Source organism: Gymnodraco acuticeps, unplaced genomic scaffold, assembly GCF_902827175.1.
Source record: "Gymnodraco acuticeps unplaced genomic scaffold, fGymAcu1.1, whole genome shotgun sequence".
Lineage (NCBI taxonomy): Eukaryota > Metazoa > Chordata > Actinopteri > Perciformes > Bathydraconidae > Gymnodraco > Gymnodraco acuticeps.
The window spans coordinates 1,868,537-1,996,346 of NW_022989949.1; the positions used below are offsets into that span (position 1 = coordinate 1,868,537).

Genomic DNA, 127,810 nt, shown 5'->3' on the forward strand with positions numbered 1-127,810 from the left:
AACACAATATCATAAAGAAAGAAAGAAAAATATATTTGGGGTGATTTCAAGGATATTCAACCCAAATACAATTTTAAATTGCTTTTTTTGAACATGCAAAAGTGAATGTTACGTAAATAATGGGATGTCAGTAAATGCTTTAAAAAAGTGTGACAACAATCAGTTGTAGTATAGTTTTTGCAGTTTTTGACTATGAATAATGCTATTTAATGATTGTATAAATAAAATAACTATAATATTAATGTAAAACAATACATATTTTAAGAATACTGTGTTCATTGAGACAAAAGGTGAAAGTTAAGCAGTGACATTTAAAGTATGTTGCAAACATCCCTGATGTTTGTTACAACTGTCCCCCGGGTTGGGGTCAAGAAAACATCTAAATTGAATTCCTTTCTGATGTACATTGTGAACAATCCGTCATATATGTTCATATTTAAATGGTATGAGTGATTAAAACACATGTTTAAGTTTACTTTTAGTTGGTCAAGTCCGAATAGTCTCTCTGATTAACTGCGATAAAAGCAAAAAGTCCTGCGACTGTTCCCATTCTTCCCTATTTTACATAATTTTATTGTGATGCAACTAAAGCAAAACCTGGATGAGTGTGTTAACTGTATTTTATTTTATTTATTTTTTAATTGCTCAATCTGTTTTGGTAATGGTTATGTTCAAAATCTAGTTTCAATTATTTTTTTAGTTGATGTTATATGCCATGTTGCTCTTTTCTTTAATTAATTAGCAGCACAAACATCACACCAAGCATCACATGACAATGAGGGAATAGATAGACTGTGCATCATGAGTTGGAAACCTGTGAATACTGCTCATTTAGTCCTTTGCAGTTCAATCCCAAACTAAATCCAATTTCCCCCAAAACTAGAATAAATATCAGTGTAAATGCACATGTATATGATCCAAACAATCTTTGACCATCAACATCATACAAAAAATGCACATTTATTTCAACCCCTCAATACAATCTGATACCCAAACATAGCCCTTAAAATAAACAAATGTCCAGGCAAGTGACCAGGAAGATCATTTCTCACAATCACAGTGCAATGCAGAGTCTTTTCATAGTTCTGTAGTTTAGCAGTAGGCTCATTCAGCTCCCTGCACTTCCCAGCAGTACACATCAGGGGGCAATGTTCACTACAAATACAGCCTACATTCACACATAACACCATTCATTTGCTTTAACCTATATCAGGTGTGAGCAAATAATATATGGCACATTGTTTTTGCAACAAACGGTCTCAAATTCTTAAGGTAAAATAAACTAAACATAACAATGTAATACATATACGTGAAGAAACAAATAATACTTCATATTTGCCAATTAAGCAAATAGATTGTTCTATACTTTCCCTTTGGCACATTTCTTCCCATGTCAGGGTTGTAACAGAGTCCAATATTTACAAAATGTATCTACTATTGCTCATCTAAAGCACACTCGGTTGAAGAATAAAAAATGGATTTTACAAAAACATAGCAGCTGTTCCAGCTCTCAACTTGGATCAGGAGCAGGTTGTACTGGTTATTGATCTGCTATTTGTGTTTGCTTATTTACTGTACAGATGATTTAAATTTAAAACGTATTTTTAAAAAATCGTATCAGAATTTATTTGCATTTTTGTACAGATTTACAGGTCACCAAATCACCACATTAATAAGTCATGTTTTGACTTAATGACATCCAAGACAATTAGGAGGTATGCATGGTGCAGGTGTGGCAAAGAAGGAACAACCCCATGGTGTGGATCAGCTCCCAAACCGTGTGTGTTGTGTAAGGAAACTTAACCCAGGCAGGGTTAGTGACACACTGAGCACCACTATGGCATCAACAACCCTACATACAGAAGTGTTGCAATCTTCTGATTTACCAACTTCCCCACGGCCTCCTCTACTTCTCTTGCATTTCCTTATTTATTTGTTCTACTGTACATGTCCTTGAGTTCTTTTAACATCCCCCTCAAAGGTATGTCAACTGCAATCACCTGTCCGTCATAGAGCACCAGATGCTGTATTGCGAAATGGGAACACAAAATATTGTCTGCGAAATATTGCGACATAGTCTTTGTTTGTGCCAATAGTTCCAGGAACACACTTGCTGATCACCAAACATCAGGCAGCAATCCGATATGTCCAGTAGATGCTGCAAAGAATTCCTCTTAAGAGTTTATTGTATTGCACCATGCACAATAGAAGAAGCAGCATTGTAGTCAAGATGCAGATGTTGTTTCTCAGGATTGTGCCTTTGAATCTGTTCCAAGACCAGAGCTGACAAGTCTTGTAGTTCCACATGTTCATTCCCAGCTGCCTGCTAAACTATCTGGGCCTTGTGGATCAGGGAGGCATGGGGACTGATCCCAGTGGGCCTGGGTTTAGGTCTGATTGTGCCGTTAGTCTGCTGATAGAGAGCACTGTGGGCCTCGGACACCTGGGAGCTGTTTGTCTCGCTGTCTTGGTCATCGGGGTGCTCCTGACTGGCAGGACCTCCCAAACCTTCGTCCACTTCATCCTCATCATCTATTACCTGAGGGTAGTTGTAGTTCGGAGGAGGGTGCAGGTGGTTTTTGGAGACACTTCCTGTCCGTGAACCCCCGTCTGGTGGGATGATGGCGCTGCCGTTCAGCTGTCTCACAATCTCAGTGGACTGAAGGATTGGGAAGGCTGAAGGCGTGAGAGGAGGGTGGAATCGAGTTTCCTGCTGAAACAAACAGCATTAGGTAAGTATGCAGAGGCTAATAAGCTTGCTCAGATGCATTCCACAATTTGGTTAAATCGTGTTTTGACTTGCCCAGAAATACGCATACACAAAGACACACTTACTAAAGAAATACTGCTGTTTCTCACATATGACTCCACTCTGAGTCGGTTCTCCTCGTCTCTATCCAGAGTCCTTTCTCTTCCCCTCCGAGAGTTGTTGTTTAGGACTGGTCTGCCCAGATAGTCGTACGCTCCCATTCCACTCTGTCCAATAGAGATAGTCGAGCGGCTGTCACGGCAGTGGGCCTGCTCCTGTCGGCACGGAAACACACGGTGATCAGTTTCACTCATTCACCCATTCATATTCTGCACCCTTTGTTTAAACTGTAGACAATTTTGTTATAAAGATTGATTTGAAATAGTCATTCTGAGATTTCTTTTATTATTAATTAATTAAAGCAATAATATGTTAGTTTGCTTTCTTGCATATCTTGAAATATCATGTAACACTGTAATGGATCTCTAATTTCCAATTAATTTCCAAATAATGTCCGAGCTAGAAAAAAATATGTATTAATTCACTTTGGTTTGAATAAAAAAGAAATGTTTTTAAAAATAAAAAGCTACATAGCACACAAGGGGACGGGTAATAACCGGAAAAGCATGTGAAGGGACCTTTAACACGTGGGTGTATAAGGCTTTTAATTACAGCTGCTATATAAAACTAAAGGATTAACTGGAATAACTTTGTGCAGAACACCATGGGTGAGGTCAGCAGAATCACATGACACATAGACGACATTAAAGGGTAGGTTTGACATTTTTGGAGATGTGCTTCTTTGCTTGCCTCACTGTAGTGTACCTCAGTGTAGTACCTCAGTGTAGTACCTCAGTGTAGACGTTTAAAAAGCTACCCATTAAACAAAACGTCCCAAGAAAGAGGAGCATTAAAGTAGCAGAAAGGTATTTAAAGGGTTATCGTTATTATTATTATCCGAGATGCACTACATTCAGATTTGAAATGTAAAACGTAGACTGACCCCGAGGGAAGACAGGCTGTTCCTTAGGGTCGCCTCCACCCTCAGAGGGATGTTTTCCTCCGTCTGAAAGGAAACAGAGAGCTGGATTAGATGAGTGAAAAGCCTAGGCAACTAACATAAAACCTTTTCCAAACTTCCCTCACTTGTAGGTAGGGCAAGATGAGCGACAGACGAGATATTATCATTTGACTGACTGCATTATAATTCATCTCAGTATCAATTCTGAATGAGAATCCCTGCATAAATGATTATGTGAAACATATGGGACCAGCAATCCTGAATCAGGTCGTGCACACAAAGGATAACACCCAACATGATGCTGCAGTGCTCAGTGTATAAAGAATAATTCAGGAATAGTACCGCTCCTCTGGCATCTGTGCTGACAGAGTTCATCCTCCTGATAGAAGCAACCCTCGCCAGAGTGTTTATTTCCTCCCTGCAAGAAAAAAGGGAAAAAGAAGATATTTAAATGATTGAAGAAATAGACTGTGGATCATCCATATTTTTGAGCATTTTCAGATTTGACAGCATATTATAACATCTTTGCTGTTATTTTCCACATCCAGCACACTCAGGTATTACTTAATTTGACACATTTTGCTTATCTAATTCTAACTGTCAGTGCTAATACGGTCAGTAGCCCTGAGTAACTCCACTCTTAGTTTTTCTTATTGACGTAATCTTCCCATAGGATATCATTAATGTATCATCTCATTGTATCTCATCTTAATTACAAAATCCCAACATACTTCTTCTGAGTCAGCTCCCTCTCCAGCTTCCTGTTCTTCCGTTTGTGATGACAAGTGACACAGATGATGACGATAAGCATCAGGATCAGCAGCCCCCCCGCCGCGCCCCCGATGAAGATCATTGGCATTTTCTCAAACAAGCTCAGCTCCTGGCGGGAGTCTGCAAAGGAGGTCGGGGGGGGGGGGATTAGATGGATGCGTACATGTATTCTCATTGTAAGTGTTGTAATTACTTTGTTGTCATGTACCTCCCACAATAATCTCCACCTCCGCCGTCCCTACTCCCACGTCGTTCTTCGCCACACACTGGTAGGTGCCTTTATCTGACGGGCTAAGGGGTCGTCCAAAAACTAGTGTTCCATTAAGGTGGAGGATAACTCCCTCCGGTAACTCTCCCCCAACTCTGTAAAGAAGACAAAACAGAGTTATAGTGCATTTATATCAACATATGGAGCCCTTACTTTATTATCTTGGTCATGTGATGATCTGAGTTCCCTTTTTAAGAATTGCAACATCTCTTCAGAGATGGCAAAAGTACACACATCCTTTACTCAAGTAGAAGTACAGATACTGGTGTTTAAAAATACTCGTAGAAGTAGTAGTACTGACTAAACTTCTTTACTCAAGTAAAAGTAAAGTGTTGGCTTCGAAATGTACTTAAGTAAAAAGTAAACCAACTGTTTTATAGAGTAACTGGCCTCCCTTAGTTTATATTAATAGAACAATAATGTTCGATGCTGAACAACGGCAACATGACAACGGCAACATGACAAAGTTTTCATTGGTCCCTCTTCTTAAGAGAAGACCAGGGCCCTTTCTCATTTCATCAAATCCCCCTCCTCGACTCCTCGACTCCTCGGTCCTCCGGTAGTGACCCGGAAATACATTTCAGCACGCCATGTTGAAGGACATCTCATTTCTCTAAATGCACTTCGAGGACCGAGGATCGATCATCGAGGAGGCTCTCTGGAGGAGCTATAACCGAGGATACACTGATGGGTCCTCCACGGTCCTCCACGGCTCCTTCGCGGATGCATTTCCGGGAACAGAGATGTTTCAAAGAGTCGTGACGCACGGCCGGACTTATCTCAGCCAATGACAGCTCTGCATGCATCCCCTGGATATTATTTTATTAACTGCTTTCATCGCGACGCGATGTTCAGTGAGAACAGCTGTGACGTCCGTGCAGAAAGTAGAGCAGTGTGTATAATATATATCACTCAGTATAACAGGCCTACTCTCTGTATTTGCTTTAGTTTAGTAGATATCTACAAACAAAGAGTCGATATTTTTCTAAGACCATTTAGTGCTTCACATAATAAAATACACAACGGCTTTTAGGTTGTTAGCTGTAGGTGCGTGTGCGTGTGTTGTAGGTGTGTGTGGTACAGTGTGTGCGTAGATGCAGCAGACAGACAGGTCTCAGTTGGTTTGGTGTCCTCTGCTTACTTTTAATACTTGTAAATAAAACTTTTGGCCCGTAATTTATTTTCCTCATTGTAGCGACCAGAGAGGGGGGGGATATAGCCTATCCAGTCTCTGATAGTGTTACGTTATTATGAGAGTGCTCTGTTTGATTCTGAAATTGAATATATTTATATAAATATATACATATGTGTGTGTGTCCGCATAAGTAGCCTGTTATTGTCTCATTATACCGCACTGTGAATGAATGAATCAAAGTAAATATATAAGTCATCATGAACACATCTGTCCATCAGACAGAGGGCTGCTGTGCCTCCTGTCATCATTAATGGACGTCTCTTTAAAATGACCGCTCAGAGGAGAGGAGTTCTCATTTCTCTAACCGCCTGCTGCTTCCCCTCCTCTCTCCTCGGCTCCTCGGCTCGCATCTCCTGTGTGTCTTGAGGCAACACATCCTCACTCCCAGGTCGGCCTATGTTGACGTTATGTCAAGTCCTGTGTCGGCTTTTTCCAACGCAAGGGGGGGGGGCTTAGCGTCCATTTTCAACGCAAGGGGGGGGGCCTTAGCGTCCATTTTCAGCTTTCCGGGATGTCCATATGCTTCTATGGACGCTCATGGAAGCACGGCATTCGTTTGTGTCGGCTGCCCTTAAAGGCAATGTGAGCGTCCATTCTCATTGGATAACGGAGAATTGTACACCCGGAAGTAAGTATTCCCCTTACTGTCGATTGATTTTACAGTGTTATCTGCACTACTCATCGACTAAAAAACACCAGATTATCCTTGTTAATTACACAACATTGATTGGTTTAAATTGTGTGCAATGCTTTTGTATTTTTCCCCTTCGATTCGGAGAAACAAATATTTGTTCGGAGTAAAGGATGGCAGAAGACACTACACTACCCAGAATCCCCAGCTATCGTTTGGACTACACCAGTGGTTCTCAAAGTGTGGGGGCGCAGAGGCATGCCAGGGGGGGGGGGGGGGGGGGGGGGGGGGGCGCGAGAGACCAGGAGGAAAAATGGTTATATAAAAAAAAAAAAGATTTAAAAAAAAAATCATAATTTGAAAAATTATTGATTCGAAAATAATATGATACAGTACAGTACTATTACGTCTGGGTCTCTGTGTTTCATTAAAGCTCGGCTTTGTGTGTGTGGAACGAGCCATTTTGTGTGCGCGAGAGAGAGAGAGAAGAGAGCGCACCGGTACCGGAGATCGTTGTTCTTAGCTTCTGGTGCTAGCGAGCTACGATAACGGATATGTCAGACTGAGAGACTCAGTGAACTAAAGGACTCTCTCATTGGGTCTCAAACGTTTTGGACACCATTAATGTAAACAATTATTTCCGAGGCACACATTTATATGATCATTATCGTTATAAAAAAATAAGAGAATAAATGAAAAACAGGTATGAAATACTATATGACCTTAAAAAAAGAATAAAGTTTAACAGGGTGATTTGTAAAATATCCATTAAAAAAAAGTAAATCTGTTTACAGTTCCGTTTCATCTGGGTGTTGAGAGAGGTATCCATAGATCTCTTCATTTTGCTCTCAATGTGTCCACACACCACCTATAAAAATAGCTCGTTACCCCTGCTTACACCTATATGCCGTGAGCTGATTATCGAGCCTTTGTTGTAACAGTTGCGGGAACACTATGTATGTGCGTGTGGAGAGTGTTGCACTGCAGTAGAAAATTCCACTGTAGCGACCGGTACATTAATGGGAAACCCTAAATGTTTGAGCACCCTCTATGAAACGTCAAGCTACCCCACAGCACCCCCAAAAGAAGTCTCTGGCGCCGCCACTGAGCCTGACTATGTGTGTTGGGGGGGCCCGACTTTTTTTTTTTCTCCAAAGGGGGGGCCTGACAGAAAAAGTTTGAGAACCACTGGACTACACCATGTGCTCTGTTTGACAAACCCCGTGATAGTCCTCAAGCTCTGTGATTGGAGAGTGTGCTCCGAGGGTTACGCCGAGCCTCGAACAGCAGAATGTCCAAAACTGGATTTGAACGGGACCACCGCGTCCCCCCCCCCTCCCCCACCCCGTCCCGAGAACTACACATGCTGGCTATTCTGTTTCGCAACATGTTCTCTATCTATGGCACGTCTCTACTGGGAGTTGTAGTTTTAAAAGACGTTTTCGTATTTCCCATAATAAGAAGTTGCCAGTATTAAACTGTGTACATCCCTGGAGGTTTAGGGGATAGGAAACACTCACATTTAAAACATATAATTAATAAATGGGTGAAAATTGCTTGTGCCCATAATGGGCAGCATTAATATATATACACACATGCCAGCTAAGGTCAGAAGAGCTTTATTTAACAGCTGGTCTTATGTTTGTGACCCCTGTTGTTAATTGATAACATTACATTACATTAATTGATAAGCCTGAAACATGCACTTGTCAAGGTTCAGAGGCACATTTTGCAAATATGGCAGTAGCCATCGATTAGCTTAAGATAAGATATACTTTATTGATCCCAAGTTGGAACATTTGCGTTACATCAGCATGTGTAACAGTTAAATATGCAGTGGTGTTCATTTGTAAATCATTTAGTATAATCACACAAATTATGTGTTTTATATTCAACAATTCCGTGTTCTTTATTTATTGATTGTTCAATACCTGACAAGGCCGGAGATGAAATATCTACATACATCTTATAAGAGTATAATACATTATGTATAATATCAGTTAAAATAAGTGCTTCAACATAGTTAACATTGCTAACAAATATTGATAGATGTCTTGTAATGCACTATTGAAGAACCTGCGACCCAAGTTTTTCATTCAATGCATAACTACACCATAGTTGTGTAGGCCTATATCAGGGGTGGCCAACCCGCGGCTCTCGAGCCGCATGCGGCTCTTTGCCTAGTTTCATGCGGCTCTTCAGTTCATATCGAATTTTATGTGTGAGTTTGGGGGAGAGACACTGACTCCTGACTAGTGTTGCACGGTGTACCAATACTTGAAAGGTACCGCGATACCCTGCCGTTAAAAACGTTACGATTCCTCCGTTTCATTAGTATCGGTACTTTAAGAATGACGGGGGAAAGTACTCCGGTGAGAAAGCGCCGTTTTAATAAGAGCCGTGTGTGTTCAGCGCTCTGCTTCCACTCCCTGCACTGCAGCCGTGCCTGCAGTCCCGCCCCTCTCAAGCACGCTCTAAGTGCCTCCCCTCTCTCGTGCACGCGCTAGCTGCCAGAGCATGTGAGAAAACGAGAAGCATGGCTGCAAGTGGGAGTGCAACTGCCGCTGCGCCTCGGCTTGTTGACAAAAGACGCCAGAAGCGAAATTTGGAAGTATTTGAGCTATATCTCTGACAGTGAGGGCAAGCCTACGGACACCACGAGGCCCGTCTGTAAGAAATGTATTAATTGTATTTAATACGAATTCTTGTCATTTATTTTATTTATTGTTCTCATTGTTTAAAAGTTTGTGTTATGGTTCTGGTGTGAAATAAAGCACAATAATTACATTTAAGACCGTTTCCCTTTTTTTAAGAAAATATCGAAAAATAATCGGAATCGCAATTCTTGACTTGGTATCAAAACCAAAATGTTGGTATCGTGACAACACTAGCTACTCCTGACAGTTAAACCTGATATTTAGTAGGTCTGTTAAGTATTGAATGCTGATAATTCTGACGTAATTTGGCCGGTCAAAGTTGTTTGGGCTCGGATAAAATCGCTCCGTTACTTTCGTCCCGTGTTATGTATGTTGTGTGTCAGTATGAGAGGATGACAGCGCGTATAATTTTGATGTGGCCCAAGAGCCAATCACAATAATACCTGCGATGCAGTGAACCAATCACCTTTGAGGGGGGGGGGGGGGAAACCTATCGTTGATTAAACATTATCCAGTGTTTCCCCTACCATTGTCTTGGAGGGGCGCTGCGCCCCGCCAACGGAGCCCCGCGCCCCCCCTGAAATTCAAGGTGTTTAAAAAAAAAATATATATATAATTGTTTTTTAAAATATATATATAACACCAAATTGCAAATAATCTATAACTACTGTCACTTTTCACATTGAACATGTGCTCTTTTATTAAATAAACTAAACGCTTTCATTTTAAGTTGTGAGTTTAGTGTTTTTGACCCTATAAGAAACACTGATGCAATAATCAATAACAATAATCCACAGCTCCTCTCTCTGCTCCAGAGGATTTAAAAAATATATATCCCAATGCCACAAAAATGCATCAGTGACGTGGTTGAAATCTTGTCTCCAGAAAACAAAAAACTGAAACAAGCGATATCAGTGACTGTGTGTTTGATGTGGCTCTTTGAAGTAACATAGAAAAAATGTGGCTCTTAACCTCTGACTGGTTGGCCACCCCTGGCCTATATGATATGTCAATAAACCTTAGAAAATCTTGAAATCTTGAAAGGGATGTGCAAAATAGTCATTATATACAGTCTTTAATTAACTATTAGTAGAGAATAACGAGTAATGAATATACTTTATAGGGATCCTATTAATATCTAATAATAAAAATAATGAAATTCAATAACATGCTTTAACCACTAGGTGTCCCTTTATATCAGATGTGCACCTTTATGGTGTAAATACAGCATATCTACCAATTGGATCAAATATAAAAGTCAGCCGAATTAGTGTTGATACTGCAACGAGACGTATTGTGTGAAAATAAATGTAAGATGTTGTTTAACTGCTGATATATTTATGATCCACGTCACGTTTTCAGTTCCTCATGTTTGTCTAGAAGTCTTCTCATCAGGGCTCTATAAATACAGAACTACGGCAGATATGTAATATTTAATGCAGCCGAACCGTGTATTACCATGCCGTTATGTGATGACTTTCAAAGAGAAAAGCAAGCACACTCGGAATAAAGTATTATTTTATTTTTTTTAAATGTTTTCGGTCTGTTTCCGGTATTTGTTAATGACGATGTGCTGTGAGATGTGAGACTGGAATTGCACAGGGGAAAATAACGTATCTTTAGATGCGGAGTTTGTTAAACTAATACGTTTGCGCTGTGGACCAACACTATACATTGACGGGGAAGGGGGTAGCAATAAAGATAACACCATTAAACAGTTACACAACATAACAGAATTAATATCGATAGCAGCGTCCCTAGCAACCACCTTGGTAACAATGAAAACTTCCTGAAGTAATCTTCGTAATAACTAGCAAACTAAAGATCATGTACATCCACTGCACACATAATCTGAGATAACAACTCATATTTCTCGCATCAAATGACATCAAAACGCATTTTAATGGTCAAACTAACTTTAAAATAGGCATTTTACACCGAGAATAAAACGAAGTTCGGCCATGTTTTTTTTTCTGCAGGGAGAAATTTGAAGATCACGTGATGTCAAACAGAGCACATGGTGTAGTCCAAACGATAGCTGGGGATTCTGGGTAGTGTAGTGTCTTCTGCCATCCTTTACTCCGAAAAAATATTTGTTTCTCCGAATCGAAGGGGAAAAATACAAAAGCATTGCACACAATTTAAACCAATTAATGTTGTGTAATTAACAAGGATAATCTGGTGTTTTTTAGTCGATGAGTAGTGCAGATATCACTGTAAACTCAATCGACAGTAAGGGGAATACTTACTTCCGGGTGTACAATTCTCCGTTATCCAATGAGAATGGACGCTCACATTGCCTTTAAGGGCAGCCGACACAAACGAATGTCGTGCTTCCATGAGCGTCCATAGAAGCATATGGACATCCCGGAAAGCTGAAAATGGACGCTAAGGGCCCCCCTCTTGCGTTGAAAATGGACGCTAAGGCCCCCCCCTTGCGTTGGAAAAAGCCGACACAGGACTTGACATAACGTCAACATAGGCCGACCTGGGAGTGAGGATGTGTTGCTTGAGGATAGGAGTCGAGGAGGGGAGTCGAGGAGGGGAGTTAGAGAAATGAGAAAGGGCCCAGGAAATAATGGATCCACGGATCCTGTTAAAACCAATAGGCACGCAATAGGCGTGTTCACACCGCAGTACTTTTCCCACTTTAGTTCATCAGAACTCTTTAGTTCTCATGAACAATAAAAAAAATGACAAAACAAAATGAACAAAAATACAGATCGCGTTCACACACATACATCCCTGGGGGTGGATTAGGCAAATGAAGCCGCTGACGTCACTTCTTCTTCTTCTTCTGCTTTGGGTTTACTGGCAGGTGTCAGTGTCACTACCCGATCCGTCCCCCTGCCCGATCGGTACTGCGCATGTGCGAGATGGTCCGCCATATTGGACAACTCCGGACGGCAACCCAAGATGGACACTTGACACATTGGCTTTTAGCAAAGCTCAAAAAGAAAACTCGAGAGAGATGAGTTAATATTGTAAAAACATGCGCAGTACCGATCGGGCAGGGGGACGGATCGGGTAGTGACAGGCCGCAAACAACTTCACGGCGTATACTGCCGCCCAAAATCCCCGTTCGGAAGTCCCCGGAGTTAGGGACTGGCTTCAGTAGAAGCTGCTGGTGTTACCGAACAAGATGTGGTGATATTCTATAATGGTATAGGCAGATGTGTCAGGGGCGTGGCTGCGATGCCGATATGCGGACGCGTACAGCGAGGACTACAAAAAGACACACGAGGTGACTGGGGATGTGTGTTCAAAACATTGCAAGCTTGAATAAATAATTTAAAGCATTTATTGTTGCCAGACTTATTACTATGTATGTACGCGTCCGCATATCGGCATCGCAACCACAACCTCACACACTGGTACTGAAAGTGCATCAAAGTGTTCCTATGGAGCCAAATATACCAACAGATTTATGTAAACGACAGAAGAAGCGATAGAAATGTGTATTTCCTGGTTATTCGACAAAGGCCACGCCCCTGATACATCTGCCTATACCGTTATAGAATATGACCAGTTGTTCGGCCCACATCTTGTTCGGTAACACCGGGACTCCCAGCAGCTTCTACTGAAGCCTTCCGAGTAAATCGCCTGAACGCCGACACCTCCTCATCTCCACCGCCCCCATGTTTTATTTTGTGTTGCCATAAATTAGTCTCTCTGCGTTTCTGGGCTAATGCTAATAATGCAATGCGAGGATAATAAAATGGCGGCTTCACAACACTTTTTGGGAGTTTTACGGGGCGTGGTTTGCCAATCAGACATAGGAACCTTTTTCTCCCACCACGAAAGTACCTGCTCTCTAAGCAGGGACTGAAAAGGGGGTCAAAAGGTTCTCATGAACTAATTTAGTTCCTGGGGCTTTTTGGTGTGAACGCAAATATATCGTAGTTCTGGTGAACTATTGTGGGAAAAGTACTCCGGTGTGAACGCGGCTAATGACTCTAAATAATAATGATCACGCCACCAAACACAGATTAAAACTAAAGTAACAAGCCTGTTTTGAAAATGTAAGAAGTAGAAAGTACAGGTATTTGTGTTCAAAATGTAAGAAGTCAAAAGTTGTCAGAAAAATAAGTAGTCGAGTAAAGTACTGACACATTACCCTGAGTCACACTGCCAGGAAAAATGTACTTAAGTACAGTAACGAAGTATTTGTACTGCACTACTTCCCACCTCTGCATCTCTCACTATATTTCACAGAGTAGCTTTTAATGTTAGAGAACAAATACTAGGATTGGGTAGGGTGCTGAATACTGGATACAACCTCACTATCTACTATCTAACTATTCAACAAAACAAAAAAGACATGACCCCTTTTTATACAATCACTCACACAGTCCCTCATAAGTTAATGTTTGTTTATAGTTGGTCAGGTTTCGGCCACAACATCTGCTGTTTATTTCAAACTTACTGTGAAACCATTTTTTCTTTTTTCATGTTGAGTTGCTTTTGTGTGATTATTCAGTTGCATAGGTTATCAGAATCTGCATTCATTTCTATTAAATTGCTCTTTTTGTTAATTTGGCCTTGAGGTAAAATAAAGCCACGTAAGGCACTCTCTGAATCCTGATTTGTCCCTTTGGGGCTACTGTAGAAACATGGCAAGCCACATGGCCGACAGCGTGAAGAGGACCCACTTCCTACCAACAGTATGAAGATATGAAAGGGCTCATAAGGGAACCAAAACAGAAGGCATTGGGTTAATATACTCTAATAAAAAAGCATATCTACTATCCCATTTCTACCAATAGATCCCCGATAGCCGACACTGTGGACTTTTAATTGTTGGGAAATACAAAGGTATTTCCTGGCAGTGTGACTCAGGGCAATGTGTTGATGAGCGACTCCAGGGTGTTGCCTCGGTGTTGTTGTTTTGAGCGCATTTCATTTAATCCGTTTGAACAGACTTGACCTTTTTGTCTGCCTATTGCTGTGAACTTTAACAACATGTGAACATTGCCTCAGAAATACTGGGTGTATGTATTCCAACTATAGGAACACATGCAGTGAAACAAACCTGTTCACATTACACTCACCCTCACTACAAGCAGGAAATATGAACTCTGTGTTTGTACATAACATCTGATAACATCTTGATCAAATCCACACATCCGTCGTCTTCTTCTTCCTCCTCCTCTCCCCCCAACCCCTGTGCTACCTGCTACCTCTCTTGTTAGGGCCGATCATCCCTTTCCCTTTCCCTTTCATCATCCCCCCGTCCTCCCTCCTTCGTGTGAAACCATCTCATCTGTCTGCTCTCGGCACAAGCCGCAACAGGACACTGTGACAGCAGCTATTACTTCACCTGCCGCCTTTTATTGACAAAGCCAACAGGTTTGCCCAGTGCTGCAGTCATCTGTGTGTGTGTGTGTGTGTGTGTGTGTGTGGTGTGTGTGTGTGTGTGTGTGTGTGTGTGTGTGGTGTGTGTGTGGTGTGTGTGTGTGTGTGTGTGTGTGTGTGTGTGTGTGTGTGTGTGTGTGTGTGTGTGTGTGTGTGTGTGTGTGTGTTGTGTGTGTGTGTGTGTGTTGTGTGTGTGTGTGTGTCTACCTGAGAAATGCGTGTGGAAGAGAGGTTTCCTTGTAACTAGAGATTCAGAGTGCTGACATGGCCCTGTGTATGTGTGTGTACATGCTCAATCAGGTGTGAGTCTAGTAAGCCTTACTCAAAACAAAAAAATCTTTGAGGTGTGTTCCTGTGACTAACAATGAAAGGTAAGTTAAACATCACCTGGCACAAAATCACTTCAAACCACACCAAACTTGTTTACATAATATTCTATAAATTTAAGATGTACATATGCCCCATCTGTTGGTCAGGAATTTCTCCCTGGGGCAAAACTGTCACTTCTCATACTTCCATGAGAGACTTACAGTCATTTTGTGGCTCACACTTTTGAGCCAAACTCTATGCCACACCCTGAGAATATATTGATTCACTTCATGAAACGGCTTAAAGATGACACCAGGTGACTCAAGCAGAAGAAGTGAGGAATCTCAGTCAAAACTTCGTCTGAGTTTAAAACCACGCATGGACACAGGAAGTGACAACGCTGGGACTCTGATTAGGCCATGTGGAAAGGATGGTGAAGAAACAGGACTACATTGTATTTTACATGCAGTCTAATCAGCCAGTATCTGTATAGACCTCCACAGTATCTGTAAGACAAATACATCTCATGGCTCGTTTATGAATCTGGCAAACTGCTCTTCTCCTTATCAATAATTCAAATCAAAGTTTAGGAATATTTTATAAACAGACTAAACAAACCTATATCAAAATACCATTTCGACAATATAATTAAAAACATGGTCTTTTGTTATTTCTTTAAAATAATTATATAGGGTTGTGTCATATTTTCTTGTATGACACTTCTTATCTCTTTCCTGGTATGTGTTATTATTTCAGCCCCTGCACAGGACTTCGGTAAATCCTTACCTTGAAAATATTATTTAAAATATTTGTTTTAAAACATATTTATCATAAAGTTTGTAGCTATTTAAAATTAGGCCTTTGATCAAAAAGGTTGACTAATTCACGGGAGGGCACATTTGATTCTATGCTTTCTGCCCTATTGCTTCAACTAACATTGTTTACTTGTACCTTGACTTTAATATTACAATTATTTGTCAAAGTTGAATTTGTTTCCCTGAGCCTATATTTACAGTGTATGTCAATGTTGCTTTATATGACTTGCTCTGTGAGAGAGTTAAGAAGAGCAGGCGAGATCATAAAAACATCCTGGTCACATGGAGGCATTTTTACTTTCACATTTGCCTGAGGATGACCTGGAAACATTTGTACAACCCACTGGGAAAATTATAGTGAAATAATTGGTATGAGTTATGGGAAAAGTAACAGTGACCAGACACATCAGACAGTTAGTCACACGACTTCCAGACAGCCAGAGGGAGGCAGGCCTTCTGTACCTGAGCCAGGTGAAGCTGTGTGGTTTGGGGTTTCCTCCGCTCACACACCTCAGGGCAGCATTCTCCAAACCCATCAACCAGTCTCCAGCGAAGCCAGACACCTCTGCATCCGGAGGGTCTGAGAGGAGGAGGAGAAGAAGAACATAAATACACCAACAGAGATTCAATGAAAAGCAGATAAAGATATTACAAAATATACTCATAGGCAGAGATGGCAAAAGTAAACACATCCTTTAGTCAAGTAGAAGTACAGATACTCGTGTTTAAAAATACTGACCAAACTTCTTTACTCAAGTAAAAGTAAAGAAGTACTTTACTGGCTTCGAAATGTACTCAAGTAAAAAGTACCCATAACTACCAACTGTTTTATAGAGTAACTGGACCTCACTTTATATTAATAGAGCATTAAAGATCTTCTATTTCAAATTGTAAAAATGTCATTGTTAGCTAATGAATGTTTCAATACTGAACAACCACCATTTAGAACACAAGCAAAGAAGAAGTGGGGACAGGGGAAAAAAACCTAGGATACTTTGTAGATAGTAGAGTGAATCGTATACCTCTTCCTTGGTAACAACACAACAATTATTATGGTAATGTTTAAAAAGATAAAAATGTAAGTAACAAGCCTGTTTTGAAAATGTAAGAAGTAGAAAGTACAGGTATTTCTGTAAAAAATGTAAAAGTAGAAAGTCGTCAGAAAAATAAGTAGTGGAGTAAAGTACTGATACCAGAAAAATATACTTAAGTACAGTAATGAAGTATTTGAACTCCACTACTTCCCACCTCTGCTCATAGGGATTCAAATAATAGCGTGTTTATGAAGAGTGTTTTTAGAAGGGATTAACAACATTTGAATGGTCAAGCTTCAAGCTGATGCAATTACGAAAGACTACTTCCAATGAATGCAACATTTCACAGGAAGCTCAAAATAAAACGCAAAAGCCAAAGTTCAGTCATATCCTGTTACCAACCACAGAATGATCATGTCGTAGGGTACAAGAAGGAAAGAGGAACTACATTCTCTTTTTTTGTAGATGTTCTTTACATGTTTTTCACCATGTGTGTGTTTTTAAAGGTCCCCTATTACACTGTTTTTTCATCAATATATTAGAGGTCTCAGATATATACAAAACATGTCTCTGAAGTGTTTGGCTCCAAACACCAAACAGATCATTGCAGCATCCCATAATCCCCTCTGTTTCAGCCCTGTTTCCAAAGTGCTGATTCTCTGTCTGTTGCTTTAGATGAAAATAAGGAGCCCCTCCCCACGCCCCTCTGAGAGACATTTGGTTACAAAGAACTCAACGGTGCTCTAGGAGGAGATTCAGGTGATAAGGTGGGGGGGGGATTACCTTGGTGATTGGCTAATGGTTACACAAGCCAACAAATCGTCATGACATCATAAAGTGGCCAAAATCTGATCAGCTCATTTTCAGACAGGTTTTTATATAAATGGATCAGGACAAAAAGAGAGAGAATCTTCTTTCCTGAAACTTTCTGAGTCTCTTTACACAGAGGGGACACATGTTGATGTAGAAGAGACATGAACAAGTGGATTTTGCATAATAGGTGACCTTTAATGTAACACTGCCTCTGTATAGTGCTGATGAATACTCACAGTGCACCACCAGCTTGTTTCTGATCCTGCGGGTGCCCTTTAGAGTCGGATGCCACACTATACAGTCCAGCTTCTTGCCATTCATGCTCCTGAGGGGGTGCAGGGAGTAGTGCGAGGTGACGGCCCCGTTGTCGGAGGAGCGATTGGTGGACTGGCCATTCAGGTCGGTTTCCCAGGAGAGGCGGGGGGGCGGGCGGGCCACAGAGCGACAGGAAGCGGCCTGCCGGTAGGACTGGCCCTCCACCAGGATCACAGGGTCCAGGGAGGAGATGGGAATGGCTGGGGGGGAATTGTTACAATGTTTGATCCGATGGAAGATAATGATAAGTCAGCACACTGAATAGTTAGAGTGGAATGCACACATAGACTTAGAGAGAGATCTAAAGGTGCTTTAAAAATCTTGCAATTTGACAGAAAGACAGTTTTCAATAAGATTTCAAACAGTTTTGGCTATTTAACATGACTTTAGTTGTGTTCTTCTCTGTGTTTTTCTTATTGGTCTGTAGTGGGCTCAGGTAGAGAATAGTGATGTCATATGTCCTGCTTAACAGGAGTGTTAAATTAAGTGGTTATATTACCTGAATAATAAACAATGTAGCTTTCTTTCCTAACTTTAACAGTTTTTGTTGCTTATTTCCCCACAAACATAAAAGTCCCGTAACTCCTATATAAATCACATTTGGCTTCCTTACCTGGAGTTTATTACATTATAAGGGTTGTAACTTGTATATTTCAACTCACTGAAATAAGATAATAAGTGAGTATGTTTATTGTGTCATATTGACTTCCTTATTAGTCATGTAGGAAAGCTCAATATCTCTTTGTGAATTTAGTTGTGCAATATTGAAAATAAAACAACAAAACAGTTAGTCATGTAATTGTCATGTAATGTATTTTGCAATATGTGTTTTCCAGCAGAAAGAGACTTCTAAGCTCATTTTATTTTGTGTATTTGACCATTTGAAGGGACTCACTCCACACGGTGAGTGACATCTCTGTGTCAAAGTTTCCGGAGGGATAGGTGACGATGCGGCACAGGTATTTCCCCTCATCTGAGACCTCGGTGCTCATGATGACCAGAGACGAGTCCACGGTGGGTTCACTGCTTTGAAAGCGCACGCGTTGAGACCACGCTCCAAACACTGCAGAGGGAAAGAAAAGAGGGAGAGAGACAGAAAGTGTTCACTGACCATGTGACACAAATAATTAAGCCCAGCAAGTAGAAAACAGACCCCAGGCTTTCTTTTGTCACTTTCAGTTCCATACACATGATGCACTCGCTCTTGCAAGAAATTACATTAACATTCTGGGCGTTTAGCTCACAGTCTCATCCAGCATGTCTCACACTCACAATGGGTGCAAGATTAAAAAATAAACGGTGCAAAGAGCAGAATCTGTGATATCACAGTCAGTTTCTCAATTATCAGATTGTGGTGAACACCTGGCTTAAAGCTCTGTTCCACTTATGAGTTGGAAAACCATGATAGGAGAGTTTCTCACTGTGAGGAAAGGGGAAGTTCAATCTTAAATCTTTTTTAGCATGATCTAGGCGCCCACCTGTCTGTCCATTAGTGTGGTGTGCAGTGACGATCTGGTCCTTGGTGGCATCTGGCTTCTCCTTGTACCATGTGACCTGCACCACGGTGTCGCCAGGCAACAGTTGGTAGCGGCAGGGAAGGACGGTCTCCTTCTCTGACAAAGAGAGGATGGGTTCTACTGTAGGAGGATCCACAACGTCTCCCTGTATCACTGTATGTAAAGGAGGAGAGGGGGGGTGAGTATTAACATCTGAGTGTTCAAGAAACATAAGAGTGAATGACAAACAACTGCTTGTGCAAGTGGCTCGTGTCAGTATGGGTTCAATGTTAAATACCTGCTCTAACCGATCCCTGACCTTTGACCTCCAACCTGAACCTGTAGTTGTTTATAATTGCAATAGTTCAAAGAGAAGATCAGGAAAAAGTCCTAGTTGCTGCTATACACACTAACTAAACAGTTATTCTGCTTATTTTCCATTTGAAAAGAGAGTTGGTATACGCGGCAGAAGCTAATGTTACAGAAGTGTGCGTTTCCCACGAAGAATGTGGTCTAGCCATACCTATTTATCTTGGCTGACACTAAAGCCATATGCTTCTTGTCTGTTGCTATTTAGGCTTTGCAGAGTGAATTTTGTTCCAAGCTTCTATTTAGTTATAATTGCAGATTTTCTCTGATTTCTCTCATATTTCTCCACTGCAAAGGAAGCTACAGTCAGCAGCTTATTCACTTTTGAAATACATATACCAACAACTGTTGAGATACTTGTATTTTGATTGAGTGTTTCCATTTTTTTAGTTACTTTACACTCCTACTCTACTCCATCGCTGAGGTAAATATTGTCCTCTACTACATCTGATACCTTTGGTAGTGTTTCAGATTCAGATTAGCAATACAAAATATATAATCAACAAATAAATGATGCAATGGGACAATTATAACATTTATAAAAAAAATGAAGTAAAATGTGTAGTATTTCTACACTGTGGTGATTTATACTTAAATTGTACCTAAGTATAAAGACAGCACGCATGGCTACGTGCCAGACTGTTACATGGCTGCTGGCCGTGGCTTATATATCTAGTTTCTTTATGTTTCAATGTTTCAGTGGCACTGTGTTTTCACGAGGTACAGTTTCATAGTGTTCTGGCCTTAGGTCAAAAAGGTTTAATGTGTGCAATATGGATCATGTGAAATGAAAATATAAAATCAGACTCAACGGTTGCATTTCAATATAGGAGGAGCACGGGGGGTGGGGAGCGGGGGGGGGGGGGTTCACAGAGTCCACACAGAGTGAAGACAGAGTGGAGGAAGGAGAGCAAGGACAAGGAGTCTATCAGTTGAAGCACCAGTGAAGATATGTTGCCTAACTAGTTGTTCGAGATAAGCTTTCAATGCAAACTAATAGAGGGTTACCTCAGTGTCTGGACAGAGCGAGACGTTCAAGGCCTCAGGAAATATGCAAGACATGAAAAACAGACGCTGCATAATGTGTGTGCCACACCATAAAGGCCAGCATGCATTGTGTTTTTCTGCTTTTCTCTCCTCATGTTTTTATGTAGACCAAGCACGAGATGTATGGGTAAAAAGGAAGATTGGGCTTGTATCTCTCAGAGGGAAGTTTCTCTTGGCACTCAAATTAAATTCTGAAAAGTTCTGCATATGCAAATAAGTGTAATGTCTGCCTATGCTAAGATAAAACAATAGACAGGTTATTCATTAGAATTGGTCACACATGCAGAGCACACAGTGACATTTTGTTCTCTGCTTTTAACCCATTCTAGTACCAGGAGCAGTGGCGTAACAAGGTTGTGATTGGCCCCGGTGCAAATATTGTTTTGGGAGTGAGGAGGGAAGTCCGGTGCCTTGCTCAAGGGCACCAGGCCGGGCAGGAGGTCCAAACTACATATTTAGGTCTGGTCGGGGACTTGAACCGACGACCCTACGGCTAACAGTCCAAGCCTCTACTGACTGAGCCACTGCCGGACATCATCACAATGTGCTATTATCTTCTTGCTCTTGGCATCAGGCTTGTGTTGCTGGTGAGGGAATCTCTTTTAGAAGGTGCCATTTCCTGATTGTGAGAATGAAGGAGAACAGCTGGCATATTTCAGCAGGTGATATGTAAATCCACAACACCACAGACCATGTGTTTCTAAGCTGAAATTCAATATGGCGGGTGTTTTTATCACTACAATGAGCTAATCAGTAAAATCAAGACGTTTAGAGCATTTTTCTCAGATCACTATTCCCGCTGTTTGCTGATTTCAAACAGTTTCACTTCAATTTCACTAATGTTATACCAAGATCTACATCTCAAAGTCACCGTTCAGTTGCTAGCATAGCTGGTAGCATTGTTGCAAGATAACTACTCTTAGTTTAGTTAAAGTTTACATTCCAATGTATTGCACATTTTAACCAACTTTGAAAAAATCTGCAAAATGATTGAATCTTTAACATTTTTGGCTTTTCAACTCGTGCTATTATCACTCACAAATTGAAAAAACATATGAAAAGAAGTAGACGGAAACGCAGTAGCTGAAGTCGTCCTTGCAGCTGTTTTGAGCTAAATAAGTGTTAGCGTGTTAGCATTTGCTAATCAGTGCTGAACATGAAGTTCTAGCTGAATGGGATTGTCTTCAGTTTTGCTGTCATTTGATCATAATTCAAAACATCTGTCAAATTTCATTTTGATCTGTTACAAAATATAAAAAGAAGAGCTGAACACGCAGTGATACATAGAATGTGAAGTAACAGCAGTCAATTGAAGGCGAGAACATGAAAACATTTTCGTTGTTTCCTGTGTTAGCACAAACCTAGTCTTAGTGCAGTTTTGATGACACTTTGATGTAATGTGTGAACATGACACGTGATGTTGAACCGTATACTGTCGGTCACACATAATTCTGTTGATCCACACTGAGCACCTAATGTGTAGGAATCTGTTTAGTAATGTCAGCAGGTTGGACGTGATTCATGCTTTTACCAGCAGAACTGATGTTTGTACTGTGCACTGCAGACAGGTGTGTGTGTGTGTGTGTGTGTGTGTGTGTGTGTGTGTGTGTGTGTGTGTGTGTGTGTGTGTGTGTGTGTGTGTGTGTGTGTGTGTGTGTTTCACCTGGAGCTTTAAGCCATACAGTGAAATGTGCCTGTGCCGCATTACTGGAATAACACACCTGCTTTTTTTATTAGATTGATTTGTATTACTATGATTGTCTGACAGTTTTTTAATTGTGGCACCTTTTTGAAGAATAATGGGCTGATCAACTGGTACATAATACATTTACTGTAAACAATGCAGTAGAAAGTATTTTCCAGGCTGACAGATAATTACTACATTCACAGCATGTACACACACATTTAGGCTTAAGCCACACACAAGGAGGGTCCATGCAATGAATCAGGCAGGGGGGGGGGGGGGGGGGAGGACTGATCAACAGCAACCTGTTTTTCCCGAAATGTCAGACATGTGTTTTCTTTAACGACACTAAGTCTACAAGCTGCTCCCCTGCCCAGAGCATACAGAACTTAACTTGTAAATAAACATGACATACTGTAGGTCATCTTTCATACACAAGAACACTAAAGGTCACACAATCATTTAGGAGATAAAGCCTATAATAAGGTCACGCCATGGCATATCTGACACCAGACTATGAAGTTTTAAAATAATACTATACTTCTGCATGATATCACTTTTTACAGACGGCATTGAAAAGCCACAGATTCTTACCACAGATCCGGAGGACACAGAGACACAGAGACAGTGTGTTCAGCAGAGATGTCATTCTCCTCGGCAGATACTGTTAACTGTGCACAAGCTGGGACAATATCAGCGTTGAAATAAAGATCATCAGTCCAGAAGGTATCCTAAACAGTCATGCATGTAGCACTGAGGCAGACTCATGACTCCATCCTTAATCCCTCCCAAAGTCCCGTCCTGGGTGAGAAATGTTAGCGTTTAAACTGCTTATAAAGTCAAATCAAATCCTTTCAGTTTGATAACGTGTTGGTTTGTCAAGCCCATGCCATAATGATAGCTCTTTAGAAAAAAAGAAGGCTCAGCTTAACCTGTTACACCTATACACCTGTTGAGCTACACCCCTCTCTCTCTCTCTCTCTCTCTCTCTCTCTCTCTCTCTGACACACACAGCTTCTGACACACACAGCTTCACACACACACAGCTTCACACACACACACACACACACACACACACACACACACACACACACACACACACACACACACACACACACGCATCAGAACTCACCAATCCGGTTTGTACATGACAGTTATTTTCTCGTCTTTACTTGCTCTGATCAGGCAGGTGAAAGAAGACACGGAGTGGCAGTTTAAAGGCTGGATTTTATACAAGGCTGACACCAAGACAAAAGCTGCCTCCTCCCAAAGGAGAAAAACAAATTAAGCCATTCATTTTTAAAAGGGATATAAACCCAGTCAACACCCCAGAAAATAATTCCATAATCTGAAAAACAGGAATAAGCAGGACATACCTACTTTGTATATGGTTTTCCCTGCATTGTTTACCCCACATGACCACAACACTTCGGACACCTATTTTTTTTAAATCTAACTAAATGGCTTTTCAGACATAAATCTTTCGCAGCCTCATACAAACTGTACGTTGCCAAACCACAGTGAGAAAATGATCATTTTCATTTCTGTTTGTGGTTGTTTACCTTATGACGACTGGAGGTTTACCACTCCCTTCAAAACGTAATATCTAGGAGACAGGGTCCCCCTAATTATCAACTGTAATTCAAAGAGAGACAACATTATGTAATGAGCAAGTTCACATTGATTTTATTCGTACAAGAGCTCTATGCATCCTATAGGCAGCACTTTACATACAAAACAGTGTGTGTGTGTGTGTGTGTGTGTGTGTGTGTGTGTGTGTGTGTGTGTGTGTGTGTGTGTGTGTGTGTGTGTGTGTGTCACTGCCATCCTGTGGCGTACAGGTAACACTGCTCAGTATCTCAGGCTTGAAAATGGCTTTAAATGTATTCACTCACACCATCTTGTGTTTGGCTCTCCTACATAAGATGCCTTACCGATGGCCTCAAAGCGATAGATCGTTGGACAGTTTAAAGACAAAATGTAACATTCATTTAATTTGAGTTTTTGTACATAATGTGTCGGAAGCATAACAGTTTAAAAATGCAAGAATGTGCAAGAAAGAAAACAGGCGAAAACAGTTTCCCATCTTCAGCTGAACTTCCCTGTCGTCCTTTGTAATAACATTAGAAAGAAAATAGCAAAAGGGAAATGAACACTGCACGCATTCTCTCATTCTCTCAAAAATAAAAGCAGGGTTAGATATGCTAAGTTTAAATATATATAAAAGATGTAGAAGAATGGCATCTGTCTCTCGCTTATTGAATCACTTCTTCTGCCCAATAGTCTCATACGTGTCCGCGGCGTGGGGAGTCAACCCCTGGAAGGGAAAAAAGAGTGGGTACATATAAATATAAATATAGTATCAAAGTATTTTTTAGGGATTCAGCAATCCCTCATTTACTTTACATCATCACAGAATCACAACGTACCGAGTAGAGGCTCTCATCAGTACTCTGTCAGGGAGGGAAAACAGCAATATTAGACATATTGTGTCTTTCTTTGGCCACGACTACATAAACGTCTCGTTACACATCTTTGTAAAGAGGAAGAACAAGCTACACACACCAGATCTGTACACTTCAGAGTGTGTGTGTGTGTGTGTGTGTGTGTGTGTGTGTGTGTCGAGGCAGGTTTGTGGTTGGTAATAGGGAATAATACACTTAAATAAGTAAAGCAGTCAAGCAGCAGGTAGCACGCTCTTTTCAGCAGCATGTTATCAGGCATTGCAAAAACACCAGCCTAAACTGTAAAACCTATACAGTGTATGCTATCAACACTAGGCACAATGAAAAACAATATGAAACAAAGGAATGTGTTTGTGTACAATATAATGTACCAAGTGTGCAATGTATCTCCAGTGTATTTCTATAATGCAATGGGGTTGAGTGTGAGTATGAAAAGCTCTATCTCTGCATGCTTAGCAATTTAGTTTCACATACAGGAACATGACTATAAAACATAGATGTTTCTATTAAAGCAATTTAGCCGCTGGTGCAGAGCTTATCTGGCCGCACACAGCTGCAAGTGTGGGGCCGCAGAAAAAACCATAGAGGTGTGTTTCCTATCGCTGTTTGCCGACTGAAGTTAGACGTGACCAGTTACGTTTATTTTTGCCTCCACAGAAGCTCTGTGTCTAGTTGTTCACTGAAACTCCAGTAAGTGCTGTGGTTAATTGTGTTCTGAACATTTATTTCAGACGATGAGTCATCTATTTCAATCACACATGTACAGCGTGCGTGTGTGTGTATTTTTACCTTCTTGGCCGGCTTGCCGATCTTAGCTTTAGCCAGCCTCGCATTGTTGACCTTTATAGATAGAGTTACATTAGTGAGAGACATGTCACACTGTAGTTTCACCGTCCATTAACAGTTGTTTAGTCGCGCTAAATTGTACTCTCTTGGTATCGAAAGGTGTCGAAAGCAAAGAAGTCTTATTTCGGTATAGCAAAACATTCATCTGCCACAATAAACAAATAGAAGTGTTGTTTGCCACTACATCAGCATATATTCTGTATTCTAAATGTGATTGATACTGGTTCTCCCTTTCTGAATGTGAAGCATGCTGATGAGACCCTATGTTATATCCATAATGTATCGGATTACTTAAAAAGCAAGTCATTCAGTTCAAAATATCATCTGTTCTTCCATATTAAATACATCTGATGTACAGCATGGGTGGTTCTAGTGGCTAGTTACACAGAGCTTAGGCCCCCTTGTGGCCCCCCTCCAAAAGAATAAATCTTCTATAATACAATTCATGTACAACACTAAGTTACTGTGCTGTAACCTGGGATATATCATTTCAATGAGTTGAAACTGAGTTACTGACTAAATGTTGTGACTAAAACTAATATTAACAAATAAGCTAAAAACAGAGTTTGGCTGAATAAATCATGTATTTATTACCCCAAACTTCTTTTAATGTCCGGTATCTTGGGACAAAGTAACAACAAAATAAAAAATAAAAATTCTAGTAAGTCATTGACAGGTACTCTGTTACTAAATCAAACATCAATAATGGTATTTTTTTTTTTTTTTTACATGTGCTCTGACTTAAAATCTCCTTCTTCCTCCATTAAAGGCGCCCCTCTCATTAAAGGTATTGGCCCCATCCTGGCCCCCCCAGTGAAATAAGTCTAGAACCGCCACTGATACAGTTTAAATGTGTGTGTAAAGGCAAGTGTGTATCATTCAAACCTTGATTCTGCAGTAGAGCGCCGTCAGGATAATGCCGTACAAAAACAGGATGCCATCCAGCACGTAACACACGTATGGTTCTGTGAAGGCAGCTGAGGAAACAAAGATAGTTACTTATATTAATTCATATCCCTTCCCCATATGTTACTATACAAAATAATTAGAAAAACACCATCATCATCAAGTACTTCCTCCAAAACATTAGCTTAACTATTGCATTATTATTTACTGTCATGTTGGTTCTCCTGTGAAGAGATTCTCATTTACAAAACGGCATATTGAGTAACCGTGACGTCACAATCTGAGATGGTGAAATCAAAATGGTGAAAACATGACATGTCTACAGTCCACACTGAAAAACTGAAACGTTGACGTGAAATTTCACATAACTGTATTAGGTTAGTTGAAAGCAATAATATTAAGTTGAACCTATTTAAACTTGATATTAACGCTTTCAACTAACCTAATACAGTTATGTGAAATTCTTTGACGTAATATATTTAATTAAACGTTTTAGTTTTTTCAGTACAGGGTGAGATAGTTACAGCCATGCAAACAATAGCGGAAATAAAACACTTCTGCGAGTCCCCAGTAAAAGTAGCGTTTGAGTTTCAGTTAATCAACTCATCAAGGAAATGTAATAATAAAAAGGGTGGGTTATGTTATCTGTTTGCAACACATCAGAAGCATATCATTTTAAGCTGTAATGAACAACAACCGCTTCTCCTTCTGCAGTGTGTAATATTGAGTCTGGAAATTGTACCTGCATAAGTGCTTTTACTAAAGACGACGGGAAGTCAGCTTTTAAAGGCGTCTACTTCTTACACACGTCTTTTCTTTATCCTTCGATCACGGAAGAATTCGCTGCAGATATTACAAGCAAAGTCCTTCCAAAGCAGTGACATAGGGTCATGGATTCTTTGGTGTTTCTGAATACATACAGCGATCTTCTTGAATATGTTGGCCTTGGGTTTGCAGGTATTGAATAAAAACATCAAGTGATAAAACCGCTTGATTGTATAAGACTGTAACTTTGAAGGAAATTATTAGGGACTGTGGATTTCTGTTGGACTATGTCGTTAGTTCCTCTCCTTCTGAATTGGGTTTTGTAAATATGAATAACAAAGGCTGGTGATCCCTTCTTCTTGTTTTCTTAATGATGTTTAAGACCATTTGGAAAATATCATAAAAGTTATTAAATGATCCTCCCAATGAACAATTGTTAAGATGTTAGTTAGATTTGTAAGTATGAAGAGACACATGAAATATAATAAAAACTCTCAAAAAGACACTGATATTTGGCACATTTATGGATTAATGTATAACTTGTATGGACCTTTTATGAATCACAGTTCAAGGTCATTTTGTATTTACCTTTTAATGGCTTTTATGGCACATATTAAGTGGGGTATTTCTTGTTTGAATTAATTACATGTATATCTGTAAATCATGTCAATCTGTGATCACATGATGGTTTTTCACCACTTCCAAATCATGTTCTCTTTTCAGAGAATCGCATGATATCGACTGGTATTATTGGACATTTGATGTGTGGGGTATTATCTAGCCTCCATCAGCATCTCTTTCGGTTTCCGCAACTCGCGTGTACTACAGCTATAAGGAAACAGCCAACCCTGTATAAGCCCCCTAAAATAACCAATGGACTGATAATAAAGAGTGACTCAAAATTCAGTGTCCGAACACTTTAACCGCCACTCATATCATACAAGCAGATCTCAGCGCAGTTTCAAAGATGAGAACTTCTGTTTCTCACGACTCTCACGACACTCGGCTGTAGCTTAATTTTAAATACATTTTTTTTAAAATTGGGATTTATTGAATGTGCAGTTCTATGTGTTGTTACGAAGGTATTTTAGTGGATAGAGGAAACATGATTTGATAGTGAGAGCTCTCTTTTTTGAAATTCTAGTAGTCAGCTGTGGTTTGAAATTAAAGCTAAAATAAAAAAATTCAATAAATAATGGTCTGTAAAACGCCAGAAAAAAGCTGTCTTGGAATTGCTTCTGTCAATCTGAACACAGTACAAAATCCCTAAATTAGTTAAAAGTAAAATATTAAATCCACAAATTTGAGGAGTGGGAACCAAAACAAGTACTTTAATATTTTTTCATAATAAATGTTTGAGTGCTTCAGCGCTACTCTATTTACCACACTTTAACGTCATCTTGCCTATTCCACCAAAAAATGTGAACAGCCATTTAAGGGCTACATAGGTATGTCTCACATGCGCTGAAAACAGTACATTTGGTTTATTTTCTATTATTTCTAAAAAAAAAATCTGCGTTTCACCGCTGTTGAACCGATTAAGTTGTGCATATTGAAAATGTGTTTTTTAATGTATAATTACTGAATATATGTTGCAAAATTTAAAAATAATTGAGGAACAAAAAGAAAAAAGGGAAGTTTTTGGGCAGAGGCAGGGTGTGCCGAGGTCTGCGTTAACATATGAAGTAGTTTAAAAAGTGGTCCACCTCAGCGCCATGTTGCCACAAGAAACAGAACCAACAGGCCCGGTTTCCATTTCCATTTCCTCAGGAACTGCCTACACTGAAGAGAAAGGCCAAAAAAAACCTCACTGCTCTAAATGAACACCTGCCAACATCAATGTACAAACTAATTGTGGTGTACAGCAAAAACATCAAAACTGGGTTATCTTCACACTGGCTACCTAAATAACCAGTTTCTGTTCACACACTGCTCAGTTTTAGGGTTTGTAGCTCCAACGGAGAATTCAATAGAACATCTTTAAGTTCAGTCTATCCCAGTTTGGTGTCACAACTCACCGGCTCTCCCGAAACACATCCACAGACTGATAACGAGTAGCGGGCTCCTGTCCCCCATGGCCATGTTTCCAGAGGCTCGACACGGACAACTGGGCTCCTTCAGTGGCCGCAGTAAACACGATGACTAGTGGGTGGTTTCTTTTTCTCTGTGCTGGTGAAAATTCGAATGTTGCGTACCTCACAGCCAACAGGGGAAGTTGTGGTCGGAGCTATAAGTCCATCTGTCTTAGATCTCATCATACCCCTCCCCTTTTACCACCAACCAGAGGAAGGACAAACATCGAGGTTGGGTCTCTGCTGTCATGCTTAATAGTTGATTCTCAGTTAAGTCACGGAAATGGAGAATTTGAAAAATAAAATGTTGTTTAAAAGATTATAAATCGTACCAAAAGAAAAGTACAACACACTACTTTGCTGTCCAATCATAAAATATTTATTAAGTGTATTTGTACATCACTGGTTATTAGCAGTCACCTCTCAAAGCCTCACTACAGCAACAAGTGAACAGGAAGAGAACATGACTAACAGATGAGTGAAGAGGAGAAAGAATCCTCATCTTTAGGGAACCAGCACGCTAACGGTCAACTTCGCCAAACACGATGTCCTGTGTACCTGTTAGAAAAAAAGAAAAGGCTCAGTATAACTTCATACAAAAGCTAATACTTTCTTTTATAGCATCGAGTTGAGAGCTTCTTACCAATAATGGCCACCACATCAGCCAACATGTGTCCTTTGGCCATTTTATCCAGACTAGCCTAGAGAAGAGAAGAAGTATTAACAGAATAACTACTATTCAGGGAAGCTCTTAGAAAACTGAATATTCATCATTGAAAAGATTATAGCCTGGAGTTAATGCACTAACTACTCTAATAGTTTGTTTATGCAACTTTAAAATACATCTTAGCCTTGAAGACCGAAATGAAAATGACTGCGTTAAACATTAGCAGGAAGGACGGAGAGAGTGGGGGGGGGGGCTTTTAAAAAGCTTCTATAGTACTTTATAAAATCCACTTAATGAGCTAAAAGTAGCCTTAAGGACAAGCTGTTAAACATGCTAAATAATTGATGCCCGGTGTGTTAATATTTCACGGTGTCTTGTGAAGTTTTGAGTGCGTACCAAGTGAGCGAATCCGGGAGCTTTGATCTTGCAGCGGTAGGGTCTGCTGGAGCCGTCTGAAACCAAATAAACACCAAACTCCCCCTGCAACACACACACACACACACACACACACACACACACACACACACACACACTGTAGTAAGCATATCCCTTAGGGCCGTCAAGGGCTTCACAATTAATTAAGACTCAAAGAAGCGAGTCAGTACGGACCTTCAGAGTGCTACCCTTTTAAGGTTAACATCGATTTGCTCGATTAGGGCATTTACAGATGCATTTATACAGCAGTCAAAATACGAAAATGTGGTTTTATACACATATACATTTATGGGGTCTCTCACCTTGGGGGCCTCCACAGCTGTGTATGTGGCGCCTGGAGGGACCTGGTAGCCCTCTGTGTACAGTTTAAAGTGGTGGATCAGAGACTCCATGGAATTCTAGGACAAAGAGCACATGCACACAAACATTACAGGAAGTGATCTCAGAACTTAAAGGGATAGTGGAAATGGAACCTCAAATAGTTTCGTTTTAACTTATATACAAGCATAATTACGTACCAAAACAATCACACCTGATTAAAAAAATATAATAATTGCCTTACGCATGTTAGAAGCACTTTATTGCAGCTTCCCCGAAGTTTTTTAGAAACGAAATGTTCGACTCAGCCAAACCGGAAGTGACGAAAACTTAGGAAGACGATACGATAACAAACTATGGCGTCTATGCAGAATGAACGTGGAAGGGCAAATATACCAGACAAAGAAGAAGGATTGTACGAGATATCCAGTGATAATAGCGAGTCAGAAACATCCTCTCGGCTTTCCTACGAAAATGTCGTTTTAGGAACTGAATCTGAATCCGGTTCAGTAAGCGACGATGGTGACAATATTGAGCCAGACGATGGACCATTACGTCCTTATTTGTTCGAGCCCGAGCCCGAGGTGATGGTTCACGGCATGGGCAATGGCGAGGATGACCAGGACCAGGCGCCAGATGATGCACCCCTACGCACAAATAATCTTGACTGGTAGGTCCCTAAGCATAGCTCACGCATCTTAAGATCACCTGTAGCCTTTACAAATATTAATCATTGTTAACCAGTTAAGCCCGAAGGTCCCCCCAGTGGACCCCTCCCACAGTTTTTTTTCTCTCACATGTCTCAGGGCTTCTTAACATTTATGAAACTATTAATGTTTCATACCCTTTTAAAGGTAAGAAACTCCGCTAACTGACAATAAGAACAATTGTTAGCTAGAAAAAACACAAGAGTAATACCAAGCCTTTGAATTAGCATTGAGCGAAACAATGCTAACTAATGCTAACGCTTTTTTACACACAACACACGGTAGAAATGCCCTTATTGCTATCTTAACTGCACAAACAAGATATACGATTTAAAGCTGAGACTCCACAGATTCCACACATGTAATGTCATCACTGTAAGACCTCGAATTCCTGGAGCTATCAGCCAGAAAAGAGAAAGTAAACAACATCCGGTTCCAAAAATATTACAATAATTACGTCTTACCTTTTTTGATTTGTGATCAAAAGTTGTGTTCAACGGAATAAAAACGCATCTCAAGGTTAATCCAATGTCGTTGTGTCACGTAGAATTTTTTACTGATAATCAATCATCATATTTATGGCAATATACTCGGTATAAAGTATTGACACATCTATTCACCATAATAAAGGTCGGCTATTCACATGCAAATGCTATTGAATGTCCGCCATTGTTTGTGCCCGTCTTCCTATGCTCTCGTCATCACCCGAAGATTCCCGAAGTATTTCGTTTCATTGAGAGGGCGCAGTAAAATTGAAAATAAAATGAAACTAGGCGCATGAAATAAAAAAAAATTGTTTATTATGCTTATTTTTAATAAAAATACATAAGTCAAACCCAAAATTCGCGGATTTCCACTATCCCTTTAAGGGCGGCCAAATTAAGGTGCTTTTTATTTATAGAAGTGGCTAACTCTGTAACGATGACAGTGTGAAGATAACACAACTGACATTTAACAAACACATAGAAGAGATAAGGGGAAAGTCCAAGCAGGAAAAACGTTTTTTACATTTGCGTAATCAAACCAGCTTATAGGATGGAATGGAAAATGATATTGTGCGGGGGGGGGGGGGGGGGGGGGGGGTTAAGGTATCCCCACTCCAGCTCACCTTCATCTCAGACCTCTTGGGTGGGGCCACCTTGGCATCGTCCACCTTAATCTCTCCTTCTGGCATCTTGTTGAGAGCCTGCAGCACGATGCACAGCGACTGCCTCATCTCCTCCATCCTGCACAAATACCTGGACCACGCAGATAAAACAGTCAGCTACTACCTCTGATAACACAAGTCAGGAAATCATCCACAGATTATGATCAACTTCAAGTCATTCTGTAAATTGGGGAGGAGTTGATCACACAAATAGACATCGTTATTTCTCATCATTTGCTCCCAACAGCTCAACTCAGTCATTTCTCAATATCTGTGATAAGAGAACTAAACAGGACAGAAGGCACTGCCTGTGCTGCATCAATGGAAATGCTTAACCAGTAACATTCAGCTTTATCTGCAGAAAAACCATGACTTATTTACATATGGTGTCCGGGGAAAGCCATAAAATACTTTCTGATGGACAGGGTGCCAGAATTCAATGTTCAATATGACATACTTGCGGCAGAATTGTACATGTTGGATCGAAGCAGCTTTAATAAAATAGCTATGACATATCATCGCAACTCTTATGTCGGACAAATATCTTCCTTTTCACACGAGTGTTTATTTGTAGATTAAAGGGGCCCTATAATGCTAATTTTGACATGTCTCCATGCTTTAATGTTCAAAAAGCTCTTCATTTTTCTGCCTGTGCTGTAGGGCTGAACGATTAATCGATTTTAAATCGAAATCGCGATTTGTAATGATGCGATTATTAAATCGCAAAGCCTGCGATTTTTTAAAACTTTTTTTGTTTTTGTTTTTTTAACAATTTCTTTCTTCTTTCTTCTTGTGTGTCAGTCAACCACACCAATCAGAAGTGCTGTGCTCCACATGTACCAGCCATTGTTAATCAATCAGAAGTGGCCCATTATAGAAAGTGATAGACAGATTGATCCAATCACCTGCCAAGTATCTTTGAAAGTGCCTGCCCTTTCCAAATGGCTTCCAATGGAGCTCTCCTCGATGGTTTGGTGAAACAAACCATCTGAGTCAGGTTAGTAATGCTCCATCACATGTTTCTATTACAGGGTGAATCTTAAACTGAAGCTTGACTTTAAAGCAACCCAACGGAAGTTTCATGTAAGTTTAGTTATTTCACTCGTAGCTCGGGCTGCGGGGGTGCTGGAGACGGAAGCACGTTGATGCGACCTTCCTAGCCGGAGTTATGGCCGCATTTTACAATAAACTTCCGTTGGGTCGCTTAAAAACAAATATCGCAATTGCAATATTTGTCAGAAAAATCGCAATTAGATTTTTTTCCCAAAATCGTGCAGCCCTACTGTGCTGCAGCACCTCTTTTCACCCTCTGTCTGAAACCAGAGCCCAGTCTGCTCTGATTGGTTAGCTGGCTAGCTCTGTTGTGATTGGTCAACTGTTCAGAGGTCCCGCCCCATGGCCTATCACGTACAATGTGTTGGAGCGCTAGCCAATAGAAGTCTTTCACCTGTCATAGCAGTCTCCGTTGCTTCCGATGGGGATGTCGAACTCCACCTCGTCGTACTTGTCGTAAGGCTGAGATTTCCTCAGGTCCCACTTGATGCCTGACCCGCGCAGCATCACTCCACTGGGGGGGGGGGGGGGGGGGGTGAGAAGAGAGGTGTTAAATATCAGGGTAGAAATATCATACCAACTAAAAATGTGTGTGCATTTCATAAAAGGAAATTGAAAGGGAATAGGTGGTTTACCTGAAGCCGTAGTTGAGGGCTTCCTCTGCCGTCACCACCCCGATGTCCACGGTACGCTTCTTCCAGATACGATTGTTGGTCAACATCTGGCAAGAAGAAAACAAATTTGAGTATTTAATGATAGATTTTCACCACATCATTATCGTGTAAAGATCAAAACATATAGAAGAAGTCACCTCTTCTACTTCATCGATTCTAATGGAGAAGTTCTTGCACCACTCATAGATGTCGTCCATCAGGCCAACGGGCATATCCTGAAACACATAAGATCATTAACACTGATCATGATCTGATAAAGTGGTCTACAGGTAAAATAATTGATAAATCTTACGTACACAATTCTCACTAAGAGATAGCTTAATTGTGTTGTTTAAAATGAGTTATTTTACCTGATGCACACCGCCAGGTCTGATGTATGCAGCGTGCATTCTGGCTCCAGACACTCGCTCATAAAACTCAAACATCTGGGAGGAAACAAAGATCACAGTGAGAGTGAAAAGGGGCATCCACATTTATTTACAATTAGCTTGATTTTCCGTGAATATGAAACTATAGTCACTTCTATGGGTCACAGATGTTCCGTTTACTCCAACTTGAATGTTTTTCAGTAACTTGATTTCTTCTTTTGAGGAACTTTATGGTAATGCGTGTCTCACGTGGGGATGGGTATCGTTAAGGTTTTAACGGTACTACTACTTTTATCGATACCGCTTATCGGTCCGGTCTTTTAACGGTACTCTTATCGGTTCTTTTGGAGAAAAAAAACAAGGTAAACTAACTAAACAAATTGTGAACAAAACTAACATTGCTTTTTATTTAAATTAAATACATAATAGGCTATTTCACATCAAAAGAAACAACAATGTTTTAACAAATCGTAAATAATCTGATGACAGACTGTAAACAGAATAGCTGAAACTTTAACAAAATAAATAACTCTGTTACCTCTAATCATTAACCCATGTTTGTATAATGTAGTTAACTCCGTGTGTTGCTGCTAGCATACATAACACCTGACGTGGAAACGTTACTCGTGGATGGGGCTACAGAGCTGCTAGAAAGACAGTCGAACCCGGTGCATTCCTCCGTCTGAATGTGGAGCACTTTTGCTAAATGTTTAAACAAATTGCTCGTGTTATCGCCCTTACATGATAAACTCTTATTGCACTTTTGGCAACGAGCCGGGTAAAGTTTAACCACACCTCGGAGCGCGTTCTCTCCGCCATCTCCTCCATGTGTGTGTGTGTTGTGTGTGTGTAAACTGCCCCGCCCCCTCGCAAGCAGGCGGGAGAGAGAGATCGAAAACACTAAAAATAATCATGGATGCATTTTGCAGTCTTTTTGGCGACACTAAAACTGCAATATAATGTTTGTGTAGCAATAATACATATGACATGTTTTTTGCATGTCTCCAGTACCGATAAAAAGGCCGCTAACGTCGGAGCTTAACGGTACCACGGTCTTTAACAATTCAGCCCCGGGGCCGTTTAATACCGGGGCTCGGTACCCATCCCTAGTCTCACTTGCCAAATGGTATTGATTTTTTAAGAATGTTGCAAGCAAGTGCAATACAGAATAAACAATGTTTCTGACCTTCTCTCGCTCCTCGAACAACCAGAAGAAGGGGGTCATGGCACCAATGTCAAGGGCGTGCGTAGTGATGGCCATGATGTGGTTCAGGATGCGGGTCAGCTCTCCGTACAGAACTGCAAAACAAAAACACAACAAACCATTTAGGACTATTGACAAGAAATAAATAGGTCATTTAAAAAAAAATTTTAAATCAATTATTGATTTTAAGTCATTTGTCAAACAAATGTAACAACATTTCACGTGTTCCTAGCCGATCAAGTGAGAAGATTTGCAATATAGTTCTTCTCTCTTTAGGTTTTGGACAGAAAAATGCTTTTAAAATGTAACCCTGTAAACATTTGAATATTCTATTAACCATTATCATTGGATGTAGAACTATGACCATTGACCGCAACTGACAGATACAAGATTGTAGGAACACCGGGGGTTAGGATTATTAATTAACAATAATTGGTGTTTGTGTAATTCTAATGCATTATATCTGTCGAAAGCAGAATCCCTTTCAAATCAGTAGTATTTGTTTATTCTGAATTTCAGTTATAGCACTATAACATTTAACGTCTAATTCAACAGCCTGTTATAAATGGAAAAAATAGGTCCACTAAAAATATATATTCACGGTATTTTTAGGCCTTCAATTATTTGATTTCAAATCTATAGCCTTTGCAGAATCAGCAGACACTGCCAGTCCGAACCTCTGATCCACTGTGCACGGGGGGGGGCCTGGATGTTGAGCAGCTTCTCCACAGCCAGAGAGTAGGCCTCCTCGTTACACATCATGGAAACATAGTCCAGGCGGTCAAAGTAGGGCAGAGCCTGTGGTCAAAAAAGAAGAAGCGCTTCGGTTAAGGGAATTCTAAAACAATTGCGGGACAAATGACACATGAGAAAGGTCTGTTAATCAAGACTGTTGAGGTGAGAAGTTGAATATTTTCCTTTTAAAGTGAGGGGGTGTTCCTTTGCTCGGGCACCAGCTACGTTTTACCAAGTAAACACAACTCAATCTCCAGAGGATGTGGTCGTGTACATTGCAAAAAAACATCATTTTTGCAATGGGTTCTGATGCAATGTTCTGTCCTTAGACTGGCTAAAAACCAAATAGCACAGATCAACATCCAACATACTAAATGTGCTCTTCAACCCACTACCTTAGACGTTTATAAGGGTAAAAACTAATTACAGATATCATCAGTGGTTGAGTACCTGCAGGTAGGTCTTGTACTCAATGAGCTTCTCTGTGCCACGGTGAAGCAGGCCTATGTGGGGGTCACACTTCTTGACGGACTCTCCGCTGAGCTCCAGGACTAGACGCAGCACGCCGTGAGCTGCAGGATGCTGGGGGCCAAAGTTGATGGTCAGGTTAGACACATCCTTCACTGCATCAGGATCTTTGTCTGCAAGGAGCAAAAAACATACAGGGAAGGTTAGCCAATTGAGTTCATGGAGAGCAGAACAATTAGTATTGCTTTAGGATATGCTTTCTAATACAAATAACTAAGAAAGCAACCGATAGACAACATAAACAGTTCAATAAATCATCTATTGCCTATGTAGGAACAATTTGTATTATTTTATTACTTTATGTAGGTATGTAGCTGCCCAATGTGTTAAAATCCAGTGCTCTGTGTACATGTAAACAGTTTTGTGACACTGAAGACATGTCTTTAAAAGGGTTGGTGGACTGACAACACCATGGAAAATAATGGAAATAGGTTAAAGTATAATACTTGTTTTTTTATAAATATAGTGTCAATGTTGTTAGCTTCCACACAGTCTTACCAATACAAAATGTGCCTTTTCATTGAAAAAAATAAACAAATAAAGTGGGTCACAGTCATTCTGTAACATATAGCCCTAAATGTGAGACTGTGTGTGTGTGTGTGTGTGTGTGTGTGTGTGTGTGTGTGTGTGTGTGAGTGAGATGACAGTACCATTCCATGGTGGTGGGACCCATTTCTCGTTAACAGCAGTGGGGTACATCACCGCCCCAGCAAATTGCTCGGTATACTCCACATCTGGCTGCCATTGTTTCTGCCTGTAAAAACATTGAACATGAGGTACGGTATTTTTCTTCATTGTTTAGGCAGACAATTAAAGACAAAAACAGCATTTTAACCCCAAGTATGTACCACATTTTCAGGCTATTGAATCGCCATTAATGACAGTGGCCGATGAGAGACACAGGCAGATCAGACTTATTGTTAATTACTGCAACATCAATACATGACTACATTAACACGTTGTAACAATATACTTTAACTCCTAAAGCATCTGTAGAACTCCCTCGGTATCAGATTACGCCAATAACAAGCTTTCCTGTTGAAGTCTGCTTGACATTGGTGCCACTGCTACATAATCTAATCAACACATTACATGCTAGGAACAAAAACACATTGTAGAGACCTCTAAGCCTAAAGTGAGATATACGACTGATTCTGATAATAGCGATGGGTCGGAATCAGGCTTCTTCACATGTTTACCATTAGTTTCAAAGGTCTTACATATAGCTAGAATGTAATGCAGGTAACACTATTTTGGGAGCCTCATAACCACCTATACGTTGACTTTACATACAGCATTAAAGCTGCAAAACAACGATAAACACGGAGTGACATTAGCTAATCAGAAAGCTAAGCTAACTTTAGGTAACAGTTTAGGTAACGCTAGCAACTAGATAGCACAATAGCTAGTTTACCCTTAGACAAACGCCGCTTTAAAGGATGACATTGCTATATTTGTATGATAATTACATTCTGCGTGCATTGATAAATACATTTTCCATTCAGAAAGAAACTACATACTGTTGCAGGTGATTATAATTATTTTGCAGGTCGGTTTTTTAAGCGTTATGCTAACATTTGCCTGTGTGTCAGTATGAATATTTATCTAACGCTCAAGCTAAAACGGCAACCCACACAAAACGTCACGTTTCGTATTCTTGTTATCTTACCTGTTCTGCACGACAGTACAGGCAGGGCTCAGCAAATTATTATTTAATATCAATTTTGTTGAAGGACGTCCTAGTTTAGTAAGCGACCTCAACATCGTGCCCGCCATTTTGGCTGTTAGTGCTACACTGGCCGTGGCCAATGACGTAGAGGAGTTTCTTCTTTTGTAGTTAAGAAGGTGCATTCAGTTAAAAACGTGTGTCTGCCACCTATCGGTTTATAGCACGAACTGCTGCCTGACAAACTGCTTTATCAACGTTTTCATTTTATTGTATTTATGTTTCTGTCCCTTTAGTAGATTGGTATATAAGAGAGTATTCTCATTTATCCTGATTATTTTATAGTTTGTATTCTTAAATATTCTTCTGAATATAGTAGTTTCTACTATGAATATGTATATAATGCAAAGAATGTTTATTTTTTAAATTATATTTCTAAGAAATTTTATAATTCTTGCACACTGCTGCTGTGACAAAACAATTTCCCAACTAGGGATACATAAAGTATCTATCCAACTATCTATCATCTATCTATTGTCTCAATGTCTATCTATCTTTTCATATATGTACAGTACATAGCAGTCTTTATCTTAAGCTCTGTTCAGCTTTATCGTCCTTACAGCTGTATTTGTATTTGTGTGTATCAACATTAAGAGCAACTCAAGAAAGAGAAGCGTATTCATGTTTCCAGTTTACTTTGTAAAATCTATCACACAATATATTTGTCTTTATTAAAGAACAAATCCCAACTATTATAAGACCCCAACCTCCTGAAACCCGTTTTATTTATCGCTATTCGTAGCCCATACCACAAATGTGTCATAAAGAAAAGGGTAGGCAGAATGTAAGATTTTTAAACTTTACTATTCTTTAATAAAGTCTGTACTGCTGCTTCTAAGCATACACTCCAGATTTGTGTTCTCCACTCCCCCTAAAATATTTGAGCTTTTATGCTTATTACACAAACAATGGAAGCTGTACATTTAAAGCCAATGACCAAAAATGAAAAAACTCGGCTTTATTATAAAAAACAGTGCTTTTATTTATGTAATACTGTGGAAAAATAATTACATACCATTTTTAAAAAATATTGAAGATAATGAAATTAAAAAATGAGAGTTTGATAACGTTCGTTGTACATCTTTTGAACAGTTGTCTCTGCTACGAAGAACAGTACAATAAGATAAACATTGGATTTTCTAAATTCAAAGACACAATAATACAGGATACAGTCCTACCAGAGGTATAAAAGTACTGTGACAGGATTGTGAGAGAAATGATATGGACATATACTGAAGCACACACACACACACACACACACACACACACACACACACACACACACACACACACACACACACACACACACACACACACACACACACACACACACACACACACACACACACACACACACATACTGTATACACACGGACATGCATACAATAGCACTGGAGTCGTGTGCTGCGTGTTTACAGTATGCTTCCCATACACACGCCGTCATTCACACATCTATACAAACACACTGTACAAATCGATGTGCTTGCCAGTGCCCAAACACTCCCTCTTGATCTCTCTCTCACACACACACACCCACACACACTCACAGTCAGGGTTCGAGTTATAAACTGAGCTCTATGGGGGTCTTTAAAACTAACGCGTGCGCACACGCGCAGCAGCAGCCCTCTACTTGCTACAAACTTAAAATAATGGTTGTTGGTAATGTATTAGCGACTCCCACAGATGTATGATTTCACTGCGTCCGTGGGAGCTCAGACCCTCCTTAAGGGAGCTCAGCTCCCATTGGCTCCCACATAACTCCAACCCTGCTCACAGTCATACTCTACTACATGTCAATATTGTGGACAAGCCTTCATTGAACCTCTCCTTACACATTCTCCTCCGGCCGTTTTTTTGGCAGACAGACGATGAGGAATGATTAAAATGGAAATGTACGACATGTTCCCCTATAAGGCCACTCAGTTCTAAACCCAACATCTGTGTTTTTCTCTCTGTCTGCACCGAGCTTGTAGTGAGGAGCTCAGAGGAAAAAGGCTCCAGCCTACGAAAATGTCTGAGAATGACTCAAGGCCCCGAGCCTGGTTTATAAAGCAACAGTCACCAATAGAAGGAGCTTCTACTGCATATACATGGTTTAAGGTGAATAACAACATGAACACTTGGCACTAGGGTTTCCTTTATACACTGATACACCCTTCTGATGTGAAACACGTCCTGAATTCAGGCTCCGCTGTTGACACAACTCTTCTTCCTGTCTCAGTGGAATCACCGGCCCGTTTTCTTTAAGTGGGCTCACGCTCAAAACTTTTGGTCCGTACATACACAATACATGTTTTACATTGACAAAAATAATTCTGTAATGTTAAAAAATAGAATACAAAGCTCTAGTCTGGTGTGCAAATAAAAAGAAGACATTACACAGATATAGATAAGGGACGTCTAAGCATGAATACTGTAGATGCAGTGCAAAATGATGACAACCCTCCCAACCCCCCCCCCCCCCAGCCCCAACACATGCCGCCTAACGGGCATAATGGCATGTACCACTGTACAAAAGGGCATTCTGGGATACTATATTTATACTGTATGTGCTCTATGATCACTGAATAAGACAACCAGCAAAACAAAATAAAAAATGGAGGCCAGAAATAACTTCCACTGGTTGAGGTTTTACCCAATCAGCGTGTTCCATATTTGACAGTCCGTTTAGCCTAAAGACGTTCTCTCTCATCATTTACAAAGTCAGTTCAGAGCAAAAGCTATAGGGCTCCATAGATCTGTGATCTCTCGTCCTCTCTCTGGTTCTTGCTCTCTTTCTCAGTCTTGATTGTGACTTGCGCCGTCCGCTCTTTCAGAGCTCAGATATACAAACACATTGGGAGAGAGGGAATTCAAAATTGTGTGGAATTTCCCTTCCCTGTCTCACTAAACTACTTTCCCACTCGTCTTTTTTTCTCCCCGTCTCTCCCTGTCTCATGGGCACAGTCTCCTGACTGTGCATGTGGGTGTGTGTGATGTTTTTCAGTTTCTGTGTGAAATGTGTGCGTGTAAATCTATGATTGTCTGTCGTGTTTTTTAGGTGTGACACTATTTATAAGATGCGTCCTCATGCTCTGCTCAGACCGTGAGGGTGTTCTCTGTCTCACACGTGAGTCTGCATCCTCTGTGTGTGCCGGCTGTGGGAGTAGTCAGATTGTTGGGAGGTGTAGGAGAAGCGGGTGGAGCTGCCGTACTTTCCGAGTCCAGGCTCTGATCCCGAGGGGGCAGGGCCCGGGGGACCCACGCCCACAACAGGGCTGCCAACCCCAGGTCCCACCCCAGGTCCCACCCCGGGTCCCACCCCGGGTCCCACCCCAGGTCCCACCCCGGCCCCCACCCCGTACATCTCGTAGGAGGGGCAGGCCTCCAGAGGGGCCAGGCTGGACGGGGCGAAACCCATGCGGTAGGTCTGGTAATGCGACGGGTATCCGTAGTTGTCGTAGGCCAGCTGGGAGGTGGAGTCCAGGAGGCTGCATTCTCCCGGGAAGTCGCTGGCCATGGGGGGGGGGTTCGGCTGGGGCTGCTGAATCTGGCCCGCGCGGGTGAAGGTGTTGAACTGGGCGTAGCTGATGTGTGAGAGTCTAGAGGGGGGTCTGGGGTCATAGCAAGCCTGTGGGCGGCCAGGGGAGGTGAGGGGGCCGGGGGGACCGGGGCCCCCTCCGCTGGCCGTGGCTCCTGAGCCTCCTGCACTGCTGCTGATGGAGGCGGCACCCCCTGGGGTCCCTGTGGGGGAGCGGTAGTCAGAATAGTGCAGGGTGGAGCGCGAGGCAGGGCGGCCTTCATCGTGGGTGGAGGCCCGCACGTTGTAGTAGCCATTGGTGGGGTCCTGAAGCAAAAATAGGAGGCAGAATTAGTATTACAAAATATATAATGAGCGGAAAAATCATTATTATTATAAAAACCTACAAACTAAAATTATAAACATTTATATATTACACAACTTTGTTGTTGCTTGATTTTGATTGATCAATAACAACATTCCACGGTGCTTGTTATCGACTTAATTCTTGAACAGTAGCATTCAAATTTATTTGAAATCATTACCTGTGAAATGTCAACTGTATTAGTAAGTTTAGCTGTGTTATAAGTGGCATTATGTACATTAAAGGGGTTCATTTTGTAAAAATAACATGCTTGCTGCACATTATCCCTTACATAATTATTCTATACGCCAGTGTACAGATTGTTAGGGTCAAAGGTCTCTAATAAAAATGTTCTGTTCCTCCAGATCCCCAAGGAGAAATGATCTTGGAGGTCATAGCTGTCTTTTTGTGACTCTTTTTGAAAAATGAATGCAAATCAAGATACAGTCTGGAGTCCTCCAAAATTCTACTGACATTAAATTCCTCAGCAAACAGGAGTAATCCACAAAAACTAACAGATGTCTCTCAAATGATTTCAACTTTAGAGTAGATCTATCTCACTTTTAGAAGAAGGTTAACATGGACGTTAATCCTTTTGATTGTCTGAAGGATGCTCTCCCTGCTCTCTACACCCACTTCATGTTTCTCCACTATTAGTTCTGACATAATTCTGCCATCTCATTGTCTGTCATGCGCCAGCTCCTCCCCCTGACTTTGTTTCACTGCTCTGGTGCTTGTGTGGGGAGGGGGGGGGGGGTAAAAAAACAGTCTGGCTGCTGAGGCTGTTGTCGAGGTGATCTAACCATCTCCTGGGGTGGATTCATGTCTGTGTTTCTTCAGAGTGATGATCCCAGGCAGCGCTCCAGCTAGAGGGGTTTGCCCTCACAAAATATTCATGGGGAGGGGGGGGCGGGTTTCAGCAGAACATTTTGGCAGCGGTAAACGTGAAAATACATTAGTCACCTAGACCAGCCTCACAGTGTCAAAAAGTATGAATGATTGATGCCAGGTACACAGGCGGATTGTTTTTCATCACATATCTTACGTTTCTCAGAAATCAGTAAAGCTAGTTGCATCACAGCTGGACAGAGAGAGGGAGCGCTTAAGGAGCGCCGGCAGTTTTAGTTTGAAATATCCTACTCTAATATTCCCACAGATATTGAGTATAATACTAACACTTAGTTTAAAGGTCAGCTGAGGGGATTTTGTACTGATGTTGAAATTGTTTTAACTGGACTGTAGTCTTGTTTTTGTAGTCCTATGTAATACATTGTTATTTGCTGGCCACCAACCGTTAGATAAAAGGCGGCCACTTTGTTATGCTTTTATCCATATATAGAGGATGTATAGAGGGTAGTAGTTACTCCATGACAGTTTCATGAAGGGGGAACAGTTACTGAAATCATGTAATGCTAATGACAGTTTCTATTGATATATATGTCTCTAATAAGATACTAAACTAAACTGTGAATACAAACCTGTATGAAGAGAACTTTCTACTGGATATACTGTATCTCAAATGTGAAAGTATATAATGGTTACAAAATTAGTTACTAGTACCAGTTTGTTATCCAGTTAAGATAAATTGATCCTAATCTGATCCAGAATGAAGCTTTGTTTTTAAATCCCTTTCTTTGTCTGCTTCTGGCTACTTAAAATGCCCATTTGCACCCTCTAGAGGACAAACGTGATATTTAAAAATCATTATATTTAGCGGATTTTCAACTTTTAGAACATTGCAAACTTTATTAGTTAAACTGCACGGAAAAGGAAACACTGTACTTCATTAGATAAAGTCACCATGTCAGTGATGATTGGGATATTTACAGCCCATTCAGGTATCATTAGAATGAACTCTGCATAACCTCATTAAGTTAAGTTAACCTTAAGTTATTGAACACATCTGTGTTTTTCTACTTGCTTTCCTCACTTGTGGCGTAACTCTTCTCTGTATTTGGAGTGTTTTAGTATACATGTACAGTTTGTTTGGATTGTGCAGTCAATCCGCTTGCTGATTTGATATAAACGAGTGTTTAATGAGCTCACCTTAAGGTCATATTCCTGGCGGGTTTCCAGGGTGTCGCTGCGGAGGTCAGACTTGAGCTCTATGTCATCTTTAAAGGGCTGATTGGAAGGAGAGAAGGACACAGAGGGGAGAAACTAAACCGTCAAACAACAAAACAAAAGAAAAAAGAAAAAGGAAGAGAGAAGGTGCCGTAACGAAACAGAAGAGGGAACAGAGTATGACAAGAAAAGAGAAAATGGGATTAACAGTGTTAAAAGGAGAGGGAAAACACAAGATTTGAGTTTTTACAAAATGTACAGTGTGGTGTAGGGAGAGGTCACTGAGTTAATGTGAGTTTTTCTTTTTCTACGACTACAGGCTGTGTAAACATATCCCGCTGCCGCTCACCGAGTACATGGCCTTGACCATGCGCGAAGCCGTGGACACGCTGCCGGAGTCCTCCTCCAGGCTGTGGGTCTCCTTGTTGATCGTCTCCACCTTGATGTCGGGCTTACCCAGCGTGACCCCGCGGCGACCTGGAAGCAAAACACGGGCGAGGTTGAATACAGCTGGACACACGCACCTCCGCTGGTTTGTTTTCACGAGCTGGAGGAGCGAGTTCAGAGGGCACCGACATCCACATGGTGGAGAGGAAGCTGGGGGTGTTTGATTTTGCTTTCATTTGGTCTAGTTGTGAGCATTTCAACCAAAATCAGCTGACTGTTTTCCTTTCCTTTTTCTCCTTGTTGTCTTGATATCTTTCTCTCTCTTTTTATTATTCATATCTTTTTTTCTTTATTGTCATTATTAATATTATTATAATGTAATAAGTTGTTAGAAAATACTTTACATTTTTGTTCTGTAAATAGGTTTTATATGCACTGTGAGAAATGGTAATAAAGTAAAACAAAGAAGACAAGCCCTCGAGAGAGGAAAAGCTTGATTGATGAGAAATGTAACAAAACCAGAATCAGCTAAAAACACTAGATTAGTTATTGAAAAAAAATAAGAATAAGTGTAATCTGATGTGATTAATTTGCCTACGTTAGTGTTTTATAGTACTATCCAGATGACAATAATGCAAGAGGCATCTGTTCATTATTTTTCCTAATTAGAAAATACCAATTATTTTTAGATTTGATAATGCAACGTCTGGTTCTGACCCATCAGAACGGCTGCTTAATGTTCTGAAAGTTAAAAACAGCAGCAGGCAGTATGGCGGAACTGAGTTACATTTGCTTCAAAGAGCCTGATGTTATTTTCAGATGGCTTAGTTAAGCGAAGCACACACATACAAATTAATTATTAACAGCTTAGCAGTTCAAGCGAGGGAAGGGGACGGTACTGTATTGGTATCAGTATCAGCAAAAACATGAATGTACAGTATGTGTTGGACACATGGAGAGAATGACTCACTGCCTTTGCGTTGCCGGTAGAAGATCAGAACGAGGACCAGCAGAAAGATGAAGAGGAGGATGGTGGAGCCCACCGTCCCACCGGCTATTATCCCCACTGGGACTTCCTCTGGAATGAGGAAGAAAGGGAGAAAAAGAGAGTTTTATATATTAATAAGTAATGGTGCGACAACCAACTTTGTCAGACATTTCTGTTGTTTGTTGTCCCTATCTCCTGAAGGTCCCCTATTACACTGTTTTTCATCAATATATTAGAGGTCTCAGATATATACAAAACATGTCTCTGAAGTGTTTGGCTCCAAACACCAAACAGATCATTGCAGCATTACCCATAATCCCCTGTTTCAGCCCTGTTTCCAAAGTGCTGATTCTCTGTCTGTTACTTTAGATGAAAATAAGGAGCCCCTCCCCACGACCCTCTGAGAGAGATTTGGTTAAAAAGACCTCAATGGTGTTCTAGGAGGAGATTCAGGTGATAAGGTGGGGGGGGGTGATTGGTTGGTGATTGGCTAATGGTTGGACAAGCCAAATAATCGTCATGACATCATAACATGGCCAAAATCTGATCAGCTCATTTTTGTGTGACAGGTTTTTATAGAAATGGATCAGGACAAAAAGTGAGCAAATCTTTTTTCCTGAAGCTTTCAGAATCTCTTCACACATGTTGATGTAGAAGAGACATGAACAAGTGGATTTTGCATAATAGGTGACCTTTAAATGATAAATGCATGAAACACACCGGTCTCCTCCAGTGAGATGATCATGGTGCCGGGGCCGAAGGAGTTCCAGGCGGTGCAGTTGTAGGTGGACAGGAAGTCGGACTCCATCACGTTGTTGATGGTGAGGGTGGAGAGGACGCCCCCTCCCTCGGCCGAGGACTTGCTCTGCTCCACTGTGTACCTCTCCAGCAGCGTTCCCTTCTCCTTCTCCCACACGTTCTCCTTCCACGCCCACACCTGCACACACACAGGAGACCATAGGAGGTTTTATCACAATTAATTAATCACCGTGTGGGAGGGATTACATTTTCCTGGGTAAATCGTCCAATCAAATTGTTTATTAAAACTCCAGGCAGTGTGCGAAGAATATTATGCATATGTACTCCAAACACGGAGTTAAGTGTGCTTATCTTAGCCACCAAGACAAGCAACAAAAGTCAAAGAATAAAGGAAGCCAGAATTCTCTAAAAAAGAGAATGGTGCTTTCTGTGATTAACATGGAATTATGCCAAAAACCCTGCCGGTTATTTTAGTTTTTGGCTGATTCAAAATAATGATTGGCTTTAAGAATGTGAAATATATATTTGTAAAGCTTTTAATGTAGGATGAAAACTAATTTGTACATGTTTTGCTGAATATCTGCCAGTAATTATCTTCTCTCAATGTTCCGTTCAGAGGTAATGATTTTTTCAATTATGACTTTAACAAATAATAACCCAACTGCTGTAAATACAGTAAATGTGTGTTTGTTATTTGGTTTATTCATGAATTAATCCGTATTTATGTTTCTGTTTTCTGTTGTAGGGACTCTGAAACAACTCATATTAATATTTTCAAAGGAGAGTGATTTTACTTTCTCTTAAAAAATTGAAAATGAAGGATAAAAAAACAAACAATATATATATTTCACACATGTAAACACATTTTGCGTGACTCTCTCAGACGAGCAACAGTCTGTCTGTTTGCGCAGACTGAAGTGTGGGGGGGGGGGATCTTGCACATTGTCCAACCTTAAAGCCACTAAAAGCAGCTGTATTATTCAGCATTGGAACACTGTAAAGCCAGTTAATTATGCATAAGCCCACATGTTCCCATAATCTGCCCACTTATTCTAAAGAAGGATAATCTCCTGGCTGTGGCATTTACCGGGACAACTGTTCCTCTTCACTCCTTTATATTTTATAAATCTGTTTCTGTCCAAACCCTCCGCCGCTCGCATTAGGAGCTCGCGCTGAGAGTCAGGATGAATCAGTCACACAGGGACTACTACGACTGCATCTGAGTGGAGAAAGCATCACGGATGACTTCTGACGCAGGAGCTAAAAGCGGCCCGGCTTAGTGTTAGTTTGTTTAGATGATGGGACGGAGGGAAATTCTGTGAGAGTTTAAGGGTGAGTCACCACTCAAAAAGCGAAAAAGAGGGACAGGGCCTTAAAGCATTTGCTGCAGAGCCATTTAGGAACAGGAAGGTACAGTAACGGCCCGTCCACACTACAGCGTCGACAGCTTCAATCTGCCCATTCACTTTGAATGGGGTGACGTCACGTTGCCTCGCTTTTTCGCCGAACTGAATTGTGGGTAGCATAGCGGTCCGTCTCCGGCGTCAGAAGTTGAACAATGTTCAACTTCTGACGCCGGAGACGCCGGAGTAGCCAGCGCCAGCCAATCAAATCCCGTTTCGGAAAATCTGACAGCTCAAGCCGTAGCCAATCAAACCGCGTCTAAGCTGGGAGAGATATCCTGCCATTCATTTCTATATTTCAAAAAAAGATGGAGGAGAAACTAATTATCGCCGTAGCAAATCACCCGGTTTTGTATGAGCAGACCCTCTTCACCTACCGGGATACAAACCGGAGGAACCAGGCATGGAGGGAGGTGGCAGAGACAGTGGGTGAAACTGGTAGGTTTTCGCCTGTTTGGGGAGTTTATATATATATTGCTCCCATACAACCCCCGGGGGTTTTTGCTTTGTATGTCGGGGGCGGGAGATTCATGTGATTGGTTGTTGGTCGCGTTGCTTGAATAAAATCCCCAAGCTTCATACACGCCCAGCTCCAAGCTTTTTTTGAAGCTGTAGTGTGGACGCTCCGTAACAGTGAAACACAAATCTGGTTAAAAGGTACATCCGTATGCTTTTTGTGATTTTCCTTTTTGCCTTAATAATTCATTCTGGTCCAATATTTGGAGATTTTAACAGTGCGTCATGCTTTCACATTTTCTTATGTTCCCACTTACAATCTTATCTGGCGGAGGTGTACTGGCTATGTAGCATTTCACCTCTCCTCTCTCCCCTTTCACTGCATACTGGACTGACTCACTGGAGATGATGGGGGGGCCTGCATTGGAAAAATAACAGGATAAGTGAGTGTATGTGAAAGATGGATACAAAGACTTCAATAAAACAAGCTGCTTTTTCCTGTTTTTCTTAAGGCATTGACCTTACCAAGCTTCTTTTCAAGAGTATTATTTAAAAAAATAACCGGCAACCACTTTAGACTTTTATTTTTTTCAATTACTGACAAGCTGACCTTTAAGAAACGACATGCTTTTCCTCTAGCAGCAGTGATATGTTAACTTGTGTGGATGTTTTCTGACCGTTGACAGTGAGCGTGACCTCAGTCTCTCCTACTCCAATCCGTGGGACGATGGCCTTACATACGTACTGGCCGGCATCCGCTTGGCTCACAGACTTCAGAAACAGCTGGTTGCTGTTACTCAGAACCTGTGGGGGAGTGGAGAAAGTATAAACACATAGAAACAAGAGGAATCTGCTTAAAAACTGTGAAGGGATTAACAAAATAAAAGCTGTTCACGAGTGGAGAAGTTCAACATATTTGCATGTCTGGCCTTATGTGTTCTACAACCGTGACTCCAACAATGCAAACGGCACATCCGCTTTTAACCTATCACAAAGGTTTTGTAGTTGCCTAGCAACCACATCCATCGGAAAATTAGCAGAGGGGAAATTATGGCTAAATATGTAACTACCTAGAGAGAGAAATACCTGCACTAATTACACAGATGTAGGTGTAAGCTGGTGCACAGATTGCTAAGGCAGGCTTATGATGAGGAAGATTTATTTCACTGTGCTGTCTTGTCTTTATTCCTGATCTTAACTGCAGTTTAATAAGAGACAGCCAATGGTAAAATAGAATATATATATTGAACAATATTTATGTTCACATACAACTATAAGCCATGTATTGCGGTCTAAAAACGGTGATGATTAACTAGTTAAATGAAATTATTTGACAAAATTTAAATGAACTAACATTTTAATAGGTTGTCCTTTAGAGATTCAGCAATTAATAAACCAAACATCAAGTCAGAGAAATAATAACTTTCTTTTTGATTATTCAAATAATGCAATAAATACTGTTTGTACTTACAAAAATGGATATTTCCTGCTTTTCTCTGTTCAATATCCGTTTAAAACTGGATATTATTTTAGGGTTTGGACCAACAAAACAACATTTAATTTAGGATTATAATTTTCTGACATTGTAAAAACTAGACTATTCACTTATGAACCTAGAAAAAACAAGCGGAATAATTGATAGTTAAAAAAAATGCAGCCTTAGTGTCCTGGTGGCTGGGCTAAAGAAAAAGTTCAACATTTTGGGAAATATGATTATTTGTGTTATGGTTAAGAGTGACACCACTCTAATGTCAGTACCATACATTTTGAAACCAGAGCAAGCAGACAATTAGCTTGGCAACAACAGAAACGCTTGCCTAGCTTTGTCTAATAATAACAAAATATACAATCAGCAAAAGCCAAGTAAAACCACAACATCATCAAGAAAAAAACACTCTTGTTTGATTCAACATAAAAATAAAACATGCTAATTAGTGAATTTCAAAGATACTGGTCAGCTGTTTGAGTCATTTGAATATATGAGAGTTCATTTATCGTTTTTGACCGAAGCTTAAAAGACAAAAGGGACATTGAGAGAAATAGGTCATGACAGGGAAGCAGCAAAGAAAGATTTCTATGTGTTAGAATTTTTTGTCCGTTAAAGTTGAAATCTTCCGGACAAAATGAGAAAAGAGCCGGTCAAAGGCCGTCTTTGTTATTTATTGAGCTTTAAAACAAATTGATATGATTCGATATTAAACAAACTAATTATAGTAGATTAACTACATTATTCAAAAGTGTTCAGTAATTATAATAACACGGGAATAATAAACGGAGCACTCTCCCTCTCCTGACAGCCCGTCATGCAGCTCGCGGATCAGTAATGAGTGACCCGACAGTAAAACTAAACATATCTATAACTAGTTACGGTAGTTTGAGAGGTCATTAAAATAGCTACGTATGATATTCTAACCTGAAGTGTGTGTTTGTCCGCTCACCGCTGCATGTGATCATGCAAAGCTGCGTGTCGACTCGTCAGCAGCAGCTGATCTCTCTCTCCCGTCAGATTAGACTTCACTCGCGTTTATGTCCATATCGATCAGAGCTAGTTCTAGCTAATGATATGACTACCTGCTTATTAAAAGACACCTAAACAATAAGCGTCGCTATGCAACCGGGTGAGGCCACAAAGTATAGATGCATTATGCATTTGTTTATATGCCCACCGGAACCCCGAGGCATTACCAACAGATCAACGCACAATCAACCCATACAGGACATCTCTTTCTCCACATTACGTGTTAGACATTAGAATTGACTCTTCTTGTCTGTCACATACTATTCTTGTCTATGACATAATAGTATTATGTCATAGTGCTAAGGGGAAATTATTTTTGGCTGGAGGGATTTAGATTTGCCGGTCTTCAGCATATTTTACCGGTCAAAGTCCGGTAATTACCGGCTAAAGGAAACTCTGATGTGTACAAACAAAATATTGGCCCTGAATGAAAGGCAGCTTTTGTCAACACTGGAGAAGAAAGTGTGAACTGCAAAAATAGTGTGAACACAAGAGGAGAGGAAAGCGTGGGCTCTTCGCTTCTTACCATGTTTGATCCCTTTTTGAACCAGGTGAGTGTGAGCGGAGGGTTTCCAGCCCATTTGCAGTTGAGGGAGACATCAGAGTCAACATCCACTGTTTTTGGCTGCGGCTCCACCAGCAGAATTGGACCGACTGGAGACACAGAAACAGAGACGGAGAGATGTTCTTTGTTGTGCTCGAGTAATAATGCAGTAGGACTAAAGGGGAGAACATCCTCAGAGGATAAAGAAACACAAACAGCCGTGTGCTTTATCCCTCTGACTCCAGACTGAAGTGAGTGAAGTGAGCCAGAAACAAGTGAACAGGGCCAGATGAGTGCGGCGTGACTCACAGTGAACGTCCACCAGGATGCTAACGTTGGTCTTCCCCACAGCGTTGAAGACCAGACAGGAGACGGGCTCTGTGAAGAAGGAGTGGTCCGCCTTGGTGGTCAACACACTCTCCCTGGCACCCTGTAGCAACACGCCCCCCTTAGCCCAACTGGAAGGAAACATTAAAACGCAGGTTATTCAAAAAATATCGTACAAGTGGTGGTGTAAAGTAACTAAGTAGATTTACTCAAGTATTGTACTTAAAGGTCCCCTATTATACTATTTTTCATTACTTTATTATAGGTCTCAGATATATACAAAATATGTCTCTGAAGTGTTTGGCTCCAAATACCAAACAGATCATTGTAGCATCCCATAAACCCCTCTGTTTCAGCCCTGTTTCAAAAGTGCTGATTCTCTGTCTGTCAGGGGGTCTCCAACACGTCGATCGCGAGCTACCGGTAGCTCGCAAGCCCTCAATAAGTAGCTCGCCAAGCAAATCCAAAATGTAAAAAAAAAAAAAAAAAAAAAAGGAAATGTGATTAAAGAATCGACCCTATGCATAAACGAAACCTCAATCATAGCGAACTCTATCTACTTACTACAACTCTATATCTATCTAACACCCATCCTCCTCCCACCCCCACAATGAATATCGACCAATCACGTTCTTGCTTGATTTGCGGGACCAGCGTTGCAGTCGGGAAGAAAAGCAATGTGGAGCGGCAGCTCACCGCTTCATAATGAGTTTGACCTTTCCTTCTGGCAGAATCTACACAGCACATCAGCCCCATTGAACAGCCTATCATGCCAGCCTATACAGCACATGAGGGGCAGAGTTTTACTGTGTGTGTTGCAACTTGCATATTTATTTATTGCACTTGACGCACACATACGCATGGCGTAATTTCCACTGGGGACAGGGGGGGGGACATGTCCCCACTTTTCGAAATCCCGTTTGTGTCCCCCCACTTTACAAATATGTTTATTATTTTTTTTTAACGCAAGCCGTCATCGCCACGGAGGAGCACACAGCCTCTGTGAGCGAGCGAGACAGAGAGAGAGCACACCTTTATCTATTTAATGTAGGCTAGTTGTAACAAATAAAGTAAGAAATCATTCCAATGTGTACTATAGGACAGTAAAAAAAAAACAGTTTGAAAGGGGAGTGATTAGTAAAATATGCATAAATAAAAAGAAAGAATGCTAACTAGGTAACATAAGATAAGAATAAACAAGTTTAAATGATTTGTTGTTGGTTGTGATCATATTCTAAAGATGTTTGGATTATTGAAAAGTATACAGCTCCCTTTCATCTGAGTGTTGAGAGCTGTATCCATCAATTCATGTTGTGCTCAAAGTGCACCAGATTGATGCATTTCACTTCAACATTTAAAAAAGGAGGTGAGGTCCACCCCCAAATAAAGCAGGTTAAAATCATTAAATTGCATACATTTTCTTTTAGTAAACACTGAAAACGGGTCCCACAGACCCAAACAGCATACAAAGGTTAAAGGTCAGCATATAATAATGTGAAAATGTGCTAAATACATACACTGCAAAAAAAAAAAAAAAGGAGTAAAAGTAGCTCACGACTTGTTTCATTCTAAAAAAGGTTTGAGACCCCTGCTTTAGATGAAAATAAGGAGCCCCTCCCCACGCCCCTCTGAGAGATATTTGGTTAAAAAGAACACATTGATGCTCTAGGAGGAGATTCGGGTGATAAGGGGGGGGGTTACCTTGGTTGGTGATTGGCTAATGGTTACTCAAGCCAAATAATCGTTATGACATCATAAAGTGGCCAAAATCTGATCAGCTCATTTTCAGACAGGTTTTTGATGAGATGATTTGGCTTGTGTAACCATTAGCCAATAACCAACCAAGGTAACCCCCCCCCCCCCCCTTATCACCTGAATCTCCTCCTAGAGCACCATTGTGTTCTTTTGAACCAAATATCTCTCAGAGGGGCGTGGGGAGGGGCTCCTTATTTTCATCTAAAGTAACAGAGACAGAATCAGCACTTTTGAAACAGGGCTGAAACAGAGGGGATTATGGGATGCTGCAATGATCTGTTTGGTATTTCAGCCAAACACTTCAGAGACATGTTTTGTATATATCTGAGACCTATAATATATTGATGAAAAAGAGTATAATAGGGGACCTTTAAGGCCAAGATCTGAGTACTTTTTCCATCTCTACAGGGCCCAATGAAAATGGTTGTGTTTGAAGGTGAATGCAGACCTGTAGCCCATAATAGGAGGGTTGGCGTGGGCCTGGCAGGTGAAGGTGACTCTGTCCCCCTCCAGGACAGAGCGAGGCTCGATGGACAAGGTCACTGACGGTGGATCTGGAAGAGAGAGAGACTCACATTACAACAGCCTTATTACAGCTAATATATGCTGCAATCTGGAGAAGGAGGAGGATAATTCAAAATGGATGCCATGCATTACTTAGTTAAAGCTATGAAAGATTCAGCAGCTCGCAGATGTTTTATTTTTCAAAATTGACACCTTGTTGCTTTTGATTAGTTGGAAATGTCGAAAGATACCGTGTGAAGTAACTAGCAGGTTGTTGTAATAATATATCGTGAAGAAAATGTATTCTTTCAATGCCAATGTATTTTTATCGTATTTTTTTGCAAATACAATGACACTTCCTTAGCTTAACCTAGGAGTACTAGAGTGAGGCAGGAAAAAAGGAGAGGAGAAAGACTTGTATTTCGTTTTTGAATAAGGAGAGTAAAGATGAAGTGTTAATAATAGTGTGGAAATGTAGATAATAAGGTCATAATTGTCCAAAATAAATGATAAATATCAAGAATTAAGTCAAAATGTTGCAAAATGACGACTTTAATCCATACATTCTAGCTTGTTTTGCTGCATTTCAACTTGAATTTCACTTGGAATTCAAAATAAAATAATATTCCTTGTCTATTTTTACTTTAATCCTGGGCCAAATACTCTTCTGTAAAAGTCATCTTCTGCCTGTATATCAATTAACAGCTTACGGTGTACGTTGAGGGACACGGTTGTGATTTTGCCGGTGGGAACAGCCAGGTTGGTGGCCACGCAGCTGTAGTTCCTCCCAGTGTCAGTGTCCACAGGCTGGATGGGCAGGTAGCTACGTGTGGTCACCCTCTTCCTGTCTGGAAGCACCTCCTGATGACGGGGTGGAGACATGGATGAAGCATTTTAAATACATATCAGGTACTGTAGAAACACTTGGATCTGGTCTCTATTTGAGACTTACAGTGGTGCTGGCAGCCCCCTCTACAGGCAGCCCATCTTTAAGCCACTCGATCATAGAAGGCGGTTTGGCCCCTCGAGACACACAGCTCAGGTTGTAGGACTCCCCCGCATTCAGCAACACCTCTGGACCCCCATCGATCACCGGGTTATCTGGGGGGACTGAAGCAAGAGAGGAGAGGAGTGTTAAAAGCACTCTCACATAGAGACACGTGCACTGACATACATGCGCACAAACATACTGAGGACGGTGAGTTTGGCCCTCCTGGACCTCAGGGCAGCATCAGGGGCCTGACACTCGTACAGCGAGTCATCAGACAGGTCAGCTGACAGGATCTCCAGGTTGTACTGGCCCAGCTCCTGCACTCGCAGCACGCGGTACCTGGGCCAAGCTGGAACACACATACACACGAAATACATTAAGATTTAGATCATCTTAATAACTTTGAGGAAATAGGTTTTCTTACTGACTTGATTACATTTATCACTTCTTATAAACTCATTCTACATTCCTATTATGCTTGTTGTTATCTGGCTGAAGGTTACTTTATGTCACTATCCTATTTTAACTCTTAACACAAAAATGGTTAATTCGTCACAGGATCCTAACATCCCCATGGGGTCTGTATCAGAATTTTAAAAAATGCGACACCACGCAGCATGTGGTTGTTCCTGCTGGTAAGAAAACATCAGGTCTGAGTCACAAATGAAGCAAAAACATGACTTTTTCGTCATTAGGCTAAATGTCACCAGGGAGATGCACAACCACGTGATATGATGACGTGCACAACAACAAATGCATGACCAAACCTACACATTCACACAATTGCACGATGCACACACACTCTCACACCCTGCTCTTCAGTACTCCCTTCCCTTCCCCCATCCGCCACACAGCTGTGTCACTGCTGTACATTCTCACCATTAGGTGGCATCCATGCTCTCCCTCACCGGCGGGGGGAAAAGATGAATGCATTATGACAGCAACGTTTTAGAGGACTCAAATCCACTCCAGTCTATGGTGCAGAATTCATGTTTGCTGCCCAGACATAGACGGCGTGTGAAATTCTGTGTGCTGTGTCAATGTGCAGACTCTGAGCTCTGCTGCTCGCCTAACCTTGGGTGTCCTTGTTTCTGCATGCATGTGTGCCTTGTATATACGTGCATTTGCATTTCTAATGTTGAGAGCGAGAAAGCGTATGAAAAGCCCAGAGAACCGGGGGGGAGAGGGACAGAGGCTCATACACAAACACACACACACCCGTGTGTGTGTGTGTGTGTGTGTGTGTGTGTGTGTGTGTGTGTGTATGTGTATGTGAGCATGAAGCGGCCAGTGTTCATTCACGTTTCTATTTAAAAGCTTTGGCTTGAAGCACTGGACCATTACAGTAACAATATGATTCAGAGAAAGGAGTAAGAAAAAGGGAGAGACAGGAAGAATGGAGAAGGGACAGACAAGGAGAGAGAGGAGGAGAGAAAGGTTGTCAGGAAGAGGAGAGCATGAACTGAGAGTGTGTCAGGCAGGGTGAGGGTAAAGAGAGAGACAAGGTAGAGAAGTTAAATGAAGAATAGGAGAGAGGGCTCAGTGCAACAGAGGCAGCTTAAAGAAGGAGAACAAGAGGAAGAGGACGGAACAAGGGAGCTAAGATGAGGAGGTCGCAGAGGAATAGCATGACAGACAGTGGAGGAGAGGGTGATGATTAGAAAAAGAAACAAAAGAACTGATGCAAAATCATACAGTAGTTAGGATGGGAGGATAGAGGGAAATAAAGGAAATGTTGTAATAAGCAAAACAAAATAACAAAAAACCTGAATATTTACACCATGTGGGGTAAACAACGGCAGCATCAACAAAAAACAAGGCCTCAGCATGTCACCAATTGTGAAGTCTCCCTCTGGACCAATCAGTTGAAAATATGCCTACTTGTTTTGACCAGTAATTGCACAGCCCCCTTTGGGCTAATCAGCGCAATTCGGAAAATGCTGCATCACAGCGATGAGACCCACCATTCCCCCAAGTTTGATCAAAGTCAGACAAGCAGTTCCTCAAATTGTTGTTGACAGACAGACAAGCGGGGGGGCTTCATAGATCAAACAGGACATTTCCTCTGAGGGGAAGAAATGCAAAGACAAACTGGAGGGAACATTTAGGGCAGCAGCGTAAAGGAATGTGAGCTAGCTGATGAATCGATACAAATAAATTGTATATAGTAGATATCCTCCAGTCAGTGTCACCCTCTGCCTATATGACAGAGGTGATGATGTGATGCCCCTTCATCAAGTCGAAGGGTGTCACTCGTCCCGAGGGAGAGCAGAGTGCTTTCCCATCAAATATTGTATGATATGTGTAGAAGGTGGCTAAAGTTAACATCAACCTAAATAAGTGCACGGTTTTTCACAACATGGTGTGACTGGAAGGGGGAGGGCTGCTATTTAACAGTAGCAACTCTCACATCTCTTGGCCAAAAACTGCCCTGCTGGCTCAATCTCGCTACAAAAACACTTTGTCAGCGTACATTAGCCGTCACAGCTACATCCACGCAATGTCACACTGGGCGAGCGTGGATTTTCAAAATGCTGTGAGAGGGTTTAGTATTTGAGAAAATCACATTCCACATCTGTAACATCTGAAACAGCAGTTAGCAGGGCTGTTACAATCCGCTTCAAGTTGTTCTGTGTTCAAACCCGGTATTTCTATGTATCTGTATTAACAGGGTTCTAGCAGCAATCTAAAAGCATCATTTATAAAAATGAAAAAAAAGAAAAAGAAACTGGAAGCATCAAAATCCTAACCTAAAAATAATGTTGCACTTACACACCAGTAGAGTGTTCATTTTTAGACCTACGAAATTGTAATAAAGACTGTTTTAGACCTTTTTACGCCCAACTTTCAATTTGGCAATCGAATGTAAGACCTTGCAAGTGCCAAGCGGTTTGAAATCCCTGGGTTGTCCCACCAAAAAATGTAAATACCAAATGTTATGCAAACTTCTAAATGTAACTTTCTAAATGTAACAGTTCCAGCAGAGAGCTCTGACCTTCTGCATTGTAACTGTTGCTGCACATGTCAATACAAACATAACAGTCTCCCTCTGCACCCTCTGAAAAGGGGTGAAACATTTCTACAGCTTTAAACATGCAGCTTTAACATGTGCCTATCAGCAGCTCCAATCTGAAAGTATCAGCATCAGCTTTGAGAACGCCATCTTAGTCACATGCAGAACGGAGTGAAGGATGCCTGAAGGGGCTGCATGATGTCTCACCCCGGAGGTCTTCTCCGATACCCAGAGCCAAGCCATCTTTGGTCCACTGAACAATGCCTGAGTAGTTGAAGACAACACAGGACAGGATCACCCTCTGGCCCCGCACCACCGACTGGTCTGCCGGCTCCTGAGAGAACCTCGCCGTCCACACTGCAGAGAAGAGGAATTGGGAAAGAAGAATAGGATAAGTTTGGGAATTTCTCATTTTCACTGTGTGTACATTGCAGGAAAACGACTCTGAAATCACCACAACCACATATAACTGAATAGCGTATTATTGTAACTGCGGTTTCATGGTTAATTGTTCGAAAACTGCATTCCCCCAGCAGAAATGAAATGCCATCTTTGATCACACGTTGGCTCGCGGCCATTAACTGCCGCCGCCGAGTGAAGAGCGGCGTGGCAAGGCGGAGGTGTCTCAGAGAAGAGAGAGTCAGAACAGAGTTGTTGGAGAAGAAGAAAGAAAGAAGAAGGACGTGGTTAACGCTGACTCAGGAGCTGGGAGATCAAACAGGAAACTTCAGCCATAGGGTTTCTCACACTGCTTTTCTTCCAGCTCTTGACTTTTAGTTCTTCAAAACTCTCCCTCCCTCTCTCTGTTTCTCCCTTCTTCATTCCTCCCTATGAGTCATCACACAGGCTTCCAATCCACAACCAAAACTACAGTGGTTGTCATTGTCTACTCTCTCCCTCTAGAAGTCCACTACAGTTGGCCTACAGACTGACCGACTACGATGAGTTAAAAAGCTTCAGCTATTGTCCCACGCTGTGTGATGACAAGTTGTAATTAGCTGTCCCTTGAAGACATGTCACCCTTACAAGAGATGAGAGGCAAAAACATTTACATTTTTTCCATCCTGCCTCTTGCGTTCATTTTTCTCCCACAAAGACTCTCGTACAGTGGATCATTAACCCAATACTGCAAAGCACACCCCCTCCTTCTTCTGCCATTACCTCTCTCCTTTATTCCCTCTCTATAATGTTGTATGTCCTTTACCCAAATTGCTTTGCTTCACTCTCTGCTTTTCCCTCCATATGTATGCATCCCCACTCGCCTCCTTCACTTTGTACATCTATAATTCTGTCTATGAATGTCCTTTAGCCTGCACAGATTCTCCTCTACCTTGCCTCCTCTTACAGTATGTACGCGCCTCCTTCTTTCTATATACATATATAATACTGTATATGTCCTTTTACCCATAATGCTTTCTATTTCTGTGTTCCTCCTCCTCGCTGGTTGGAAGGGGGTTAGAGGCGGACTGTCACAACTCATTTATCACATTAAATACCAGCCCTCTAGCATTTTCTCTCTCCCGTTCCCCGTCTCTCACTTTTTCCCTCACTCCCTTTTCCTCACCTCCTACCATTTACATCTCTCCTTTTCACTTGTCCTCTCCAAATTTGTATCACTCCCCCCCTTTTTCCCATACACTCCCTCTCTCGTTCCCTCACACTTTTACCTCTGAGCCCTTCAGCACTTTTCTGAAGGTTCCCAATCCCATCTCACTCACTATTTTCTAACAACTGCCATATGCCTCCTCACCCCACCTCTCGCCTCCGCATCATGACCCTCGGTCCCCGATCTCTCATGTTTCCCCTCTCTTTCATAAACACGGACATGCACTTTCCCCTTATCATGTCAGATTCGGTGTGATTTGCAGAGGTACAATATGCCTGATAATACAATGGAACCCGGTCATGCAACAAGATTTCCTTACCAATCAAAACAATGGCTTCTGACAGTGCAGCGCATTCATATGCTGAACATAAAGGAGATGTGCGAGCAAGCTCAGTGAAAAGGGAATCAGATGCAGATGGGAGCTTTGCAGCATGCATACCTAGAATAATTTAGCGCTGAACCAAAAAATAATAATAATAGCGGCCCTTAATTTGATCCCTGAGGAACACCCAAATAAACTGGATTAGTGAATAAGGATAAACAAAGGAAACAACATGGCAACAACAACAATGGGCGTTGAAAGGGTTGGAAGTAAACACCAAGTCAAATAAGTAACAAAGTCTTTATTTGTCAAATGTATGATAAGACACTGAAATCATATTTTTTCCCCCACTTTTCAAATGGACACTATATTTTGGTTTGCAGAGAAATAAGAATGTATCAGGGTAATTTCTCCAAGAGAAGTTAGAACCTGGTTAGTTTGTTCCAGTTTTCAAATTGTGTTATCTCATATGTTTCATGGAGGTGATTAGTAAATGATGAGGACATAACACCTTAAAAAGGCCAAATAAATATTTCCTCTTTCAACCTCTTACTGAGGCTGAAAGATAGAACTTTGGAAATGTTTGTAAGGACGAGTCATCTAATGAGCAGATTAGCTGAAGATGAAGGTTTTATTCTTAATAAATGGTAGTTGAAATTGTTGCTCACTTAGTCATAAATATTTAAGGTTATAGAGAAACACTTCAGATTTCAAAACAAGTTTTAAGAGGCTATCAAGAGGGCCGTGTTGGAATTCTTTTAGAGCTCAACTATTACTGTAGTTGCTGCGTTTCAGTTGGCCCAAATTTTAACAACCGAAATCAATGACAGAGTTCTCGGAGCCCAAGGCGACAACCAACACTCCCAAACTCAAATATATTAATTTGCAAGGACTGGCTTGGAAAAAAAACCTAACAAAATATTGCTCCATTTTCTCAAGATGCATCATATGCTGGAATCTATGATGTCATAGGATTGTTTTAAGATTTTCTAGGAAATCTGGTATGTAGTCAGATATGTTCTGAGCCCATTGTAGCAATAGCACGTGGCAATAATGTACAGGGTTCTTACACCTTTCCAAAGTCAAATTCAAGCACTTTTCAAGCATTTTCAAGGTGCATTTTCAAGCTTTTCAAGCATCTTACAGCTGTTGTAAATTACATATTTATATACACATACTTATACTCAAATGATTATTTCCCTACCTCACATTAAATCAGATGTTCTTTATGCTATAAACAACCAAATGTGTGTTTCATGATAGCATTCTACTTGAGGATGAAAAATTAAAGAAAAGAAAACTAAGTTTAATATTTCAAAATGAGTGATCTGTACGTAGACTGGGCCTCCCATATAACCTGGCTGAGCCAATATAAAACAATCAGCCAAATAACTTTTCAATACATTATTGATTACTATTTTTGAGGTACTTTTAGGTTGGAAGTGAACATAAGAGGTAAATGGTGTACTTTTACTCCACTACATGTATTTAATACCTTTAGTTACTTTACAGATCTGGATGAATGATGTGAAATCTAATCAAGTGTTGAATCAGACTTTAGTTCCACCTGGAGTAAATCCACCAGCTACCCTGCAGTATACAAAGTCCTTCAAACTAGCTGCTCCTTTACCAGCTTCACAGCAAGCATAACAAAAGCCGGTGTTTCTCGTGAGTGTTTCCCCGGTACACAAACACAATACACACAAACGCAAAAATACACAAACACACACACACACTCGCGAGCTTCCCCCAGACCAGTAATACAAACAAAAATGTGTCTTCGGGTCAATGTGACTGATTTCGAGAGAGCAAGCCACATTTGGTTTAGGCACGAAACATAGGCTACTACCAGTAGAAATACATTGCTTTTAAAATCACTCTGTGTCGAATCAATAGATTATATTTTGTGACTATAACACGAAATGCCTTGAGTGCTTCATCCGCTTCATCCTCTGAACACCACACGATGGCGACTGTAACGCACATATTAACATAGGTACGCTCCTCTGAAATGATTATCCCCTGCAATTATTATTATCCCTCAATCGACTTCGCTATTCAGCTCGCTAACGTTAGCTTAAACAAACGTAACATGCAACGTTAGCCTAATCTAAAATGCTCTACTACGGCGTACCTTTCATGTGGCTCGTCAGCGCAGACTCTCGCATCGTTATTTTTTGCAAACTTTGCAGGAGGCTACTCGTGGGCTTGACCCTCGTCTTAGCCATGGCTTGTATTTGTCTTCTGCTAGCCAACGCTCGTTGAAACTGCAACCTCCTGGCACACAGTCATCTATCACTCTCATCAGAATACCCAGGTCACATGTAACAAAAACACTTGCCGGTCACGCACATAGCACGGGAAGGCCGCAGCGGAGCTGTTTTATGTAAAAGCGAAGCAATTAAGCTCGCTCAGACTTCTTTATTTTCTTTTAATCTAAAAAGCGAAGTAAAGCATTTACATTTTCAAGCACTTTATCCCAAATTCAAGCACCATTCTCAAAATTAAAGCACTTTTCAAACCTTGAAAACACCTCGCACAATTTCAAGCATTTTCAAGGATTTCCAGCACCCGTACGAACCCTGAATGTAGTGCAATTAAGGTGGAGAATCCAAAATATAATCAGCTAGATATTTTTGAGAAACTGTCAATAGAAACAAAGGTAATCACAGACAGATTAGATTTATGCTTACATTTCCTGTATGCCCCCTAATTTGATGAAACTCATTTACACCAATCTTATAAAGCATAAAGAGCTTTTTCTCAGACATACATGGGTGTTAAGCTAGTTTAGCTGGGTTTAAACTACCCCGCAACCCTGACAGTAGCCTGAGGACAAGCAAATCCTTTTCTCCACCAACTCAGATATGGTAGCTGGAGGTATTCCCTCATCTGCCTCAGTAAACCACAAACATAATCCAAACTGAATACTCCTGAGCGGAGGCTACACAATCTGCAGAGAAAACACCCATGCAAAGGCTGATGACTGAAAACACTGACTCATTTAAACATGTGCTCATCGCCTTCTGATTTCCATATTACCCAGTTAACACTTGTCAACATGAGTGTATGTGCGTGTGTGTTTAAAGAAGGAAATGTACATGCAGAGTGCAGTCAGAGCAAAGGCAAGACAGGAGAGTGTATGCTAGGGAGCTTGTATTCTTTCATTATGTGGGTTATGCTGCAGTGACAAATTTAGAGTGTCCTGATTTCTTTGAGTCACTGATCCCCAAGATACCACGGGAGACTCCGAATACCCTGTCCACGCGAGACCACGGTCACAAAAAGCTGTGACCGTGACCACATGGACAAACACAAACAAAGAAAGGCGGCACAGATGCCCTAACCTTCACCACATGGGCTAACCATGTCCTGTCAACAACACACACGCAAAAACACAACCACAACCCCACACATATAATCGACACGTAGAGGCGGTTTCCTGAACATGGATTACACCACGGCTCTGGCTAAACCGTCAAGCTAGTGGAGCATCTCCATCTCCTTTGGGAGCAGTGTTGTGTTAGTTACTGAAAACCAGTAACTAGTTACCATTACTAGTTACTTCATGTCAAAAGTAACTCAGTTACTTTACTAGTTACTTACACCCAAAAGTAATGCGTTACTGTGAAAAGTAACGTTTTCGTTACTGGAAAAAAGGGCTCCCATTAATTGGAGAATAATACAATCTGTTGATCAACTTGACATGCATTATATGCAATCTGGATTGCATCGATATTAGCTGGCTTTCCATTTTTGTATATTCTTTCTCCAGGTATTGGAAAAAGTTTTCCGTCCCATATGCCGTGTGCCGCCCGGACATGCTATCATGCTAACTAGCTCCCTGAAAGCGGGTGACTCCACTGTAGCAATAGCCTGCATGTGTTCCACAACATACCGTGCAATGGCTTTATCGACTTTTCCCTGGCTAGCAGTCCTTTGGTTAAAATCCAGCCGCTGTTGCTTAGGTGGAGGTGGAGTGGCGTCGGCTGAGTCTCTGTGGTCTTAGCTACTAGCTTCGTCCCAGCATGTTGTTTTTGCAGATGTTTTAAGATATTTGAATGACTGGTTTGGGCAGTAGATAGACTCTTTGACCCGCCAAGACACAACTTACATTTAACTAAAACGTTCTTTTCTTTGTGCTCGACAAAAGTGAAATAGTGAGAATATCTCCAGGTGGAGAAACTAGACTTGAGCTCCGCCGCCGCCATGATAGTCTTGTTAGTAGACAACACAAACACGCCCACAGCCCGTCTCCGCATGTGACACAGGAAGTATCTAAGTACATTTACTCAAGTACTGTACTTAAGTACAGTTCTCATCTCTGTTCGCCTGGCTGTTGACTATATAAAAAAACTAACGCAGTAACGGAGTAACGCACCATGTAGTAACGGTAACTGAGTTACTGAATTAAAAAAGTAATGCGTTAGAGTACTAGTTACTGCCAAAAATAACGGCGTTACAGTAACGCGTTACTTGTAACGCGTTAGTCCCAACACTGTTTGGGAGTGAGTCTCAGTTTAGTCTAGGGTTAAGCATGGCCTAGTCAAAGTTTGGAAAGGGATTAGGATTAAACTGGGGCCTAGGACAACAGCCCCTGCAGACACTGTGACACCAGCCTCGGCTTGTCAAAGCAGAAACAAAGCCAAAGGCGAGCACGCACAGCTTGGCCGGGTGAGTCACCAAATGCATGGCCACACGCCGCTATAGTGTGAACCACGGCAGCAATTTAGCCTAAGAGCACCTCTTGCACCATGCGATGGTGTTTTAATAGCAAGGTAATGAACCGTCAATATGTTGCATGCAAAGATGTTTGGAGCTATTTTTAGTAAGTGCGCTGCTCATAATTTGCCACACACCCTGCTGTTAGGTGGCGAATGTCAAAGCTGACTTTACAGCATTTAAATACAGGCTTGTCTCGCCTCTCTCTACGGGACAGGAGACGAGGTTGGAAGTGATGCCATGCAGTAGAGGCTTCTGGGAAAGGTCCACTGATGGCATCATTAAATCTGATGCTATTAAATAAAATGGCATTTGTATGGATTGTTATGCATCGATGTAATTATCCTTGTGTCTGGCCCCCTCCCTGTACCCCTCTGTACCCCACCAACAAAGTCCCCCTGTCTCCCTCTCCCTTGCTCCTCTCTAGCCAATTCCGTGCTTCGGCTGGATCACAGACTTGCGTCACTATAGCAATGGCTGACGTGTAAAGTAACTGCCCAAAAAAAGTTTTCTGTCTGTACGAGCGTGTCTGCGAGCGTACACACGTATGTGCATCTGTGTGTCTGATGAAATCCTCCCCAGCGCTCGGTACACCCATTTTCCTGAAAAAACATTTTTCAATGACCTCATCCTCCCTCCACCTATTCAATTAATAGTCAGGCGGCCGCACTGGTCTCTCATTATTTCTCTTCTTCACATTCCCCCCTTCACAATCTCTTCACTGTTAGGCAATCCGCTTCAAATTGATTCTGTTATCTGTCTAATTCCATATCTGCGCCGCATGTGGCCGATGTGTTGGTGTGATGGAGGGGCTCAGCCTGAAAATTAGATGCAGGAATAGGGGAACAAAGAGACGGCGAGGACCACAGACACAGAGCTGTGAAGTGCAATGGAGGAGGATGACATCATTGTTTCAGGACAATATTGCACCCTTAGGAGCCATGCGGTACGGACTTTGGCCCCCTTTTTTCTGTACATGACTGTACATAATACATCTTTGTGTCAGGCCATCAGTCAGTCCGATCTGTGCATCTCTCAGGGCGCATGAGAACCTTTGGATTTACTCCTGGACTTATCTTCTAGGTTCCTTTTTAATTCAGAAAACTTTCAATCACAAATGTTTGTTTAGGCTCTAGGGCTGAACGATTAATCGATTTTAAATCGAAATCGCGATTTGAAAGGATGCAATTATCAAATCGCAAAGCCTGTGATTTTTTTTCTTGTGTGTCAGTCATCTACACCAATCAGAAGTGCTGTGCTCCACATGTACCAGTCATTGTTAACCAATCAGAAGTGGCCCATGATAGAAGGTGATAGACAGATTGATCCAATCACCTGCCAAGTATTTTTGAAATACTTTTCCAAATGGCTTCCAATGGAGCTTTCCTAGATGGTTTGGTGAAACAAAGCATCTGAGTCAGGTTAGTAATGCTCCATCACATGTTTCTATTACAGGGTGAATCTTAAACTGAAGCTTGACTTTAAAGCAACCCAACGGAAGTTTCATGTAAGTTTAGTTCTTTCACTCGTAGCTCGGGCTGCGGGGGTGCTAGAGACGGGAGTATGTTGATGCGACCTTCCTAGCCGGAGATATGGCCGCATTTTACAATAAACTTCCGTTGGGTCGCTTAAAAACAAATATCGCAAATCGATTCGCAATCGCAATATCTGTCAGAAAAATCGCAATTACATTATTTCCCCAGATCGTGCAGCCCTATTAGGCTCCTAAAAAGCTGTGAGAGAGATTCAAGGATTTAAAGCAAGACAGCAAAAGGCACTTTAATTGTATACATGCACTTGTACGTATGTAGCCTTCAAATTAGGGGTTTCGTGATATACCGATATTGATGTTAATTTAGATATGTTATTTAGATGGATAGATAGATAGATAGATAGATAGATAGATAGATAGATAGTAGGGGTGTAACGGTACACGTACCCGTACCGAAATTATTCGGTACGGGCCCTTCGGTTCGGTACAGGTGTGTACCGAAGTGTACCGAACGAATATAACGTTAAATGTAAAAAATTGAGAACGTGAACAACTTTTTGGAAGTAATCTCAGGTGCTGCGTCGCAGCATTCAGAGTAATTTGCTCACATTGGGTTCAACGCGTCATAGAGCGAGCAAGTCATTTCATTGGATGAGAGGCATACTATGAGAGCTGGTCAGAGGGATGCGTTCAAATGTAATCAGTAATTTGAGGAACTGTCGAAAATTAATGGCGAACGCAGATAAAGTTGAGCTGAAAATCCTCCAGCATCATTGAAGTCTCCAGTTTGGGAACATTTTGGTTTCGCAGTTACGTACAAGGATGACGGACAAAGACAGGTGGACCGAACCAAAGCTGTTTGTCGGCATTGTTCAACTAACATTGGTTACGTGGCTGGCAATACATCTAACTTGCACACTCTTGAAAAGGCATCACCCGAACGTGAATATCACCGGTACCAAAAGAAAAAAGACTGAAGTGCAAACCCAACTCCCACTAGCATGTAAGCCTCCACCACTCGCAGAGAGTTCAGACCGAGCCAAAGCTATTACAAACGCCAAATATCCTTATGTTGCCATGTTAGCAAAGCGCTACCTGGCTGTATCTGCTACCTCTGTCCCTAGCGAGAGGGTTTTCTCCACATCAGGAGACATTGTTAGTGCCAGCAGATCTGCCCTTTCGGCAAGCAATGTGGACAAGTTCATTTTTCTTTAAAAAAAACATGAAAATACAATGACAAGCAAGTCCTAATGTCAAACTGGCTGCTTAGGTGCTAGTACAGTACAGTTCAAATACAGATTATTTCAGTTCATCGAAATGCTGCACCTTAATGTTTATTTTATTATATGTTGTATTTATTTGAGTGAATACATTATTCACAGTTTAATAATAATAAAAATATATATATATATGTTTTGTTTTGTGAAAAAAAATTCTGCGCTACCGAAAACGTACCGAACCGAACCGTGACCAAAAAACCGAGGTACGTACCGAACCGAAATGTTTGTGAACCGTTACACCCCTAATAGATAGATAGATAGATAGATAGATAGATACTTTATTGATCCAAATGGTGGGGAAATACATAAATATCTATAATAATATTGTGTAAATAGTCCAACTATATCACAGTTCCAATGAACAATGGTAGAAATGTATGTTACTGATATAATTTGTTTTTGAGCGATCTTGATAATATGATAAAAGATAATAATTATAGTGAGTTTTTTTGGCCAAGGTAATCCTGTGGTGGAGATCTGTTATTGTGACAGCCCTACTACTTACATTTTTATGAACGTATACATGGTGTAAACAATTTATAGACACGCAATAATTATGATCCTATAATCGTAATTTTCTTGAGGCCATGGTGACATCTTCAAATATCTTGTTTTGTCAGACTGACGCTTTTTTTGTCAAATAACTTCACATTTTTCAAATTGTTGTGAATAATGTTAGCCAACTAATCAATTAACCACCCACTGATGTCCTGCTCAAACCTATACATGTAGCACTTGAATGTATTCAGTCTCTCTTTCTATTTATGAGGGAACTTGACCACCTGTGCCTGCCTTCTCTCAACAACATGGCTGCCTGGAAAGGACGGCCATAATACCTGTAACCATGGTGACGGCGCTATATGAAGGAGCGAGATAGAGCGAGATAGATGTGTAGCGAGTGAAAGGAGGCGACCCACAGAGCCTGCTGACACTGTGTCACTCAAACACAAAGGTGACTCCTGGAGGTGGGGACGGAGCGGAGGGAAGATCAGGGGCAGAAAGATCCAGAAAGAAAGACACAGACTCCTTCCTTTGTTTGCCGCATTGTGTGCCTGCTCGCTCCCTTCCTCTGTCGCCGTACCTTGCCGTCCTCCCCTTTACTAGCAGTCAGCGACCTCTCTCTTTCTTCATCTCCATTGTGGCCTTGCCCCCTTCTCATTCCCCATTCACTTCCTTTTGTCTGGCAGGCATCGACTTAGAAATGATCACTCCTCCCTCCATGAACAACCTTATTCCCTTCCACCTTTCCACCTTCAATGTCTGCCCTTCTTTCCCTCCATCACTCCTCCTCCATCTCATTCCCTCTTTCCATTTCTATCAAAATGGTTGCTGTGGAAACAGGTTTATTTGGAAATGGCGGAAGGAAAATTATTCCAGTGCTTTGTCTGTCCATTTTGATACTACCATGTGCGCATATGCTCCTGTCAAGGTGTGCACGCTCATTTGTGAGTGTGTTTGTGCCACCCTCATATCCTCTGAGGCTCCTATCATACATTTCACATCTGAAGAGCTTTATTTGTACCAAACCTCTGTAACAGACATTGTTACCATAGCTACAGCCAGTGAGGACCACTGACACAATGACAGACACAGTGGCTATGGCAACCTCAGGATCAGTGGTGGGTAATATGATAATTCATGGACGAGGCATCTGACACATTACGGGCACATGAATATGCTCAAGCGATGGAAAGCCGGCCCGACGCTGGTAATCCACGAGCCTTTGTGCGGCCAACATGCTGCGCGGCTGACAAAGAATACTCCGCTGTAACCAAGGGTGACCATAACTAACAATAGCTGCCCTCTGGATAAGCTTGAACAAGGGGATACATACATATCAAGCTACTATTCTGCAGTATCAGAGTGCTGTGTAGCTTGTAGCACAGGGGTCGCCAAATAATTCAACTGGCACGATTGATATCATAATTAATCGATAATTCAAGGCAGTGGTTCCCAATTGATTTTGGGCAGCGACCCATTCCTAAAGCCACTCCAAATGCCACGTGATCCAGCAAGTAAACACACCCACCGTCAACTGAGACAGCTTTCAGATGGTCCACCTCACGTTACAGTAAAGCACAGTAATGGAATCCAGCAGGACAATTTTACAAGCAGCGTGCCACCGATAAATCACCTCCTCCAAGGTCTGCTTTAATTCAATCCAGTGTAATTTAATTGTATTGGTATGTACTGTAGCTTCTTGCAATGTCATCTGTCACAAACCGTCCAATAAAAGTCCGGGGCATTGACCTCTTCTAGTGAAGTAATATTAATACAGAGCCCCCTCGCCAATATCGCCACAAGTGCATACTGTCGCTTTGAAGAGGAGGCTTCTTTGTTTATGGCAAACACACTTAGTGACGAGAAAAGCAAAGAGAGCGGGGGATAATAAATCTGGGTTGACTAGTGTGGCCTTTTACATTTTAAAGCATTTGGAAGGCTTCAGAAAAAAACGGCTATTCCAATGTCCACTCATTAGACAAATGTAAAACAAGCTTTTTAGCAAAGCCATGATTGACTTTTTATGATTGAACAAATGTTGCTATTACATTTGAATATACAGTTACATTTTAGACAATAGTTTGCTTTTAAACTTTTAACAGGACAATGATTCCTGTGCAAATAAAACCAGGTCAATTCAAAAATGTTTTTCCTAATTGGTGTGGAAGAACTTGCCTGGCCCACACCCTATCATACAGCTATGGGATAGCCTGGAACGCTAACTGTGAGCCAGCTCCTATTCCCCAATATCACTGTTGGACCTCACTGATGCTTTGGAGGCTAAATGCAAGAATCCCTGCAGCCATGGAAATCATGAAACCATAAGAGTGGGGCCTTTTACAGCGGAATATTTATACCCCTGGCCATCTTTCATCTACTACACAAGATGTAAACTATCTGGACATAAAACCATGGGGTCAAGGTAAGCCTCAAGGGTATGGTATTAGGTTGACAGTGGCCGTCTTCGACAAAATACTGCATCTGAACATAATGGTTTTAATGACTGGATTTCAAGGCCATTGATGATTATTAATACTAAGAGATGGCTCACTCATTATGTGTAGTTGGCTACAAATTAGCCTGCAGGCTGTTCCAAGGGGACGGCGAGCATTGCCGTGCTGTGGTAACCGATGTAGTTGGACGGCTGACCCTAATGTTATCGTAAAGGGAAGATGGATGGAGTAAGTTGAGCCCCCCCCATCCCTCCCTCTGCTCTGTCCCTGTTGAGGAGCAGAAACTGGGAGAGCGGAGAAATGAAGTGACATCATCAGCGTCGGCCACATTCCTGCGGAGGGAGGGGGCGAGGAGGAGGGGGGAAGAAAGACGGAGGAAGAGGAGGAGGAGGAGGAGAATGTCCCAAAACTTTTGAGGTTACAGGACCAACATCCCTCCCTCCCCCATCCCTTTAAACACACACTCGCTCTCACACACACACACACACACACACACACACACACACATCCAATCTCCCAACCTCTGCACGCCTGTTATCCGTGTGTGTGTTACAGTACACGGCCTCCTCTTCCTCATCATGCGCTCCCTGTTTTAATTCATGTGCTTCTACTCCTGTCCCCTCCCCCACCGCACCCCCCCCCCCCTCCCCCCTCCCTCCACTCATACCACCACCCCCCCCCCCCCTTCCCCACTTCTCTTTCTCTCTCCACCGACCAGAGGAATGCAGGAACCACATCTGGAACTTATTAGAGAGCAAGGGAGAGAAAGGGGTAGATGGAAATAAGTAATGGGGGGGGGGGGGGGCGTGGAGGGGGGGGGGAAAGAGTCAGATTGGGAGAAAAAAGAAAGTCCAGGAGGGGACAGAAAGAATGAACTTTGGTAAGCATAAAAAGGCTCATGTTGGGAGGCTAAGAATAAAAGTTAACAGCAACACCGATTAGTGCCAATTAACCTCGGTGGGCACGGGGCAGGGGGGGGCTCGGCTGGCACCTCAGATGGGAGGGGGCAATCACTACAGATTCCTGCGCAAATGTAGTCTTTGAACCGGCCACGACCATATTCTGTCTGAATGAGCAGCTCCACTGTCACTACTGAGGGAGCAGTCAGGCCTGAGTAATAGTCCTTTTCTCTCTGCCGCTGGCCTCCTGACCACTCCCTCCCTCCCTCCCCCCCACCCCCCTCCTCCTCCTTCATCCTAGTCCCCTCACTCCTTTTCTTCCAGCACACTCTCTCTACCCACACTACAATGCTGCTCCCCCCTCCACCTCACCACCTTTAAAACAAACAAAAAACTCTAATCACTCTCCATCAGGCTTCACCCACCTGCCCGAAAGACTAGCCCTCTTTGTCTCCCTCCACTTCTCCCCGAAACAACTTTTTTCTGGCCCCACCCCCCTCTACCTCACCCCAAATTGGTCCTCGCTGCAGAATGTGGCCGAAAACAACGCCAATAGATTCAGTCAGATGTGATGAAGTGTTCCCTTCTTGCTCGGGGGGCTCTGCATAAAGAAACATTTTTAAGGGGATGTGGGTTTTTGGTCCGACGTCTTTTTGTAACTCAGATGCCCCCCGGCCTGTCAAACACAAACTGCATACGGGGACTTTAAATCCTGGGGCTTCACTTGATAAACCCGTAGCTGGTAAGGGTTGCTCAAATGGAAATGTGTGTACACTTTCTGTTGAATTTATCGGCGACCACAAGTTTGATAATGACTTAATTCTTCTGTACCCTATCAGGTTTTCACTCGAACATTTCAAAGGAGGCGTGCTAGCGGCAGTTCTTTGCACAAACGCCACTTCAAAAAGCATGACATGACACTCGTGTCCAAAGGAATGCCCTTAAACAAACATATGAAGAGAAAAGCAATCAGCGTGTCACACATTGACAAACACACGCTGGGATGGAAATCCTAAGAATTTGTTGATTGAATGGAACCCAATGGGGAACAACAGGCATGGATGTACATTATAACATCACGGGCTCCATTCCCAGATTGAGCTTTACAGCTGGTTCAGTGATTGCTTTCAGTGGCTGATGTCAATTAGATGGGTTTTTTTGGTAAAATGCATCATTCAGATCCCGTAAAAATCGTGACCTCAATTCGTGTTTAAACAGTAGGATGCACCAGAGAGCCATATCTCGCTCGCTGGGATCAGAAAATTAAAAACAGACTTCTGCCTCGCTACATGTGTCACTCCAAATCTACACTGCGCGCCGGAAAGCGTTTAGTATCGCACCACAGAATGGTTCGTTAGCCTTGAAACCATGGCAGAAAGGTCCGTGGCGCTATAAATAATTCTATAAATGTATAATCCACAAGATCCTCATTGAAGTTTCTTGAAGGGTTTGAGTTTCTGTAGGGTAGCACTTTTTTCTTCATTAGCCACAGTAGATAGTACTGCTCGTGTTTAAATCCCTCGTAGCCATTATCTGAGCAGAAACTACTTCTCCCAAGTGCACTTTTAGTGGTTTTTACTGCCCACAATGTTCCCATCCCTTTCTAACCAACATTAGTGCATCTGCATGAGCTTAATGAAGCGGAGGACTGGCTTTGTGAGATTAGCTAACAAACTAATCAGCTTTTTTGTAAAAAGACAAAAACAAGGTTTGTTTGCCGAACAGTCACTTCAGATATAACAGAATTTATTTAGATACAAATGTCAGAAAGAAACTGGCCAGATGCATCAAATAATAGAAATCAGCACTTCTAGTATCCCACTGGACTCTTTATGAGGCTTTTCTAATTCTTCATTGTTCACTTTTACAGAGTCATAAACATTGCACAGACAGTATAGTAATAATAGAGCCACAACTTTGCAGATCAACTCTTGAGCACCCTTTCTTTACTGGGGCTGTAAAAGCCCCTCTTAATAGCTGACTCTTCAAATATCTGGATATTTTCTTTGTGAGCCCAACACAGGAATCCGTCTGAGGTCTGTGATTCACCGCTCGGCTGCGTGATTCAGGGTCGGAGCGTGCAGTTGGGCAGCAGCAGCAGCAGCTCGTGGCCTCCGTCTTCACAAAAGGACGGAGGCTGACAAATGGCACACCTGCACCGGAGCCTTTGTCCGAGTCAGCATTCGAGCCTATGGGCTGTAGGTGCAGTGCTGCAAGTCCAACCGCCTCATTAGGAAGTTAAAGGCGTGTGTTTGCAATGATTGATTATGCAGTAACATTTAACAGCTGCATTAACGGTGCCGCTTGCTTGCGACTTATTACCAGGTTGGTTTGTAGATACCAGGCTGGGATACCGAATCAATCACTCCAATGGTGTTGCTGGTAAAGAACTGGAAAACATTCACCGCTTTAATTAGCTTCTCGACTAATAACTATCCAATCATTAGCACTGCTAGGCAATTACATGTGTGCAAATTGCAGGCCACGGAATACTGTTTTACTTGTCTAATGAAGAGATAAAAGTCTGCTCCCAAACCTTGGTATTATCTCTTTCGAGGGTTCCATTCATTTCAGTTTACTCCTCTAATGTTTTCAAAGCCAAATGACCACAGTGCAACAATTGAGACGTTACATTTATTACACCATTTACAATCTTACTGAAAGAAACAAAGCCCCATTTGCAGCCTCCTAATCTCGTCTCCGGGAAAGCCTTTGAGAGCAAATGTCTTTGTGCTTGAGATCCCAACATGGAGTAATGATGGATTACACAGTTGTAACAAGGCAACAACAGACAATGGGACACATGGTTTCACACATGTAAATGGAATGTGTGTGTCTGTTTATTCACATCTGCAAAGTGTTGCGGAACTAGTCATGTGGAATGAACGCTTTAGGAGTGGACAAACAGGGCAACAGCATGTGACAGTAGGGGTCTCGGTGGCGGGAGCAGGGGGTTCTGTGTGTTTGTGTGTTGCGACAATGCCGGATTGTGTCATTTTGTGGATTCTAGGAGCGCTGTATTTGTCGTAGAAAAGCATCCTGCACCTGTATAGATTGTGGTGGGCTTCCAGGAACATTCAACAATGCACTATGGGTGGATGCTGAGCATGACAAGCCTGGATGAGCGATACAAAGCCTGGCAGACAGGGTGACATCATCCTTTTCCATACCTTCTCCGAACACGCCCCCTACCTATGATGAAGTGGTCTACTGGCCGGCCAGTCGTGCACGCTCCTCGGTCACCCAAGGTAGACAATAGGAGGGAAAAAAGGGAGGTTTGCTGCGGCTGCGTGGCCACGACGCCAAACATGCCTCGATCAAACAGGTCGCTTATAGAAATTACAACCATCCTCATCCTCATCCTCCTCATCCTCCTGTCTCCCAGCAACTCGCTGCGATTATCATAAGCCTACCTGGCACCCCACAGGTATGGAGGGGGGGGGGGGGGGCAGATGCATGGGCTGCTGCTGCTGCACACGCCTCATTGTGCACAGGCAATCGAGATGGGCTTTGTGTCACAGGTAGGACACAGTGACAGTGGAAGGGTTAGGTGGGAGGGGGATACAGGACCCCTACAGGGGCTGGTGGCAGTGGTGTCATTGACTGACAAGCCATTCAGATGCTATAGCAGTGTGGAAGTGCTGCTGGCATGTAGAGCAGCACTGGTCAATCACTGTCATTCCCGTCACGTCCTCAGCGTCTCACCACGGCCCGTCTGAAAAGCGGCACCGCGAGGGCTTGTCATATGCAAAAGGTCATTAAGACTCGTGGGCACGCGCATGCAGCAGTAATACTCAAGTTGGACGCACACACGTTTTCGCACGCGGACAGAGGCGCGCGACAATGATATTTCGCACCCAAAAAAAAGTGTGGTGATCCATTGCTGCGGTGCGGACACGCAGTCACACGCGCCCTCATACTTACATGCACGCGCGCACACATGCCGCTTAAGGTGATCCATTGCTGCGGGAATGCTGTGAAATCATGTTTTATGCCTTTTTCGGCACACACACTTTATGAGAAATACAACTGTGTTAAACCCTCGCACAATATTGACACTATCAAAGAGTATTCACCGTGTGTAATATAGAAAAAAAAGCTAATGCAGACTTACCAGTTTGAAAACTCAACACCAAACTCAGGAGCAGCAGCCTCTGCATGGTTCAGCCGACCAATAAATCCGTTATTGGCTCAAACCTCCGTGAGGACAGCATCAAAAAGCGGGAGTTTTCTGACTTTGGTAATAATTAGATAAAGAACAATAATCCTCCTGCGTCGTCCCTCCTCGTTTGTCCCCTGTCTCGGTGTGGACTTGCTCAGCTTTTATACCATTTCACTGCTTTTTTCACCCCTCTCTTCTTCTTTGCTCTCCAGCGACAGTCCGTTTTCTACTCTTCACTGGGGCAGCAAGCAAGAAGGAGTAACACCGGAAACATCCGGTCGTCCCCTTCAAAATAAAACGCACATTGAACAAGATGATACATTTGAAACAGATGTTGAGGAATGAACATCAGTTAATAATAATTGACGATATATTATCAATAAATGCTGTATTCGTACAATTCGATATTATATTTGATAGCTTTAATATACTGTAGTCCTGTCCTGCCCTTGTGAGAGCCACCTCCATATAGAAAATAACAATTAACTAATTTTCTTAGAAAATAAAGACCATTTTAATCCAAATAAAAGCTTACAGTCCTGAAAAAACACACTTATAAGGATGACACATGTTGATGTTGTACTGTAAACCAGATATTCGTTAGCTACCTGACAAATAAATCAGAATAAAAGTTCAAACAATGCAACCCGTGCAACCAAGCTCTACTTCCGGTGTTGTCTTCGCTGTAATCTCTCTGATTTGACGTCATATTCTCATTAACGGGGCATTCCTCTCTCTCTCCCCCTCTCTGTCTCTCACGTCAGCAGCACCACAGCACTGCCCCCCTTTTCCCTTTCCCCCTGGATCTTGCACACCGGCAAAAAAACACATTATGAAGTAAAAAATTAAAACAATAAACAAGCTTAGAAAGGCATAATCATTTTTGACACATTTGCTGTGGTCGGTACTGCTTTGTTTCTTGTTTTTCACAATGTGACATTAGGACATGAAATCATTCTAGATACCCTAACTCACCTCTACAATAACAGAATCCTCCTATTTATATCATTTAGGCCTGATATGTGAGTTATGGTGATGTCACACTTAATTATGTTAAATAGAAGACAGCAAGCTCAGTTGTCACTCAATTTAATTAACCATAATGTCATTGTCACATGTTAGAAAGCTCAATATAGGGAACATGTATTGCATGAGATTCCTAAGTAGGGTAGTGAGATGTAGGAGTAAAAAGTACCAAATAAATACTCATAGATATTATTACTTCTTAAAATGATATTCCCAATTTAGTGGGGCAAGGTAGTGATGTCACTATGATGAAAGAAATAGCCCGAGCACATGATGAATAAACAGACCTGATTCCTATCACATAATGTAGGCTACATATTTTTGGGGATGGTTCCCTGTCACAGCTCGGTGGGTCTGCAGAGAGCCGGTCCTCAGGCTGAGGCTGGAGCGCCCCCTCGTGTCCTGAACCTAGAACGACACTGACAGAGCACCAAGAGGGACTGGGGCGATAATCCCACCATATCTGATGTTCCCAACATGCTGTCAAGGATTCTAACCTTAAATAGGTGCACTCATTTAAAAATTGTATTTTTAACATAATTGGTTTGTTTACACCGTTAAAGCTTCATAATAGTCTGCAGGAAGGCTGTTAATAAATACAAGTAATATCACATTTAAAACATTATAAATTAATAACGTGGTTTGTTTGAGAAAAATAGTATCCATGGAATAATAGTTTCATTTTAATTTACTCCTGTTAAGATGTCAAATAAAATTGTTCGGAGAGCAATTTTTTTCATGTTTTCTCAACATGAGAAAATAATGCATAGTAAGGATTTTATAGAGAGAGAAAAGGAATTGTATATTATCATGTAACAATGAGGCGTGCATGAGTAAACCTAATGAAATCAGGGTTGGAATACAAACTCAGAATTGTATTTGCTATAAAAATGTAACAGAATAGAGTACAGCATAGAAGGAATGGGATGGGGAGTGTTTCACTTGACACACTACAGCTCTCAATATTGCGCGCACAGTTATGATCATTTACAGCATCTGCTACCAAAACATCACCCTCATCACTTACATCTGATAAAAGTGACCGCAGGTCTGCCATGTGGCACACAGAGTGACTCATCTCTGCCGGGACTCGAACCCGGAGCCTCTGGATTAGAAGTCCAGCGCGCTATTCCATTGCGCCACAGAGACTGCGCCAGGATATCCCGTGAGTGGCACAGTTTTCATCCATATAGCCTCTCATACCGCTACTCTGCATCCCGCAGCATCAGGACCACTCTGAGCCGACATGTTGTTAGTTCCGTGTGCGACCACCAGAGGGCGCTGTTGCTACACCCTGGGGTGTGAGTCCCTCATAGATGAGTCAAGTTAGCTGGCGTACAACCGGAAGTCTAGAGGTCCCGTTTAAAAAATAAAAGTTGCCGCCACAGTTAATGGCATATTAGTATATCTTCGTAATCGAGGCTTTTATTCTGAAACTTCGCAACCCGGAATCTTCTTTAAATAAAACTTTTTAAATTTTCACCAAAGAGCCAAAATGGTGCCAGTTGGAGCTTCTGTTTCTCCGTGTACAAATCAAATTGAAATGTAAAAAATATTTGCGATATGACGGATCTTTAAGACAACAAATCGAACATCGGCCAGTTTAAAGAAAGCCAGTGCTACAACCATGTTCAACAAATGCAATCAGAAAAACGAGAGGATAGTGTTTGCTGCTATGGCTATTAAAAATAGCTCAAGGAAATATGTCAAGTGTTTAATTACTATAATTGGTATTTGAGTCATTTTAATGGTTTATTAAATTATCGTTTTTCAGCACACATGTATAGGCCCTACTCAGTGTCTTATTTTTGAAATAGTGCAGCACTCACTGTATAGAAACAGTAGGCTACACAGTCTATTGTTACACCAGGATTGCATCAGATACATATAATTCCCCCCCACCCCCCACATGTGCCACCATGATTAATTGCTTGCCTAAGTCCACGAGTGGGAAATATAACCTACGTATTCGTCCAGTATTGGATCTTCTAAAGTTTCACCATCCCGGAATAAAACAATAAATCTAGGTTATTGGGTTATTTTTCAATATTTGGCAGATGGGACCAAAGGTGTAGCTCAACAGGAACCTTTGATCTTGTGTTGGGTAAAATTGACTCTTAAAGTATGTGGGTCACACTGCAGCTTTTCTAGGTAAAATACTTTGATAAATGGTAGTTTTAAACACTTTTGCCTTTTTACTTCTGATGCTAATTGATGTGAGTCCCATGGTCCCCTGAAGTGGCTGAATTACTTTAAATATAGTGTATTCAGGTTTACAGCCCTGGTGTCATCCCCACAGCACCCCCCATTTGAAACATGTTCCCACGGCTATGTTTCTTGCCATCTACACTGTTTATGTCAAGGACACCTTCTGTAGTAAAACATAGACCCAGTCAAAATTCACCATAAAGGTTCATGCATATTTTCCCCAGTGTGTGTGGACAGTAAATACAAATACGCCTGTAAGCTTTGAATGTGACCATTTAGGCTTAAATATAATGTGACTGTATGTGAGTGCAATACAGAAAGTATCTGAGTCATTTTTAGAAATGCAATTGTTGCCCTTCTTTTGAGGAAGAGTGTGAAGTTGTTATGGTGCAATTTCAAAACTTTTCACGTTACAGTTCTCGTTGAAAACAAGTAGTTCTGTACAAGAACTGAAACTTCTCAGAGTAAATAATGCATTATCCTCATTTATTATTTTCTTAGAAGTTGATTTTCGATTCTGTAGATCGCTTTCCTAAATGTAGCACAAATGTAGCACACTCTCTGTTGTACCACAACAGAGACGACACACAGTTAGTGTTTACTATGATTTGCAAAAAGGGATGTTGTGAAATTTCATTTTCTGCTAAAGGTTGGATATTGTGAAATTCTTATCACAGTCTAACTGTAGGCTCCGATAATATTGTATCTGCAAAAGCCTGTAAACTCTTACTATACCGCTATCATTCCTAGATTATATTATTGTAATAAGTGAAACATTTTCTTTATGTGCAGAAACTTTAAACATTTATTAAAAATCAAACAAAGAATTTAGCATACAATGTGAAACCCATGCACTTCATCAACACATTCATCCTTTCTGTTTTGATCTTTCAAACGTTTACAGTTATTCATCGGTATTTTCACTGTTACCTCATTCACACCAACGGTGTTTCGGGGCCAGTTCGGAGCTGGAGCTTGAAAAGCACCGGGTTTTCCTCTTCACATCTGTTGAGATCTCTATATGAAGTGAATACTTAAAACGAAAGTTAATTATAAATCATATATGATCAATCATATTCTTGTATAAACCCATAATGAGAATGCTTCTTGATGGTTTTTGAATATGTATGTATGCTTACAATTGTATCTGTTGCTATTTGATAACTTTGCGTTTTGAAAAGAGGGTGTTGAGAGTTTTCATAGTATGTTTAATACTTAAAACGAAAGTTAGTTATAATCAAATATAATCAATTATATTCTTGTATAACCCACAATGAAAATGCTTCATATTTTAGGTTTTTCTATAGTTACAGTATAAACAAAACCAAGTGGTTTGTTAAGTTGAGTGTAAGGCCTATGAAAGTTATGGGTGTCTCTGATAAGAGAGTAGGCCGTTTTTTCCCTCTCCTCTGACAGCAGTTCACAGGGAGGGGGGCTCCTTACTGAAGGAGAAAAACATTGAGGCGTCAAAAAGCTGTTTATGATAGCCATAGAACATGTCGGGTCATGTCCAGCCCTGTACATTAGAGGCCATGCCCAGTTTTCCACAAATTGGGTGTGGAGGAGGTGCTTTGGGGTTTCGATCCGGTTTTTTGAGCATAAAGAGACTGGTTTTTTGAGAGAGCGCGAGAGAGAGGGGGGTTTCCCCTGGTAGACTCTCTCCCGGTAGGCTTTGTCCTTCAGAGCTGGGTTAATAGCTCTCGGTAAGGTCCTCTCACACTTGGTAAATATCTCTCGAATTTCTTGGTTGTTGGCTGAGTGGAATGATTTGATGAGAGATGTGTTTGTGAATATTATACCCGCCACCTGTGAGGAATCTTCCTCCGAATTAATTGCGGACAGGAACGGGTTTTTTTAATGTTATACCCGCCGTCTGTGTCGGAAAAAAGGTATGAAACTGATGTGAATTGATTTGGTGAATGAAAAGTTGAATGCGCTTTTTATTGTCACCGGTCTTTTTATGAGGAAATACCTCTAAATTCTATCGGGAGAATTTTAAAATGTCATAACTGAATTGGGCAGTTGAAATTAAACATTTTGGTAATAAATGTAAGACTGTGAATTAAAGTTTCATATTTGAACATGATCACAGCACCATTTTTTTTAGTATGATTATAATGTTGTAAAGAGAGAAGGTAAAAACCCTGTATTAGTTTGGACCTATTTTTCTTCAAATAAACTGATCCCACCTTTTTGGACTGGGATAACTTAAAAGACAACCTGTGCAATCCTCTCCTGCTTCAAAAGTAAGATTGCACCCTGCCACACACACTTAGGTAGGAGCACACTCCATTTACTGATATCAAAATCCTTCGGGATCCCTTAAACAGATTAAAAAAGAGTTGTCTGAATTGAAACAGCAGTTAATTGAACCTGTTTCTTCGGGGGGTTAGTAGAGGTGAGATCTTGCTGACGTTGGTGGATCTGAGCCAAGCAGTAAACTTACATAGACTCAATAACTTCGTGCTGGTCAATTAGTAGGTCAGAGTAATTTACCGGAATAAATTATCAGGACCTCGCTGTAGAGGAAACTTCTGTGTAGCTATGCAGTGGGAGTCACCGACTCAGGAAGGAGACACGGTAGGAGCAGCAGTAGCTTTGATGTCAAACACTGATGGTTTATTTGGAGTTACGGCCGGAGGATTCACATCACAAGTCCAAGAGTCAGAGGTTCTGACTTCACGGTAGAGTTGCCACGTCAATTCTGGAGAGCCTCTCTCTTGCCAGCCCATCTAACTGGTTTCGCAGAGAGTAAACAACATATTTGAGAAGATAGCCTAAACAGTGTGGGAACACTGAGCTACTTGCGTCGGACACTTATGACCTCGAAGATTTCACCTTGGAGTCCACAAATACAGAGAAGGAAGTGTCCCAGTGTACCCACAACACAGACCATCTGTGACCCAGTATTGACCGGTCACAGAATGGGAACAATAACATTATTGGCTAAGCAGCCTGTGTCCTTAAAGAAGGTAAACAGACATCAAGGTTTGTCCTGTATGTCACATCTTGGCGTCTATGACAATTATTTCTGTAATGGAAACTTCTGTGTAGCTATGCAGTGGGAGTCACCGACTCAGGAAGGAGACACGGGAAGAGCAGTAGCTTTGATGTCAAACACATGATGGTTTATTTGGAGTTAACGGCCGGAGGATTCACATCACAAGTCCAAGAGTCAGAGGTTCTGACTTCACGGTAGAGTTGCCACGTCAATTCTGGAGAGCCTCTCTCTTGCCAGCCCATCTAACTGGTTTCGCAGAGAGTAAACAACATATTTGAGAAGATAGCCTAAACAGTGTGGGAACACTGAGCTACTTGCGTCGGACACTTATGACCTCGAAGATTTCACCTTGGAGTCCACAAATACAGAGAAGGAAGTGTCCCAGTGTACCCACAACACAGACCATCTGTGACCCAGTATTGACCGGTCACAGAATGGGAACAATAACATTATTGGCTAAGCAGCCTGTGTCCTTAAAGAAGGTAAACAGACATCAAGGTTTGTCCTGTATGTCACATCTTGGCGTCTATGACAATTATTTCTGTAATGGAAACTTCTGTGTAGCTATGCAGTGGGAGTCACCGACTCAGGAAGGAGACACGGGAAGAGCAGTAGCTTTGATGTCAAACACATGATGGTTTATTTGGAGTTAACGGCCGGAGGATTCACATCACAAGTCCAAGAGTCAGAGGTTCTGACTTCACGGTAGAGTTGCCACGTCAATTCTGGAGAGCCTCTCTCTTGCCAGCCCATCTAACTGGTTTCGCAGAGAGTAAACAACATATTTGAGGAGATAGCCTAAACAGTGTGGGAACACAGAGCTACTTGCCTCGGACACTTATGACCTCGAAGATTTTACCTTGGAGTCCACAAATACAGAGAAGGAAGTGTCCCAGTGTACCCACAACACAGACCATCTGTATCCCAGTATTGACCGGTCACAGAATGGGAACAATAACATTATTGGCTAAGCCGCCTGTGTCCTTAAAGAAGGTAAACAGACATTGAGGTTTGTCCTGTATGTTACTAATTGGCCTCTTATGATAATTATTTCCACAACAATTTCCATAACACTCGCCGACTCTAAACACACCGCAGCGGAGCAGCCTCTTAGCTCCGGAATCCGGTTTGTTTCAAGCACCAACAAATTGTCCGGCCAGAGCAAAAGCACCACATACGTCACGCTTACGTCGAGGCCGGGGCAGGGGCAGAGACAGATCAACTCCTGAAGAACAACAAGAAGCCCGCGTTTTATCCAGCTTGTACACAACGATGGAGAAACTTAACAAGCAGCAGTGGTCCACTGAAGAGACCAGCTACCTACTGAGAATCTGGTCTTCCGAAGAGGTATAGAGGAAGCTGGAGCACAATCGGCCATTGTTGTTGTTGTCGGTGTCAGCTGTGAGGGGTTTCCGCGCGGTGTGGCTTTATGAAGCAGGCACGCAAACGATGACGCAGCACCAGTCGGACTCTGGGTGGTGTGAAAAGAGCCTCCGCTAAACCGAAGAACCGGTTCTGAACCTGAAAAACTCTAGCACGGAGCTTGAACCGGAGTTGCGTTGGTGTGAATGAGGTATGTGAGTGCTTCAGTTATACCACAGTGAGGTACCACTTTACAATAAGAGGATTCATAAAGGGTTTATAATTAGGTTATGAATTAGGTTGTAAACACTTTATTAATCATTAAGAACCATTTATAAACCAGTTATATATGTAGCCGGCGCTACTGTTTTCTGAGGATTAGCTGTCAGATCATTTCTTCACGTGGCTGGGCCGCCACTGGCCCTTTAAGACACACCCCCCCTTCTTTAGTCAGCTGGCCCTTCCATATAAGGAAAACGCGCAGCTGTATGTAGTTCAGCATCTCCCGCTACACTTTAAATGCCCACTCACTCCTCACCCAAATCAGCTGTGACTATTACGAGTGTTCTTGTTCCAGTTATCGTTGTCTGGCTGATAGGCGTGTATTCCCCCTATACGAGGTATGTGAAGCTGCTGTTAGGATTTGTAACATTCAGTGTAGGCCTACCACTGAATTGTTAACATGTGGCCTGTAAATGCCAGGCTTCTTGACAGCCCCAGCAGAGACTGTGCAGAGAATCACCGTTGCAGAGGTGTCCAGTGAGGTGATAATTGAGTGAATGCGTTTGCATCAGAGGTAGGAGATTAATTGTATGTACACTGAAGGACATTCATAGTCTTTATACAATTTCTAATCTCCTTTCTCCATTTATTTTAGGATTAGTTTGCTACCGTTTTGCCTACCTTCTATGTTTTGCTTATTGACTAGTTTGTTGTATTGTGTACAAACTAGTGATTTAATCTTTAAAGCGACAGCACCCTCATTGTAACGACCCACTATGTCCCACAAGGTCTAATACTGTCTCTGTGCTTATACTTCTTCAGTGACGATCCTGGCCATACTGTGGAGTGGAGCATGTGGTTTGCTGGGCACTTTTTGCATGCAGATATGGTTGATTTGTAGTGAGTGTTTGATTGAATACAGCTACACGTGGTGATATTGTGGTTTTGGGGAAACCCTCCGCAGTTGGCCAGAAGAATCACTTTTTTTAACTATCATTATGTGTGATATTGTAATTATTATAGTTATTCTCTCCTTGTCAGAGCCAGCCTTCAATCGTGGGACTTATGTGTGTCGACTGAGAAAGCTGAATAAGTTTTAATCTGCATTTTGTACTACTGAACTTTTACTTGATTATTTATATAATAAACGTTTGTAAACATTTGAACTTGAGGCCGCGTCCCTGCCCATCCTTTTATTCTTATCTGCGTGACTTGTCCTAAGGGCTCGTATTGGGGAACCCAGGTTAGCGTTAAGTATCCTAACCCCCTTTTATTATCGCAGCCCCCCCCTCCCCGGTGGGGCAGGTCACATTTTGGCGTTGTCGGCAGGATGGTATAAAGCAGCGACGTGTGCTTCTAGTTCTTTTGTACGATACAATTATTTTTTTTTGTTGTTTTTTTTTCAATGCTTTAATTATTTCTTTTCTGAGGCATAAATAGACAAGGCTGTGTAGAGGTAAGGGGCAAAACGGTAGCGGACTAGCTGCGGGAGTGAAGACCTGGCTGTGCTGTACGGACCTTGAATTAATTCACCTGCAACCCGTAACTGACCGTTCTTTCTTCCCGCCGCAGTAGCCATGGAGGCTGATCTGCAAGACTTAAGGGACATGATTGCCCAGCTTAAGGCTGACAATGAGCAGCTGCGACAGGAGCGTGCTGCATCTCGAGGTTCGACCAGCGCTGATGGGGGGCCCATCCACTGCACCACAACCCTCCACCTCAAGGGGGGTTCACACCAGCGAGCGTGTTCTCTACCTTCCCAGAGAACGCAAATGTCCGGTGTTTAGAGGTAACTCTGGTATAGGGATAAGTGATTGGGTCGAGGAGGTGCGGTCCAGCATGCGGGCTCGTTACCTCTCTCCTCTAGATCAGGCTTACTTTATCTATGACCATCTGGAAAGTGAGGCTAGAGAGGAGATTAGGTACCGGCCACAAGGTGAACGTGAAAATCCAGAACGAATCTTAACTATTCTGCAAGAAATGTATGGTTGTTCTAAATCTTATGTTGCTCTACAGGAGAGTTTCTTTTCTAGAAAGCAGCTAGTTGGAGAGTCCCTCCAGGAGTATTCCCATGCCCTCTTCTGCCTCATGGAGAAAGTGGTTAAAAGCAACCCCGGAGGTATGACCAATTCAGCTGTAATAATAATAATAATAATAATAGCTTCGATTTCTATAGCGCCTTTCAGGGGACCCAAGGTCGCTTCACAAGTAATAGTGCAAAGACAAACATAACAAAACAAAAGACAGACAAACAGAACAACAGATCGATTTAGGGGCCGAAAGCCTTGGCAAACAGATGGGACTTGAGGGCCCTTTTGAAGGCTTCAAGTGTGGGGATGTTGCGTATCTCCGCAGGGAGAGCGTTCCAGTGGGTGGGGGCTGCCACACTGAAGGCTCTGTCCCCGTAGGTTCGCAGTTTGGTGCGAGGGGTGGTAAGCAGGCCAGAGTCTGAGGACCGCAGGTTCCGGGGTGGGGCATGTGGGTGAAGGATGTCCGATAGGTACTGGGGAGCAAGGGCATGGAGGGATTTGTAGGTAAGGAGGAGGATTTTGTAGGATATGCGGGACTTGACTGGCAACCAGTGTAGGTGGATGATGGTGGGAGTGATGTGCTGCCACGGTTTTGTGTGCGTGAGTACCCTAGCAGCACAGTTTTGGACATACTGGAGCCTGTCCAGGGTTTTGTTGGGAACCCCGAACAGGACACCATTGCAGTAGTCCAAGCGGGTGGTGACAAATGCATGGACTAGGGTTTCGGCAACCGACTCCGAGAGTGACGGTCGGAGTCTGGCAATGTTCCTCAGGTGATAAAAGGCCGATTTGGTCACAGATTTGACGTGGGAATGGAAGGAAAGGGTGGAGTCGAGGATGACACCCAGGTTGCGGGCTTCAGGAGATGGGGAGATGGAGCAGCCGTCAACCTCAAGGACGAAGTCACCAACCTTCTGGAGCAGGGCCTTGGGTGCCACAACCATGAGCTCTGTTTTCATGCCGTTTAGTTTCAACCTTCCTCCCCTGTACTGATAAGGGACCAATTTGTAGAGCATGTACTGGAACCTGCCTTACGTAGAGAGTTAAAACGCCTGGTTCGCATGCACCCAGATTACACCTTACTCGATGTCAGGACAGAAGCATTTAGATGGGAACAGGAGGGCCAGTCACCTAGTGTGAGAGAGAGAAGTCACTCCGTGCCATCATTTTGTGCAGTCCAAGGTTCCCAGGACAAGGGTGAGATGGCTGTTGCAGCTAATGATAAGGCTCAAGATGATATGGCTCAGTTAAAAGACATGTTGAGAAAGCAGCAAGAACAAATTAATCAGCTCTCTCAGAATATGTTGCAGCTACAAAATATCCCTAGACAGCAACAGTTCACTCCAAATGCCCCTGTAGTGTGCAGACGCTGCCAGCAGCCAGGGCATATTGCTAGAAATTGTTCCCATCAGCGTGTTCAGCAAAACCCCAAGCCCTATGCCCCCAGGCTAGGTTCAGCCAATGCCCAGCAGCCCGCGGAAAACTAATTCCTTCTGGTCTGCAGAGCCATGACTCAGAAGGGAATGCTCCTGGCTCAGAGGATGACATTGATGTCTCAAAGTTGTTAGGGTCCTGCCCAACTGTAACTGTTGGCCTGGGCGGTGTGGAGATTAATTGTTTACTCGACACCGGCTCAATGGTAACCACTATCACTCAGAGTTTCTTTGCCCAGCATTTTCAGGGAGGTCTCAACTCCTGTCATTGGCTTGAACTCCATGCAGCAAATGGCATCGAAATACCTTATGTTGGTTACTTGGAGACTGATGTAGAAGTTTTGGGCAAAGTGGTCCCTAGTCGGGGAATTCTGGTCGTTAAGGACCCCCCCGCACATTTACCCCAGCCTAAGGTGCCAGGTATTCTAGGTATGAATGTGATCAAAGAATGCTACAATGAGCTCTTTCAAAAGCATGGTGCTGCCCTGTTTGACCTCCCTTTTGTTCATCAACCTTCCTCCCCTTGGCGCAAAGCCTTCCAGCAGTGTCATCAGGTCGAGACAAACATCCCTACAATTGGCATGGTCAGGGTAAGGGGGCGGAGACCAGTGTGCATTCCTGCTGGTACAGTGAAGATAGTTGCCACCACATGTCCCCAGGGTGGGTTCGGTGCCACTGGTGCCGGTCTTTTTGAGCCACTCACTGCTAAAAGCCATCTCCCTGCAGGTGTGCTAGTGTCTCCAGCCATGGTCACAGTAGTGAGGGGGACAGCCTATATTCCAGTGGTAAATGTAAGTGCTACTGATGCTACCCTTCACCCCCGCACCCCCGTTGGTACGCTGAGCCCTGCTGAAATTGTGAGTTTACCAAAAGGAATCACTGAGGTGTCTGTTCCCCCCATGACGCAGGTCACGGCTACCATATCCTCTCAGGTTGGCTCAGATGCCCTCTTTGTAGACTCCATCTCAGCTGTAGACTTGTCAGTACTCCCTCCTGCAGATCAGGTCAAAGCCCGGTCATTATTGAGGCAGTATGAGACAGTGTTTGCCACACATGATGGTGGTTTGGGGTGCTCTGACCTAATTACCCATGAGATACCCCTCCTAGACGAGGTACCAGTCCGTCAGCGATATAGGAGAGTACCCCCCTCAGAGTATGAGGCAGTAAAGGCACATATTCGACAGTTGTTAGACAGCCAGGTGATCCGAGAGAGTAGCAGCCCCTACGCCTCTCCAATCGTCATCGTTCGGAAGAAAGATGGCAGTATCCGCCTTTGTGTCGACTACCGGCGGCTGAATAGCAAGACGTGCCGGGATGCCTTCCCATTGCCGAGGATCGAGGAATCGCTTGATGCACTCTCAGGAGCAAGGTGGTTCACGACCCTGGATTTGGCAAGTGGATACCATCAGGTGCCTGTGGCAGAAAAAGACAAACTGAAAACTGCTTTTTGCACACCATTTGGCTTGTTTGAATTCAATAGAATGCCATTTGGCCTTTGTAACGCACCTAGCACCTTTCAGAGACTGATGGAGCGGATGTTCGGGGCCCAGCACTGTCAATCCCTACTGTTGTATTTGGATGATGTTGTCGTCTTCTCTTCCACAGTGGATGAACAGCTGGACCGTTTGGGGGCTGTGTTGAACAAGCTGCAGCAAGAGGGCTTGAAAGTGAAGCTGAGCAAGTGTGCATTCTTCCAAAAGGAGGTAAAGTACCTCGGCCATGTCATCTCTGCTGATGGTGTCTCTACAGATCCGGATAAGATCTCTGCAGTGGCAAACTGGAACTGCCCCACTACTGTGTCGGAGTTACGATCCTTTCTGGGCTTTGCTAGTTACTACAGGCGCTTTGTGGAGGGATTTGCCAAGCTTGCTGCCCCACTTCACCGATTAGTTGCAGAAGCTCAACGGACCCACAGCCGGAAGCAGCAGCAACCTCTGGGGGACAGTTGGACTGAAGAGAGTGACAGGAGTTTCCAGGATCTCAGAGCAAAGCTGGTGAGTGCACCTGTTCTGGCTTACGCAGACTTTTCCCTTCCATTCATTTTGGAAATTGATGCAAGTTATGGCGGTCTAGGAGCAGTTCTCTCGCAGGAGCAGGACGGAAAAGTGAGACCTGTAGCATATGCCAGTCGTGGGTTGAAACCCACAGAAACATGTCCAACTACAGTTCTATGAAGCTTGAGTTCTTGGCATTAAAGTGGGCCATGACAGAGAAATTCCGGGACTACCTGCAGGGCCAAAAATGCATTGTCTGGACTGATAATAACCCCCTCAGCCACCTAAATACAGCAAAATTAGGGGCTACTGAACAGCGCTGGGCCGCGGCGTTGGCAGACTTTGATTACACCCTTCGGTATAGATCAGGCAGGGCCAACGTTAACGCTGATGCACTCTCAAGAAGGCACCCTGTGCCACCCCAGGAGGTCATAGAGCTGCCCCTATCAGGGACATTCATTCCCAAGGCCTTGCAGAAACCTTGCAGCTCAGAGGCCCATAATCTGGTAATCCAAGCTGCCATTTCTGCCCTTCCATCACATTCAAGCACTGAGTTGGCTGCTCTTCAGATGGCTGACCCAGTTATAGGGATGTTTTTACAGTACTGGGAAAGCCACAAGCGCCCAGACAGGGCAGACAGAGCAACCCTCCCTCCCCAAGTCCTGGAGCTGTGTCGGCAATGGGAAAGGATCACCCAGATGGATGGACTGCTGTATCGCCGTACCCAGAGGCCAGATGGAGGAGAGGACTTCTACCAACTACTCCTTCCAGGATGTCTAAAGAGTGAAGTTCTGCAGCAGCTACACCAGGGTCACGGCCACCAGGGGATGGAGAGGACAACGGATCTTGTACGACAAAGATGTTACTAGCCCCACATGCACAGAGACATCAAAGAGTGGTGCCAGCAGTGTGAGCGCTGTAAACTTGCCAAGGTAACTCAACCACACACCAAAGCACCCATGGGCCACCTCCTGGCCTCCAAACCCAATCAGATATTGGCAATTGACTTTACTCTCCTTGAACCCTCGCAAGATGGCAAAGAAAATGTCCTTGTAATGACTGACGTGTTTTCGAAGTTCACCCAGGCTGTAGCAACGAAGGACCAATGTGCCTCAACAGTAGCACATGTTCTGGTGACAGAGTGGTTTTACAAGTTTGGAGTGCCCGCTCGTCTTCACTCTGACCAGGGTAGGAATTTTGAGAGTGCCCTTATTCAACAGCTATGTGAACTCTACGACATTCAGAAAACCCGGACTACACCATACCACCCCCAGGGTAACGGGCAGTGTGAACGGTTCAACCGGACTCTCCATGATTTGCTCCGTACGCTCCCAATTGAAAGGAAGCAGAATTGGTCTAGATACTTGCCTCAGGTTACGTTTGCATACAACACCACCATCCACCAATCTACCGGTGAGTCCCCTTACTACCTTATGTTTGGACAGGAGCCTCATTTACCTGTTGACTTCCTTCTGGGAAGAGTTCCCGAACCTTCCCATGGAAGAGTTGAAACCTGGGTCCAGGAGCATCAAAAACGACTACAGGTGGCCTACGACGGGGCACGTTGGAGAATGGAGAAAGCTGCAAACTCTCGCAAGGAACGCCATGACGCTGGAGCTAATGCCAGCGACCTGCAGGAAAAACAGCTGGTCTACGTGAGAGACCACAGCAGAAGAGGAAGAGTCAAAATCCAGGACCGGTGGAGCCCAGTCATCCATGTGGTGATCAAAGCCCCCAGTGCTGGGGGCTCCACATATTCCGTGACCCCCTTGGAAGATCCCCACAAAGTGAAACACCTCCATCGATGTATGATCAAACCTGTACCTCCTAATCTTTGCCCTCAAGGATCTGCAAGAGAGGACCCCAATAATGCCCCCACTGAGAGTGAGGACCACGTGGCTATGAGCAGGGACATGCTTGAGGAAGAAGCGGGTGATGGTCTCTTTGTGGTGACCAGGTCCTTTGGTGAAGAATCAAGACCGCTCCAGATAATACCAGCCACTTCTAATAGTTCTCCTCTAAACTCATCCCTCGCAGTGGCTTCAGGAAGCGGGACAGAGCCCCCAAGGAGAACAGCTCGGAAAACAGCGGGTCAACACTCGAACCCTCATCGCCTGCCTGAGGTGGCAGAGGTTAGGCTACCTGGGGCTGTAACCTCTCGGGTCCCTGGTTTTAGTAGTATGGTAGCTGCATATTTTAGACCCTGGAACTAATCGGCTGTTATAGTACTGGGTGATATCGGCGGGTCGTCAATACAACAAATTGGGGGCAGATTGTAGCCGGCGGTACTGTTTTCTGAGGATTAGCTGTCAGATCATTTCTTCACGTGGCTGGGCCGCCACTGGCCCTTTAAGACACACCCCCCCTTCTTTAGTCAGCTGGCCCTTCCATATAAGGAAAACGCGCAGCTGTATGTAGTTCAGCATCTCCCGCTATACTTTAAATGCCCACTCACTCCTCACCCAAATCAGCTGTGACTATTACGAGTGTTCTTGTTCCAGTTATCGTTGTCTGGCTGATAGGCGTGTATTCCCCCTATACGAGGTATGTGAAGCTGCTGTTAGGATTTGTAACATTCAGTGTAGGCCTACCACTGAATTGTTAACATGTGGCCTGTAAATGCCAGGCTTCTTGACAGCCCCAGCAGAGACTGTGCAGAGAATCACCGTTGCAGAGGTGTCCAGTGAGGTGATAATTGAGTGAATGCGTTTGCATCAGAGGTAGGAGATTAATTGTATGTACACTGAAGGACATTCATATAAGTCTTTATACAATTTCTAATCTCCTTTCTCCATTTATTTTAGGATTAGTTTGCTACCGTTTTGCCTACCTTCTATGTTTTGCTTATTGACTAGTTTGTTGTATTATGTACAAACTAGTGATTTAATCTTTAAAGCGACAGCACCCTCATTGTAACGACCCACTCTGTCCCACAAGGTCTAATACTGTCTCTGTGCTTATACTTCTTCAGTGACGATCCTGGCCATACTGTGGAGTGGAGCATGTGGTTTGCTGGGCACTTTTTGCATGCAGATATGGTTGATTTGTAGTGAGTGTTTGATTGAATACAGCTACACGTGGTGATATTGTGGTTTTGGGGAAACCCTCAGCAGTTGGCAAGAAGAATCACTTTTTTTAACTATCATTATGTGTGATATTGTAATTATTATAGTTATTCTCTCCTTGTCAGAGCCAGCCTTCAATCGTGGGACTTATGTGTGTCGACTGAGAAAGATGAATAAGTTTTAATCTGCATTTTGTACTACTGAACTTTTACTTGATTATTTATATAATAAACGTTTGTAAACATTTGAACTTGAGGCCGCGTCCCTGCCCATCCTTGTATTCTTATCTGCGTGACTTGTCCTAAGGGCTCGTATTGGGGAACCCAGGTTAGCGTTAAGTATCCTAACCCCCTTTTATTATCGCAGCCCCCCCCCCTCCCCGGTGGGGCAGGTCACATATACATCAACACAGGCTCACTATTTGGCAAAATGACTAAGCCTTATATTGGCTACTTAGCGAGAATCAACTCAGTGAACAACAGATACCAAGGATGCTGGCTGATGAAGAAGACGACGAAGTAAGATAGGTAGCCAATATAAGGCTTAGCAGTACAGATACATGTTGGCTCACTATGTGGCAAGCCAAAACCAATTAAACTCAAAATATTTATATAACAGAGAAAAGCAGAAACTCCTCACATCCTCATACAATCTGGGACCAACGCTTCAGATGTAATGCCTGGAAAGTGCTAAAACTATTCATCACTATAAAAATTGTTGTAACCATTTTGTACAAATGGGATTATTTTTATATGTATTGCTTCAAATAGGGACACATTAATGTATTGATTCCACCAAAGTAGTGCAGCAAATCATTTAGTGCAACAAAAGACTTACATTCATTAAATAGGAATGTACTGGTGGACTGTTTGAGTGAAAAATAATGCGTGTATCCAACCTATGATTCGGTTCTGAAACTGAAGAGGTTAATCCTTGGTCCGTGCTTCGCTTTCACGGAAATCGGTAACAGTCATTTTTCGGTATTCCTGCTAAGAGACAGACACACTCCCCAACAAATCAGACAAAATCACACTGCTGTTGTGCGTTAAAAAACAACTGTATCTAGAATATTGATATTTTTTGAAGTCCTTCAGTGTAACACATTCCGCTTTGCTGAAGAGAACAATGCACAGGAATGCAGTAGCTGCCACAGTTCGATGGTTCAATGGAAGTTTGACTTGATAGCTCCCTTGATGTACTTGGGTAATGAATCTCATGGATTCATTAGTGTAACAGTCTTTATATGGTCTTGTTGAGACAGAAAAATGGTGCAGATTTAGGCTGAGTCGTGTCTGATGTCCAGTTTGCAGATTTGGGGGTCTGTCACCAGGGTGACGTTAAAGTTGTCTTCCTTCTCTGTGGGGATGTACAGCTTGCCGCCCATGCTCTAAGGAAAAGAGGAAGGAAATGGTAATTAATTAATAATTAATATTACAATAATCATACATACATTTGGTGATTACACACTTTTTGCAATTTAGATCAGAACAAATATATTATGTCTTGGTCTTAATTTCCTCGTGACTTGATCAGAATCAGGTTTATTGCCAAGTAGGTTTACACATACAGATGTTTATTGCCATAACTACACTGTAGCTGTGCTTATAACAAAAAACAAAAAGCCAGTTAAGGAAGATCAATTGTAAGAAAAGGACAAAAACAACTATTATAACATTCAAATTTTGAGAAATATTTACATGAAATATACATTAGATATACCAAAAAACTGTGTAAAGCATAATAAGTAGGGATGCACGATATTGGTTTTTTGAAACCGATAACTTCCTGCTTCTCAAGACCGATACCGATAACAAAAAAATGTTTACGCCACTAATTATTTTAACGCGATTAACGCATGTGTATTTTTTTTCCTCGGCCGCCCCGTAGTTTCAGAGCGCATCGAGTTTAAAATACCATCTACAAGCTGATGCTGACAGCCCCGCTCCTGCCGTCCGCTTGTGGCAGACCACACTTCCACGCTCACCGGCAGGCACCGACTGGCCATCTGGTGGACCGGGAGGGTGTGTGTATGTGTGGCCCGAGCGAGAGAGAGAGAGACCTTACGTGCATTGTTGTTGTTAGCATCTGGTGCTAGCTAGCTGCGCTAACGGATATACGGAGCTGTTTAAATGAAAACAGAGGAGCGACATTTCGCCACAACTGCGCCGAGCACTTGACTTTATGCAGGAAGCCAGACAGTGGGACATTGTACGAAAAGTCAGCACACTCAGCACGGATAGTGCGCAACATGATTGCAGCGTCCAGGCAGCTCCCGTTCGAGCATATGCCTTCAGTTGCACATAGCTCCAACGCCCATACCACTGTCCTGGCTTCACCAGTTAGGGAGCGCTGGATTTGTGAACTCCCCTCTTCCTAAACCACTAATACCACAGTACTGGCAAAACGGGAGGAGCCGAGTGAAAAACAAGCGCCCCTCATCCCAATCCACCCACACCGCAGTATTTTTTTCTTTTTTTTTACCCAAAAAATATATTGTATATTATCGGGGCTATTAATACTGGTATCGGGTTTATCGGGATGACGTCATAATTCCTAATATCGGACCGATAATTATCGGGCCGATAATTATCGTTCATCCCTAATATTAAGACAACAATATGGAGAGTATTGGTATGAAAAGTGAAAAGCTTTGTGTACAAATGTGCGCAGATCCGACAGTATCAAAAGGAACAAGATATTGATGGCATAGTGTGAATTGATTTAATGCATAGTGTCTACGAGTGTCAATGGGGGTCCCGAGCCTTGTATTTAAAAAAACACAGACCTTGTTGTTGTTGTCAGAAATGTCGCTGATGAGGTCCCGAGGTTGTGGAACTTCGGGGAAGAGGATCTCCTTATTCCTGTAGAGAGAAAGAGAGTTTAAGACCAGAGGCAAGCACACTACTTCATTCAAGCAGAGCTAAAAGGTGGAGGTGAAGACTCTACGTACTTCCTGCAATACACGATGGTCAGGACTGCCAGGACAGCAACCATCAGCGGCAGGATGATGGCCACATACACCCACGCATTGAGATCTGACTCAGCAGCTGCATGCAAAAACATCACAGACATCATGAGTGACTTATACAGCCGCAGTGTGTTCAAGCTACACCATTAAAACCAGTGGTGGATTTACTTAAGTACTGTAATTACACATTTTGAGGTACTTGTACTTTACTTAAGTATTTCCTATTACTTCTTCCTATTTCCTACTACTATAAACTTCTACTCCACATCATTTGAGGCAACTATTGTAATTTCTCCTCAAATACATTTTACCATTAAATGTAGCCCCCCCCCCCTCACCAGCTGCAACATTAAACATCAATGATAACCAATTATGATCAATATAATTTAGATTATTTTGAAAATGTTCAATGTGCATGATGAATACTTTCAGTTTTAGTACTTATGATGCTAATACTTTTGTACTTTTACTAAAGTAACATTTTGAATACAGGAGTTTTATTTGTACTGGAGTATTTCTACACTTTGGTATTTCTACTTTTACTTAAGTAAAAGATCTGAGTACATCTCCAGCACTTTTTAAAACAAGTAAATATACAGATAATTGAAAAGGACGAATTTCGACTATTTTCTTAACCTTAGATTTTATGTTGGAGAGTTTCATATTTTGAAATGCATCATATTTTCAAATAATTTGAATGTGTAAAGAAACAAGTAGTTAAACAATTGATCAAATAACTGCAAGGCATTTAAAAGAAAAATAAACCCCTCTGAACATAATGGACTACAATTATAAGTGTCACGAATAGGAAATACTCACGTAAAGTATTATATACCTCAAACTAATTAAATATAATAGATATAATAATTTCAATAAGATAAGAAAATAGATAAAGAGACGACGACCATACCAAAATACTTCTCGTCACTCAATAGTGTCTTTGCTCCAAGTTCTCCAATGGCATGAATAGTTATTCCGTACGAACACTTAGGGACAAACGTGAACTCAGCTGTTTCCCCGACACCAGCTAAAGACTGTGAGAAAGTGAAGGCACACAAATGATGTGGAATTTAAAGGTCCCCTATTATACTATTTGTCAACAATAGATTGCAGGTCACAGATACAAAACATGTCTCTGAAGTGTTTGGCTGAAATACCAAACAGATCATTAGCATCCCATAAACCCCTCTGTGTCAGCCCTGTTCCAAAAGTGCTGATTCTGTGTCTGTAGCTTTAAATGCTAATGAGCTGCTGCTGGCCACGCCCCTCTCTGAAATGATTCGGTTAATAAAACACAATGGTGCTCTAGGAGGAGATACAGGTGATAAGGTGTGTGTGTGGGGGGGGGGGGGGTAGATTTTGTATAATAGGGGACCTTTACATTAGAGACATTATTTTATGAATCTTAGAAACAATCACATACCTAATTTGAACTACTGTTGATTATGAACCAAAAGTAAATTGTGTTGTAGAATTAACAATTTATACTTTTCACAACTTAAATATAGTTTTATTTTCAAATTAAATTGCTCTGAAGACACCACTAGTAGCACAAACAGTTGTTTTCTACATTAGGTCCCATTATGTTTGTATTGTGCATCAACGCAATAATTTAAATAACATACAAGGAACAAAATGTGCCGAAAAATGTCTTTCTCTTTTTTAAAGGTCTATGCAAATGTAATTAGGAGGAAGGACATGACTTGAGGGTTACACAAATGACATGATAAGAAGAACTCCCTCGGACGATCACTTTTGCTTGGTCCCACTTCACAAAGTCACCCTTTAATAACCTTGTAGAATTCAAACCACATCTATTCATCTATATGGCTTGGAAGTAAAATATGTCAATGTTAGAATCAGATATTGAGGTGCTACTAATATTGTTCTCTTGTGTTTCTTACCTTGTCTTCACTGCATTCTTTGTATGTAATGACATACTCCCAAGTGATTTTGATGCTGGGCGGAGTCCAGCGGATTTTGAATTTACCCCCACTTTTGGTGACATTCCACTGCAGGGCAGGAGCTCTCACTGCATGGAAACAGACATAAAGTAACTAGGATACAGCCATACACAATGATAAGATAATGAAAAGCAACTGTGGCCTGTGGGAAAGTCCCTCTCAAACATTCTGCTTTCCTGCATTGTGTGATCCAATGGTGTTAGTGTAGGATTACACTTGAACACACTGCACACTTACACATATCTCCACAGAAACAACTACTAACAAGGAAGGAAAGAGACTCTAAGACTGAACGGAAAAGTGTTTCAACACACCTCTATGGGTCATTCCTAGCATTCAGTGCCATGGAGGTCCCCAATACATTATAGGATATATTTAGCCTTTAAAAGGGCTAATGCTTATTTGTAAAAGCTTGGTTGTACATGTTTAATCCCCCTCTACCTACAAAAAACAACGATATCCAGGATATTAGCTCTAGTTATAATAATTTTAGTAGGCCAAACTGCCATGCCCCTAAAGAGAATCAATGGGTTAAAATGACATTGTGCCTCAAAAGTAGTTTTTTGGAATGCTTTGTACAAATATATTTAAGAGGGTAAGCAAGATGGTCGCAGCGTGAGTAAGCGCATCTCAAGCTCGTCTGTTTGTCGCTGTTAAATTAGCTCTTTAAAGCTCATATCATTGATCCACATGATCTGAACCCATGAACATTTGATTAACATAGTAAAGCGGCTCACTACGGTCTCTGGATTATTGTATTTTTTGCATTTGCAACTATAGAGGGAAACATGTCTCTGCAAACTTTGTGGGACACGATTCAGCAAATCAAGACCGACATGCTGACTCACATTGACTCAAAAATGGATCCCATTCAAAGTAGCTTGAGCAGGATACACAATTCCCTGTCTAGTTTGGGAGACCAGGTCAATTTGTTAGAGCAGCGTGTCGGGGCTAATGAGGACAATGTACACGAGTGTGTCGCTCGAGTCAAGCAGCTTGAGAAAGACAACTCCTTCCTAATGTCTAAAGTTGATGACTTGGAGAACCGGAGCCGACGTTCTAACCTTCGCTTCGTAGGAATCCAGGAGTCCGCTGAAGGCAGTGACATTATCGGCTTCATGTCTCGGCTCATCCCGCAGCTCCTGGGGCCAGATGCCTTCCCTATCCTGCCGATCATTGAGAGGGCACACCGCTCACCGACTGCCAGGCAAAACTCCCGTGCCAGCCCTCATGATCGAGCTGCTGAACTTCCAGGACAAAGTGAAAATCCTTCGTCTTGCCAGGGAGAAAAAGTCTCTGGACTACAACAGGAAACACATCAGCATATATCCCGATTTCAGTCCCGAGCTTACCAGAAGACGCCAGAGCTTCGATCCAGTCAAACGCAAGCTCCGTGAACTCAACATGAAGTACTTTCTCCTCTACCCGTGCACCCTCTGCGTTGTTGTTGATGGCACACAACAACGCCTCTCTTTTCACACTGCCCAGAGTCCGACTGGTGCTGCGTCATTGCGTCATCGTTTGCGTCGTGACTAGGGATGCACGATATTGGTTTTTTTAAACCGATACCGATAACTTCCTGCTTCTCAAGACCGATACCGATAATAAAAAAAAATGTACGCCACTAATTATTTTAACGCGATTAACGCATGTGTATTTTTTTTCCTCGGCCGCCCCGTAGTTTCAGAGCGCATCGAGTTTAAAATACCATCTACAAGCTGATGCTGACAGCCCCGCTCCTGTCGCCCGCTTGTGGCAGACCACACTTCCACGCTCACCGGCAGGCACCGACTGGCCATCTGGAGGACCGGGAGGGTGTGTGTATGTGTGGCCCGAGCGAGCGAGAGAGAGACCTTACGTGCATTGTTGTTGTTAGCATCTGGTGCTAGCTAGCTGCGCTAACGGATATACGGAGCTGTTTAAATGAAAACAGAGGAGCGACATTTCGCCACAACTGCGCCGAGCACTTGACTTTATGCAGGAAGCCAGACAGTGGGACATTGTACGAAAAGTCAGCACACTCAGCACGGATAGTGCGCAACATGATTGCAGCGTCCAGGCAGCTCTGGTTCGAGCATATGCCTTGAGTTGCACATAGCTCCAACGCCCATACCACCGACGACATGTTTGTTTACTGTCCTGGCTTCACGAGTTAGGGAGCGCTGGATTTGTGAAAAACTCCCCTCTTCCTAAACCACTAATACCACAGTACTTCATCCCAATCCACCCACACCGCAGTATATTTTTGTTTTTTTTTACCCAAAAAATATATTGTATATTATCGGGGCTATTAATACTGGTATCGGGTTTATCGGAATGACGTCATAATTCCTAATATCGGACCGATAATTATCGTGCATCCCTAGTCGTGACGTAACCGTTTGCGGGCCTGCTTCATAAAGCCAAAACCCCCTGCCCCTGCGCCTGCCCCCGCCTCGACGTAAGCGTGACGTATGTGGTGCTTTTGCTCTGGCCGGACAATTTTTTGGTGCTCGAAATGAACCGGATTCCGGACCTAAGAGGCTGCTCCGCTGCGGTGTGAACAGGAAAACCCGGTGCTTTTCAAGCTCCAGCTCCGAACCGGCCCTGAAACACCGTTGGTGTGAATGAGGTATTAGCTCCGGAATCCGGTTCATTTCGAGCACCAACAAATTGTCCGGCCAGAGCAAAAGCACCACATACGTCACGCTTACGTTGAGGCGGGGGCGGGATCAACTCCTGAACAACAACAAAAAGCCGGCGTTTTATCCAGTTTGTACACAACGATGGAGAAACTTAACAAGCAGCAGTGGTCCACTGAAGAGACCAGCTACCTACTGGGAATCTGGTCTTCCGAAGAGGTACAGAGGAAGCTGGAGCACAATCGGCCATTGTTGTTGTTGTCGGTGTCAGCTGTGAGGGGTTTCCGCGCGGTTTGGCTTTATGAAGCAGGCACGCAAACGGTTACGTCATGACGCAAACAATGACGCAATGACGCAGCACCAGTCGGACTCTGGGCAGTGTGAAAAGAGCCGGAGCTAAACCGAAGAACCGGTTCTGAACCTGAAAAGCTCTAGCACGGAGCTTGAACCGGAGTTGCGTTGGTGTGAATGAGGTATGTGAGGCTGCTCCACTGCGGTGTGAACATGAAAACCCGGTGCTTTTCAAGCTCCAGCTCCGAACCGGCCCTGAAACACCATTGATGTGAATGAGGTATAAGTGACTTTTTCCTCGGTTTCCTCTCTTCTCTTGTTCTTTATTTTTCTCATCTTCTTTAAAATCAGAAACCTGTTTACGTGACGTGTCATGACTGCTGAGATGTTGTTGACACTCTCTTTTGTGTTTATTATAACTTTATTTAACAGGTGGGCACCCGCCTGGCTCTTTCAGTTGTGTTGTTTGTTTACATTTTACAGTGACGTTGACGGCACTTCTTCTTCTTTGGCACGTTCTTCTTTGGCTACTACTATTGCAATACTGCCCCAAGTGGCTGTTATTGTTAAATAATGTTTGTGTTCGTTCGGATGAATTTCTTTGAGCTATGACTTCTTTATCCTCTTCGTAATCCAGACTGAGCTCTGTGTAATTATTTATTATGTTTATGTTTAAGTTTACTCATGGTAATGCTCTGGGATTTGGTGTTCAGAAGCCTGTACTACGAAGCTGGTTTAACCTAACCTGGATATGTTTGAGTTAGCCGGTTGGCCTAATCCAAAACATACGCGCTCTCGCTAAACTGTACTACGACGTGGGTTATCAAGTGGATCGCTCAAGCCAGCCGTGTCCTATCTAGTTAGGTGCGCGTTCACATGAAAGGGGTGGTATTTGGAGCATTCGACCAATCACAAACATGGAGAAGCGTACTGACAGCGCAGCGCGTCATACTTCCTGAATGAAAAGTCAACTATAATATTAGACATATGAAGAAGTTAAACTTTAAACATCCATGACTTAAACACTTTATCCAGGATAAAAGCCACATAGCTGCACCTGCAAGGTGAATACAGCTGGTAAAAGAAAAAGTGTTTGAATGCGTACATTAACAGGTTTATGATATCGAGTGGATCTGACTTTAATTACATTTGACTCGAGTGTTTCGTCAACTTAATGTGTTGCTTAAAATAATACTTCTGCATACAGTATGTGACACTGTGAGTGTTGCACGGCCAGATACGGCTCAGCTGACTCAGATAAGGAGATATATGATACATTATGATGTGATATGCCGCGGACTGTACGTACTGTTACTTTGATCCGGTTACTTATGTTGTGGCAGATATTTAAGTAAGCTTTCTTAACGCTAATGTTATAATAGTCAGATTGCTCTGAAGATGGGAGGTGATATTCTATTAATGTTCACGTTCACACAGTCGGTGATTTTTGCCGGCCGTCTTTCCTGCAACGGCAGCTTTTCTGTATTGCCTTTCTCCTGTAATATGACTTGATCGCTTTAAACTCTGCACACTGAGCTCTGATTGGTCAGCAGCAGTGGCGGCGCTAGGGGGTGGCTACTTGGGCTCAAGCCCCGGATGTTTTCTGAAAAGCCCCGGATGTTTCACTTACCGGAGTCCACCAGAGAGGCATCCGCTGCGGGACATTAGCCTGCGTACTGCGTAGCCTGCCCTGAAGTAGAAGTGATCCTTCCTAGTGCCTGACGAGTTTTAAGCTAATAGCCTATACAGTTATGGATATTAGAAAGTTATTGTCATTGAAGCAGGCGCCACAAGCTGCAGCAGTATCAGCAGCAGCAGTATCAGCAGCTGACAACAATGTCATCACCAGCAGTGAAGAAATGGATAATGTTTCAGGTTTGTGAATCTAATGGTGATATCTGCACTCTGGCTGACTGAGTAAGAAGTGAAAAAGAGTGATGTGACGTTAATGTTATAGCTAGTAAACATGGAGTAACCACACTAAGTATACCCTTATGTTAGTATGTATAAAGAACATGACTAAAAATGATCCTAAGATGTAACGTTAACCCTTCATACCTCAGTCTACTTTTAAGACACTAAAATAACGTATTCCATTTTTTATTTTGTTTTCGCACGTGGAATTATACCGGCTCTCGTTTCAGTACACATAACAAACGGAACTGACAGGCAACCCTCTGAATCAGACTCTGATTGGCTGTGACTGCATCCACTCAGAGTGTCCGATTCAGAAACGTGACTCTTACACATTTTTTACGTCACAAACAAAGATGGTGGATGAGAATAGATCTATAAAACAATAAGCAATGCGCCAGAATCAAGGTGAGACTATACGCATCCTTTAAAACTCTACGCACATTCGTTTCACCTTAATAAGTAAACGACTATTTGAGTGAGTTAAGGCATTAGTTTGCTTCATTAAAGGGTGTTAATGAGTGTTCTCCAGTGCCTTTTGTCCGCTTTAAGGTGTTATTAAGGTAGGGTTAATGTTGCTCTCAAAGTGCACCAGATTGATGCTTTCAACTTCAATATTTAAAAAAAAATCTTCCCGGGGGAACATGCCCCCGGACCCCCCAAGAGGAGGCGACGACCCCCCTAAAGGATGTTCGGTCCACCCCCAGGCAGGGCTAGCACTGTACCCCTGCACCCCTCCCCCCCAACAACTCCTGGGCTAAGCCCCGGATCTCCTACAATCCTAAATCCGCCTCTGGTCAGCAGGCGGTGCTTTCACTGAGTTGAGCTCTTAGCCTGCAACCTAACCTGCTCCGGGGCAGGTTAGCCGCTCAGCATAAGTTACCATGGAGATCTAGCCCGCTAAAAAGAGAACCAGCGTCGTAGGACCGGAAACCCTGAGTTTTCCCTGAAGTTAGCCAGCTAAGCGAAAATCCTGCTTCGTAGTACAGGCCTCTGGGCTGCTGGGCCTTCTTAAAGGTTGTTTTGTGTTTTTCTGTATTTTTCTTTTTGTGTTTGAATGTTTTGTATGTCTGTTTTACATTAATGGTTGAATCTAGCAATCTTTACAATCATGAATCGCATGTATGCGTAACAAGTCACAGGAACATTATTTGCTATTCATTCCAGACTGGATGAATTAAAGGGTATACAAATCATTCATTTGAATATCAGGAGTATATATTGCCCAAAATTGATTTACTTCGGATATGGGTTGTTCTACATAAACCTAAAATCATCACACTCTCTGAAACTTGGCTTAGTAGTAACATTTCCGATAGTGAACTACAAATCACAAATTATTTGCTTTACAAATCTGATAGATGCAGCAGGGGACCTTCTGACTGAGCTAATTGCTACTTCTATAGAGCCTCTACATTTTGAATGCATTTTTCTTAAAATTATTTTTCATGAAAATAAATGCTTAACTATTGGTAGCATCTATAGGCCACCTTCTTCACCTGCAGAGTCTTTTAACCACATAATTGACACTATCAACTCCATTTCCTGCGGAAATGAAATAATCTTGCTTGGTGATTTCAACAAAATTTGGTTGGATAAATCATCTGATAGAGAGAAAAGACTTTTCAGTAGTCTAAATGTTAAACAGCTAATTAATGAGCCAACTCGTATCACTCTTAGAACCCAATCTCTGCTTGACTGATGTCACATCCTGACAGAATCTTAAAAGCTGGTGTCATGTCGGATTGCTTCAGCAATCATTCAATTGTTTATTGCGTATGGAAATCTAATTAATTAAACTACCTCCAAAACTAGTCAAAATCAGACAATATAAAAAATGGAATGTTGATTTATTTATTAATGATGTTGTTGCCCTTAATTGGGACAGATTTCAACTAATACCTTTTGTACAAGATGCTTGGGATTTTCTGCATAAAGAGCTCACTGATGTCATGAACAAACATGCACCTGTGAGAACGGTTAAGGTCAAAGGTCAACATCTCCCTTGGATCAATTCTGAACTCATCAGTCTCTTTAGGGAAAGGGATAAAGCATGGTCGATATATCGTCATTCAAGAACTATAGCCGATTGGGAAGTATACAGGCATCTCCGAAATCTGAGTAAAACCAAAACACGAAATGCTAAATCGAACTACTATAAAGAATCTCTCACATCGGACTTTAAGAATCCCAAGCAATTTTGGACTAAAATTAAATCGATTTTAAATAAATCAGGTAAACATTCTATTAATAAAATAAGAACTGCTGATACAATAATTCATGGCCCATTATCCATTGCCCAAATATTTAATCAGCATTTCGCTAATGTATGTTCCACACTACTATCTGACTCCTATTTGACGACTGGTATTTCTAATAGTACTGTAACTCATACTGCAACAGTTCTTTTTCTTTTAAGAAGATTCTACCACACGAAGTTCATAATGCTATCACAGAATTAAAAGTGGATGGCAGTGCAGGACTCGATGGTATAGAAAACAGGTTCATCAAATTGGCGTCCCATATTCTCATGTACCCACTTGCTGATTTGTTCAACCTGTCTTTGTCCACCTGGCTATTTGGAAATGTGCACGCATCATTCCACTGCATAAAGGTGGTGATTTACTTGATACAAATAATTATAGACCAATCTCTATAATCTGTTCTATTTCCAAAGTTTTGGAGAAAATAATTTATAATCAACTGTCACATTATCTCAATACTTATAATATTTTATCCCCGGTTCAATCTGGTTTCAGGCCTAATCACTCCACAACAACTGCCCTACTTAAATTGACGAATGTTGGTGTATGGCTAGACTCTGAACTTTCATTTTAAACTACATATAAAGCATGTAATACAAAAAGTCAATTACGGAATCAGTGTTTTACACCGCTCTCGCAATTGTTTTACGCTCAGTGTCCGAAAGAGAATTGCTTCTCAACTTATTCTTCCGATTATGGACTATTGTGATGTTGTCTACCAAAATGCACATAAATCAGATCTTGCTCCACTCAACATAGCCTACAATAGACTATGCAGATTTGTTCTTGGTTGTCCTTTTCGTACACATCACTGCACAATGTATAACCAACTTAAATGGCCTTCTTTAAATGTAAGAAGACACATGCATTGGCTTCAGCTGATATTTAAATGCATTTCTCTTAACTATCCCCCTTATTTAAAGCAGTATTTTGTACCCTACTCACCAATTCATCAAGTTAGACATTCTGTTCAGATTTATTTCTCTGTCCCCTCCCCATTGATTAATGGTGTACCACAAGTTTCAGTTTTAGGTCCGCTATTATTCTCTATCTATATTAATAGTTTAGGTGAAAATGTCGAAGGAGCAACCTTACATTTTTATGCGGACGATACCGTTATGGACTGTGCAGGTCCCTCGATTAACGAGGCTGTTGTTAAATTACAGGCTGTTTTTAACATTATTCAGGCTCAGCTCTCTGAGCTTAAGCTTCTTTTAAATGTGGATAAAACCAAGGTAATGCACTTTTCGAAAGCTAAAGCTAAAAATACACCAGAGACTGCTTTGGATATTGTAACTACGCAAGGAATACAACTTGAAGTGGTTACCTGTTACAAATACTTGGGTATCTGGCTTGATGACTGTCTCACTTTTAAACTTCATGTCAATAACCTGCTTAAAAAGCTGAGGGTTAGGCTAGGTTTCTTTTACAGAAATAAGTCCTGTTTCTCGCTTGAGGCCAGGAAAAGGCTAGTCACTGTGACCTTTTTACCTGTGCTGGACTATGGTGATTTGTTATATATGAATGCACCTGCCAATTACCTGAGCAAGTTAGATGCTGCGTATCACAGTGCACTGAGATTTTTGACAAATTGTAAAGCACTCACGCATCACTGTACCCTGTATACCAAGGCGGTTATGCCATCACTTACTGTACGGAGGCTCAGTCACTGGTACTTTTTCATTTACAAAGCCATGTTGGATAAACTACCATCTTATATCTGCTCCCTGATCTCTCTGCGAATTGAAAGTACTTATTGCCTGAGATCGCATGCTGTGGTTTTATTAAATGTGCCAAGTGCTAGGACTGTCTTAGGGAAGAAAGCTTTTAGATGTGCAGCTCCACTAACATGGAACAGTCTGCAAAAAGAATGGAAAATTACCAAGCTAGTACCACTACATGTTTTTAAAGCTCGGTTGGATGCTACAAAATCAGATGCTGTTGGTACCTGTACTTGTGGTTAAATATGTAAATTGTAATCCCTGTACATTTTGCTGTATGATGTCCTTTTGTTGTTCTGTTGTTTATATGTTTTTATGTCTTCTTGTGGAACCTACTGCTGCAGGTCTCCCTTGAAAAAGAGATCATTGATCTCAATGGGATTTTACCTGGATAAATAAAGGTTTTGAATTGAATTGAATTGAATTGATTGGCAGAAGAGCGTTTATGTTCAAAGCCCCAACTGACTGGAATACTTTACCTGCTGCTATTAGATCTCTTGCATCATTGGGTATATTTAAACATGCATTGTTATCTCACTTTCAACTGGTCTGTACTTGTTATTAACTGATATTGATGAAACTGATTTGCTTGACTGTCTCAAATTGTAATGATTGTGTGCATTGCTTGAATTCACTTAACAGACTGTATGTGGTTTGTCTTGTGTGTCATGTTTTGCATTTTGTCTTTTTGTTTATGTATGTCTGTAAGTTGTTGCTATTGTCGGGACCCCCTTGAAAACGAGATGGTGCATCTCAAGGGGTTTATCCCAATGAATAAAATGTCTATATATATATAAGCAAGGAATATTTCAGCTGTTAGATGATGAACATATTTTAAGAATTGTGCATTCAAAACACTTATCAATAGATTCAAGAATGCCTGTAACATGGTGGACACTTTTAACAAGCCGTCATTCAGATGAAATAACAACAAATCATGGAAAATGATCGATGGAATGGCACGGAATGCTAGGAATGACCCCTGTAGTACTATTGATACATGGCGTACCATTCGAACTCAGCTCTTCCTTGAAGGTGTTCCTCACAGTCTGGTTTTTCAGCGTTCCGTTAAATGAAAAGACGATGGAATCTTCTATGTTTGCCTCCAGATCACAGCCGGTCCTGTCACTGCCGCGGTGAACGTACGATGGGCACTCTTTAATGACATCGTTGTTTAAGCTGGGAAAGACAGAGAAAACGCAGTGAAGTTAGGCCAAAAAAACACCTCAGAGAAGTCAACAATTGAACAAATTAGCTGAACCATTTCACAAACATCTAAATAAAAATATATACAACTCACACCTGGCCTAGAGGACACCACTGGGTTCAATACAATTTAAAAAAGAGTTTGACGTTTTATGGAAGTATTAATACTCCTAAATATGAAGATAAATAAGACGGTTAGCTTAGCTTAGCATAGATTGAAAACAAGGGTAAACAGCTAGCTGCTAGCCTAACTCTCTGTAGAGGAAATAACATTTAGCTTTATATCATTTCTAATTTAATTTAATTAACACGCAACACCCTATTTATTTTTAAATTCATAAAAAATACTGACGTAAAAATCTACTTTTTCTTTAATCTTCAGACTTTTCGAACTTTCCAGAAGTCCGGAGCTGACTTTTTGTGTTGATTGATTTATTAGTTTGCTGAATCAGGAAATCAAATTTTGAAACCTGATACCTATTCTCGAGGTAAAAAAGGTAAAGTGTACCTTTTCACATGTTTCAACATTTGTTTGCCTAAATTCCTTAAAGGTCTCCTATCATGCGTAATGGAGCATCACATTCCCAGGGAATATAGCATTAAAAAATGAATATTCTCCATAAGGGAATGAAGGTAGGCTAAATAGGCTACCTTTCATTTATAAAAAGTAGAAACCAAAGTCCCACTTGTTAAAACGATCAAAGAGGGGGGAAAAGGGCAGCTCTCTAAGTGCCGACAGGCAGGAGACAGGGCACGCAGTTGAGTCCCCGACATTACTCACTCTGACAGGACACTCAGTACTGAGTGTGTCAGAGAGGAATGGGAGACATCCTTCAAATAAAAACGAATAAAAGAACAGGGTGAAGACCAAGATGCAGCAGTGCAAATGTCTTCCACTGTCATTCCTCCGTGCAAAGCCTTAGAGGTTGAAATTCCTCTGGTGCTGTGTGCTTTGATGTTCTCTGGGGGATCCAACCCAGAGGAGACATACGCCTGTGTGACACAGCCTCACACAGCCCGTGTGACAGGCGTTGTGCAGACAGGCTGCCCTAATGAGCGCTCTCTATAATGCACAATCAGACGCTGGGAACTGCGTAAAGCAGCCGTGCGTGCAATATAGCATGACAGCGTGCGCAGTGCGCACGGGACAGAGGAGATGAGATGTGGCTTCCTCCTCTGATGTGTGAGGAGGAGGAAAGAAGCCATCCAAAGTTATCACTCTAGATCTAAAAGAGCTTGTGATCACCTTTGGCATAAAAGCCGGGTTAGGGCGCAACACAGCTGAGCTGCCATCTCCTTGGATCTGGAGACATGACGGAGCCACAGAGAGGGCAGACAAATCACTCACCACTCAACCACTCAACACTCAAGTGTTGGATTACTTTCCATACGGAGAAAGTAAAAAATCCAGTTTATAAGGAGAGACTAGTGAGCCGGCCCCACTGCCTGCGACATGCACGTTCCTCAGCCTGCGAGAGATGCGTCTGTGAACACTGTGGTGTGTGACGTCACTCTGCTCAGGGACACCCCCACTGACAGGAGGTGGAGATTTTTCCAGTAGGTCAAATCCAAACCCACCGAAGGAGGAATGTACACCTCTGACGCACAGGGTCGATGCGCAGGCGAATAAACCACCTCTGGAGTCTCCTTACTGTGAAGGAGACCCAGGGGGATCACCACGTGACCAGCTGACATCATGTCTAACAGCTGCATCACGGAGAGGGCTGTCACCAGCCCGCGGGGTGTGACGCGCCAGAGGAGAGCTGTCACTTCCTCCCCTCTCTGCTGTGAGAGTCGCGCTCTCATGCGGGCTGAGTTCAATTCCACTCCCAGTTAAATGATAACCTGGGAGGGAAGAGGACAGCTCTTATTCCAGTTGATAATGAAACCCAGGCTTGACAGATGAGATACGAGCTGTATCGTCTGTAAAGCCGCTTCCTCCCTAGAGCGAGCCAGCCACAGCCGGTCGTCCAGGTAAAATAACACTCTCATCCCCATTCTGAGTAGCTGCTCCAACCGTCTCCACCAACTTTGAAAAAGTGCGTGGAGCCAGGAATGAGAAACGCAGGAATTTGCTGTGTTTCGGGATGATGGTTACGTGGAAGAATCATAGGGAATAATGCATCCTTCAGGATTATGGATGTGAACCAGTCTCCCTGGTGAACACACTCCAGCACCTGTTTGATCGTCAGCATGGGAAAAGGCCATTCCCTTGTTGGACACTGACAGATCATGTGTCAGTGTCGGAAGATAAATGTGTCTCATTCCCCCCGCGCCGTCTTCTTCGGGACCAGAAAATAGCGGGAGTAAAAACCCCTGATTTTCTTCCCCTTGAGGAACCCTGGAAAAAGGCTTTCTTTAACAAGAGTTCCTGCCGCTCTGCACGGAGCGCGAGACACTGTTCCTGTGATGACAATGTGCAGTGCTGTCCACACAAGGCGTAATAATGGCCCCTGTGGGCTCATTACGACCGTGGGTAGGAGGTAAGTCTGAGACAGAGGAACAATCCGTGCTGCCTAATAACCAAAAGGTTAAGGCGAGACACCCCAGATGAATAGGGTACTTTTTTTTTACTTAAAGATAGAAAGCTATACATGTATCCAGTTAATTACTTACAATAAGGCAATTGTCTTTTGTATTACAAGTTTTCTGAAATAGCATGTTTAAATATGCTAATTAACCATTATCTCATTACATATGTGCAATTTTAACACATTTCAGGAATCTAAATCTCAACTTTGGATAAAGCCAGGTTCAAAATTCTGGTTTCATTTTGTAGTCATATTAGTATCTAAGGCTTTTACAGAAGGGATTTTGGATATCTCTTTGTATCACTCCATAAATCAGAAAATACTGTCAACAGCCCTAAAATATCAATTTTCGCCATGTTTTTAGGTATACAATGTTGTATAATTCAGGCTATGAAGGATATATGAACAAACCCTTCTGCAAAAGCCTTCATAATATTGATAGGAATATAACTGGAAGGTTTGGTGTATGTACGTGCAACTGAAGTGGAGATTTCGAACTCAGAGTAGGAGAAACAACTAATTTTGAGAAAAGGACCTTTAAAGATTGCAGTGAGGCGCTAGCTAAATCCTCCTGTTCTTTGGATGACAGCTTGCGCCTCGACGCACTCCGTGAAGGTATTTCATGATCAGGGAGGGTCATTTGTTTTTTGTATAACATTGCTTCGTGCAAGTGACAATTGTTGTCGTCTTCTCTGCGAACGTTTTTTTCGCTGTTCTTTTGCCATTTTGAGATTTAAATTTCTAGCGGAAAGCTAACCAGGAAGTGTTTTAGCACACCACGTGACACATCTGAACGAATCACGTTATCAGAAATTGACACCAGCCAATGAGATTTCGTTTCTTGGTTTAAGACCCCTTTGTACTTTCACGATTGGTTGCTGATACAAAAGGAAATCACCATATTTGGATCCGATGAGATTGTGCAGGAGAAACTGAACTTTGCAACGATATATCTGATGTGATGACATGGTGCAAACAGCGATCGCGGTACTTTATGTTACGTTAGAATGCTAACTTTTTAACGCAAATAGACAAACTAGTAAAATAAACACTTAAATGTGTATTTTGTACGTTTTACTTCCAAAAGCCTGAAAGAAAACATGTTATGGAATCAAAATAGCACAACATCTCAAAATTGACCAGTGCATGAAAAACGATGTTTTTGCCTGCCGTGTCTCGTTGGTTACTTTCCCTGATGGAGAATATTCATTTTTTAATGCTATATTCCCTGGGAATGTGATGCTCCATTACGCATGGTGAAATGGACATGGGTTATTAATTGAGCAGGTGTGTTTTTGTGCTTCTGGTAAGTTCGGACGGACCAGTGGGGCGTAGACCAGGTTCTCAACTGGTGGGTCGTGACCAGACTGTAGGTCGCGAACCAAAAGTGGGTCGCGGACCCGTTTGGAGTGGGTCGCGGATGTGTGAGTGAAGAGAAAAAAATGTTTTAAAAAAATTTAATTTAATTTTTTTTTTTTGGGGGAAAAAGTCAAACTTTTATTTTTCTAACGCTGTGCATGCAGTCGGCGTTGGACTGGAAGCAACGGAGACCATAAACATCTTCTCAATAAAATATCTGATGTTTTTTCGAGTCTTCTGGCCAATCAGAATCAAGATTGTTGCCGGAAGTCCCCACGGAGAATAATAATAATAATAATTATACATCCATGGGTACAAAAATGAACACATAATGAAATATGACCCCCGGTTTGATGATTGACAGGTCACAGAACAATGGGAGCTATCTACCTTTACCCACAATTTAAAGTAAGTCACACAGACTATCTCCTCTTTACTCTTCTCGCAGCAAGATGTCAGAACAAAGTGAAAAACAAACAATGGCATAAAATATTATTAACATGTCGGGTAGTAATACATCTATTTATTTTCTTCTCAGAGTGTACCAGAATGCATAGTTTATGTTAGTATTTCTAAAATTCTCCTGGGGGAGAATCCCCCCAGACCCCCCTTCTGGGGTTGGGTTTTCAGCATGTGGGCCTTTTTATATAGTTCAGCTTTGATTCCATCATCTCATTAAACCTTTTTTAAAAGCATACTTTAGTTCTGTGAAGGGATATAAGGGATATATACACTGTACTTCACCTTTATTAATATTGTATGCTGAAAAGCGTATATATTACAGCACAATTTTTTGGGGTAGATAGATTTGAGTGCTTCAAAATGTTGGGTCGCGATGTATTGACCAAGTAAAAAGTGGGTCCCGAGGCCTGACCAGTTGAGAACCACTGGCCTAGACTACATCCTGCTTCGCCCTTAACCCAATAGCGATAGCCTTAGAGGGCGAAGCCTTATACGATATAGAACTGGGGTTACATACTGTAACCCAGTTTCTATGAGTATAGGTGCAGCCCTCTAAGATTCGGGAATAGCTGAAGAAAAGCTGTTTGTGTGGGAGCAGATTGTAGAGACTACTTCCTATTTATACGGAAGTGAGTCCGTAGGTGGGGCCCACGTCATAGGTGGGCGTGGATTAAGTCTGTCAGTGCTGCACACTTGCAGTGGGATTACCCAATAGCGATAGCCTTAGAGGGTGAAGCTTTATACGATATAGAACAAGAGACCCGGGCCCTTTCTCATTTCATCAAATCCCCCTCCTCGACTCCTCGGTCCTCCGGTAGTGACCCGGAAATTAATTTCAGCACGCCATGTTGAAGGACATCTCATTTCTCTAAATGCACTTCGAGGACCGAGGATCGAGCGTCGAGGAGGCTCTCTGGAGGAGCTATACCCGAGGATACATTGATGGGTCCTCCACGGCTCCTTCGTGGATGCATTTCCGGGAACAGAGATGTTTCAAAGCGTCGTGACGCACGGCCGGATTTATCTCAGCCAATGACAGCTCTGCATGCGTCCCCTGGATATTATTGTATTAACTGCTTTCATCGCAACGCGATGTTTACAGTGAGAACAGCTGTGAGGTCCATGCAGAAAGCAGAGCAGTGTGTAAAATATATATCACTCAGTATAACAGGCCTACTCTCTTTATTTGCTTTAGTTTAGTAGATATCTACAAACAAAGAGTCGATATTTTTCTAAAACCATTTAGTGCTTCACATAATAAAATACACAACGTACTAATACTAAATACATTTGAAGCCTTTTTATATAAGCTGTCCACCATGTCAATAAGTTTCTCTTTTTGTAGTGTATTGGTCTTTTGTAGAGGTTTTTCATTGCCAGTTAAAATCTTGCCTAGGGCAGCAAATTGGTCAGAACCGGCCCTGGTGTCATCCCCACAGCACCCCCCATTTGAAACATGTTGCCACGGCTATGGTTACGGCTCTGAGTCCCCTAGAGTCTGCAGGAAGTTTCACTGCTCCGCGTCCCCTGAGCCAAACGATAACTTCTGGCAGCTATCCTACTTGCTAAAGGATAGGCAGATGGACTGGGGTACGTTGTAATGTGATTTTACTTAAACTTAAATTGACAAGAGACTCGATGAATAAACATTCCAAGAGTCAACAAAAAGTCTCCTAAACTTAAACTGACACCCGATAAAAAGCGAGGTCGACGAACACGGGGATTTTAGCCTCAGTTAAACAAAAAGTATTTCCTGCCACTCGGGTTCTGCTGAATCTTATGTGATGAAGCTGTGTGTATCAGGAGATTTTGAAATACAGCTTACTCATTTACATTGGGTAACAGCTAGTCGGTCCTGTTTACTGTGACACAACAGCACTGCACACCAATGTGTTTTTCCATTCAATTCAATTCAAATAGGGTAATTGGCATGACCATAATGACCTACAGTATGGCCAAAGCTTTGTACAATTGCGACATCTATATACAGTATAAATATACATTTGGGCGGTTATAATAATAATAATAATAATAATACACATTATTTATATGGTGCTCAAAACTCTTAATTATTGTATACTATTATAGTTATGTTCATAACCATTTTGAGCGAAAAGCAATAACAACATGTTTTCTTTACAAGGAAACCAATATAGTATATGAACATGAATTATTTATTTATTTAAAACACAGATAGAAAAAGTTAAGGTGAGTTATTGACTATTTTGCAGCATAATTCTGATGATGAATTCATATAATACATTAATAAGAAAATAATAATAGAAAATAAAAAGACCTGAGATGTGAGTCTAGTAAGATTTTTAGTTTTCTTTTTCAAAGAATTGAGGATGAGGTTTGAATTGTGGGCATTGTATGAGGAAGTGCTGCGTTGTTCCCACAGCAGTTCCTCCACGCTGTTGGTATAATGGCTCCTCTTTTGGCAGCCATGTTTTCTTACATCTGCCTGTCTCTAAGGCCAGGCAGGGAACACTGTCTGCACTTTGTCAACATGCGTCTGTGTTTAGCAAAAAATAAACTCACTGATAGAAAAAACCCAGATTTGAGGGAGTGTGAGCGGTCTGTTTCCAGATGCAGTGAGTTTCCGTGGGGGTAGTAATGAAGCACTGCAAGTCCTTCACCAGATCTGGCAGGATATGACACACACACACACACACACACACACACACACACACACACACACACACACACACACACACACACACACACACACACACACACACACACACACACACACACACACACACACACACACACACACACAGCATTATAAACAAACACATGGTAATGCAATTTCAACTGCAGCAGAAGCATTCAGCTACCTGGGTAAGTGACGATCACTGGCTCGTATCTTGCACAACTACTGTTTACAGACACATTCAGAAACCCCCCGCACATCACCATCTTCAGGCTCAAGGGGGACGTGGCTGAGTTCTAAATCCACCAAGAATAGGAAAGCGGAACAAAACAAAAACAATGAGGAACAAAAAGCAGTACTTTCCAGGAATTATAACATGTTATTCGCGTGCTAACACATTGAACTACCAAACTAGGTGTAAAGCAGCTGGAAATTGCTCCATCCTGAAACATATAAATGCTGCTTATACATTTATTTTAGATAATAATAATTAAAAAAGCTATATTTCAATATAGATTATAATACCACAGCCTGAAAGGGGACATTCTGAGTTTTATCTTTGCTACTTTAGAGTTTTTCAATTATACTTCTCGGATTATAACATGTAATGCAATATATTTTACATCATAGTCTTTCAACATCTTTATCTTTACACAACGCACTGAATACTTCTTCAAACAAGCAACTTCCTAAAAAAATGTAGAAATGTCCCCACACGAAAATAATGTAATAATTTATGTAAACATAATATAACAAAACAATATATTATTATAGATATAATAATAATAAGAGAGTCTATGCATGTTTTAAGATTTCTAACAATGATATAAAAAACATTAGTAAATTGAGGTTATTGTTATCCAGGAAATGATGGAACTAAAATAGGTGCTGTATACACTGAAAAACTATTAAATACAATTACATTCAAACCAAAAAACGAAATGCATGCATACTCACATGTGTCTCACTTTTAAATTTGTCTTTTAGTTCTGCAGTCAGATCATATCTGCAGTTTTTCACCAGGTGCTGTGCTGGTTCCCAGGTCACCTTCTGCTCGAAATCATTAATCCATTGTAGGGACACATTTTGTGGTAATCCTTCGGTAAAGAAAGAGAAAATACAGACATTTGATAAAACATAATTCCTTGATACAGATATAAAAAACATATGAACTTATCCGGAGATAAAAGCTACTTCATCTTAATTGGGTCATGTGAAGCCAATGACCACATTTCCCACAGTTCATAGCTTTCTTCAAGAAAGTGAAACGGTAAACATTTACATTTTGATATCACTTAAGAGATCATCAAATAAGTATAGTATTTACAAAGACACATTGCCTGCACGGTAACTTGCATATGTTATTATTATCATTTATGTAGGAAATAATGGGAGTTTTCCTTTCCTTTCCATGGAATGTGACCCGTGAATCATTACCGACTACTAGTTCTTAGAAATAACTCTTATTCCCTGGAACAACTGTGAGACAATTCTTTTTGACACAGTAAAATACTTATATTTGAGCCTGTATGTAGTTAGAGTTATTCATTTATTTATTTTAATTTGTCATTTTTGTTAAAGTGACACTTTGATGCAGATATCATTTATTTACAGAGGTGAACAAAGTATTCAGATTCTTTACTTGAGAAAAAGTAATAATACCAAACTGTACAAATACTCCATTTCAAGTACTGCATCAAGATGGTAAAAGCGTTTAATATAGCCTATATTTTAACAAAAAACTTCTTAGCAAAATTGCTGCTTAAATATAATTTTGGAGGGATTCATCTATACCAAATAATTGTGTTGTGTGTCAAAATCTGAATTTAGTAAGTAAAAGTAAATAAATCTGGACAATACATGTAAAAAGTACAACCTTTGCTTCTAACATGTAGTAGAGTAGAAGTATAAAGCAGTATACGATGAAAATAATTGGATAAAGTACTTCAAATGTATACTTAAGTTAAAGTACAGTACTTGAGTAGAAGTAGGCCTACTTTCCACCGCTGTTTATTAACAGAACATTATTGTTAGACAGACTGTCTGGCTTTAATATGCCTGCACTGCACCTCCAAGGTGCGCAATACATTATTAGGCAATCTATAACAACTAACTGTATCGTCGTCTCAGAATGCTTGTTTTCCTGCTCTGTAGTGACGTCAGTACTGGGAAAACACCGCTGGGTAAATTCCATCAAGGGAGCAGATTGAGAACACAAACGTTGGGAAAAGTACCACAGCAAGTTTTGTTGTAAATATGTTCTTACCGTCTTGAGACAGGACCTTTAAAAAGAGGCAGCTTAAAACGAAGATGTCCCGACTTTCATACATCCCGGTTTTCCTGTCTGAGTTTCGATAGTAACAAAATGTATTGGTAAATTATTCTCGTTTCTAACGACGACCACCTGGTGTCAGGCCTGCTGTCACGGTTTCTAAAAAGACAGTAAATGTACGTGTTTTAATCATAGACTGTATATATAAAGGTTTTAATCTAACCTTCCAGTTTGCTCTGAAATATATGAGACCTGTTGGAGGCGGGAAATGGGCGTAGACTAGAGCTTCCCTTTTCTGGACAAGGGCGAGTGCCAGTATTTTACAATATAATAATAGCCTACTTTGAATATACGTTTGTGGTGGAAAATAACTAGGTTATTAACCCACACATTTGAGGTAGGCCTACTCAGTTATTGTACTTAACTAAAAGTAGAAGTACCACAGTGTAGAAATACTTTACTTTTTCAAGTAAATGTCCTGCATTCAAAAGGTTACTCAAGTAAAAGTACAAAAAGTAGTAGCATACAAATATACTTAAATTACCAAAAGTAAAAGTAGTCATTTTGCAGATTGGTCCTTTTCAGAATAATATGATGTGTTTTATATTGATCATTAAAGTGTTATCAAAGCTGGTAAAGGTGCAGCTAGTTTGAATGACTTTGTATACTGCAGGGTTGCGAATTTACTCCAGGTCTGTTTAAGAGTTGAATATATTTCACATCATTAGTCCAGGTACACAATTAATGTAGTGGAGTAAAAGTACAAAGTAGCATTAAAAGGAAATACTCAAGTAAAGTACAAGTATCTCCAAATTATACTTAAGTAAAGTACTTGAGTAAATAGTTACTTCCCACCTCGGCTCAATACATTTATTTTAAAGATGTATTCACACGTTTCTTTATAAATTCAGATTTGTATACACAATACTTGGGGAAAACTTTTAAAATATGAGTATTTGGTATATATTAAAACATCCAACATTATATTTAATTTAATAAAACCAGGAGTGGGACGATATGAAATGACTGGATGCAACACAGAAGCTGTTATTCTTATTCATAGTTTTGTAATCCATAAAGTATCATCCTTGATATAGCGCATGTTTTAAAAATAACCTAGAAACTGGGACTTGCCCACTGACTAACAGATCCAATGAAAATGTGTGCAAGTTGTGACAAGTCAAAGTATCCTTGCTTCTAAAGAATGCTAAGACAGCACGCAATCACGACCGAGCAACACATTATACTTTCAATGTCTCTTTCTTTATTATCTCTAAGCTGTGAAAATAAGCAATCACTCAACAGATAATGTTTGCGTACCAAAGCGACAAGAGAACAAAGAAAGAACACATTTCTGCTTTTTAAGGAAGGAAGGGAGTGTGACTTTGATATGGCATTTTGGATGTGGGTGATTCTGTGAGCAAGCAGACAGAAAACACAGAATCAACAGACTGACTGAAAGCTAAGTTGTCAGTTTTTTGCCCTCATGCCTTCACAGTTCTCTGGTATTGTCCTCTTTCCAGAAATGGTTTAAAGCTGTGATTATACGCTTAACCCCACAGGTTGGAATTCCAAGCGATTGTCGTAAAAACAATTAGGGATCAGTATGTGCTTTTAATTTAAGTTATTGCTTCCTTTCCCACTGTCTTGCTGTCATACTGGCATTTGAGTCCTACATCCTGTGCCAAGACATTTAGTACAGTAGAAATCCATAGGGCCACCCGCTTCTCGTACTACTCTCGTCTTCCTCCATAGTTAGGATCCGCTTTTTCATTTTAAGAGCCAATGTCCTGTGAAGGGGAGGACTCAGCAGTGTACATCAACACTACCTTTACGTAATAGCAGCTGAAAATCTGGTTTTTCCACGACTTCATGAAAGGTGAAGTTCTTCCCTGAGCTGCAGTCAGACAGGTCTGTGAAGATGCAAAAACAGCTTGACTTGAAACTTTACACCACTAGAGGTCAGTGGATTACAGCGTTTCAGCCAGTTTTTGAGCTACTCAGTCAATGTTCCTGATGAGTTGGCCCTGAGTGGAAGTCCAGCTTCACTGCGGGCATTCTACTGTGCGTGTTCACGTCAGGAGATTTGCTCTATACAATAGGTCACTGTTTTCAGCTACCACGGTAACTTTACAGGATTCAATAGGTTCTGGTACCGGCGTGTACAAATTCCCTGTCGTCTGAAAAAAACAAAACAGTGTTAAATTCATATTTTTGGGAGCACACCATACACACATTTGTTTTCTTTCCTCGAAAAAATACCTTATGATCTTTGTTCCCATGTATCATCATTTCCTTGAATATTGCGGAAGGGTCTGGTATGATGGGGCACAAAATGGAGCTGTGCCTACAAACACACACAATGACACAGATTAACAGCCAGCATACAATGTTGTCACCACCAATGTTTCATATTTAACAGGCAAACATAACATTATTTATTACAATATTCAAACACATATTGTTCTTATTGGTGGAAAAAACGCATCACATGCAGGATATTATTCAAAGGTATTAAGATATTTGGTAAACATGTCTGCAGGGGATTTTTAAAGGAACAGTTCACCCCAAATATACATTTGAAAACTCCACTTCAATGTTGCTTTCCAGAAATGATAAACCGGTTATAGATTACTTGTTGCAGTTCCATGGGCACTAAAACTACTTGCGGTGGATTATCCGAAGTGTGAAGGGCGTGATTTCTGGAGAAAGACATTGCTGTTGAGTTTCTCGAGAATTATTTTTGGGGCTTTGAGCACCACACGTCATCGAGTTATATTATGGAAAGAAGGCAGACCAAAAACTCAAACTCAAACTATTTTAATTGATTTCATTTCCACTGTCCTAACTTTCCAACCCTTTTTTTATACATATTTTTTAGTTCTCACATTTATTTATCTCCATTTGTATTCTTCTTTTCTGTCATGTTTTCTTTATTTGCATGGACTGTGTACTGATTCCAAATAGTAGACAAATGTATGATCATGTGTGTATAATGGTGAAACAAAGCACTACAGGTAGGAGGAAATGCATTCTGGATTATAGAGTTTATCTTCTCTTAAAGCAGGGGTGGGGAACCTTTTTCCTCTCAAGGGCCATTTCAATGTTTTCAACATCCTCCGAGGGCCGTACAAATGATTGACCTCTGCTTAAAAATACTAAAATCACAGCCCATTCATTTCACCTTTCTTTCATGCTGTGCAAAGAAAAAGCAACCTCTTAATCCAGATATTTTACCATGACTCGCACATGCATTCACGTGCACGGTTGTGGCATGACCACCAAAACAGAAAGATATGGACACAAGATGTGTGCAAATGTATTTAGTTTCCAAAGATTTTTGCACTTTGAGAGCAACGTTAGATCTATGGAAACATCTCTCAACACCCAGATGAAACAGAACTGTAAGCAGATTTATTATTCTTTATGGATATTTTACAAATCACTCTCCTTTCAAACTGTATTCTTGTTTATTAATAACAACTTTTTGTTACCGTCATATGGTATTTTATACCTGTTTGCTTTATTCTCTTATTTTTGTATAACTTTAATGATCATATAAAGATGTGCCTTTACCTCACTGGTTGTAGAAAAAGCTTCTTATATTTGTTAGCATATCTAGCTAACCAGATGCTAATAACAACAAAGTTATTGACTGTATGATCAGTATGACAGATGAGCAGATCGCCACTGGGCTTACAACTAAAGACACAGCCACGCAAAAACTGCGGCATGTATACGGCTCCTTATGGGTACTGCAATTTTTGGAAGTGCAGGAGCGGAGCGGCGTTCTGGTGCTCTCAGTCAGAACTGAACCCCTGTCAGACGAGACATATACCACGTGATGACACGTTAGGCTTGTGTTGTGTTCAAGGATCCCGACCTTGGCCAGGAAAAACAGGCACTCGCTTGTTTAATTTTTTTGCGGTCTAGATTTCTTTAATTTTTTTCTTTTTTGCGTGTGTTTATAAATGACCTCGAGGGCCGTACCAAATTGTCTCGCGGGCCGTATACGGCCCGGGGGCCGCAGATTCCCCACTCCTGTCTTAAAGCTACAAACCCTCACTGACTTGGGGCAATAAGCATTCCTCTCCTATGATTTGTTTTCATTGTAGCTCCTATACTATCTGTGCCTAAGGGTGAGGCGGGTTAATCATCTATTTTCCACCCACACACTCTCACTGATTGAAGCGCTGCTGTGGCAAGGCCTTATGCCTCAAATGCACCAAATCAGCCTTTATACGAGGTGTGGCAAGATCTCAGTGGCATGATCTCAAAGTTGCAGATCTAAACAACTGAACAGCTGTATGCTTACAACTGCTTTTGAAATCGATTGATAAATTCAGTATACGGTTCATTCCAAAATTGGATGACATTTTCTGTCCCAGCTACGCAATTTCAAATAGTCCCTGGCCAAAACATGCACTTGTTGTGTTAAACATACTTGTCCTTAGACAAAATGTGAATAAAGTTGTAGGAAAAGTGGTTTCAAAATATTATTTAAAATATCAAAAGCTCTCGAGCCCCCCTAAAATGGCATTTTTCTCTGGTCCCTCCTTGGTGGCCAACTTCAAATATAACATTTGAAACAGACATTTTAATTGACTTTATTTGCTATTATTTTGTTGATGTCCTCTCTTTTATTTTTCTTATGTTTTCAGTCTAGACTCAAAAGGACCATAACTGCGTTTAAATTATAGTTAGATCAAGAGGTTAATAGACATTTAAAATTGTGATTTCTATTCGATTCTAACCCACCATTGAGCACTGTTGGAAAACAAAAAATAAAACATCGGATTCATTTTTTTAAAGTTTTGACGTCTAAATGTCCTCCAATTCTGGAAGGAGCCACAAAGCCGTTTGAGCTACCCAGAATCACTTCTCTGTTACTAAAACATACTTCCTGACGCAGTAGCAGGACAGAATGATGCAGACGGACAGAATGATGGGGACGACGATGGCGACCACCATCAGTGTCTGGTCAGGAGGCTTGTTAGAACCTGTGATGAAGAAGAGACACATTTTCTTCAACTTTTAACACATTTGAGGTCTAATTAAATATTAAAAGCAGACAGAGCATGTGTCAAACAAAAACATAGATATGAACATGATAGGGAACAACTGATGAGTATAAACTGCTTATTTTTGATATACACACATTAGCCAGCAATCATAAATGTCATCATGGACAAATTCAATGTTTTTCTGAATAATTACTAATGTGCCTTTTTAAGAATAAACTGTAGGGCATAACATGTTGCAAATTAAGGGATCCAATGACAACCATGTTAGTATTTACTGGAGTATAATATTTTAGTAAATTCTTTTTTTCTAAGTGTGATGACACTTACCATATTTTACAACATCGCTAAAATCGCTGGCTAAATCGCAATGGCGTGATTCAGTTCTAGATCGGAACTCGTAAAGGCAGTCTTTATCGTAGCGAATTTCCGAGGGTCCTACTTTCGAAATGCATACCTTAAAAAAGTAAGCAAAAAAAAACAGTGGTGAACTGTATTGTATAGAAAACTTATATGACTTAAAATTATTAAGATAATCAAGACTTTTTACTTCAGGCTTATTGCATCGGGTGTAGCAGACTGTGAAATTCCATTTACAATTTCTGATCGATTGATGTTCCCCCTCTAATCTTAGATCATCTTTTTCTTCTTTGATGATCAGTTTAGGTGAAGGTACCACTGAGGACAAAAACATGTATCATTTTCACCTTCACTTGGCAACAAACAAGATTCAATCATTGTGTTAAATAAGTATTTGAATGACAAAATGAAGGTAACACAAACCAAAACGAGGTTTAAAGGTGCTCCATCCAGCTTCAGTTTCCACGTGAATGCATACGTCAACTTTTCTTTCTTTGAATTCATCGTCTTTCAGATAACACCCACTCCTTTCGGCACTGCTGTAAGGCCGATCACACGTTCTTAAAGGTTTTAAAGTTTCCTCAGGACAAGTCCTGTAAAAACAGAATGGGCAGGTGGTGAGAGAAATAGGGAGAAGGGAAGGCTAGAGCTGATGTTTCTGCAATACCTTCAGTCGCCACTAGGGGCTAATAAAGCTCACTAATGAACTGTGGTTCATTACGTAAAGTGAGAATGGCTTGCTGAATATAAATAAACTAATAATAACATCCTGAATGAGGAATGAAAATCATTGCCACACGTAGGCTTTCCTCTTGAACTCATGCGGCAGATGTCCTGGCTCTAAATCTTAGTTTTTACTGACTTTCTGTGTGTTTTCTTGGAGGCTGAATAGCTTATTGCTTTACAGTATGGGACCTCTTTGGTAAAAAGCAAGATTTCAGAGTTTTTTCGTATTTAAGAAAATATATAAAGCAAATCTAGGAGCTTTTAATATACTGTTAAGTTATCAAAAAATCGACAGAGAAATGCACACTGCAGATCTTAAAGGGACAGGCGCTAAAACAGAGCGTTTAAAACAAAGGTTGAATACGGTTATATTCAGACAGACAGGTTGAGATAAATAAATAGTTTTTTGGACATAAACGCATGTGAAGATTTTCTATAAGAATCACCAAATACAAGTATGAACTTAAAATTAGAGTAATATGTCCTCTTTAAACAAATATATGAGGGGATACACAGTGTTTCTGCACAATTGACTTGAGTTAAGATACTAACCAACATGGCATAATGTTTGTTTTCTGCCATTACCGTTCTCTACCTGTCCACTAGAGGCCCTCAGACTTTTGCACCTGGTTTTCACATCCACCTAATCTCTGTCCCTCCAAAATGTTAACAACCTTCACTAAATATTTACTGCACATATTTGGAGTATTTACCTATAGGAGAGGTTAAAAGGCTGATGTGTTGAGTTCCAGGAACAGTTCATTCCCTCTGTGTAGATGATGCATTTTGTGTCCTTTAATTTAACTGAGCATTTGAAGAAAAAAAAAGGTGTCAAATACATGCAATCGAACATGAGATTTAAGCATTATAATGTAGAGGACCATTTTATGTATTTCTGTAATTATACTGTAGATCTCTGCTTCTTACCTTGGGTCTTTGGGGAATTAATGGTAATGTCCACTTTGTTGCTCTCATTTGTACTCTTACAGTTGCCAACAACGGTCCACACTTGGTACGTCCAAGGATCAGAACCAATCTGTTCTGTGAGAGAGCTGACTTTTAAATATTTTTTGGTTCTGCAATTAAAAGGCTGGAGAAAAAACAAGAGGCTTTGATGACGATGATGCCAACACATATTGAAACACACTTGAATAAACAATGTAGATTGAGATATTGCTTTTTATCTCTACATATTTGTCTTTACATGTTTTCAGTTACTGTATTGTTTTTAAAATTCTGTGTAAAGTGGGGCTGTGTTCAGTGTGAGCAGTAACTTTACTGAAGTATTTTTGAGGTACTTGTACTTTACCCTTTCAATTGTATGCTACTTGATACTTCTACTTTAATCTACTCCTAACATATTGTACTTTTAAACTCCACTAAATTCATTTGAAAACATGTGTTACTTGTTACCTTTGTAGGATGATACAAATCAAATTAATTTCACTGTGATGAACTATTACAAGAGTGCTTCTTCCATGTTAGACCTAATACTCAAAGCCATTTTGTTTTGGTTTATATATGATCTGTGTTTTATATTCCTTCAGGCAGCAGTCATTCATTGAGATATTTTGAGTAAATTCACAAGCTACCTTGCAGTATACAAAGTCATTCAAACTAGCTGCACCTTTACCAGCTTTGATAACACTAATGATCAATAATTATAAAATGAAATGAACCAATCTGCACAATGACTACTTTTACTTTTGGTACTTTTCTACTTTTACTTGAGTATTTGCAGGACTTTTTACTTGTAACAGAGTATTCCTACATCCTGGTATTTCTACTTTTACTTAAATACAAGACTGAGTACTTTTCCCAATACTTACATGTTCAAACCCTTTCAGGCGGATTTTGTACATGACCTTGCTGTCCTGCAGGCCGCTGGGATCCTGCCAGGACACGTTGACAGCAAACGGGTCCAGCCATTTAAAAGTCAGCCCTGTTGGTGGAGGAGGGAAATCTGTAGGGCCAGAACAAAAAAATAAAAGCGGGGTATGACTTGAAAAATGGTTAATCAATTACACTTAGGTAGAATAATCACACCAGGCTCTCATTAGCCATTACCATGATGCATATTTCAGTTGCACGTGTATTCAACAATCACGTTGATTGCTTTGATGATGTCACTCTAGTTTTCACAGAAACACTTCCTTCATCGTTTTTCTCTAAGTCCCAAAGGTCCTTAGGTTATTCCTGGAAGATTGCAATTAGCTTTGATCAACTAAAAACTCTGATTATAGCACATTTTGGGAAATAAAATCCCTTGGTAACTCAATGACCTTTGACACCAATTGTACCTCATATTGGACCTCCATATTTTCTTCAAATTACAGTAGGCCTGAATATGTTTTATGGATATAGAGACAGAGTAGGAATGTATCCTTCTAAAATTATGCTTGAGATCTTTTAGCAAACCTGAAGATTAGCTGAGATTTAATGTCATAACATTCCCAATGTTGATTGAAATGACAGGCACTATACTTTTCTAAAGATTTATTTAAAATGGTAGTGCAAAACGATTGTAGAAACCATTGTATTTTTTATATGAAATATTCCATTACATGTTTGTAATGTCCTGCATCCGCTTGGTTTGTCGTTTCCCCGCAGAGCTCAGTTGGGAACCCGTAATTGCAAAATGAGGCGCAACCACATCTAAACAAGAACTGACGCAACTATGGAGGACGGAACATGACTTAAGTATAAATAAATAAATGTATGAAGAAATACAGGAATAAATAAATTACGTACATAAATACAGGAATAAATAAATAAATACGTAAATAAATAAATAAATACAGGAATAAATAAATGACGAAATAAATACAGAAATAAATAAATGTTGAAATGAATACACAAATAAATAAATAAAAGAATAAATGCATAAATAAATATGGAAATAAATACATCAATGTATAAATAAATAAATGTCGAAAATAAAACAGAACACACGTTATTATTATATATCTTTCATTTATTTCTACATTTACGCGACATACATTTATTTATTTATGTATTTATGTGTCCGTATGCTAATGAGGTGGGCGGTCCTAACCTCAGTCTGAAGCAGGATTCGCCAATTGTTGGAGCCAGGCAGAAGCAATAGATTTGTGGCAAGTCACATCATGTCGAGCTGAGCCAAGTCCTCTATACATCGTTCCACACGAAACTGGACATAATCTTTTGGTTCTCCGTTCTCTAAATGGTCCGCTAATGATCGTAAATGATCTCCAATGGCTCTTAAATCAATATCCATAAATAAACCTTACAACTGTGGATAAACCATGGATGTATAAAGATAAGGGCTAAACAGTAAAGCTCCTGCATTCGAATCAGCGCGGTTATCCAGGCGTTAGTAGTAGAGCCCTCTGCCAGAAATGATCACACACTCCTGTAACCAATCCTGCTTCAGACTGAGGTTAGGACCGCCCACCTCATTAGCATACGGACACATAAATACATAAATAAATAAATGTATGTTGCGTAAATGTAGAAATAAATGAAAGATATATAATAACGTGTGTTCTGTTTTATTTTCGACTTTTATTTATTTATTTATACATTGATGTATTTATTTCCATATTTATTTATGCATTTATGTATGCATTTATTCTTTTATTTATTTATTTGTGTATTCATTTCAACATTTATTTATTTCTGTATTTATTTCGTCATTTATTTATTCCTGTATTTATTTATTCCTGTATTTATTTATTAATTTACGTATTTATTTATTTATTCCTGTATTTCTTCATACATTTATTTATTTATACTTAAGTCATGTTCCGTCCTCCATACGCAACAAGTGAGACATCCAGATTTATATATTTGATCCAAACTCAACAAAAAAAATGCTTGATTGTGACTTTTAAATATTATTTGTGCATGGTCTCAGGTTAACAATACCTACTTGTCTCCCATGCTTAGTACTTTTCAATTAAACAATCTCTTTTAATAACACAATGAATAATGGGGTAATTTCTCCAAAGAAACCCCTAAAATGAAAATGTTGAATTAATAAATGATATAACAAAAGCCAAGTAGCTACAGTTGGCTAAATAGTACACAAATGGGAGGGAGAAATTACAGGGTTAATCTGTCTTTAATACTGATCATAAATCAGACAGTTGTTTTTTAATTTCTTGTCTGAAATGGACAATAAATCCATAATGTATTTACTGTGATGTCAAAAGGGTTACATTTGCTTCGTTAGAGCATACTTGATAGACGTATAGGCTACATACCAGCGGTGTTGATTACACCTTTATAAAAGCTAAAACAAAATTATTCTAGTGAATGGCAGGTAATAGGTGAGTTTACCTGCTTTACAGTGGTATACCATCATCATGGCGGTGAATGTTAAAAAGGCGTAGAGCTCCCGTGTAGAAGTCATGTTGTCTGAGCGTCTATTCCCTCTGGAAGAAAGTCAACTCCCTGGATCCTCTTAAGGGCAAAAGTACATTCAAACAAACTCTTAGAATAGTGTAACGTAGTAAAAAAAGGCAAATCCTGGTGAGATCACGTCTACGGTCGAGAGGAACACATGAAATGGAAAGTTGACAGAGGCACACCGTTATGGTGTCGGTCAGGGGTGTGCTGTCTTCCGGGAACAGGGGGGGGGGGGGGGGGGGGGGGGGGGGGCGGAGACTTAAGCTGCGATGACAGTACGGAAATGAAAGTGTCCCAGCAGAGGGAATGTTATTATAAGACCTCTGGCCGACGCAAGAGACTCAAGAAACGGACAGTTCAAAGATCACGCATGCGTCTGGTCTTTACGGTAAGTGCTATATCCCAAACCACATGTGTTCATCCATTCCTTCAGGAAGTCGTCAGCCTCTAAATGAGTCTGTGAATCAATTACAGGATTAACTGTAGGGTAATGGCTTTAGGCAGCAACAAACAGCAGTACATTTGATCTCACTGGATTGCTTTGTAACCCTGTTTTTGGCTGAGAGAAATGATCCTCTGTAAAAAAACAA

General features: G+C 41.5%; 6 protein-coding genes, 1 long non-coding RNA gene and 1 other non-coding gene across 14 annotated transcripts; 1 reads left to right on the top strand and 7 right to left on the bottom strand.

Annotated features, from left to right (window-relative positions):
* Nucleotides 1-714: 714 nt before the first annotated feature.
* Nucleotides 715-23,521, bottom strand: nectin4a (nectin cell adhesion molecule 4a). Of its 4 annotated transcripts, none has more exons than XM_034210600.1 (11): nt 23,124-23,521; nt 19,412-19,603; nt 18,829-18,996; nt 17,855-18,133; nt 16,234-16,351; nt 4,750-4,904; nt 4,502-4,661; nt 4,113-4,188; nt 3,753-3,815; nt 2,860-3,024; nt 715-2,710 (listed from the first exon to the last, which is right to left on the bottom strand). In XM_034210600.1, the coding sequence occupies exons 1-11, from the start codon at nt 23,176-23,178 to the stop codon at nt 2,327-2,329; spliced, it is 1,815 nt and encodes a 604-aa protein (XP_034066491.1). In that variant the 5' UTR covers nt 23,179-23,521; the 3' UTR covers nt 715-2,326. The 4 variants fall into 4 exon arrangements, with proteins under 4 accessions (XP_034066491.1, XP_034066489.1, XP_034066487.1 ...); XM_034210598.1 differs by having other exon boundaries at nt 715-2,713; XM_034210596.1 differs by having other exon boundaries at nt 715-2,713; nt 2,836-3,024.
* Nucleotides 23,522-24,192: 671 nt separating this feature from the next.
* fcer1g (Fc fragment of IgE, high affinity I, receptor for; gamma polypeptide) lies at nt 24,193-29,733 on the bottom strand. The gene is made up of 5 exons (XM_034210581.1): nt 29,530-29,733; nt 26,726-26,817; nt 25,784-25,834; nt 24,959-24,982; nt 24,193-24,846 (listed from the first exon to the last, which is right to left on the bottom strand). The coding sequence occupies exons 1-5, from the start codon at nt 29,591-29,593 to the stop codon at nt 24,793-24,795; spliced, it is 285 nt and encodes a 94-aa protein (XP_034066472.1). The 5' UTR covers nt 29,594-29,733; the 3' UTR covers nt 24,193-24,792.
* Nucleotides 29,734-29,939: 206 nt separating this feature from the next.
* Nucleotides 29,940-39,234, bottom strand: ndufs2 (NADH:ubiquinone oxidoreductase core subunit S2). The gene is made up of 14 exons (XM_034210580.1): nt 39,089-39,234; nt 38,070-38,173; nt 37,342-37,532; nt 36,834-36,954; nt 36,139-36,251; nt 34,935-35,009; nt 34,722-34,799; nt 34,546-34,631; nt 34,305-34,424; nt 32,819-32,948; nt 30,988-31,083; nt 30,647-30,730; nt 30,227-30,284; nt 29,940-30,141 (listed from the first exon to the last, which is right to left on the bottom strand). Exons 1-14 carry the CDS (start codon nt 39,193-39,195, stop codon nt 30,104-30,106), a joined length of 1,401 nt encoding a protein of 466 aa, XP_034066471.1. The 5' UTR covers nt 39,196-39,234; the 3' UTR covers nt 29,940-30,103.
* Nucleotides 39,235-40,101: 867 nt separating this feature from the next.
* On the bottom strand, nt 40,102-76,402 carry kirrel1a (kirre like nephrin family adhesion molecule 1a). 4 transcript variants are annotated; one of them, XM_034210565.1, is made up of 15 exons: nt 76,107-76,402; nt 58,925-59,074; nt 55,904-56,053; nt 55,666-55,823; nt 55,424-55,574; nt 54,658-54,763; nt 52,437-52,585; nt 52,110-52,237; nt 49,743-49,869; nt 49,383-49,483; nt 47,168-47,384; nt 46,433-46,537; nt 45,422-45,549; nt 45,055-45,132; nt 40,102-42,971 (listed from the first exon to the last, which is right to left on the bottom strand). In XM_034210565.1, the coding sequence occupies exons 1-15, from the start codon at nt 76,150-76,152 to the stop codon at nt 42,249-42,251; spliced, it is 2,517 nt and encodes an 838-aa protein (XP_034066456.1). In that variant the 5' UTR covers nt 76,153-76,402; the 3' UTR covers nt 40,102-42,248. The 4 variants fall into 4 exon arrangements, with proteins under 4 accessions (XP_034066456.1, XP_034066453.1, XP_034066454.1 ...); XM_034210562.1 differs by having other exon boundaries at nt 45,055-45,168; XM_034210563.1 differs by having other exon boundaries at nt 46,430-46,537.
* Nucleotides 76,403-78,255: 1,853 nt separating this feature from the next.
* trnar-ucu lies at nt 78,256-78,329 on the bottom strand. Its single transcript has one exon. It is a non-coding gene; the product is annotated as a tRNA-Arg (tRNA).
* A 5,759-nt stretch (nt 78,330-84,088) lies between these two features.
* LOC117542745 lies at nt 84,089-85,144 on the top strand. Its single transcript, XR_004568480.1, has 2 exons — nt 84,089-84,371; nt 84,454-85,144. It is a non-coding gene; the product is annotated as an uncharacterized LOC117542745 (long non-coding RNA).
* A 7,541-nt stretch (nt 85,145-92,685) lies between these two features.
* il13ra1 (interleukin 13 receptor, alpha 1) lies at nt 92,686-117,261 on the bottom strand. The gene is made up of 10 exons (XM_034210578.1): nt 116,719-117,261; nt 115,410-115,549; nt 114,637-114,748; nt 114,338-114,440; nt 107,248-107,417; nt 97,368-97,495; nt 96,374-96,497; nt 95,446-95,542; nt 95,281-95,356; nt 92,686-93,882 (listed from the first exon to the last, which is right to left on the bottom strand). The coding sequence occupies exons 1-10, from the start codon at nt 116,780-116,782 to the stop codon at nt 93,772-93,774; spliced, it is 1,125 nt and encodes a 374-aa protein (XP_034066469.1). The 5' UTR covers nt 116,783-117,261; the 3' UTR covers nt 92,686-93,771.
* A 508-nt stretch (nt 117,262-117,769) lies between these two features.
* On the bottom strand, nt 117,770-127,425 carry LOC117542764 (interleukin-13 receptor subunit alpha-1-like). The gene is made up of 10 exons (XM_034210610.1): nt 127,152-127,425; nt 124,661-124,794; nt 123,759-123,921; nt 123,545-123,635; nt 122,529-122,698; nt 122,296-122,423; nt 122,076-122,202; nt 121,625-121,724; nt 118,987-119,071; nt 117,770-118,904 (listed from the first exon to the last, which is right to left on the bottom strand). Exons 1-10 carry the CDS (start codon nt 127,222-127,224, stop codon nt 118,797-118,799), a joined length of 1,179 nt encoding a protein of 392 aa, XP_034066501.1. The 5' UTR covers nt 127,225-127,425; the 3' UTR covers nt 117,770-118,796.
* Nucleotides 127,426-127,810: the final 385 nt, after the last annotated feature.

Bases quoted from the DNA above. Each gene is read 5' to 3' on its own strand.
- nectin4a (XM_034210596.1), bottom strand. From the start codon at position 23,178: ATGACATCTCTGCTGAACACACTGTCTCTGTGTCTCTGTGTCCTCCGG. The intron at 19,604-23,123 runs GTAAGAATCTGT...CTTTACATACAG, and splicing joins CTGTGTCCTCCGGATCTGTG to TGATACAGGGAGACGTTGTG. The intron at 3,025-3,752 runs GTCAGTCTACGT...CCGTGCCGACAG, and splicing joins ACAGCCTGTCTTCCCTCGGG to GAGCAGGCCCACTGCCGTGA.
- fcer1g (XM_034210581.1), bottom strand. From the start codon at position 29,593: ATGGCCATGGGGGACAGGAGCCCGCTACTCGTTATCAGTCTGTGGATG. The intron at 26,818-29,529 runs GTGAGTTGTGAC...TTGTTTCCTCAG, and splicing joins GATGTGTTTCGGGAGAGCCG to CTGCCTTCACAGAACCATAC. The intron at 25,835-26,725 runs GTTTGAATGATA...CTATCTATAAAG, and splicing joins CGCTCTACTGCAGAATCAAG to GTCAACAATGCGAGGCTGGC.
- ndufs2 (XM_034210580.1), bottom strand. From the start codon at position 39,195: ATGGCGGGCACGATGTTGAGGTCGCTTACTAAACTAGGACGTCCTTCA. The intron at 31,084-32,818 runs GTGAGCTGGAGT...TCTTTGTCCTAG, and splicing joins CCAAGAGGTCTGAGATGAAG to AATTCCATGGAGTCTCTGAT. The intron at 30,285-30,646 runs GTACGCACTCAA...TCTCTTCTCTAG, and splicing joins CTCCCGGATTCGCTCACTTG to GCTAGTCTGGATAAAATGGC.
- kirrel1a (XM_034210561.1), bottom strand. From the start codon at position 76,152: ATGCAGAGGCTGCTGCTCCTGAGTTTGGTGTTGAGTTTTCAAACTG. The intron at 56,054-58,924 runs GTGAGACATCAT...TGTGTGTTCCAG, and splicing joins TATCGGAGAAGACCTCCGGG to CTTGGCCCAGGTACCGCGTG. The intron at 52,586-54,657 runs GTCTGCATTCAC...GTTTCCTTCCAG, and splicing joins CCTCCTATTATGGGCTACAG to TTGGGCTAAGGGGGGCGTGT.
- il13ra1 (XM_034210578.1), bottom strand. From the start codon at position 116,782: ATGTATGAAAGTCGGGACATCTTCGTTTTAAGCTGCCTCTTTTTAAAG. The intron at 115,550-116,718 runs GTAAGAACATAT...TCTTTACCGAAG, and splicing joins AAAGGTCCTGTCTCAAGACG to GATTACCACAAAATGTGTCC. The intron at 97,496-107,247 runs GTACGCCATGTA...GTTTCCATGCAG, and splicing joins GGAAGAGCTGAGTTCGAATG to TGAGAGCTCCTGCCCTGCAG.
- LOC117542764 (XM_034210610.1), bottom strand. From the start codon at position 127,224: ATGACTTCTACACGGGAGCTCTACGCCTTTTTAACATTCACCGCCATG. The intron at 124,795-127,151 runs GTAAACTCACCT...CTGGCCCTACAG, and splicing joins GGTATACCACTGTAAAGCAG to ATTTCCCTCCTCCACCAACA. The intron at 121,725-122,075 runs GTAAGTGTCATC...TCTTCATCACAG, and splicing joins TAGCGATGTTGTAAAATATG to GTTCTAACAAGCCTCCTGAC.